The sequence below is a fragment of the Onychomys torridus genome, chromosome 6 (genome assembly GCF_903995425.1).
Source record: "Onychomys torridus chromosome 6, mOncTor1.1, whole genome shotgun sequence".
Classification (NCBI taxonomy): Eukaryota; Metazoa; Chordata; class Mammalia; order Rodentia; family Cricetidae; genus Onychomys; species Onychomys torridus.
In genome coordinates, this window is record NC_050448.1 from 52,561,170 (window position 1) to 52,705,348 (window position 144,179).

Consider the following 144,179-nt stretch of genomic DNA (forward strand, 5'->3'; position numbering starts at 1 on the left):
CCATAATCCTAAAATTTTCTTTATGTCCCCATAAGATACAGCACCCCCCTCCAGCAGGAAGTAGTAAGAAAAACTACGCCCAATTTCCCAAAATTATTAAGCTGGCTTTGGAGATGGAATTGGCTCACCCTTCTCTAAACCAAGACATATTGCTAAAAGAAAAGGTTAAGAGATTTTTGTGTCCCAAATCAGAAGAGCCCTCTGGTGTGGGACAGAGAAAAACCAGTATTTTTCTTTAAAGCAGGTTGATTATAAATGTGATCTCTTTCTGAAGAAGAAAAAGGGATATGATATAGATATAATAGGATGAAAGGGTAGATTAAGGAACTTACTTCTAAAGAGCAACAACTTGTTTAGAATATTTTACATTGGTATATATTTTAGTTTATTGATACAAACTTAAAGTTAATTTTGTTATACTGTGTGTATATTTCTACTCTTGTTTAAGGTATTATGTTTATATAGCTCATTTAAAATTGTAATGGATAATTAAAAATAGATTAATAATTAGTCATCTATGATAATCATACTCATAGCAATGTTAGTTAAGTCTTCTAGGTATACATAGAGATATTTCAGATAGATAGGTAATCTTCAAATACTTCAAAGACCTACAGAATATGACATTTAAAATATTATTAAAATTTAGACTTTCTGGACAGTGAGACATGTCTGCTCCTGGCAACACCAATTTACTTCAGAGAGGAGAATGGGCATTGAAGACACTCATGTCTTATCTTCACCTTGGCAAAAATAGCCATTTGGGCAAGAAACTGTTCTTGCCTGGACATGCAGGACCCATAAAAAGGTGACCACTAAACTTTGATTGACAAAATGCTCCTTGAGGTTCCTGTTTTGCAGAGGAAACTGCCAGACATTCTACAGGTCACTGAGAAAGGTGACCAAGAGACTCTAGCACTGTGGGCTGAAGACAAATGCCCCAACTTTACAAAGGAACATTAGGTGACTGTCCAGGCTGACAGCTGTCTCTGTCTACCCTGTAAGACTCCCAAAAGTTGTTTGCATCCTTCTCCCATTTCTCAGGTAATATTATATCCTTCTGTGGTCTTTGATGTGGTTGAAGACTAGATAGTTATAATTTCCTCAGTTATGATAAAAGGTAAGTTAGATATAAAAACCTCAGACTCACAAATATAAGATAGATAAGATATCTTCCTTAATATTGTAACTGTAATTCTTGCTTAATAATTGTTTTGTTATATGTAATTTTACTATGTAAAAGTTAAAACCTTCCTTTAAAAATAAAAAGAAAAGGGGAAGTGCTGTGGATATTGATCTGTATAAATAAAATGCTGATTGGCCAGTAACCAAGCAGGAAGTATAGGTGAGACAAGGAGAGAGGAGAATTCTGGGAAGTGGAAGGTGAAGGCAGAGAGATACAGCCAGCCACTGCCATGACAAAATGTAAGGTACTGGTAAGCCACAAGCCACGTAGCAAAATATAGATTAATAGAAATGGGCTAAATATAAGAGCTAGACAATGGTAGGCCTGAGCTAATGGCCAAGCAGTTTAAATAATATGAATGTCTGTGTAGCATGAATCTTAAAGGTACTTGTTAATGAAACTCAAACCTGAGGCCAGTTATTGGGGTGATTGCTGGAAGATCAGAGACACAGAACAAGCCACAGCTATCTCACCTTGCTAGTTCCTCAGGTGATCTTGTTTCCTCAGGGTGCAAGCTTCTGAGTCCTCATCCCAATGGCTCTCAGCTGAACTGTGCTGCTCCAAAGCCTGAATACTTCTCCAGCTATGCCTAACTACATGCTTTACTCACTACATGCTTTTTTCCTCTTTAGTTCCTGGTCCTCACGCCTTATACACCCTTTTCTTTCTGCCCCCACTCCCTGGGATTAAAGGCATGGGTCACCATGCTTAGCTGTTTCTAAAATGGCCTTGAACTCAGAGATCTGGCTAGCTCTGCCTCCCAAGTGCTGGGATTAAAGGTGTGTACCACCACCACCCAACTTCTGTTATGGCTTACTCTTCCCATTTTCTAGCCACCATTTCTGGCTCTGTTCTAGTGGCTGTCTGTTCTCTGACCCCAGATATGTTTATTTCAGGGAACACACAATATTTCAGGGAACACAATACCCACCACATGTCTGTGTGTTTATTTTATAAATGGGTTGTTGGACTAATAGGGCTTGGCGTGGGCTGGAGAAAAGCTCTCCAACAACACCCAGCAGAACAGTATTCTCTCCCATGTCCAAGAAAGACATTTGATAACACACAGTAAGCCCCATTCATACACAATCACTCTGCTTCTGTAATGAATAACCAAAAACATAGTTCTTATAAAACATATGATTTTTTCCAGATCTGAGTTTTAACCTTCTACAGTTGAGACCGAAAGAAAACAATACAAATGGCATTTTAGTTGACTGGAAGTATAGGAACACAAACTAAGATAATGTTCCTAGGTATCATTTTTAAAACTGAAGGATTTTTATTTCTACATTTCAGAGCAACAACTACTATCCATTGAAGACTTTGCCATTAGCATGACTGTAGCCATTAAGTTTTGTTAATACATAAAGAAAATAAAATTTCATTTGTTCTGATGCTTCAGAAAATCATATGTTAATTTTCAAAAAAGTTTGAATCGAGCTTCCTCCAGAATCATCTGGCCCTGATACCAAGCAAGTAACAGGCAGCACTTGCTATTTTAGCCCTACAGCCTTGGACAAATCTGCTGGAACTTCCAGAGGATTGTTTGCCCAGATTAGAATTAGATGTTAAATTAAAGTATATGGCCAACCAAAACATCATCCCTAGAAATTGAGATGTATCTAGATGAACCCTTGATAAAGAAATTTTAAAAAAATGAAACTACTATTTGCTTATTTCTAGCCAGAATAAATCTGAATAGAATGGAAACTATCCCAAATCCCATGTGAGAGAATGACCATGAGGAGCGTACAAATACTACGTTCTTGGGTTGGTGCTAGTTTAATACAAATAACATTAACTACACTGTATCTACAGTCAGAGTGATCATGACTTACCCTACCATTAATAACCCTGTTTTACTGTTCCATCCTTCACATCTACCATAGCACTCATAACTCTGCCCTATAAAACTCCTCCTTTGATACGGAGTCCCTTCCCTGAGTCTATCAGAGAACTCTATAATATACTAGATGCCACTATTTAAAATCTGCCTTAAACCATAGCTCTGAGACTCTTGATATATACAGGCCATGATTTATAGCAAATTGTTCTTCCTTTCTCCTACTGGCTCTTTGTTACAGCTAAACTAAAATTATTTTTATCTGGGTTAGGGATCCACTGGCTCCCTTTTGATTTAGGATTGAGGTTTAATTTTGAAGAGCAAGGCTGTCATGTTTGGATAAAAGGAAGGCTATGAGATAGAATGAGAAATGAGCCCAAATACATTAACCCCCTGTTTGTAAGCACAAACTAGGAGTAAACAGAAGATGGAAACAAGAGCTACTGAGCCAAGGAACAACTCCTGGATGTCCATGTGTCCATGGTCATGCCAGGCCTAAGCAGAGATGCCTCAGACCCCAGGAATCTCCAGTGCCCCCTGAAAACCAGCCTGTTTTTCTGTAGTTCTTATTCTCAGATTTACATGCAATTCTATTGTCATTATACACCCCTACTATTTTTAGTATCTTCAGTTGGTATCTGTGCTTGAAGAAATTGTATATAATCTAAAAATCAGTCTTACAGGCACCTGCCTGAAGCTGGGCAAAACTTGGATAGATTTCACTGAATTCCAGATGAACAATCCTCTATCAGTCCTTCGACAGAATCTAAGGTTACTGTAAAAAATGTAAGCCCAGCTGCTTGTCTTACCAATTCCTGACAGTGTGAATGCCAGAATACAGAATTAGAATGAGATTCAGGGATCTGGGGGTTCTAGGAAGACATCTCAAATTTAAAGATAGAGCTTTTTCTCTTAAATCTTTCAAAAGTTCCTTTCATGTAAATCAATCCAGGCATGTATGTGTTTCTTGAGTAATCAGTTCTCTTTCAGATATCTCACCAAATCAAGTGATTCCTAAGTTTCCCAGAAGTCAGCTTAAACATACCCTGCCATTTTGTATATGTAATGGAAAGGATTTAAGCTTTCCTTATGGGGACATAACAGTGAGAAAATGTCTAGGACCATCTGGAAGTCTTGGCTCTACTACACTAAAATACAACATTTCTATAAGCTATTATTTTATATTTGTTCTCTGTGTGCACTCGTGAAGATTTCCAACATCATGAGTTTCAAAATACCCTAATATTGGAATACTCATTTAAAACAAATATTTCATATCACAATGTTTTTCAACACTGTGCAATGGAAGTCTTTGCAAGGCACTTGGATTTGGGCATTAGCCCAAAGTCTAAACTTTCAAAAGAGGTGGAATGTATTTCAAGAAGTTTGGAGGTGATAAATATAATCTCAATGATGATTAGGCTTTCTTGTGTATTGTGTGCCTTTGTATAGATATCAAAATAATGGAGGCATGGCTTATATAATATAGTAACAGGGTAATTAAGGCACATTAGTGTCTCAAAATGTGGCTCGTGTAAAGAATGGTTTTTATCATACATTTTGAGCTTCACTAGCTGCTATGTCCATATGAGCAGTAGTGGGGATAGTATCACAAGCAGTGAGGATGCCACATGCCCTTACTTCCTCCTCTTCCTTAGCTTCCATTGCATCTGTAACCCCAGCACTGTGAGGAATAGGGGCAGGTTAGTCCCTAGGACTCATTGGCTATCTAACCTGCTTGAAATGGTGGGACCCAGGTTCAGTAAGACTATCTCAAGAGAATAAGGTGGAGAGTAATCATCAGGATTCTCAGCATGTTTCTCTGGCCTCAGCATGATGCACATTCATGCATGGGCACACACACACACACACACACACACACACACACACACACTCACACATTCATGCATGGGCACACACACAGAGTTAAGTGTAAAATAGTAGGAAATTAACTTTAAACATCTCTTTTACCTTTATCTGAATGTGTATGGCTGTTAACTGGAGGTAAGGGAAAAGACCATTCTTAAAAGAAAATTCTTTTTGGGGAGCAGGAGATCCCAGCTGGATCAAGAACAGAAAGGGAGAACAAGGAATAACAGACCATGACAAATGAAGACCACATGGGAATAGGAATAGGCAGAGTGCTGGAGAGGTCCCCAGAAATCCACAATGATGTAAACTGCTGGCAATGGTCGAGAGAAAGCCTGATCTCACCTAGTCTGGTGATCAGATGGCCAAACACCCTAACAGTCATGCTAGAACTCTCATCCAATAACTGATGGAAGTGGATGCAGAGATCCTCAGCCAGGCCCCAGGTGGAGCTCCAGGACTCCAATTGTGGAGAAAGAGGAGGGACTATAAGAGTGTGAATTGTTGAGACCAAGATTGGAAAAAGCACAGGGACAAATAGCCAAACTAATGGAAACACATGAATTATGACCAAAAACTGTAGAGCCCCCAACTGGATCAGGCCCTCTGGATAAGTGAGACAATTAAATAGAACTTTTTGGGAGGCACCCAGGCAGTGGGATCTGGACCTGTCCTTAGTGCATGAGCTGGCTGTTTGGAATCTTGGGCTTATGCAGGGACACTTTGCTCAGCCTGGAAGAAGGGTGTGGACCTGCCTGTACTGAATCCACTAGGTTTAAATGAATCCCCAGGGGAGTCTTGGCCCTGGAGGAGATGGGAATGGAGGGGAGGTGCTGGGGGCAAGGTGGGGGCGGGAGGGGGGAGGACAGGGGAACCCATGGCTGATATGTAAAATTAAAACACAAATATAATAAAAAAATAAAGAAAATTCTTAAAGGAATATAATATAAGTATATTATTCTGGATAGAAGGAATGCAAAAATCACTTCCTTCTGCCACAAACAAGAGCTCAGACACTTCTCAGAACTGTTTACATCACTGTGATTGTATATTATCTGCATTTGAAAAAGAAGATTTATCAGTCAATTAATTCTTTTCATTTTAAAGATAACTGTCACCTAATGGAGACTGCTAAGAATCTCCTCTCCTTTTCCATAACTATGTAAGACATTTGCATTAAATGAGGAGGTTCTTTATTTCCTCAGGATTCATTTATGCCTGCTGGTTATTCCCTAGCTAAAGTCATAATCTTATTTGCAACATCATAATCATTTACCTAGTGAACAATCAGTGTGTCACTAACAAAGAATTATGACTTTAGGTAAAGGATAAACTACAGGCACAGATGAACTCTGAGGAAATAAATGTTGTTTTCATGCAAATATGGCTAGTAATAAATAACTAGGGATGGAAATTATGATGAAATAGAATATTCTATAAAAACAGGCATGAGGAAGCATGAAAGGGATGTTTATTTTTTTTCTTTTCTGAAAGTATGATGCACAAAGTGTTTATATATTTCTGGAATAACATCAGTGTTTAAAAATTTTAACTTTTAGATTAAAAAACCATGTTAATATATAAAACAATGGTTCATATTTTTCTATAAAAAAGAAAATATGGCATTTAATCAAATTGATCTACTTGATGAAACTAGTTTCAATGTTGATTTGCATGGCTTATTCATACCAATTTGGCCTGAGATTTACTCACTAATTTATGATGATGGGCTTTAGTTATGGAACTGACACAATCTAGAATTAACTAGAAAAGCAGTCTCAGTGAAAGACTATCCTCATCGGGTTGGCTTGTGGACATACCTGTGGGGAATTGTCTCAAGCATAGTAGGATCTAGACCACTGTGGACAGTGCCATTCCCTAGACAGTGAGAGTAGAATAGTGAGCTGAGAAAAGATAAGCAAGCAAGTGAGCATGTATGCTTTCATTTCTCTATGCTTGTGATTACAGATGTGATGTGACTAGCTGAAGTTTCTGCTTTGATTCCCCTGTAATGACAGATTGTAATCTAGAAATGTTCAATGAAATAAACCCCCTTCCCTGCTTTGGGTAGTTCTGTCAAGATATTTTATCTTAGGAACAGAAATGAAACTATAACACTGACCCACTATTTATGTGCCAAATATCAATTATTAAGTTGTGAACTCCTCAAAGGTGGTAATAAACAGGACACAGCCCTTTTCACCTCCAAAAGTATTTAAAGATTCATTATTTTAATTTATTTTCACAACACACTTGATGACCTGAGGAAGTATGTTTCTCTTTATATACATTATTTTTAATATTTAAGCAAAGCATAATATATTATGTTTTTCTCTAAATATACTATACATATATTATGTTTCCCCTTGAGAGAAATTAAGGGCTGACATGACTTATCATTTGAGGTCTGTACAATCTCTCATTCTCCAATGTCCTCTATGTCTGAAGGAGCATCTCCTGGTTTGAGTGATCAGTGGTACACCATAATATATACTCAATCAATATGCTCTACTATACCAATTAAAATGGATAATCTACTTTAAAACATGTCTTCAAAATCACATGGGTAATTATTACACTTGTAGATATTTCTTTTTATGAGAAATCATAAAGAAGGGACCAAGAAAATGTGATAGGAATTAGATATAGTACATTGAGAAGCTCTATGATGAGAACTAACAAAAACAAACATATTCCCAAACCTGCATGAGATGAGCACTGCTTAAGATCTTTTTGTAAGCTCAATCAGAAACAGGTAACTGGTTTTTCTGAAAGAGTAAACTACTTGGAATATCTCAGTGCCCTGTTATACATATAAAGCTAATTCATGACATTCATTCATCCTCAAAACTTTCTGGGTACATCACATATCTTGCAGAGTGTTAAGTGACATACAGGTTTTCAGATACCACTGGCCTGTGCTCTGTATAGGAAAGTGCAGTGCACCTCATTGGACACATGATACTTAAACTCTGCAATAAAATTTAAATATCAACTTTTTTTTATCTCTAGCTCTAGCTCTCTGGAATCTCATAAGCCCACATAGACTCTTTCTTCTATAAGTTACCTTGGTCATGATGTTTTAGAAAATAAATAAAAAAAAATCCATCATGTGGATACCCAGTGTGATAACATAATGGTGTTTCACATGAGTATCACAGCTCTATATTTTTAGGATTTAGTGTTTGTAACAAAGCTGTTGAATTGTTCTTTTAGGTAAAAAAAAAAAAAAAAAAAAAAAAAAAAAAAGTCTTAAATAATGATGACCATACAGTGAGGATCAGTCTCAGAATGATAAGAGAGAAAAATATTTACTTTCAAGGTTTCACTGAGCAGGAGTAGACTTATCCCAGTAAGAAGCAGGTTTAGTTAGCCTGTGACCTAACTATGTGACTGAAGTAAGATGATTGAAACTGATGAGTTAGGCTTTGTGACAGGGATCACTCTTTGAGGCTGAGAGTGGAATCTAGCTAATGCTTGTTATTGTGATGGTTTAAATAAGAAGCCTTCCATATTCTTTGCTTTTGAATGTTTGGTCCCCAGTTGGTGACACTATTTGGAGCAGCTTATGTGTGTGATCTTGTCAGAGGAATGATGTCACTGGAGACAGGTATTGAGATTTTAAAGACTTATGCCATTTATAGTTTTGTCTCTCTTATCCTGCTTGCAGCTCCAGCTTTTATATCTGATCATATCTCACCAATATGGTCTCTATCTCTCTGGAATCTCTTAAGTCCCCATAGACTCTTTCTTCTATAAGTTACCTTGGCCATGATGTTTTAGCAAATCAATAAAAAAAGTTATTGACACAGATCTATAGGCTGTTGTGGACTTAAGACTGTCTATGATCCCCATCCCCAGGAGGCAGAGGTGGATGGGTATTAGGTGTGTCAGTGCTTTGCTTACAGACTTCTCTGCTTAGGACAGAGTTCTCTAACAGTTATGTCTGGAAGTAAAACGCCAAAGGCCAGTGTTCATGTGAAATCATTGGGGAGTTTTTCCAACAGGCACTGGAGGCACACGATGCTAACTTTAATACTCTTGTTATAGTTGAGATTCCTTTGGAATGGTCAGAATTCACTCAGTGCTGCAGTCAGAACTAGGTGTAGTTCTTCAAAAATAATTTTTGAGGTTGAGATTCAAAATTAATGAGTATATTGAATCTGTTTCAGGCAGAAACCATTGCAGTAGGTGGCTGTTCCAGCTTTGACCTGGAAATACCACCCCCTTTGAGGCTTCGGTAACAGTCACGCCTACAAGACAGAGTCAAGAGAGGACCACTGAATACCTGAGATCCTGTTGAGGGAGCTCTCTTGGTTACTGGACCCTGGACACTGGAGGTAGACTGAGAAGAATTCTCCAGAGAACACTGCCAGACTGCGCTACACCTTTCCCAGACCCTATTACCTATCTCTTCACTTATAAGTTACCCCACAAAATAAACTTCCCTTTTAACTACATGGAGTTGCCTTAATAAATTCACCAATAAACCATAATCTTATTTGGTTTCTACATGCTTGTTGGACTAATAGCTGTAGAATTAAGGAATGTTTCTAAGTATGTGGTTATGGAGAGCAAATGAAGGCATAAAGAAGTCTCTTCTCTGCCACTGAAACCCCTTGTCATGTTTGACTGTGAAATGTCACAGGTTAAAAATCTCTGTCACCAGGTGATGGCAGGAAATAATAAAACTTAGGATGCAGGGTCTCCATAGACAGCTCGCGATGGGCTTTAAAACATACCATGCCTATTCCTATCTGTTACTGTGAAGAGAGGAGAGTCCTCATACAGTCCCTATCCAATGGGCACTGGTAGGCTCAGTCTCAGGGAGCAGCTGTAGTCTTAGAGGCTGTGTGGGTTTGGGAGGGGTGAGGCTTGTAGGTTTCAGGGTCTGGTGGGGGATGGTGGTAGTTTGACCTGTCTGCAGATCTGTTGGCCTGAAACTGAAACTGCAATGGGTGGTGGTGTCCGGCCACAGGGGTATGCCTCTGGGCTCAAGGCCTAGAGGCTGGGTTGTTTGGCTATGTGAACAAAGATTCACCTCTTAATCCAATTGGCACTGGCAGGCTCTGTCTCAGGGAGCTGCCACAGTCTTGGAGGGTGGGTGGGTTTTAGGGAAGGTGGGGCTTGTTGGTTACAGGGTCTGGTGAGGGATGATGGTATTCCAGCCTGTCTGCTGGAGACCTGTCTGCTGGCCTGAAACTGGAACTACAATGGGTAGTGGTGTGGGGGTGCAGGATTGTATCCCTGGGTCCAAAGATCTTAAGAGATGTTAAAGTGTAGCAGCTAAAGTAACTCCATTCTGATCAAACCACCTTAGAGGTTGAGTACACCTTGAGAACAACTCTGTCAGCAACTTGAGTCTGTTAAAATAATACCAGGGAGTGAAGACTATTAAAATTGTTCCAGGAAATGATGACCATTACAACCCCTTTGCTCTTTCCCAGGAATGTGTAACACTCATAAAATAGTTAGCTAACTTTATTTTGGCTTCTGTAGAGTTCCTTAATGACTGCTTACAAAAGACCTGTGATGCTATTTCATATCTGCAGAAGTTCATGTCTTCAAGAATTAAGTATTTGTGTAATTGCAGTTTTTGCCTATAAAAACACATTCCTGGCTTCTGTAAAGGCCATAGTCCCTGCAGTCCTGGATTTGACCAAGGGTTTGTGGTCAGAGGGAGCTTTAATAAAATTTGTGTGTTAAAAGTTGGTGGTCAGGGTAGTCTTTCCAGTGATGTTGAACTCTGCAATAACAGGACATGGGAAATAAGACTAAAGTGAAGAGCTCAGTGACAAAACTTCCATAGGGCCTTCTTCCATGATGGTATGGGACTTGGCTGTGATGAAGAAGCTTTCAGATCACTAACAATTGTAAAAGTAAATCCTCATCCCTAATCTTCAGGTAATCCCATTAAACTTATTTGTTCACCAAGTAGTACTTAGATTCTTGTCTGACATTGGGACCCCATGTGAGGAATATAGACATCTGTTCATGTAACTCCAGGAAAAGCATCCTCAAATCAGTACATAAAAGATTAACACCATGGCTGACCACATGAAAGGCATAAGAGTGATACAACTCTCCAAGATAAATAAGAAACCACTTTTACTTTTCCTGAGAAAATCACCAAGTTTTAGAAATCATATCTGGAGGAACAATTTTGTTCTTCATTAAAAATTGTAATTTTGGGGAAAGCCTGGAAAGGACAGTCAAAAATCCTTATGCATGAGCTAACATGTTAAAAGGAAGTATTTTTCTACTGTAAAAGACGAAGGTGCAAAATGTATTTTGACTTCCAGCTACTAAAACTCAGAAGGCCAGTGGCAGTAGGAGAGATGCCAGAGGGCTTTTGACATAAACTATGATGATTTGAGGGAAGACGCACTGCTGTATCTGTGGAGTTGTGAAAGCAGACATGTTAAGAGAAAAATAAAAATTACTGCCCATAAAGGTAGGCTTCCAACAGATGTTCACATTTCCCTCAGCTTTTCCAGATCCAATCATCCCCCAAACCCCTGTGTTGCCCCCAGTTCAATAGCAGACCACCTGGTGATACCTCTTCTCCCTCCCTGCTCTCATGCCCAGAAGACCTTCTCCTCCATCCTTCCCTCATACACATCTATTTGTCCCAGCCTCCAATTACAACAGGTGATTCCCTGCAAAGCCCCAGCCAACCCTGCCAGAGAAGTGAGCAGGCTAGCTAAGTTGGAAAGAAAGATTTCCCCTTTTCCTCCTCCCCTCCAAATGAAATCCCAGCAGTTTCATCCCCAGATCTGTAAAAGATCAACTCCTGTGGCCCCTCCTCACTCTCTATCCCCATTTCCAGGAGAATAAGCAGATCCTGCATTCCTCCCTCTTCCTGGAGACCATGAACCACCTCAACCCCACCCCAGCTTTCAGTTGATTTCCATTCTTAAAATTAGTTATCAATACATATTCGAATCAGAAACCTGGCATGAACCCAGAAGAATGCCCTACCAGGCAATACACAGCAAATACACTCTCTTATGAATGAGAGAAGGCAACAGAAACAAATGAATGAAACATCAACCAACCAAAGACAGGACCAAATATTAGCACATACCCTGACAATGATCCAAAACCCAGATGCCAAGACTCCAGCATTAAAAATACAATCAATAACAGCCAAGAAAATATGTCTTCTCTAGAGCCTAGAAATCCTACCACAGTAGACCCTGAGAAATGCAACATAGCTCAAGTAAAAGACAAGGGCCTTAATGATGATCCCTTTATGCATATGATAGAGATACTCAAAGAGGAATGAATAAATCCCCTGGGGAAATCTATAAAAAGACAAACGGGCAGTGTAAGGAAATGAATAAAGCAGTTTAAGACCTGAAAGTAGAAATAAAATCAATAAAGAAATCCCAAACTGAAAGAAATGTGGAAATGAAAATTTTAGGATTTTAAATGAGACTCAGATGCAAGCAAAAAAAAGAGAATACAAGAGATGAAAGAGAGAAGAAACTCAGGCATTGAAAACAAGATAGAGGAATATATAATTCTCTCAAAGAAAATGTTAAATATGAAATATCCAGGATCACTACAAAAAGATGAAATCTATGAGTAATAGGAATAAAGGAAGGAGAAGAAACACAGATCAAAAGCACAGACAATATTTTCAACCAAAAATGTAGAAGAAAATTTTCCTAAATTAAAGAATGAGATGTTTATCAAGGTACAAGAAGCATAATGAATATCAAATAGATTAGATCAGAAAAGAAATTCCTTCAGCATATAATAATCTAAATACTAAGCTAACAGAACAAATGAGAATATTAAAAGCCATAAGGTAATAAGACCAACTAACATATAAAGGCAGACCAATTAGAATAACATCTGACACTTAAAATTTTTAAATATTAGAATAACATCAAGGGAGACTCTTAAAACCAGAAGGCCTAGACAAATGTTCTATAAACAATAAGGGACTATGTATGCCATCCCAGATTATTATACCTAGGAATCAAGATAAATGAAGAAAGACATTCCAAGATAAAATCCAATTTAAGGAGTATATCTACAAATCCAGCACTACAGAAGGCACCAAAGTAAAAAAAAAACTTGAATCAGCAGAGGATAACCATATGCACAAAAACACAAGGAATCAATCATCTTAGATCAGCCTATGAATAGGGAGAAAAAACCCACACCTCAACAACAAAATTAACAGAAACCAATACACACTGCTGATTGGTGACTCTCTAAATTAATAGTGTCAATTTCTAAATAAAAAAGACACAGACTAACAGAAATGATGTAAAAACAGGAACTATCCTTCTGCTGCATCTAAAAAGTACACCTTGACATCAAGGATAGACGTCATCTGAATGTAAAATGATGGGAAAATATAACCCAAGCAAATGGACCCAAGAAGCAAGACAATGTAGTGATTTAATATGTGGCAAAATAGACTTCAAACTCAAACTAGTAAGAGATAGGAAAGGATACAACATACTCAAGAAAGGAAAATTCTTCCAAGACAGTATTATAATTCTTAACATCTCTGCACCTTGAACACAAGGTCACCCAAGGTTATAAAAGAAACGCTACTGCAGCTTAAATCCCATATTGACCCTCTTACACTGATAGTGGGAGACCTTAACAACCCACTCCCACTAATAATAGGGCAATACATACAAAAACTAGATAGAGAAATGCTGGAGCTAACACTTTGTATCTGACCACTATGGGTTAAAGGTAGATATTAACAACATAAACAACAGAAAGGTTAAAAACTCATGGAAACTGAACAACTCACTCCTGCCTGGATGAAAAAGTGGTCAAGACAGAAGTTAAGAAATTAAAGACTTTCTAGAACTGAATAAAAATGAAAAACAACATACCCAAATTTAAGGGACAAAATGGGGGTAGTTCAAAGAGGCAAGTTCATAGCACTAAATGCCTACATTCTATAATTTGGAGAGACCTTGTACTAGTAACGACATCACAGCTCAAAGCTCTATAAAACAAAGATGAAATCATACCCAAAATGAGTTGATGGAAAGAAATTAAACTCAGGGCTTAAATGAATAAAATTAAAACAAACAATACAATACAATATAATACAATACAATACAAAGAATCAATGAAACAAATAGCTGGTTATTTGATAAAATCAATAAAATGGGTACATAACTACAGACACTGAAGAAATCTATTGGATCATAAGGATAGCCTCTAAAAACCTATACACCAAATTGAAAATCTAAAAGGAATGGAAATTTCTCTTGATATGTACCACCGACCAAACTTAAATCAACATCAGATTAGTCATTTAAACAGACTTCTAGCAATAATTAAAAGTCTATCAACCAAATAAGTCCCAGGGCTAGATGATTTTAGGGCAGAATTCTACCAGATTTTCAGAGATGGATTAGTGCCAATATTCCTCAAATTATTTCAAAAATAATAACAGAAGAAATATTGCCCAATTTATTTTTTTGAGGCTTCAGTTACCCTGATCACTAAACTTCATAAAGTCCCCAAAGTAGAGAATTACAGACCAACTTCCCGGATAAACACAGACATAAAAATTCACAATAAAATATTTTTAAAAAAACAAACTGAATTCAATAACACATGAAAAATAGGGTTAAACGTGAGTAAGTATGTATATTTGGTAGAAACACAACCAAACAGCAATGATACTTTTTTTTTTTTTTTTTTTTTTTTTTTTTTTTTTTTTTTTTGCCAGAGTTGATGACTGAACCCAGGGCCTTGCGCTTGGCTGAGCTAAATCCCTAACCCTGATACTTTTTCTTAAATCAACAAACACCAAAAAAAAAAAAAAAAATCAGGAGAAACTGCTGTAAAAGGATAAAACGACAGAAAGTATCAACAGCTTTGCTACCCACCCCCATGTCTTTCCTTGCCATTTCTTAAATATGTCGACTGTAATATTATGTAAAAATCTGCAACAGTCACAAACCTCAACATCTAGAACTAGGAAACAGCAGCAGGAAATAGAGAATAGGCTATGTCCTCTTACAGTAATGACCACCTTCCAAACAACCTACATTAGGGTTTTCTAGAGACATAGGAACCATATAGGTGGTGGTGGAATTTCATGGGGGGGGGCATCAATTCATAAGGATGCACTGCTAACTCCAAATTGCCAGTGGGCAGGTTGGAGACCCAAAGAACTGCTGGTTAAGCTGTTGCCAGAAAGGAGCCTGAAGGCAGAATTTTATCTCCTTTAGAGGAAATTATTTATTCTTAAGGTGTATGATTCCCATCTACATTGTCCAGAATAATCTGCTTTACCCATATCTTAGTGATGGAACTGTTATTCTCATCAAAAAAATTGCCTCCCAAAAACATCTATAATAATGTCTTAGCACTGCAGACTCATCAAACTGGCACATGAAATCTACTAATTCACTGATTGAAACAAAGGTGCTTCGAGGTCTCTTTTTAAAATGTACTGGAACTAAAACAAATATTATAGCCATTTTATTTTACATCTTATTTTCCCTTTGCGTCAACTTTAGAAGTCTCAATTTAGAGAAACTTTAGAAGCTGCCATTATTCAGTGTCCAAAGGGGGAGGAGGGATCACAGATAAAAGCACTGTAATTTTAAACTCAATTGATGACACTGTGATGACATGGCCATAGACTATACTTTTTTATGTAATTATTAAATATAATTAAATAAGAATCATTAATTAGCTTAAACACAATACTTTTTCTATCGTAAGTTTCACTGACATAAATTTACATATTACCAGTGTAATCTGCAATAAAGATGAATGTTTGACATATAATATGGCATCTGGAGGAAAATGACCTTAAGCTTTTAACATTACTGACCCTTATTTTTTTTCAAGCTTAAAAACATCAGAGATACAAATACTCGCCAACACCTACACAAGTTAATCACTCAGTTGCTTGGTTTATTCTGGGTGCAAAATGGAGAAGTAATGAAGTGTTACACATTCTTCGCCCACGGTAGTGTAGTGACACATTGCTTATCAAGAAAATCTTCCTCTTCCTCATCTGTACTGTAGTCACCAAGTGACAGCAAAGACTGCATTTCAGTATTTCTTCCAGAAGAGCTGAAAATGCATTAGAAGATCAATATACAGCGTATGACACCAAGTTACAGCTTTCATTTTTCATATGGTCAATACTACATAGGTTGAAATCATTGGAAGCAGGATGAAGGGGTAAGTTTTCATGCACCTAAGATACACTAAGTCTCCCCATAATGAGAAATTCCATCATTTTCTTGCTTCGAAGAAACAAAGCTACAATCCTACCAAAGGGAAGAGATATTTATGGGGTCCAGTCGTGTTCTCCCCTGATGATTAAAAAGAACTTCTAAAACCTGCAGAGCCTCAGGGTCATCATTAAGAACATTCATCATGATATTGGCTGCTTAAAAGAATCCCAATGAATAGACATTCAGATAAATCACTCCTTTGTGTACAGTAAATTAGAACTATATGGATAGTCACTCAAGATAAACCGAAGCTAAAATTCAATGACAGTAATCACTTGCCTGTTTTTTGCTCTTGTTTGGTTTGTTTTGTTTTGTTGTATCAGTAGGGCGACATGGAAAGCCTGAAGCTCTTAACATGTGGGTATCTATGGTTTAGAAATAACATAGCTTGGGAGAACAAAATTATCTGTATCATTCAAATATTTTGGTTCAAAGTTACCAGGATATCCAGCCCATGTATGCCAGCAAATATGAAAATATGCACCCTGTGGTAGACATAGAACCTTCAAAGATTATTTTATCAAATCCAAACCAGGCTGAGTCAGCGACCCATAAACTCATCTGTGAACCAGCTGGGCAGAGAATACAAGGGCCAGCTGATTATCATGTGGCCCTTTTAGTTATAAATCCTGCCTTGTATCATTCATCCCTCCATATTTTTAGTAATGAATTTCCTTTGTAAAATGACAATGATGGCACATATAGAGTTAGTTGAGTCTTCATAACATTTTCAGGGGAAAAGAGTACTTTCATACTATTCATTTTTAAAAGTGTTATTTGTATTGAAATGCTGAAAGTTCAAGAGCTCAGGCAAAGCTTTCGCTTTCAGAAAGACTGAGTTAGAAACTCTTTATTCCCTTTGAGTTGAACATTAGACTTTAAGCCAATCCTAGGGACGTATAATTAGAGAGACGTCTATTTTGAATTTATTTTCTTATTGCAAAAAGAAGGATTCTCCTTCGAAACTGCCAGTGCCACCAATAGACAAACTATTGCTTTGTTTAACACGTGTCAATTTGACCTCTAGATCTATTAAAGTGATCTCCATTTGCAAAAAAATTATAATAAAGTTGTGCAAATTAAAACACTGGGAACTTCTAGAGTCCACTTTAAGGGAAAGAACTTCTCAATATTGTGGTCTTTAATTTTTGCACTGGATAAGATTCTATTAATGCAAACTTTGGAAATTTATCATACTAGTTAATTCAAGTAAGATAACTGTCTTTCAATATAATACTGGGGGATTGTTAGTTCCTTTGCCCCCCTCTAATAACTGATACTATATAGCAGTGAAATGGCTTCAAATAAAATTAACAATTTTTTAACTCTTTCACTAATTCATACGGTCAGCATAAGAACCAAACATTTTACAAAAATAAAACGGTCATAAATTTGACACATGTGGGCAAAATTTCTTGTATAATGAGGAAAACTGTTTGGAAGCCATCTGATCTTCTATGAAACATCTTTCTTTGGGAAGCTGTAGGTTTAACTTACCTGAACTCAATCTTACAGGCATCACTCTCACATGACATCTCAAGGAGGTCTTTGGACATCTGGCTGAAGTTCAGAGGATGGTGGGTGAAGGTCTGTAAATCTTCTGAGGGTAGACTTTGAAGTTGTTCTGAAGGATCTGGAAGATGTTATTCCATATGTCACTAGCACGCACATCAAAGAAACATGTGAACATCCTATGGTGTTGGAATTTACCCAGAAATAATGGCAAGTAGCACAAAGATGGTCAACACAGAATTGTCACCACACACCAACTTTTTAATGTTTGTGGGATGTTGAAGTCTGATTTGACACTCCAGGGAGCACAGGGTGGGAGGTACAGCGCTTGATTGGCATGTGCAAAGCCTTGGGTCTGTTAACTAGTGCCGAAAGGAAAAAGGAGAAGAAGGAAGGAGGGAAAGGAGAAAAAAAAATAAACAAAGGCACTGTGTCAAATCACCATAATCATACTGGTTTTTGAAATATGCATGCTACTTGTGAAATATGTCAAATATCCTGACAATTCACAATATTCAAAATGAAATGAAGTAGTCCTCCACAACACTAGATTATTATGCAGTTCTTCGATCTGCCTGCACATTAGACACTTTATTATCTGTGTGCTTGTTTGTTCTGCAATGCCCTTTCTTTTCTGGCTTCTTTGCTTAGGGGAAATGAACCTTTGTAATTGAAGAAGAGAGAAGGGATGGTAAGCTTTAAGTATTCTCTCTTTTCATCCTGCTGGCCTGTAGTTCAATGGTCCAGGTGTAGACAAATAGTGCATGTAAAAACAACAACAACAACAACAACAAAACCAACCATGATGTTTAGGCAAATTTATCTTTATACAAACTACTCTAAATCCAAGTGTGGAAATAAATATTCCTATGATAGACCTCAATGCACTCTTTCCGACACTGATGTCACTTTCTTTTTTAATAAGGTGTCTAAGTAGTCTAGGTTGACTCAATATACTGCAAAGAATGATCTTGGACTTCACATTCCCTTTTCACTATCAGCTGAATGCTGTGATTACAGATATGACTCACTGTGTCCTGTTTATGAGGTACTAGAGTTAGAACCCAGAGTTTTGTGTATGTTAGCACTCTACCAACTAAACTACATCCCAAACCCATTAAGCCATCCATCTAAGTTATTGTAACTCATTATGGTGACTATTTAGGCTACCACCACCATCACCAGATGCTGTTCTCTTCCCTTTTACAAACATGTCAAATAGTTAACTACCTAGTTGGAAGGAATGAACACTAAATAAACAATATTCTCACACTAGACTTAAAAATACTTAGTTTTTGATGGTTAATACTAACTTTCAGTTTTTGAGCAAGCAGATTTCCCCACTGAAACTAAATTACATTGTTCCCCCTGAAAGATAGACCTCAATATATTTACAGATTGAAACTTCCTTAAAATTATTTAGCTTGGTGATTTTCAAATTATGATACACTTAGATAAATTAAGTTTGAGATGAAGTTCTTCCCCACAATCCCAAAGCAATCAGAGTCATCTAATCTCATTTATATTTGAGGACTCTTGATAAGATTTACTATGAAAGAAAACTCTTAAAAGTTTGGGTTATATTAAAAAGGAATATTGCCACCATTGTTAGATTAGAAAATGAGCACCCACAGAAAAATAGTCATTCACTATACAATCACTATACAATGAAAATTGGTACTAGACTCAAGTTCCTTTAGCTCAAGTGGCTCTGTTACAACATCTAATTCTTTGATTTTAGCTCTTCTCTTCTCCACCGCTCAGCCTTTGAGCTGAAAGGACAACACCCAACTTCAGACAGCAGAACCAAGAAGACTTGTATCACTGAAAAGCAGAAGATTTCAGATGTCCTTTATTTCAGGATGATCACGAAAGGCATAAAGTCACATACAAAGACAGGGCATACCAACTGACTGTGCAATACAAGAGAACCCAAGAATCAGTGCTATGATGCAGTGATAAAGATTAACCCAAAGCTATGCATTACACTATATGCCTGTAATCCCAACACTGGAGAGTCTGAGGAAAAGGTAGGAAGATGCTTAATTCCAAGAATAACTGAACTATGTAGCAATCTTCTGACCAGGCTGGGCTCTATGGCAACACCTTGTGTCAATAATACTACCAATAACTAAAAAGAATAATTTGGCAGAAACACTCTTTAAGATCATAAAAATATTCCACACAAATCCCTTGCCTACAAAAGAAATAAAACAATTTTTAACGACAGCAAAACTAATTTCAAAGATGCAACATACCAAAGCAAATTAAATGACTACTTTTTACTCCATTGAATCTGATACCAGAGAAATAGTAAGCTATAACAAGTGTTAGGACAGTACTGTTAAACATGTGTGGAATAGAGAAGCATCTCCATCATGTTAACTGAATGACTCACCATGTCAGCATCACTGGTTAGGAGGTGTTCTTGTTCAGGGAGATACACACTGACATGATTTTTGGTAAAGTCACGATGTTTGTAACTAACTTTCAAATGGATCTAAAAAGTACACACACAAAAAAAAATACATTCTCTCACTCCACTCTCTTTGCCCCTCTCTATGTTTCTTCCTTCTCTCTGTCTTCCTTTCCTCCTCTTCCTCTTCTCCCTCTCTCTGTCTCAGAACATGCACATACACACATTTGTTGCATTTTTATTCTTTTCTACAAATTTTCTAAAAGCTTGAAATTACTTCAGAAGTTCTATCAAGTTAAAAACATGTCGTTAGTGAACTGGTTTTTAAAATTCTGACAGAATTTGAGCTTCAAGAAAAGCACAGCAAATACATGTGGAAATAAAAACTGCATAAAGCAACTGTGATCGATATTCTTGGCTCTCAACTTGACGACATCTGGATTTAACCCAAACACAAGCAGCTGGGTACAAATTTTCCTTGAACGGGTTGTTTGAGATAGGAATATCCACCTCAATTAATCTGAGCCACACCTCCTGGTGGCTGCCTATGTGAAGGACATAGGAGATAGCTCTTGTTCTTTGCCTGCTTGCCCATCACTCTGGCTGGGAAGCTTGTTCCTTCACTGGCGTTAGAGCCTGCTTCATCAGGATTCTGGCGTATTCTGAAGACCAGCTGAGAAATTCAGCCTCATGGTCTGAACACTGATCCGAATTTTTTACTTTCTGTTGGAAGACAGCCATTGGGAGAAGCTCAGCTAGCACGGCCACTGAAGGATGTAGAGGGATTGCATTGTCAAAAGGGGATCCAACAAAAGAAAATAGGTTCCCAGCAGGAGAAAGCAGAGTGTAACAGAAACCAATTCAAGGATACAAAGGCAGATTTTTTTTTTTCCTGAAATGAGGAATTTATTCTATAGTCAGAAAGAACAACCACCACTGGAAGAGCTCTGAAATAGAATCATCCTGCTCCTGTCTCTAAGGGGCCAAGAATATGAGACAAGCTAGGTCATGGGCCTAGGGGAAATATGATTACAATACAGTAGATGAAAAACGTTGAACGCAGGAAAAAAGACTAAAACAATTAAACAAAAGATGTTCGACACATCCTTCTGGGAACGAAGTGTGACAAAGAAATAGCGAGGTTGCAAACTCAGGCAGCCTCCGGTTATGTTACATCCAGGAAGTGGGATCCAGAGCCAGGGAAGTCCCTGGGGGAGATTTCAAAGAAAAGGCATCAGGCTACTATTCTAAGCTGATCTGTTTTTCACATATAAAGTTCTCAGGGAATTCTAAACTGAAGCTACTTCAGGTAACACAGCCACATAGAAGACCAACAGGACTATTAGGCTCAACCAAACGAAACTTCAGTGGAAACCCAGGGACAGAAGATGGTGAGGAGATGTCTGTGTCTGTGCACAGGAGAGAAAGTTCAGATCTATTAATTAGTTGCATACATTTAAGTGATTAGTCATAACTGAAATAGTGTGTGGCCCAGCAAGCCAGCTCTCTGGGTAAAGCACTAGCTGAGCAAGGCTGGCCATCTGAATATGAGCTGGAGAACCCATATAAAGGTATAATGAGTGGAGTGGGTTTGCAAAGTTGTCCTCCGACCTCCACTCTTGCCATGACATACTCACCCCACTTCCACAGGAAACATATACCCAAGCACACACAATAAAGAAACATTAAAAAAGATACTTCACAAAGATAAAGCCATTAAGCTGATTAACACCACGGAAAGATCAACTTTGGACTACAAACTACTGAGGACAATTTGAGGTGATTGGCTGAGCTGATCCAGCCTGACAGACTACTTGAACAAGGACTTGAAACAAGCCCTGCACTTTCTCATTATGCAGCGGCAGGACAAATGATACAGGACTTGACAATGAACCCAAAAATAGAGTTTCTGTTTAAAAAAGAAAAAGGAGAATATAGCTATGAGGTAGATCACTGAATCTACCCTGAGAAAAAAGATAAAGAAATAATAGGATAAATGGGTAGATCATTTAATCTACTCTAAAAAGAGAAAGATGACAAAAGGAAGATTATTGAATCTATTATGAAAAGAAAAGAGAGAATATGGATATGATAAGATAAAAAGGGAGATTATGGAATCTACTTTTATAAAGGAACTACTTGTTTTAAATAGGATAAGTAATGAAAAAAATTTTTTTGTCTGAGGTTATCAAATGTTACTGGGCTGGACATGGTTATATATTAATGGAGTTTTTCACCTGAATCTGTTAAATGTTAATGGACTGGACATCATTAATGTAATCTTGACTGTGTATATTATATATACTTATTGGATATGATTTTTCTTGTATTAGTTAAACCTTTTTTAAATTTTAGACAAAAAAGGGGGAAATGTGGTATTGTGTTACCCCAAAATATTGTGTGTTCCCCGAAATAAACATATCTGGGGTCAGAGAGCGGACAGCCACTAGAACAGAGCCACAAATGGTGGCTAGAAAATGGGAAGAGTAGTAAGCCATAACAGAATATGGGCGGTGGTGATACACGCCTTTAATCCCAGCACTTGGGAGGCAGAGCCAGGTGGATCTCTGAGTTCAAGACTACTTTAGAAACAGCTAAACATGGTGACCCAACCTTTAATCCCAGGGAGTGGAGGCAGAAAGGGAAAGATTATATAAGATGTGAGGACCAGAAACAAGAAGCGTTTGGATGGTTTAGCATCTAGGCTTTGGAGCAGCAGTTCAGCAGACAGCCATTGGGATGAGGACACAGAAGCTTGCAGTCTGAGGAAACAAGACCAGCTGAGGAACTGGCGAGGTGAGAAAACTGTGGCTTTTTCTGTGTCTCTGATCTTCCAGCATTCATCCCAATAACTGGCCTCGGGTTTGATTTTACTAATAAGACCTGTTAAGATTCATGCTACATTTCAAAGACAGATATTTTCAAAAACACCATTGTGAAACTTGCTCAAGATTAATGAAAACATTGAGAATAGGCCTTTGGGAGGACAGAGAACTTAATCCACAGGAATCTTTTTATTATTATTTTTTAATAAATAATTTTTTTCTTTATTATTATGTGTTTTAAATTTTATACATCAGCCATGGTTTCCCCTGTCCTCCCCCCTCCCGCCCCCACCTCACCTTCCCCCCAGCCCCTCCCCTCCATTCCCATGCCCTCCAGGATCAAGGCACCCCTAGGGATTCATTTAAACCTGGTGGATTCAGCACAGGCAGGTCCAGTCCCCTCCTTCCAGGCTGAGCAAAGTGCCCCTGTGTAAGCCCAAGGTTTCAAACAACCAGCTCATGCACTAAGGACAGATCATGGACCCACAGACTGGATGCCTCCCAAACAGATCAAGCTAGTCAATGGTCTCACTTATCCAGAGGGCCTGATCCAGCTGGGGGCTCCACAGCCTTTGGTTCATAATTCATGTGCTTCCATTCGTTTGGCTATTTGTCCCTGTGCTTTTTGCAATCTTGGATTCAACAATTCACGCTCTTGCACACCCTCCTCTTTCTCGACAGTTGGTCACCTGGAGCTCCACCTGGGGCCTGGCTGAGGATCTCTGCATCCACTTCCATCAGTTATTGTATGATAGTTCCCAAGGATCACCCAATGACAGAGAAATGGATGAGATCTACATGAACAACCTGGATGACATTGGGAGTAATGAAGGGCAAGATTTGAGGGAAAGAAAGCTTAGGGGATCAGGAGATCCCAACTGGATCAAGAACAGAAAGGGAGAATGAGGAATAACAGACCATGATAAATGAAGACCACATGAGACCAGGAATAGGCAGAGTGCTGGAGAGGTCCCCAGAAATCCACAATGATATATCCTCTGTAATCCACAGGAATCTTGACCAAGAAAGAAACTAGAAGGAAATCTTGACAAGATATCAAATTATAACTCTCTGAGACGTATTTACTACAATCTAGACTAGCATGTAATTTAATAAAGTGAGGAAATAAGTGATTCTTCATCTTATGAGAGGTGAATTAAAGTTAAAAAAAAAAAAAACTAAAGCAGAAAATTGCCAAATTTTCCTTTTTCCAGTTTTCTTGAACATTAAGAAATACGCACAAAAATTAGAATGAACTGTCAATATTACAATGTTTATGGTCTAAAAGGGGCAATTTTATAAAGTTAACTAGGCAGGTTTCTGGTAAAAATTCTTCGTGGGCATGTGCATTTCCATCGTTAAGTTGTTGAACCTCTGTGCCTGTCTAGCTACAGTTTAAAAGTATTGTGAGAAATGTAAGGCATCTGTTTTTATGAAGTTACAGTATTACCCCCTTCCTTTTAACCTGTCTACCCTTCTCTGTGGAGGTGTTTTCCTCAGGTTTCAAACATTTCCTTTTGGAAGGAAGACAGAATCTCAAAACTAAGGAGAAAGCTACAAGACTCAAGAAGTTCAGAATCTCAGAAGACTCATGAGGTCTCTCTAAACTTTACAGAAGCAGTAAAGAATTTTGGTGGTAGAGTCTGGCTGAGAGCAGGAGACCCCTCAGTGGATCTGCCTGCAGGCTGGGCAGTGAATTACAGTGATAGGCCTTGGGTAAATATCCACTCATGCCAGCTTGGGCTTTACCATATTGCAGCTACTAAAGTCACCCGTACTCCTAAAACCCCAATGAACCTCATTGCTGAACTTCCTTTTTTCAGCAAGCAGGACATGGATAGTATCACTTCTAAAGGATGTCACTTGCTTGTCGGTCTAGGGTGAATATAGATACACTCCCAAGTCAGAGTGATGCAACATCCCTATAAATACGTAATCTTACTTGTGTACTTATGAGACAAACATATTTGAAATGATACTCACTGTAGTTAATGTTGGTTGTTTTAAGAATAGCAAGATTTTGTGATTGTATGGGCTTTTTTTCCCTTTTCTTTTTTCTTTTTGGCTTACCTTTTATTCCTACTGCCTGAATTCTTCAAAACTGAGTGAGATGACTCTTAGAAAAGTAACAAAGTTTTGTAAACTTAGTAAGTGAGAAAGAAGGTTACTAACAGCAAGGGGCAGGATGGCAGGGTTGGGACAAATGTGGAATACACACACACACACACACACACACACAAACCCAGATAATTTTCTGGCCTTTGTACCTAGTTGGTTTCCAACTGTGAAAGCTATGAGAGGATTGCCTCCCTGATGTTTTGTCACTGCTAGACACTTGCAATGTTAAAGAATAGGGTGGCCATTTGTCACACTCTCTGCAGTTATTGAGGTTAGGAACAGAATGAACAAGCAGCATTCCCAAACTGTTGTTACCTACTCATCTGGGTACTGCCTGTGCACTTGTTAGATGTGCAGACACACTGCATCAGTGTGTATCTAAAGAAGACCCCGGGGTAGGGGTGTGCATGTATTTAAGGTTGGGAAGGACTGCTTTAAGAATCCTAATAGCTCAATTTTCCCACAAGAATGATAGACAGAGGGTTTCACAAAAATGAAGATATTAACCCTTCATTGTACTTGAAGGAAAGATTTTAAAAAAAGACTTTTTGTTTCTTAAACTAGTTTTTCATTACATTTTATTTGTGTGTGTTATTACACATATAAACATACCACTGCACATACAAGGAAGTCCGAGGGAAACGTGGGGAATTCTACCATGTGTGTCCTTGGGGTCAAATTCTAGTTGTCAATCTTACTCAAATGGCTGTATACATGGAGATGTAATGCTTGCCTCAAATTTGAAAGTTCCTATGTCAAATATCTTTTGTGTATTACATGGGTTGAGGATGACCAGGTTTTCTGTGGGATCAGAAACCACATATTTTATAAGTATTTTTGTGTGGTATTGGGGATATCAAAGGAAATAGACACATGGGAAGCAAATGCTGTTTTCATTTGCTTGTTGTAGAGCAGTATGTAAAGACTGAAGCAGAGCATAGAGTTACTATTTTATCAGCCAAATCGATCATTTACCTGCAAGGTTTCTCAGCACATTTAATTCCTTCTCCAAACTGTCTAAGGCTTGTTGATCTTCAGTGTTATCTAGGAAAGGCTCATTCTGGTCAGTGACATCTATGTATTCAATTTCTGAAATTTCAGAAGCAGCTCTGGATAGGGGTTGAGTGGCCACACTCCTTGGTCGGGGAGAAGAGGACACCCAACAGCTGGAGCCTTTTCGAGCAGAGTTAGAAATAGGGAAGTTTACTGTGGAAGGTCTCTGTGATTTCTGGCCTACAAGAAGAAAAGAAAGGAATCAACTGCTATAGAATGCCAAGTGTGTATTTGTTTGTTCAGTTTAATGGGTTCATCCATGTGTATGTGCAATCATGCACGAACATGCACACATGTTGATGGAGACTAGGGTCTGCATCATCAGGAACACCATCCAATTCATTTGAGAGAAACTCTCTCATTGAGTTAGATTTACCAATTAGGGTCCAGTGTTTGGCCAGTGAACCCAGTGTTGTTCTTATAGCCAACATCCCAGCTCCCAGTCCTGGGGAAATAAACACACACACCATCATGCCTGACATTGTACACGGGTTCTAGGGTCAATCTGGTGTTCTGGTTCTTACAGGCAAGCACTTTACTGACTGAACCATCTACTGTGCCCTACCTCCCACCCCAAATTACCTTCCTGGACACAAAGTATCCAATAATACTGTAGCCTTTTGACTGTTACTTTTTGAGCTACAGGCAATTGCAAATTAATCCCAAATTACATTTACAGTGATATAAAGAACTCCTCCGAGTCCTTTTTCAGCTCTCAGAAAAAGAGAACCTAATTTTAATAGCAACTAAGGTAAAATATCCATGTGACAAGCCAGCAGCAGAGCAGTCTAGCGCATATTCTCCATTCTAGTCCATCTAACTGCCAGACGCCCTAATATGTTCCTTAAATTCTAGAAAAATGCCACACTGTGCCTTGTAAAGGGGAAATATAGGATAAACATGGTTTGTCCTAGCGAACGTGACATACCAGGGCTTTATAAATTTATTTTTAAATATAAAGATAAATAGGCTAGTGTTAAGGGCTAGGCCACTCCAGGACTTTCCCTGAGGTCCAGATGTATGGAAAAGGAACTTAGTTCCTTGTCTAAAACCAGGTATATGCTTGGTAATGCCAGAAATGGCCTGGGGCCAGGGCCTTTGAGTTGCTGCGGTTTTGGCTCCTGAGAACACAAATCTTCCCACTGTATGATAGTATTTTGCAGACTTTGTCCCAGTTTTGCTTTTCAGGGAAACTTTATATAAGGTGCTGTACTTTTCATAAACTTGCTTAGTATAAATTATCAGACTAAGCAATACATCTTGGTTCCACCTTTTCCCACCTTCATCATCACATCCCTGTTCCTCTCACTTAGTATCCTGCCACTGAAGAACAACCTGCTGGTCCAGGACAGACTAGTATATAAAAACACTGATTTAAAAAGAAAATGAGTTCATGTGTGAGTTTTGTAAATCTGAATCCATTCTAGGGCACTCCTGGCCCATCAGTGCAGTGCTCCCAGAAGGACAGACCCAGTCAGGCTACTTACTAACTGTCTCTCCCTGGTCAAGCAGAGTTTTTTCTTAATCCATTTTAGAGGTAGCCCAGTTGGTTTCCTTAACATCCAACATTTTGCCACAGGAAGACAGGGAATGCTTTAAATTCATAGAGTATAAGTAATTCCTTTCTCATTTTCACAAAAGATTCTTTAGCAAAAGCCATGGGAGTTTTCAAGGAGTACGCAAAGGTTCACAGGACAGGTGTGCTGCTTTCATATACCACTTAATTTACAGAAGTGTTTTCAAATCAAACATAAATAATTTAAAATGTAAGTTTGTAACCTCTCAAAACAAATGAGCTTTGCATAAAAGTTTTGAGATGTGCAGCTGACACTGGCATAGAAATACTAATTGGCTAAACAGATCCCAGTGGCATGTAACTATAGAGAATCAAAGGGAAATTTAGAAGTTAATATGGAAGTCATCCTTCATACTATAATCAGTTTGTCTTCTCTGTTCTTCATCTTTTCCTCTATTTTGAGTACAGTGAATATAAGCCTCTGGTGGCAACATTAAATAGTTAATCAAAACTCACTAAGGTAACACACAGAAGTTACTGATGTTAATGAACATTACAGAAACCAATTTTAAAAATGAAAAATGATTTTGCTAAATGAAATTATGAATAAATTAAGTCTCTGACCCTTTTGTGACTGTGTGCAAAAAAAAAAAAGAAAAAAGAAAAAGTTCTAAAGAAAGGTAATCAACAGGCATATGCCTATGTATTGATTCTTGCTTAAATGCCCTCAAGAATTATTTTGATGACCAGGATTGAAACATGGTCTCTACGTTATAGAATGTGGAATGATTCAATATGACATTCACAGCCGAGAAGGAGCAAGCTGCCTCCCCCCCCCCCATCCCACCATTGTGCCGTGCTGCGACAGAAGGACAGCTACAGCAGGAATTCTTTACAGACATCACATGTCCTGGATCCCTGGGAAATAGTGTTCTCTTTTGACGCCTCATCAAATGCAAAATGTAAAATAATTTATTAGTACAGCCTGGGTTTCTGACAACACCAACAACAACAAAAAGGGAATGGAGGAAACTATCAAATAGCACGGATGACCTTCAGAAAACTCGGGAGAGGACGGCACTTGCTGGTGCTTTCAGCAGCATCTGGTTACCACTGAATGTGAAGTTAATTGATCCCAATTGAAAGAAAATGTACCCAGGGGATAGATCAGATATGCTTAGCACACAGCGAAAGGACAGACCACCTGCCCTGCTGGAATATGCTCCACTAGAGTTTGAAGTCACCAAAACCCAGGGGTTTTGTTTATTTGTTATTTCTTCAGGTACACATAGCATTCACTTTAGAATTAAATCTATGAGCATATTGATATCATTGCTAAGGTTCAGATGCAACATAATGTGAAAGATGCTAGTTGAAGCTATCCTCCCCGTCTAAAAATAGATAACATACACATACATACACAAACACAAACACACACACACACACACACACACACACACACACACACAGAGAGAGAGAGAGAGAGAGACAGAGAGAGAGACAGAGAGAGAGACAGAGAGACAGAGAGACAGAGAGGGACAGAGACAGAGAGAGAGAGAGAGAGAGAGAGAGAGAGAGAGAGAGAGAGGAGGGGAGAGAGAGAGAGAGTTTTGGAGCAGCTGGTGCCATCATTGGCAATGTAGTATCAGAAATGCTTGATATTGATTGATTCCAGTCAAATTGAGTTTAGTCAGATTCTAGTTATAACGAATTCTCTTTGGTGATAACTTAAAAATATATACCCTATGCTTATTATTGAAACTAGGCTAAATATTGAAAAGACAAAACACAATGGTATTAATGAACAAAAAACTATTAATGAGGTTAGGACACAATCAATCACCAAGTAGTGTTTAATGTAATTATTACTGCTGTTCTATATATAGCATAGAATTTAATGAAACAATTATAGTATGTGTTTATGGGTAGCATTTTTCTTTCTGTGCAAGTGTACAGGGGCTAAGGGTTAATATTGAATTCCTCTGCAATCATTCATATTCTTAGGACAGTAGTTCTCACAGTGATTCAGCTTAGACTGCTTACCCAAGCAAGTTCCATGGATCACCCTTGTCTCTACTTCTCTAGTATCTAGAGTGTGGTGGACATGCTCCATTGTCCCTGACTTTCATATGCGCTCTAGGATTAAACTCATGTCTCCTTGCTAGTATAGAAAGTAATTTATCAACTGAACCATTCTCCAGACATCTTGGGTAGCATCTTAGTAATAATATTTTTATCAAAGGACCCAATACTTTAATCAAGATCTAAGTTTTCAAAATTTTAATACTTGTTACACTGCATACTTCTAAGAATTACTAATTAAAAATAGGAATGTATTTTCTAAGATTTCTAGGAACATACAAAGAGCTTTAACTGAATGACATAGTTTCGTGGGGGAAATGCTTACCTAGGTTGCTAAGAAACATATTATCTAACCTCACTGAATCGGAAATCAGCTTGTGATCTGACACATGATAACCTACATCTCACCTTCAAAATATAGAATTAGACAGTGTAATGTCTTAAATTCCATCCAACTCTGAGAACCCCTGCATTAATACTTAATTCAATTCAATGATAAAAATCATTTATTGACTCCTAAATCTGCCAAATCCTCTATCAAAATCAAGACATCCTAAAACAAATCAGATATTGTCCCTGAAGTCCATTTTCACCAAAATACCAGAACCTGTTTCCATAACTGAGAATTCACCAAAGAGTAAGCAGGCTACTGCTTGCTTTCTGACCAAGGTAGGATACATGAGAAATATAAGATGCATTATACAATGGCTTTTAGGAGAAGACAGAGAGTGGATGAAGGACTTGGGGACCAGCATTATGTAGGGTGGCCTCAAAGACCTCACTGAGGAGGTAGCATCTGATCTGAGATTGAAAGCTACCCCAAGAAGATCTAAGGATGGAGTGGGAGTTTGCAAAGCAAGAGATATGAAAGGGAGAAGCACATCCCGAGGCTAAAAATAATCGTGTGATCTGCCTCAGAACAGAAAGGAGCCAGTGAGAGAACAGGTTAGGAGGAGATGCAGTGAGGACAGATGGGGAAGCACTTCAGGTAACAGTTATTCATCAGAAGGAAGAGTTTTTGCACGTCTGTTACCTTCCCTGGGTAGCTGTAGTATGCTTTTAGCAACTAAATGTCAAGATCTTTGCTATTGCTAAAATATAGGCCCCATAAGTTATAAAATATATGAATAATATTCTGACTGAAAATATAAATAATCTACTCACTGATTATACACAGTAGAACTTGGTAGAATATTATTTATATCGGGAGAGTTTTGCAGAGAGTAAAAGAGAAATTGGAGCACAAGCCAAAATTAGACACTGTACTGGCTGCTTGTGTGTGTCAACTTGACACAAGCCGGAGTAATCAAAGAGGAAGGAGCCTCAGTGAAGGAAATCCCTCAATGAGATCCAGCTGTGGGTGGTTTACTCAATTAGTGATGTGGAAGGGCCCAGTCCTTTGTGGGTGGATGGTCAGAGTTCTATACTAAAGCAGGCAGAGCGAGCCTGGAGAAGCAAACCAGTAAGCAGCACTCCTCCATAGGCCTCTGCATCAGCTCCCGCTCCAGGATCCTGCCCTGTTTGTGTTCTCCTCCTGACTTCCTTCAGTGATAAACAGCAATAAGGAAGTGTAAGGCGAATAATCTCTTCCTTTCCAACTTGCTTTTCAGTCATGGTGTTTGGTGGAAGCAACAGAAACTCTAACCAAGACAGACACCTACTGAGCACTCAACAGAAGAAATGAAGTTTAAGTGGTTAAAGTTGGGCTGCATTTGCAGAGGAGAAGCAACATTTACAAATGGCTAGTGCAAGTAAACTTGACTTCTAGATGTCCTGCAGACAATGTCCAACAGGGTTGCATACAGACAGAGGAAGATTGAATGAGGAAGAGACTTGCCTCTAAATATATACGTATTCTATACATTTTACAGTCACAGATTTTAAAGACATTCAGGAATTAACATTCCTCCATACACTGGCATTATTTCAGAGTATAAAATCTCTGTAGCTTGCTTCACTGCCAAAAGCATTTAATTTTATTTCAGGCCACTACCTCTGTCCAGAACCAATTTCCTAATTCCCTATCTGGTCATTGTTATTACCATTTAAAGACTCAAATAAATGTCACATAATCTCTAATATCTGACATATCTATTTTATCATTTCTACTTCCAAAAAATAGCATGTGCCTGCACACACACACACACACACACACACCTCTCTATTATAGCTGATATACTATAATTTAATTTGTGTGTTCTTATATCTAGCAGTTTTCTCAAAAGAAGACTTTTGAAGAATCTACAATAACACAAGAGAGAATGACTGACAATTGCATCAACACGTCTTACTTGATTCTGTATCATTCAGTATCTTTAATGATGCAATCAGCAAATTTGCATCATAACATGTTTTCTATTTGACATTGACACTGACATCTGAGAACCTCTGGATGGATTCTAAGCTCCTGGGTCACATTTCCTTTTTAGCTTCAGTAGGCAATGGCTGGCCTGGGACAGGTGCTCCATCAAAGGCTTTTTGTAGTAAACTGCTCACTGATGGATCTGCCCCACACAGATACTTAGAAGCATTTGGCTATTTACTTAGGAAGATTTGTCTTTGTAACAGATTTCTCACAGCATGTGCTTAAATTTATTTTCCACACTGCACAGTGACTTAAAACACAGTTCCTTCTCCTTGCCCAGGAGGCAGGCAGCAGAATACTTGAGGCTGCTTTTGAATTTGATGTGACAATAGGTATCTAATTATAGAGCTCCAAAAATTGTATCACAAATTGATGGCTTGATACTAAAAATTTTATATCTGACATCAAATCAACATAAATTCATATAGAAAAGATCTAAGCTAGCTGAAGAGTTTAGGCCAAAAAATATGTAACTCTTATGTATATGAGCAAATCATATGTAGTTAAACTTTTGGCTTCAAAAGAGTTCTTAAAGCAGAGCAAATTGCCCTCCTTGTCAAGTATTTCTCCTAAGGTGCAGTCTTCCTGAGATCAGGGAGAATGCTCATGCATCCTTTCATCCCCAGACCCTCATGTCATGTTAACATGCTATGCACAACTGTGTTGAACTGCTTTAATTTTTTTTCTTTTAGCTATCTAGTGCAATATCATAAGAAATGCAGAAAAATACAGATGTGTGAAGCATCATATTCTATGTGTGATGGAATAAGAGTAATATGCTATACATACTGGTGGTAAACACAGTGGAAAACAGCTATAACAGACAGCCAATGTATGTATAACTCTGTACCCATAACACACTAAATAAATAAATTCATAACGTTTACAAATAAAAGAATCCAGTGTAAAAGTATAGAACATTAGATTTAAGTCCAAATGATATTGATTCTGGTTATAAGATGCAACCTCAATAAAATTCAACGATTTCACAAATGGATACAGATAATCATAATAAGGTCTATAGGTCTCCACGAGGTCCCTCCCCTCAGAGATTGGAGAATCCTGTGGAAGAGGAGGCAGAAAGACTGTAGGAGTCAGAGGGGATGGAGAATACCAGGAGAACATGCCCCACTGAATCAACTAAGCAGGGCACATGAGAACTGACAAAGACTGAAGTGGCAAGCACATGGCCTGCAAGGTTCTGTACCAAGTCCTTTGTGTATATGTTATGACCATTAGCTTGATGTTTTGTGGGACTCCTAACTGTGGGAGCAGATGAGTCTTTGACTCCTTTGCCTGCTCTTAGGACTGCTTTCTTCCTGTTGGGTTGCTTTGTCTAGCCAGCTTTAGTATGGGGGCTTTTGCTTTATCTTATTTATATTTTGTTTTGTCTGTTTGATTGGAAGCCTATCCTTTTGTGAAGGAAAACAGAGGGAAGTGAAGGGTGAGCTGGGGGAGGTGGGATCTTGTAAGAGTAGAGGGGGAAGATACTGTGGTCAGAATACACTGTATGAGAGAAGAATGCATTTTTAGCTAAAAGAATGAATCAAGTAAAGCACATGAAATATAGCATAAAAAGAGCAATAATGTAAAGAACTTGTATGGATATTCTTTGAGAGCTGCTCAAAACATACCATATTCTGAGTTATTTTTTAATGTAATTCATTAATATGTTGCTATGGAAAATAGCCCACAATATAATTTAGCTTTGAGAGAAATATGAGTTCATTTGATGGCTTGATTTTCTGCTTTAAATTTTGGAGTAGGGTATAACTGCAAAAAAATTCAGATAACTAGTAATTTTGGAAGAATCAAACAACTAAACAAAGGAAGCCAGAGATGACATAATACTGCTGATTGTACCTGTCTTTTGCTCTTGCATATTTGGAAGTGGATTTTCAGTGCTCTGCTGATCATACAAGGCAACTGCACTACCAGCATGCTCACTTAAGCTGCTGTCTGGGATCCACAATTTGTCTTCTGAAACAGAAAAATGATAATATAAAGTCTAAAATAAGGTAAGTTCCACAACCTTCAATGTTCAGGGAACATAGTGGAAGAGAACATGGACAGAACGTTAAAGCCAGAAGATGGAGAGGGGGTTCTGTAAAATGTGCTTCTTCATATGATGCAGCCATTGCAATCATGAGCTGACAGGAGCTGCACTAGGTTACAGTTGCCTCGATGTCCACACCAAGTTGCCTGCGCTAGGACTCCACAAGATCTCGCAGGTCCACAGTGAAGCATAGATGAAGGAGGTGCTCAGGCACTCCTATCCCTTCCTGGGAATCTACTGATAGATGCTGGAATAGTGTGACTCATCCTTCAGTTGTGAGATCCCACAAAGCTTCAATGGATAGGCTCAACCAACAGTCACAGAGATAGTTCTGTTAAACTCAGTGGGTCATTAAATAAAATGAAAATAGATTAACTTGAAAATGAAACTTGTGGAGAAGATGGGTATCCTTGTTAGTTTTATGTCAATTTGACACAATCTACACTCATTTAGGAAAAGGTACTCTTAATTGAGAAAATACCTCCATAAGATTGGTCAAACTTTTTTTTTTGAATGATTGATGTGGACAGCCCCAGCTCACTATTGGGTAGTGCCAAACCTCTGCTGCTGGTCCTGAGTTATATAAGAAAGCAGGCCAAGCAAGCCATGAGGAACAAGCCAATAAGCAACATTCCTTCATGGCTTCTGCTTTAGTTCCTGCCTCCAGGTTCCTGCCTTGAGTTCCTGTCTTGATTTCCTTCAGTGATGAAATATGATATGGAAGTGGGAAATGAAATAAATATTTTCCTTCCTAAGTTGCTTTTTGGTGTGGATGATTGATGGATAAATAAAGTGCTGATTGGCCAGTAGACAGCCAGGAAGTATAGGTGGGACAAGGAGAGAGGAGAATTTTAGGAAGTGGAAGGCTGAGGCAGAGAGAGACACTGCCAGCCACCACCATAAGAAACATGATGTAAGATACCAGTAAGCCATAAGCCACATGGCAAGGTATAGATTTATAGAAATTAGTTAATTTAAGATGCAAGAACTAGATAACAAGAATCCTTCCACAGCCATACAGTTTATAAGTAATATAAGCCTCTGTGTGTTTGCTTGGGTCCAAGCAGCTGTGGGACTGGCAAGTGAGAGAGATTTATCCTGACCATAGGTTAGGCAGAACCAGGAGATAACCCCAACTACAGCTTTTAGCCATGATGTTTCATCATTCTGAGACAAGGAAGATCAATAGGGTAGAAAAATGATAAAATCAAGTATGATAGCGTATAATAGAGTAATTAGAATACATATATGACAGTGTTAGAGATTAAATTTAATTTTTATCTTAATATATGTAAAAATAATGTAAATCCACTGCTCATATTTTTATTTCTACTAGGTTCCCAAATAATATTAGTCTGAATTAAGAAATATTTATAGCAAAGAGATATATTATGAAATTCAGTCTCAATTATAAAATAAAGCTCATTAAGCTCCAATGTCATAAAGAAAAATACTATAAATGTCAAAGGTATACATAAGTGTTTACAGAAATAAAAATTACTTTTAAAGTACATGACAATATGCATTAAGTTATAATAATTTATGAACAAAGACATTTTTTGTGTGTGTGTATGTGTGTGTGTGTGTGTGTGTGTGTGTGTGTGTGTGTGTGTTGTGCTGGGGTAGATCCCGGGGCTTTTCATGTGCTATGGAATGACATGCCAAACCCAAAATAAATATATTTAAACATATGAAAAGTATATAACATAGATGATGTCAAGACAGTATTATAAACAAAACAAAACTTAAGAAATAGAAAATCTAATATAATGTAAAAATACTGAGCCAGGAAAAAAAATTCTCCCTACAATGAAAAGTCCTGGCCCTGATGAGTTTTATATAGCATTTAATGAAAGTTTTTAGCCTATGTAGATTGGATAGTTAGCAAAGTACTTGTCATTAAAGGATGAGGACCTGAGTGTGTATCACTAGCCCTTGTGTAAAATCCAAGGTGTATCACAGGCCCCTTAAACCATCACTGAGAGGTAGAGACAGGGTCCCTGGGGTTAAAAGCCACCTAGTCTAGTGAATCAGCAAGCTCCAAAATTAATTACTACTTGCTCTAAAACAAAAACATGGATAATAAAGAAAACATTTATTATTGACCTAGGTTTCCACATGCACACAGATAGCTGTACATGGCTATAATACATGCATCTGGGTACACACACAAATCCATACACACATACACATACACACACACACACACACACACACACACACAAATAAATAAATGAAAAGAAAGTTAAAAATATATAATCAATACCAATATCTCTCAAACCTTTTCCCAAAACTTGGGAAACACTAGTTAACTCATTCTATAATACCTAGTGCTGTACAGTGATTTCCTTTTTTTGTTTGTTTGTTTGGTTTTGGTTTTTTGAGACAGGGTTTCTCTGTGTAGTTTTGTTGCCTGTCCTGGATTTCGCTCTGTACACCAGGCTGGCTTTGAACTCGAGGAGATCTGCCTGGCTCTGCCTCCTGAGTGCTGGGATTAAAGGTGTGTGCCACCACTGCCAAGCCCAATAATTTAATATTAATTGAAATATTCCTTCCATGAAGGATTGGGGAAGTGCACAACAATTAGGAAGTTAAAAAACAAACAAACAAACAAAACAAAACAAAAAACTTCCCAAGTCTGGGAAAGCTGAAATTTACAAGATTCCTAAGGGCTCTTCCTCAAGGTTATAGAAGCTGTCTACTATAGTTAGTTGTTTTTACTACACTGAGGCTTATTCTTGCTTTCTTTCTTTTTTTTTTTTTTTTTTTTTTTTTTTTTTTTTTTTTTTTGGTTTTTCAAGACAGGGTTTCTCTGTGTAGCTTTGCGCCTTTCCTGGAACTCGCTTTGTAGACCAGGCTGGCCTCAAACTCACAGAGACCTGCTTGTCTCTGCCTCCTGAGTGCTGGGATTACAGGCGTTTGCCACCACCACCCGGCAAGGCTTATTCTTTCTTATGAATGCCTGGCCTTAGCTTGGCTTATTTCTAGCCAGTTTTTCTTAAATTATCCCTCTACCTTTTGCTTCTGGGCTTTTATCTTTCTCTACTCTATACACCTATCTTCTTACTCCATAACTTCCTGTGTAGCTGTGTAGCCAGGTGGCTGGTCCCTGATGTCATCCTCCCTTCCCCCTTTTGCTCCCGGGTCTTCTCTTCCCAGATTCCTCCTCTTATTAATTCTCTTGCCTGCCAGCCCTGGGTATCCTTTCTCCTGCTTACCTATTGACTGTTAAGCATTTTACTAGACCAATTAGGTGTTTTAGATAGGCAAAGTAACACAACTCCACAGAGTTAAACAAATACAACATAAAAGAATGCAGCACATCTTTGTACCATTAAATTAATATTCCACAGCATAAACCAATGTAACACATCTTAAATTAATATTCCACAACAGTAGACTACTTCTGGAGAACAATGACAGGTCATGAAGCCAAGAAGGTATTTCCAGACTGTTGATCTGCCTAAATCATAGTAGAGTTCCTGGGATTCAGCTTTTGTGGGTAGTCAGTCATGTTTGGGTGAGCTATTCAGTGGTTGCTCACATACCATGTCCATATATATACAAAGGCATATTAACAGCCCTGAAAGGACTTATTTCTTTTATTTTTGTTCTTTTTATTATTATTATTATTATTATTATTATTATTATTATTATATTTGTGTTTTAATTTTACACATCAGCCATGGGTTCCCCTTTTCACCCCCCTCCTGCCCCCATCTCCACCTTCCCCCGATCTCCTCCCCTTCATTCCCATCTTCTCCAGGGCCAAGACTCCTCTGGGGATTCATTTAAATCTGATGGATTCAGTACAGGCAGGTCCAGTCCCCTCCTTCCAGGCTGAGCAAAGTGTCCCTGTGTAAGCCCAAGGATTCAAACAGCCAGCTCATGCACTAAGGACAGGTCATGGACCCACAGCCTGGATGCCTCCCAAACAGTTCAAGCTATTCAATTGTCTCACTTATCCACAGGGCCTGATCCAGCTGGGGGCTCCACAGCCATTGGTTCATAATTCATGTGCTTCCATTCGTTTGTCTATTTGTCCCTGTGCTTTTTGCAATCTTGGTCTCAGCAATTCACGCTCTTACAGTCCCTCCTCTTTCTCAACAATTGGTTACCTGGAGCTCAACCTGGGGCCTGGCTGAGGATCTCTGCATCCACTTCCATCAGTTATTGGAAGAGAGTTCCAGCATGACTGTTAGGGTGTTTGCCCATGTGATCACCAGACTAGGTCAGATCAGGCTTTCTCTTGACCATTGCCAGCAGTCTACAGAGGATGTATCATTGTGGATTTCTGGGGACCTCTCCAGCACTCTGCCTATTTCTGTTCTCATGTGGTCTTCATTTATCATGGTCTGTTATTCCTTGTTCTCCCTTTCTGTTCTTGATCCAGCTGGGATCTCCTGCTCCCCTAAGCTCTCTTTCCATCAAACCTTGCCCTTCATTACTCCCACTCTTGTGCAGATTGTTCACGTAGATCTCATGCATTTCTCTGTCATTGGGTGATCCCTGTGTCTTTCCTAGGGTCCCGTTTTCTAGGTAGCCTCCCTGGAGTTGTGTAGCAGTCTGGTCATCTTTGTTTTACATCTAGTATCCTCCTATGAGTGAGTACATACCATGTTTGTCCTTCTTAGTCTGGGTTAACTCTCATCTGGACCAGAGCACCCATCCGGCCCTAATTTCCTTTATAAACACAGTATTTTAACAGTGATTTTCCAACTGTGTCCCCTAGAGTTTTAAAAGTTTGGCACATGCATAAAGAGAAGGTAAACATATAGTGACTCACATAATTTAGTCTTATTTTTTACACTTTATTTTAAAAACATACATTCTTGCACATGATAAAACTTGAGACATTGTGCTAAATGAGATATGCTAGTCCACTTATGTGAATGAGTTAATCAGAATAAGAAAAATAATACAAGGAGAAAGAAGAATGGTATTAGCTAGGGGTTAATGAAAGGATAATGAATTATGTTTAATGAGAATAGAGTTTTGATCTAACACTATAACATATATTCTAGAGACAAATGGCATCAATGTTATATATTATTATGAAAGTACCACTGAGTTGTACACTAACTAGTCAAAAAGTAAATTTAATTTATTTGTGTTTTAGAACAAAAAAAGACAATACAAAAATTTCAGAAAGAAACTGAAATTACAGATAAGTCTTAGAAATTCAGGAGATCTTGGTATTTTTATGAATTGTTTTCAAGACAAAATTTAAAGTATCATCATACAATGTTAACTGATGGAGCGATTCAGAGACTTACATTTTGTGCATTAAAATGAACAATGCTTTAAAATTCTTAACATGATCTTCCTTCAATATTATCATTGTCTTTTCTTTACTTCCTGATATTCTCAAATATGGCAACTCACACAAATTTAATACTTTCAGATAACCAAAGGGGAAGTTTTAGTCACTGAACAGAATTTTCCAGTATTTTAAAAATGGTGGCAGTTTTTATAATTGAGTTAGGATTTGACTAGGGTGGCCCAAAAGTCATCTGATTCCCAATGGTAATTTACCTGTGAATGTCATGCTGGTACATGAATGGCTGCATCCTATGCTTGGTGAAGGGTGGGAGTCAAATCTTTCATTTGTATCAGGAGTGAAGAACTTCTCAAGCCCTTGATATCGCTCAGTTATAGGTTTTTTTCTGAGGGCTATTTCTTGTAACAGCTAGAGAACAACATTGAACAGACTATTTATTTTCTAGCTCATTAAAACAAAGTCATGCATCCATTCACTGAGCAACTTACTATGACCTTGACACCAGCTCTGCTGTGGTAACTTTTACACCTTAATAGAGAAACAAATAATACAGTGTTTAGATCCAACTGGATCCATGAAATGTAAAGCGGTAATTTGAAGCTGAAAGTTGTCATTAATCCAAGGTTTAAAGTTTACAAAATAAAACAACTTTTTTTCTGTCCTCATTCTTTTATCTTCTTCCCTTAGTACAATGGATTTCTGCCTTCCTAATGTTGTGACCCTTTAATACAGTTCCTCTTGCTCTGGTGACTTCCAATCATAAAATGAATCTTTGTTACTAAAATTTGCTACTGCTATGAATCATAATGTAAGTGTCTGGTATGTTATCCCTGTGTAAAGGTCATTTATGCATGGGGCTCTCAACACACAGGTTGAGAACTACTGCCTTAGTATACTTTCACATTAATTATGCAGGAATGAGGAAACTTTTACATAACCAGTGTCTCTGCTTATAAAAATAGTTTCGAAGATGAAGTAAAATTCCAATGAGAATAAATCTGATGTGATGTTGAACACAGAAGAAATCCAAGTTACAATACACACAGCCTAAAATATGCAAGAAACTGAGGCAAGAGAAGTAACATGTGATGATGATGTAGACATAACCTAGCAAATCTAGACTTTCTGTCCTTTGAATTCCATGCCTAGACTTACTCTACCACCTGGGTAATTCATTGTTTATCACCTTGCCTTAAAAACAGATCTTGTCTGTGAATAAAATACAAAAACAAAACATGAGCTAGACATGCTGGCTTATACTTATATTCCCAACACCTAGAGAAGAATCGACCAGGAAGATGTCTAAGAGTTCAAGAGCAGTCTGGGTTATATAGTATCTTAGTTAGATTTTTCTATTGCTGCAGCAAAATACCAAGACCAAAAACAACTCAGGGAGGAAAGGGTTTAATCAGCTTACACTTTTAAGTCAAGGTTCACCATCAAAGAAATCAGGGCAAGAACTCAAGCAGGGCAGGAACCTGGAGCAGGAACTGATGAAGAAGCCATGAAGGATGCTGCTTACTGGCTTGCTCCCCATAGGACCTCCAGTCTAGGGATAGCCCCACTCACAATGGTTAGGCCCTCCACCATCAATCACTAATTAAGAAACACCCTACTACAAGGTCTTATGGAGATATTTTCTCTGTTGAGGTTCTCTCCTTTCAGATAACTCCAGCTTGTGTCAAGTTGACATAAGACTAGCTAGTGCACATAGCCAGACCATTTCTTTAAAAAAATATGAATCCCAAGAGGAAACAAGTAATTCATAAGTAACACTTCTAGATAGATTTAAGATGATGATAGTGATTATTAGTATTTAACAATTCCTGTTTCGATGTTAATTAATACTTAAAAATACTTTGTCCAAAAGGATAACTACCATACAGTGATTCTTATAGCTCCAAAAATAATTTACAGATCACATTTCAATCTCCTAAAATAAGTCTGGCAACCAGTAATGTATGTCATTGAGAAATCCTAGTTTACTCTCCAGGACATTGTTTGTGGCTCTCCCAGATATTTGTCATCACTAATGATGTTCATACATGAATTATGCTATCATCAATCTAAAAAGTTTTTTTAAACTCTGAGTTTAGAGTTCAGAAATTTATAATGGTGTTATTTTGTTTTATGATTTTTTTTCTCAAATTCACAGAGTTTACTTCTGATAGTTTCAGAAGCAGAACAACCAACGAACTCCAACTAGTCCATTTTCAACCCAGTACAACCCCCAAAACCTGGTGAATAATTCAATAGGAAATTCTACTTTACAAAGACTGAAGTCCAAAATGAATAAACTTACATTCAATTTGGCTATCAGAAAAAGTCACAGCCAAACTTACCCCCATTTCTCAACTTTAATTGTATTCTTGAACAGAGTAGACCTCTACATGATTGCTGGTAAGGACAGTGCTTCTGCCAAAGGGAACTTAAAATCAGTTTGGAAATTTGCATTAGGGATGAAGAGAGAGTGAATTCAGCCTTCTTGATGTCTGAATGCAACAATTCATTCTTCAACTGTGAAGTACCAACTCTTCTGATGTCCACTCTCAAACACTCCTAGAGGTAACATTCTGTTGCTCAAATCCTTACTACTAATAATCCAACTCATGCCAGAGACTAGCCTAGTCAGATCCTGAATGAAGGTGCACACTCAATGTCCTAGCCTCTCATGTTGAGGCTGTGACTAGCAGAAGACACTTTCTGTGAAGCAAATTACACTGTTTTATTCCATAGCAATTACACTGAAATGCATTACATGTTGTTTACCTTACTGACAAACTCCTAGGGATAAAGGTTATTTCATTCACCTTAGAAATATGAGATCAAAAATATAGGGCTCCACAAATGAGTACTTCATTGTTCATGACATTGGTTTATACTATGCCCTAGACATTGTGGATAGTTTCTGCCTACTTGAAAATAGATAAGGGATGATTAGTCTATACTATGACCAAATCAAAATAGTTGGGGTAGCAGATTCTTTGAAATAACCAGATGGCTAATATTAACAAACTCTGAGATCCTCTGTATATCTATTGAGCAAAATTTTATAAAATATGCTGAGCACCTAGGCATGAAGAAATTTTGCTTAGTGATGATAAGTGTTACCACTTTAAGAAAAGCACACATTCTTAAGAGTAGTAATGAGAGGAATCAAAAAATATAATTGGTAACATTTAAAGGTTTTATTTAAAATTTTTGAATGGTTTAAAATTGGATATATGTAATATCTAACTTGGTAACACAAGTTAATATCAGTAATTTAGTTAAAAACATTGTAGACCAGGAAAAAAATTTCCTGTTGTATTTTGAGTTATATTTATGCTAACAAATATAGTTACATTTCATCTTAACTACTATATTATTTTCATTATTAGAGTTACCACAAACTATATTTTTTTCTTAGCATAATGGAAAATGTACTTTATTAATCATTTATTGAAAATATTTTAGATTTCTCTTATTATATCTATTGAGTATCAGTATTCTTCAAAGCCATTGATTGACTTTTCATAAATAAGTTAATGGAATCAGTTCACCATTATTTTCTGATTTCTAAGTTTATACTCTGAAAAATAGGGTTTTTCAAATTTCTCCATCAAAGGTACACTGGTCTTAGGAAGTAATTAAGGAATTTTATCCCTTTTTGTTTGCACAAGAGATTGAGTGATTAGATTAGAATATAAATTACTTGATGATGTATTGACATTGACCTGCAATCTTGCATGTCTTTATCATGAAGAAAAACTGTTTACAGAAAAACAAATGCATTTACTATTAGTTCAAATGCTTTCATTGGGTCTTCATTCATTATTTTGTTTCCATAATAGAATATAACAAATTGGAAAGCAATTTGTAAAGAAAGTGAATTTATTTTGATTTTGAATATTGGAAAGTCTAAGATCTAGGGTCCATGTCTGTTAAGAGCCTTCTTGGTCAAGGAAAGTATGAGAGCAGGCCAAACTTACTATTGTAAGAAGCCCTGTCAAATAGCAAAACTACTTCCATAATAACTGCCACCAGATATTCGTAAGGAAAAGCACACATGATGTGATCAATGCTTGTTGTACATTCTACCTCTTGACTTTAATGCTTCTTGCACTGGGGATTAAGTTTCCAACATAGAAACTTGGGATGAAAAAAGTAAACCATGGCAATTGGCATCTGTCTCTTTAGATTATTAAATTCATTCACACTAAATTTTCATAAGTCATATTTATAGAAAAATCTATGCCACTTTTCAATGTTTTGAATTATTTGAATAATACATCAATGTAGTTGCAGTTTAAAATTATATCATCTCTTACTCTCAATTTACTACGTACATTTTTGTACTTTTTCTTCCGGCCTCTACCCAGAATTGGATCTTATTAATTTTACTTTAATAATAGCTTCTAGTGTTGTTGTAACATCTCTGCCTGATCATCACTGTTTCTTTCTAAATATATTGAATTTGGCTTATTATTGAATTTTCATTACTTTTGGGCCATGTCCATGATTCATTGACTTTTGCTTTCTTATTTTCATTCATAGATTATGTATATTCTTTAAGTCACAGTGGCTTTGTACCCTAATAAACGTGTCTTTGAGTTTAAAAGTATTTAGATTGAAACTGTGTTTAATACACCTGAACATTCAAATTATGCTTTATCTGAGTGTCAACAGCAACTGGAATATACTGCAGATCTTACTAAGTATTCCAAGACAACAAAAATTAAACTTTACAATTGAAATATGGCTCTAATAAATGTGTGTTGCTTTTAACAGAATATTAAATATATAATTTGTAAGCTGAATCATGATAAGAGAACATTACATTTTCTAATAATTAGTTTTTCAACTTTATATTTGAGATCCTTTCTGAGAAGAAAAAGGAGTCTGGGAAACAGAAGCAAAGAGAGAAAGAAATCAGAAGCGTCTAAGATTTTAGCAATCTGTGAACCTTTTGTGGTCTTGTGGATGCTGTCAGAAGGCAGCAGACATTTTGCTTGGAAAACTGGCTTTTTTTTTAAATATACAAATGCAGATTGCCAACATCCACATCAGCATCCTGAGCCATTTTCCTCTGAGCTTCCTGAGATCAGGTCAGATTCTCCCCATTGAACTAGCATTCCCTAAGTGCGGGATTCCTCCCTTATATGAATAGATGTGTCAAACCATCTTCACAGTGACCTGTGGAAACTGGGAAGATGAATTCTTGCTTTTTCTCTTTGTTGAAATCCACACCATAGCAACTGCTTTCTTCACTAGTGCATTAAGAAGGCAAGTTCATTTGAAGTGAGTCCTTATGTGGAAATGGATTGATGCTTCTCTGTGTGTGTTTATACATATATAACATATTTATGTACTTATCCATATATATTACAGAATGCATTACACTCTCTACTTCACAAGTGAATTTTATTTGAAAAATACCATTATTCTTGATCCATGTATGTGGTAATTCTTTAGTATAATTTGTCACACACACACACAAAAAAATGCTTGTTAAAGTGATACTCATAAGATTTAGTCCTTTATAAGCTCCTAATCTCTATTTCCATATGAGTCATACTTTAGCTATAATGGAATAAAACAACACATTTAAACTGTTAAGTAAAATAACAGTAGAAAATAACATTTTAGTGCATACTATATTAAAACACCATTTCCTCAAGAACATCCTTCTAAACTGACAATATAATAAATGTCATAGTTATTTACCGGTGGTGACTTTGTAGTTTTTGAATCTTCCAAGTTTGGCCTCTCTTTCATATTGCTGTATTCCAAGGATGTGCTGGTGTCTTGAGATGAATTCTCCTCAATGAACGATGTATCTAAATCTACAGTTGTCAAGGAACCCTTGCTCCAAAATGGCGCACAGGAATCACCAGAATTTTGGTTGTTTCCTAGGTCTATATTTTTTTCTGCTACATTTTGTTCAAAAGAACTGGTTTCTTCTATTTTTTTGAACTCATGAGAATAAATACCAGACTCCACAGTATTGCCAAAATCTGTATTTGAAGATCCTGTTGTTGAAAATACGTTTTAACAAGATATTAGTACATTATAAATAAACTGATGAAATGGTTCACAAACCAAAAGTCCAGTGCTTAAGTTTTTAACCCAAAAATCTTATTTTATCAAAGTGTATTTACATTTTTTCCATATTTTACCTGTTTAGTCCAAATAATCGAGTACATAGAGAAGGAAGTCAACTAGATTTAAAACAGCAGCAGTGAAGGGCAGAGAGAAAGTGTGGCAGGGACTTTTGCTGTACTAAGGCACAAAATGAGCAAGACAGTGTTAGTCATCACCTTACTGTGTCTGCCCCAAGTATCCTCATTCAGATCACTGGTTTTCACTGGGATGAAGACTGGAATTATCACCACTCTGCTTTAAGACAGTTAGTGTATAGCTCCACCTCCACTAATTAGACACTGAGGTGAAACTCCAAGAACAGTATTTGTTATTCCCTCTCATCAAACATGCATGTGACTAATGTGAGGTCCAGGGAGCAAAGCACTGGGCAAAATGTTCTGAGGATTCAAAATACTGGAAGACATTCTCTACCTAGTTCCTTTCACTGGAAGGCATATCAACCATTATTTATATTGGATAGAGCTGAAACTGTTCAACTATTACTTTCTTTCCAAAACACCTTGATTGCTTGATAGATTATGTAAATTATCAGAGACTTTGACTAAGACTTCTCTAGTGTATATTCTAGCTCATAGCCCCAAAGTGTTGCCTGCTCTTACCAAATATTTATAGAACTTGGCAATTCCACATAGTATTTGGAAATTCCCCTTCAAACTGCTATAATTAATAAAATCATTAATACTATGAGAAGCAAAATAAATTTATCGATCGGATAGTTGATTCTAAAAGAAAGTCAGCATTTTGGAGCCCTCTACCTATGATGGAACATCTCATGCAGTCTTGAGACCGGGGGAAGGGCTTGGACTTGCCTCTACTGGATGTTCCTCCCCATGGGAAGCCTTGCCTTTTTATGCGGGGGAGTCAGGGTGGGTCAGGAGGGAGAGTCTGGGGGGGGGGTATGAAGAGGGAAGAGGGGGATCATTGATTGGTATGTAAAATGAATGAAAAAAATTCTTAATGAAAAGAAAGAAAATATTATAGCTCCCTCAATAAAAATAATATTAAAAAAGAAAAAAATGAAGAAAACAAAAAAGGAAGTCAGGAAGGCTATAATAATAGTGAAAGATCAATAATAATGCTATGTTTGTCTCTTAGAAGGATCCAAATACAAAAATATCTGATTTGTTAGAATAAAAGATAGCAATGTGTCTTGAAAAGAATATAGATAATTTGAATAATGTATTGCAAGACTGAAAAATAAAACTGCTGAGAATATTTTCACCATACTCTGTAATAAACACTGTTAGGAGTACAATAACAGAAATCAGACAATGAGAGAAAACATTTGGGAAAACATGCCTGACAAAGAGTATTATCCAAAATATACAAAGAACTTTTAAAATTCTATAATAGCAAAGCAAACAACTGTAATGGTCAAAATAAAATGCAGACAAATGTATCATTAAAAATGACAGAGAGGATATATTAGAGTGTGTTCCTAGTCTATACAATGATCTGGTTTAAAATCCCAGCATCAAACACACACACACACACACACACACACACACACACACACACACACGCACACACACAAATGCATACGTGTGCAGACACATACAAACAAAACTATATACAAATATTAAATAAATATATCAAAAATGTTAAATATATGATTTCACTAGGGAGCTGGAAATTGAAACAATATAACAATATCAAGGGGAAATGAATACTAGCACAGAAAGAATTTTCTTTTCCTGTGGAAGTGCAAAATGTCTCAGTTAATTTCATAGAAATGTTTTGGTTTAAACAGGAACTGCTCTCCACTGGCTCATCATTGGACACTTTCTCCAGATTGTTTGGAAGGTTATAAAACTTGTGGAAGACAGAGCTAGGGGTGGGATTTGAGGTTTTATAGTCTGGTCTCAACATTTTGTTTTTCATTTCTGCTCCCTGTATATAGATGAAATGTGATGATTCTACTTCCCTGACCCCTGGGGATCCTGCTGTCATGCCTTCCTTGACACAATGAACTGTATACTTTCCGTAATTGTAATCTAAAATGAACCCTGTATGCCCAACCATCTTTGAGTCAAGGCATTTTATTACAGTAATAGAAAGGTAACTCATACATAGGTTCTACTAAAAGTTATATTCATAATTTCCAAACCATGGAAACCAAGAATATTCTTCCATAGTTAACTGGAAAACTGAATAAATTGAAGTTCATTCGTACTGGGGAATATTATTTAATACTAAAATAAAGTGAACCTTTTCATGTGGAGTGTTGATCATGGGGAATGCTGTGTATGTGCAATTGCAAAGGAAATACTGGAGGGCTGTGTAATGTCTGCTCAACTTTTTTGTAAACAAAAAGCATCTCTGAGCAATAAACATGTTTAAATGTCTTTGAAGTAATACATGGCTACTTATGTTCACAATTTTCTCCAACACAACTGAAAAGAGGCTCTATATTAGTAACAATAACAACCATTTGTGCATTTAAAGTGCTAAGTTGCAATGTGTATATGTAGTTCATATGGGCCAAGCCAGTTGGAAAATGTTGGGACAGGTAGGACTGGCATGAAGACGCCAGTCTTCTCCCCTTCAGCTGGCCAGTCAGGTTATTATCAAATTTAAATCAGTTGTTTTAAATAATGCCCTTGGGTATCACTCAAACTCTTCAGAGATACACTTTCTGGTTTCCTGAAAAATCTTAGATTTATAAAATACTGTAGTTGAAAAGAAGCTTAAAAATCATTTAGTAACTAAATTGCACATTAGTTAAAGAAAGTCAGGAAAAGATGATGGCATTTCAAGGTGACACAGATTGAGGGGCAGATATGAAAATTGAATCTGATGACCAGGTCAGGACACTTCAGTGTGTATCTGTAGATAGAGATCTTCAATCATAGGCCAGGAGAGCCCAAAATTTTCTATGTAGCATTCAGACCTACAAAATTCAAAAGAACTATAAGGAATGATATCACAGAAATAAAAACTGAGTGATTTGTTGGGCATAGGATTTATGTCATATAAACTTCACATCATATGTGATTATGGCGAGCTATTTAATTGTCTGTAAAGGCAATGAAACACTGATCAGACTTTCATCACAAAGACTTCCCTTATGTAAACTTTAAAATGCTAATTTAGCCCACAATAAATTTTATAGAGCCCACATTTGCTTATAAATACAACACTGTTACCTATTGGTTAAAAAGATTATTTGCAAGAGAATTATATGTTCTCAATCAATTTTCTTCCAAGTATCAATTTTTCTGGTTCTTTAATGAACAGAATAATAAGCAAAATGTTCCTGAACCATTATATCTTATTAAACTGCCAACATTCATTATTAAGATATAATAAGTAAAATGTAGAACATCACCTTTAATGCTATCCTTATGGTATGCAGAATTCGTTCTCAAACAAAAACTTAAGAGGTCTTTTGTTCCCTTGTTGAAAACAAGGTGCTGATGGATGTCGTTTTCATGTGGAAAGCAGTTCCGATAATCAGGAAATGCAGAACTTCATGTTTAGGGACAAGCAAAAAGAACAAGTTGAAAGGAATAGTCTCTGAAACTTCTGGTTTATTAATTGCATAAGATTATAATTTAAAGCCAGGCAGTGGTGGCACACACCTTTAGTCCCAGCACTCAGGAGGCAGAGCCAGGAGGATCTCTGTGAGTTCGAGGCCAGCCTGGTCTACAGAGCAAGATCCAGGACAGGCACCAAAACAACACAGAGAAACCCTGTCCCCAAAAAAAAAAAACAAATAAAAAAAAAGATTATGATAGTGGTTTTAAATTTAAACATAGTCTACACAATATAAGCTAAATTGTATTATGTATAAAATATATGACATAATTAACTGCAACTATATTGCAAAATTTTAATAGGAATTTCCTACTTAACAATATGTTGATATGTTTGATTTCTGACATCTTTCAAGAACATTGAAATTTGGTAAAATTATAATCTCAGTATGCCATGAACATATCTGTGCCCTCTTCAGTGGTGAAAGTTAAAAGCAGTATGTAGTACTACATTCCACTTGACAACAATGGATATTATCTACATACACAGCTGTACTGTCACATTCACTACAGACTAAGTGATACCTGATTTTTATGTAAATTCTATATTCATAAAACTCACAGATTACAGTTAACCAAAATATCATCTTAGGTCACTCGTGATTAAAACAAAGGAGAGAGATAGTATAGTTCTGTGGGTATCTTCAAGTCAATGCTGTGAGAGTAATGTCAAATCATAATGGGTAGTTTTCTTCACCAATCCTAACACTTTACACAGGGGTCAAAGGAGACACGGAATGATGTATATTAAAGAACAAAAACAGGGGGCAGTAAGATGATTCAGTAGGTGAGAAGACTTGTTACAAAGTCTTAGGACCTGAGTTCCATCTCTACAACATATATGGTAAAAGGAGAGAACCCAGACCTACAAGTTGTCCTCTGAGCTTCACATGCCAGTATCTGCCAACATACACATACACAGCACACAGAAACTTAGATGCACAGGACAATTAAAACTTAGCCACTAGATCTTTTTAGATAGCAAGCAGGAGTATCTTTCATTTCCTTAAGGAAACACCGTAGCAGACATTAGCCTCTCAAGGACCGATCAGAAAGCTGTCTCCTATCAAATCCTCCCCACCACCTGCGCCTTTGTTGTTCAGTATTTCAGAGCCTGTGTTCGGACAAAGAGCTGCCTGGAGTTCCAGGGTGTCTGTGAGACTCAGAGCTGCCTCAACACACGAGAAGGGCAGAAGCTGATCTGAACCGAGTAACAGTTAAGGAGGTGTGCAACAGAAAAACTCCAAACCAATGTTGAATCACATTGAGCATTTGCTACTCAACCCCAGAAATTCAAAAGTTCGCAGAAAGGGGGTAATATTTAACTTTACTAACGTAAAAAAAAAAGTAGATTTTGGCCGGGTGGTGGTGGTGCACACCTTTAATCCCAGCACTGGGGAGGCAGAGCCAGGCAGATCTCTGTGAGTTCCAGGCCAGCCTGGGTTACCAAGTGAGTTCCAGGAAAAAGGCACGAAGCTACAGAGAAACCCTGTCTCAACCACCCCCTCAAAAAAAAAAAAGTAGATTTTATTATTCATATGGAAATGACAAAATAGCACAAAGCAATTACAAAGTGAGCTACTGTACTTCTTTTCCCAATCACATATTAGGCTTTGCATAGAGAGCAGTAGTGGGGTGGGGGGAGTATTATAAACAGGATCTTTAGAGAAAAGAAAGTTGACATAAACCATATGTGACTTGGAAAACTACTTCAAATGATGACAATCACTAAATTCATAAAAATACATAAAGTAATACAAATATTAGACAAAATTGCAACTTTATTATTTTGTAAATATGTAAAAAATAATGAGTAAAAATTTCTGCATGACTTAAGTAAATTTAACATAAAAACACGTTTAAGCACCATGAGTTTCCCAGCTAGAGAGATGGATGATATTTTCATGGCTGTATTTTAGTTGTTGTTATCACTTTTTGTTATACTATATAGATCAGATCAACCCTATGGTTTCACACATGCTAGGCAAACACCCTACCACTCTACTATGGTCCTAGACTTTGTGATTGGTATTTACAGAGTAACCAAAGTGAATAAGAAAAATCTTACCTTAACTGACTCTCTGCATCAGCCAATTCAACTCTGTAAGGAACAGCATTCTCTGGTTCTTCACATTCTGCTTCATGAGTCTTATTAAATACATGTTACATAATGTTAGTATCCTCAATAAGTTCACTAGTCAGTTAATTGTGGGTGATATTTATAATATCTTCCTGCAAATGACTTTGTAGATAGTTATATCTACATGTTCCACACAAACCAAATTCAACTGTTCTTCCTTGAGGGTACTAAATGTTTTATTCAATTTTTACAATTGTCATTTTCTGGGACCAATAATAGCAACTTATGTAACAACTGTCAATCCCAGTAGATTACTGACTACCACTTTTACAGCTTTCTTACTGTCATATCTCCAGCTTATTCAAAGAACCAAAATTTTAATGAATGGTGTGTGTGTGTGTGTGTGTGTGTGTGTGTGTGTATGTGTGTGTGTGTGTGTGTGTGTGTTTATGTGTGTGTGTGTGAAAGTATATGTATGTATGCGTATTAGACTAATATCTCCCACTTATTTAGAGAATAAACAAAGAATTAATAGAAGAAAGAAAAGCTGCAGCAGCTTTCAATCCAGCGGCCGTCGAAGAAAAAAGAGGTAGGCTCTACATTCTTATGGATTTCTGAAATAGCCATCCAAAGAGTCAGAATGTTTGGGGAAAAGTGGTAATTTAACTACTAGGTAACTAGGAAGTCAAAATGCAGGGACTGGATCACATCTGAGTCTTTGAATTTAACTCTTTTTGGCTGTCTCTGGTTCTATTGTAACTTCCAGCGATGTGGTGACATTATTATAAAACAAAAAAACAAACAAACAAACAAAAAAAAAAAAAACAACTTTCTTAACTCATAATATTTCCCTTTTCTTTAAAGGGAAATAATATTAATGATATTCTAGAAACTACATTTATACCTAAGTATATTTAAATAAGATTCCATGTAATGAAACTGACCTTTTTGTGAAAGCCTGAGAAAATTAAGAAATAAAGAGACAGCAAAACTATACTCTATTAGCTAATACAACAGATTTTCTGACATCCCATGATGCATGCTTCCAAAAAAGTGGCAAAGTTTAGTTAGCATATACATCTGCTCTCTACAATAAAACTTATAGTTTTATATTTATCAACAACCTGGATTCTAAATATACAATTCTTCTTAATCGCTGATGAATTTTTAACAAAATCTTACTGATAATAATAAGAAGAAATCACTATTGTACATTTTCTATGTTAAAGACTTTGAATGATCATTATATACTTACATCATCCAGTTCTACTATTGTTAGAGTTGGCGGAGGCCTCTCTATATTCACTTTTTCTACTGGCATAAAAAGAGGTGGATATTGTACTTTGATCTCCTCAACTAGGAAGTAAAATTGGAAAACAATATTAGCAAAGAACCTGTCTGATAATTTGCTATCTAGAAATAATACTGTCAACAATAAAAGAACAGTCTTTCATGAATCAACACGAAAATGGAAACACTACCAATTCATTCAGTTCACACAAAACATTCATTTTCTTGCATGTATCTTTTAAATGAAGCTATTTAAGTTAAAGCAAGGTACTATAATAGAGATGGACTTTCATACTCAAGATCAGAATGATACATGGAAAAAAGCTAAAAGCATCTGTTAATAACTGCTTATTTATATAATTTTAAAAATAAGTGTTAAAAGATCTAGTTGAAGTTCAACTGACCATCACTATCAGCATCATTTTCTTCTGGGGAGCTCTGTTCCTCCATAGTAGCTACACGGGGATGTGGGAATGTATTTGGTAGTATGTTCCTAAGTTGTTCCTGTGGAGTTCTGCAAACCAATAAAGATGCAATTAAAGGAGAAAAACATCAATGCAACTTCCCCAGACTAGATATTTACTTGTCAAGTAAGAATTCAAAATTAATGATGAAATTTTGAACATAGCATTAATTCACATATTATTATGATGAAAAAATTCCAATTTAATGAAAGTTTTTAAATCAGTTCTACATTACCCAAGGAGTTTTCCAATTGCATACTGTGTTTTGTTTAATATGAGTTCCAAATTCACCATACAAGTCAATATTCACTCAGTCCAAAAAACAAGCCATGCTGTTGACAAAGATAATTTGCAAGTGTATGTTTTATCTCACATGTGGCACTATGTTAATGAATTCTAAGTCATCCTGGGGGCATTTATCTAAACTTTCAGCACACCTGGAGTGTGGTAAAATGGGGTCCCATTATAAGAATGTGAGATGTAATGTCTGTGGCAGCTATTACCTAATTAACATCTAGGATAGTTGCAGCCTGCTTCAAAGGGAAAACATGAAACTTGAGAATTCTCAGAGTTCAAGAGTGTGCATTTAATTCCAAAGAATGTTCAGAGATTTATGGAGATAAAGTTCATTTTTGAGTCAAATAGAAATAGCTACACCACTCTCACAGATCATGCAAGCTCACACATTTGTCATGTGAAAGACAAGATATTGTTAATGTCAACACAAGTTAAAATTTGCCCATTTTTGTTCTAACTACTTTTGGTAAATTCAATGCTATTAATCACTTGATTAAATAATCTTTATTATGATGCTCATTTTTAAAGATGAATTGAATAGGGAAAGTAGAGAACTTACTTGTTCTAAGTCACTTAGGCTGAGAACACAGCAAGAGCAGGAATCTGAGGACCTTGCCTTCTCAAGCACACATTCCTAGCCATGTTCTCATTTTGCAGTACCTAGTTTCCTACTTATAAATACACCTGCTGTATTTTCTAATATATTGTACAAATCACATAACTACAAAATATTTGTATTACTGAGCTTTACATTTTAAAAAATTCTTTTAGAGATTCCTTCCACCCAGAGTTTAACTAAGTGATTTATATTTGCAGATGATATGATAGTATACATAAGCAACCTCAAAAATTCTACAGGGAACTCTTATATCTGATAAACATGTTTACTGAAGTGTCTAGAAAAAAGATTAACTAAAAAAGAAAGAAATTAGTAGCCCTCTTATATACAAATGATAAATGGACTAAGAAAGAAATAAGGGAAACAACATCATTCATATTAGCCACAAACAATTTAAATTGTATTGAGGTAACTTGATTTTTGACAAAGAAGCCAAAATTCTACAATGGAAAAAAGAAAGCATCTTCAACAAATGGTCTTATAATAACTGATAACTGGATGCCAGCCTATAGAAGAATGGAAATAGATCCACATCTATCACCCTGCACAGAACTCGAGTCCAACTGGATCAAAGACCTCAACATAAATCTAGCTATACTGAACCTGATAGAAGACAAACTGGGAAATAGCCTTGAACACATTGGCACAGGAGACAACTTCCTGAATAGAACAATAGTAGCACAGACACTATGTTCCCTTCCCAGGGAGATCTCCTGAGTGGACTGGAAGTGGGTGGGGATGGGAACATGAGGGATCAGGTAGGGGATGGACTAAGGGGGAGAGTGTTGAAAGAGATGCCTGGAAAATGGATGGGCATTTCACAGTTGGGGAGAAACCTGACGAAAGGGAAACTCCCAGGAATCTACAAGTATTTCTGGCTAATATTCATAGCAATGGTGGATACATAGCCTGAACTTGCCATCTCCTGTGACCAGGCAAGATTTCCAGTGGAGGGACTGGGAAACAAACCCAGCCACATAACCTTAGATCTACAGTCTGTCCTGCCTATGGGATGTGCCAGGGTAAGGATGGCACAGAGATTATGGGAGTGCCCAACCAATGACTGGTCCAGCCTCAGGCCCATGGCCATAAGAGTGAGCCCATCCCTGACAATGCCTGGGATTCCAGTATCCAGAGTCTGGACAGACCAGAGACTTAGAGTAGAACCAAACATGGCTAGAAAAAAAGTGTCAACGTAATGTCCTTAGGGTAGAACCAAACATTATTGGCAAAAAAAGAAAAATGTCAATAATGACATTCTGCTATATTCATAGATTGGTTATTACTCCAGTTGTCATCAGAGAAGCTTCATCGAGTAACTTATGGAAACAGATACAGAGACTCACAGCCAAACATTAGGCTCAGGGAATCCTGCTGAAGAAAGGATTGTACGTGCCAAAGGGCTCAAGGACATCATGAAAAAACCTACAAAATCAACTAACCTGGGCCATAGGAGCACACAGAGACTGAACCCACAACCATGGAGCCTTCATAGGACTTGATCTCAGAGTATCCTACTGAAGAAGATGAGGAAGGGTCATATGAACCAGAGGGGCCAAGAAATTATCCAAAAAAAAAAAAAAAAACCCACAGACACAACTAACTGGGCTTATAGAAATCTGCAGAGTTTGAACCAACAACCTAGGAGCACATATAGCATCAACCTAGGCCCTCTGCATATATGTGATAGTTTAGTAGCTTGGTCTTCTTGTGGGACTTCTAACAGTGGGAGCAGGGGCTGTCACTAACACTTTGGCTGGCTCTTAGGAACCTACTCCTCATACTGGGTTGACTTGCCCAGCCTTACTACAAGGGGAAGTGCTTGGTCCTACTTCAACTTGATGAGGTCATGTTTTGCTAATATGCATGGGAGGACTGCCCCTTTCTGAACAGAGAAGGAGTGGATTTGAGAGGTGGGGAAGGGAAGATGGGAGGTGGGGAAGGGAATGGGAACAGAAGAGGGAGGGGAAACTGCAGTCAGGATATAAATATTTTAAATTAATAAATTAAATTAATAAAAAGAATATGAAAAAAAGATCAAAGGGAAACTGGCATTTCATCACCAGAAACTGTTTCATAACTTGGCATTCCTCTATTCTGCTAATAACTCCCTCTCTATACACATAAGTACAAATAAACTGTTATCTAAGTACTCTGTGAAACAAACTAACTTTGTTTTCATCTTTATTTTATAATTAAAGACTTAAAGAATCCAGATAGCAAGGTTAAAGTGTAGGGGCACTACAGATTAGTTATTCTAAATTCAGGATTAATATACTTGAGAAAATTTATGCCAACAAGATTTAAGTGCTTTGCCCATGAATAAGCAACTAGTTAACTGTACACTAAGTCTTGACTTCTGCTATTCCAACCCTGGCACCTCCCACAGAACCATGTCACATAAATAAAGGCAAAAACACCTTTTATAACAGTAGTCACCTCTTCATCTTCTCTTCTATAAAATGTAGCCAATTATTGAAATAGTTTTGTTCATGCCTGTGTGTGTGATTGTGTGTTTTGTATAAGCAAGTATATGCATCTGTTTGCTCATGTGTGTCAGGGTGTGAGAAGGCTGGCCATTCATTGCTGTCATTTTTCAACGGCCCTCCATTTAGTTGTATTTAGTCTCTCACCGGCTTGCCTGGTCTTGACCTTGCCCAGTAGAGGCTAGCCTGTGTAGCCAACGAATTCCAAAGATTCGCTTGTCTCTGCCTCTACAGCACTATAGGATTACTAACATTTTATACTATGCACAGCATTTTTTTTATGTGAGTTCTGCAGATTAAATTTAGGTTCTCATGTTAACAGCACAGCCACTTCACAGACTTATTTATCTACCCCTCATACTCAATGTCTTATTAATATAAATCCATTTAAATAAAAAAATAAATCTGTCCAAGTTCTTATAGCTGAGTTCCTAGCCCTAGGAAAGTACCCACTGCTATTATTTTGTGAAGCACACATAATATTTGGCTATTTTCTAAACACAGATCTCTTTATTCATAGATTAATTCAGCCCTCGATCTTCATCAGAAAAGCTCCTTTGTACAGTGAGCAACAGTTAAAAAAAGACTCAGGAATGGCCGAAGTGTAGAGACTAAGTGCCTATGGCATGCTCAGCCATAAGTAGGACATCTACCACATGTGCCCTCTTCCCAAGGAGACAGAATTTAGGGAAACTGGGAAGAAACAATGTATTCTAAAGATGACAGGGCCATTATATACATAAATACAGGGCAGCTGTGGTTGCTTACATAAGACTTATATAAGATCAAACCAGTCAACATGCCAGTTGGGAAAGAAGATGGCATGGGAAAGGGGCATTGGAGCCCTACCCTAGCTGATCAACTATTGAAAGTTGATAGCTGCTAGGAGAGAAGAGTTGGCTTTCTTTTTTCTTTTTTTTTTTTGTTGTTTTTTTGTTTTGTTTTGTTTGTTTGTTTTATTGTTTTGTTGTTGTTGTTGTTTTCCAAGATAGGGTCCCTCTGTGTAGCTTTGGAGCCTATCCTGGAACTCACTTTGTAGACCAGGCTGGCCTCAAGCTCACAGAGATCCTCTGCCTCTGGAGTGCTGGGATTAAAGGCATGCACCACCACTGCCTGGCGAGTAGTTGGTTTTCTTTAGGGATGTGGTCTCCATTAGTCTGACCATGCTCCTTCAGATGCCCTCACCTCCACCCAACACACACACTCATTGGGGCAGCACTACTTAAACAGAGAAGAAGAGAAGTAACACCTTTCCTTGAAGAATTCAACTTTTTAAATGCAAAAGAACTAGAAAATCATCAATGGAATAGGAAAGTAGAATTGTGACAAGGCTTAGAAAGTAGTTGGAGACAGAATACCACTCACAAGAAATACGTTTGAGAACGTGTCAAAGATGAAATGGGCTACCTCACAAAACAGATTTTTTTTTTCCTGTGAAGAAGCATGGGCTTTGTGTTCACTTCTCACTTGCATCCTAGAGAGTTTCTCCAGCATTTTGTCCTTCAAAATGTGAATCAAAGGCCACCATGATAGCATCGATGTCACTCAGGAGGCATCAGAACTGTGGAAACTCTGTACTTAACATCAGACCTACTAAAGAATGTTTTCCCCAACCCTCTAGAAAACTGGAAGGAACAGTGAAGTGTGGGCATCTCTGCTGAGTGAATAAATAAGTCTCTCATGCCAGGCCAGAGACTCTCTGGGCCTATATGTTGTTAAAATTACCAATAATGATAACATCTACTTGTCTATAATGTTGATTTTATATTGCAAATTTGAGTTTTTAAACAAATAAAAAAATGTATCTGACCATAAGTCTTTGAATAAAATAAACTTATTATAATTAATAAAAGTATAAAATTAAAGATTTAATTTATTTTAAATTAATTTAAAAGATCTGTTTTAATTTAATATATTTATAAAATAAAGCCTCAAATATCTATGCTAAAGCACAGCAAAGTCTCTTTCTTTTTTGAGGGGGGTTGGTTTTGTTTTTTCTAGATAAGATTTCTTTGTGTAGCCCTGGCTGTCTTAGAACTCACTCTCTAGACCAGGCTAACCCCAAACTCACAGAGATCTGCCTGCCTTTGCCTCCTACATGCTGGGATTAAAGGTGTGCACCATCACCACCCAGTCAGCAAAGTCTTTTTAAAGTAAATTTTTATTTATTGCATGATTTTGTTATTATTCTTAAATCATATACTTTTATTTGTGACTTTCTCCAGATGTGTATCTTTTTATATTTCAAGATTAAAAATAACATATATGTGTTTATATATAAATAAAAGTAATTAAAATTGCTGCTAAGAGCCGTGTGGTGGTGGTGCACACCTTTAATCCAAGCACTTGGGAGGCAGATCCAGACCGATCTCTGAGTTCTAGGCCAGCCTGGTATACAGAGCGAGATCCAGGAAAAGCACAAAGCTGCACAGGGAAACCCTGTCTCCAAAAAAAAAATAAATAAATAAAAATAAAAATTGTTGCTAATATACTCAAGGCTTCATAGGAACTATAACTGCTTTAAAATTAGCTATACAGATAAGAAATATACATACAAAATTACTTCATAAAGCCATGCCCCAAACAAGAAACACAAGTAACTTCTACTTCTTAACAAAGAATAATATTAAAATTCTACTACATACCTTCTATGTTTTTTAAGCCATAATTTTTCCATGTAGGACAGACTGTCTTCTGTAAATTCAATATTTATTGGTTCTGTCCAAATTTTCAAATTAGTTTGTACCTCACATTCTTCCACTGAGTCTATAAAAATAAACACTGCACATAATTAATGTAGCCATGCCTATGAATTATCATATCTTTTCTTTAGATAGCCAGTTGTTTGTGGAGATCAGTTCTTTGGTACCCGTCCCTAAAAGTATAGTAATACTATGTTATGAAAAATGATAGTAATATAATATCAAGTCTAAGACATAAATAATGCTAAAGGGTTTCTAAAACTTTGGTTTAATAAGTGGTTCTGTGGACAATATCTTTAGAATCCCTTGAAACAAAGGGATCTTATAAGTCTAAAGCTTTTTAAAAGCAACATTTTCTTAAATGAGGATGATAAACACAGTCACTGTACATTCCATATGCACAGCAGACACATGTACAAACTAAGGTGTATATTGCAGCCACTTCTCATAATATTTCCACATTATGGGTAATAGAAAATAAGTAATTCATAATGAATTATATCTTATTCAGAATGAGGAGAATATCGATCCCCACAAACTTTTTACTTTGAAGTCATATTCACCCAAATGCTATTATTTCTGAAGTACCACAAACTACAGAATTACTCAGAGCTATTTGAAAGTGATGTAACTTCCGAGGGAAGGGAGCCAATAATTCTGGGATTGTCAGCTTTCCCGATCTCCGGATACATCCAGTCTCACTCTCTAGCTTGCAACATCCCCCAGGATAAAATGCTAGAGAGAAATAAGAAAAGGAAGTGGTAAAGATTTTTAGGGATTCTCACACTTAGCTGGTCCTAACCTCATAGTGCAGACTCTAGCGGTTAGCGGCCAGGAACAGGCAAATGACAGTAACTGAACTCGCCAAAAGAATAGAGTTACTCAACTTCTGTCCTCCCAAGAGTGTTGTAGTATTGAGGAAATGAGAGAAGAAATCTTGACAGTAACAACTAGAATCTAATAAATGAAAGGAGCAAAAGAATCAAGAATTAATCTGTATTGTGAATATGAACATACGATAGGAGGGGCAGGAGAGATGTGTGTGTGTGTGTGTGTGTGTGTGTGTGTGTGTGTGTGTGCGCGCGCGCGCGTGTGCACACAACAAGAATTGAGACAGAAAAGCTGGAGGGAGAAAGAAGGAAGGGAGCACGTAGGTTAGTTCTTTTCAGAGAGAAGAATCACTGTGCTTGAGAAAGGACTCCCAAATCTGAAAAAAAGAACTGGAGGGTTAAAGCACGTAGCATGTGGTTCGCTCTTCTCCACTCACCTGTGCCCCAATCTCAGGAAATAAAGATGAGACCTGGCCTGGCTTATCAGTTAAGAGGTCAAGTACAAGGGCAGGAAGCACCACCTCCCTAGGGCTCTACAGCCCAAGATCATGGGCGGAGCAAATACCACTACAGTCAGTGTCTTTGATAACTGCAGTTAATGACAAACACGTGATTGCTGGGAGAAGAATCTTTAGCTAAGTGTGCACTCAGCAAGATACTCGGTTTAAAATCATTCACTCTAGGCCGGGCAGTGGTGGCGCATGCCTGTAATCCCAGCACTCGGGAGGCAGAGGCAGTCGGGTCTTTGTGAGTTTGAGGCCAGCCTGATCTCCAAAGCGAGTTCCAGGAAAGGCGCAAAGCTACACAGAGAAACCCTGTCTTACAAAAAACAAAAAATCATTCACTTTAGTCAGTTCGAAGACATCCAGCAGAATGATGAGGTGTGCTTCCTCAAGGCAAGGCCTCATGAGCTGTCACTTGGGCTTTGCTTGCCTTGTTTCTGGCTAAGCAGCCTCCTTTTCTAGGAATTTGTCCAACATCCACCTCATTGATATCATGGCATTTTTTTTTTTTACCCCACAGCACAAAAGTCTAAAAGTAAATGAATGCCTGAAGCATTTGAGAGTCACTCAGCAGAACAGAGGCGACGAAGCCAAACAAGCCAATGGGAACATCTCAGCAAGAGAGCTCAGAAAGAAAAGGGCATGGGCTCCCATAACAGCCCAGGGCCAACAAAAACCCCTAAAGGAGTCTGTGGATGACTAGAATGAATTAAGGTGGAAATCAGTGACCAAAAGCGCTGCAGAACCTGGACATTCAAAGCAAACTGACATTGATGCACCAAATGGCCAGTAAACACAAGCATATTTAATGTAATTTGTAATAAAAGGTATACATATTAAGCATAGTATTTATCTCCTTTTTTAAGCAAAATTGTAAGTATCTGAAAATATTAAGGGTTGGTGATAAGGGGAACAACATAAACTCTTACACACTTCAGATGGAGTACAAACTATTGGAAGTACTTTTCTGACTGGCTTGGGTTTGTCTAGTTTAGTGGAGGACATACATTCCTAATAACAGAGCTGTTCTACTCTCAAGTATTGGCATCCCTGGAAGTATGTGAAGGTTGAACTGCAAGACCTGTACAAGAAAATATATGGTATTATTGTTTAGCATGGTCAATATGAGAAATGTCCCAAACAATAATTAACATTTAAATTGAGAAATGGTGGCATATTCACATAAGAAGAGATTAGTAAACATTTAAAATAGGTGAATAATAATCATACACATTTTCATGCATAAAATGTGGCACATGGTAAGAACATTGAATTCCATGGATGTAGCTGCACTTTTCTCATAGTAAAATTACCTTGATATGAAGCAGTTTCCTGAGGATACCATAGTGATAAATAAGGCTTACAAAGAACATACACTGTAGGCAGCATAAGCAAATCTAAATCACTGCAGTTTTGATGATAAAAAATGTTTAGTATAACCATTCTTACTGTGAGAGAGTTGTTTCCTGCTCAATTAGCCTCATGACATCCATCTAATGGCCAATCAATGTCTATGAGTAGATTCAGGGAAACAAATGTGTTGCAGACTATACAATGCTATAAAGCCTGAGAGAGATAATCTAAGTCTGGAATTAGAGAGTGAAGGGACATCCTAACCCTGCCACATGAACTATAGCACTATTTCTGATTATATCTAGTAACATAAAAAGAAAAAAAAATATTTATTTTGTCAAGGATCAGCACTCTAGAGCTTGTAGTCCAAATCTGACCTTATCATTTTCCTGTGACCGAATTTCTGTGTTCGTAAATAGAAGGTTTTATGGCAACACAGTACACTCATTGATTTGTCTGTTGTCTATGACCTCTTTCATACTCTATTCACAAGGTTGACTAGCTGAACTTGCTTACAGCAATTGTTTATGAAGCTCTGTGGCAGGAGGGCTTCTCTTCAGTTACAAATAGTGTGGTACTTTTTTTAGTAAAGATACAGAATCTAAAAAGCAACTGTGGTTAGTATGATAGCTTCATGAAGGTTTAGTCACCCTCTGAACATTGCCTTTTGCACTGAATAAGCATTGATTACAACTTTGTTCATAATCCCCGAAAACATAGTTGCTTTGGGCATTTCATTTTAGTATATAAAAGCTTTGGGAAGCGAGGAAATTCTGGGATATTCTACTTGTGTACTAATGTATCAACTTTTATATCACCTCTAAAATTTAAAATGCAAGATTCTTTCAATCAATGTTTATGCATAAAGAAATAAGGAAATATTTCCAATGCACCCAGTATGAAAAAGAATTAAAACAAGGCTACATCTTTTACTTCATGTGTAATAAACCATTATAAACTGAAAGATGGTCCTGCCTCAACTTGATATGCCAAACTTTGTTGACTCTCCATGGGAGACCTTACCCTCTATAAGGAGTAGGTGAAGAGTAAGGTTGGGGAGGGGAAGGGGGTAGTGGAAGGAGGGGAGAGATAGAGGGGGACCTGTGGTTACTTTGTAAAATGAAAAAAAAAAAAAACTTAAAAATAAACACAAAACACTGGAAGTGGGAATTTAAGTATGTTTTTGAAGTTCTGGGCATTGTCTTTTCTTCATTGCATATCCTTGTTACAGTCTCCTCATACAGAGACTATCTTAGGGTCTGTGATGAACCAAAAACAATCTACAAAAGAAAGTGTTTATTTTACTTACACTTTACTATTCAGCACTGAAGGAAGTCAGGGCAAGAACTCAAATAGGGCAAGAACCAGGAAGCACAAACTGATATAAGAGACCATGAATAAATGCTACTTAGACATTTGCTCCTTACGGCGTGCTCAGACTTCTGTCTTGTAGAACCATCTTAGAGTGCCCGCACTCACACTAGGCTGGGCCTTCCTACATCAGTAACTGCAGTGGGATGTCTTTCTGTATGCTGTGAATATGTGTTGCTCTGATTGGTTGATTAATAAAGCTGCATTGGCCTATGGCAAAGCAGCTCAGAGGCAGGCAGGGAATCCAAGCAGACAGACAGGAAGAGAAATGAGAGGCAGAGAGATGCCAGCCTGCCACCCAAGGAACAACATGCCAACATACCAGTAAAGCCATATTACAAGTGGCAAAACATAGATTAATAGAAGTGGGTTAATTTAAGATATAAGAGCTAGCTAGCAAGGAGTTTGAGCCATAGGCTGTCCAGTTCTTAATTACATAAGCCTCTGTGTGTTTACTTGTCTGAACAACTGTGGGATGGGCGGGACACAGGAAAACTTCTGACTACAAATAACTAATTAAGAAAATGCCCTGTAGAGTTGCCTTGCAGCCCAATTGTAATGGAGGTATTTGCTCAACTGAGGTTTGTTCGTCTCAAATGATTCTCGCTTTTGTGAAATTGACACAAAAACTAGCCAGTACGTTTGTGTGAATATGTTATAAAGAAACCCATTATTTTATATGTGAACCAAAAATTCAAAAAAAAAAAAAAAAAAAAAAAAAAAAACCAGTAAAGAGACTTTTTTTAAAGGAAAGAAAAAATGTTGCAAACAAAAATCTGTCCTTCCTATGAGGATCACTGTGGTCATATATTCAACCTGTCAGTTATGGTTCAGGGTTTACGTGGAAACATTGCTCTCACACCCTCTCTGTTCACAGTGCTGCTTTTGGAGGCTGTGCAATTTGTGGAGATTGAGGGCTCACTGGAAGAAGTAAGTCTCTTGGAGGCATACTATGAGGTGTGTAGCAGTATTCTACTTTCTGTCTTATCTCTGCTATCTGTTAAAGTGACTTAAGAACTGAGGAGTCCAGCCATCTGCCCTTATGGCCTTGAAGCCACCTGCTGCTGTATTCCCCTATCTTGATGGGCTGTATCATCTCCAGCTGTGAGCCAAAACAAATTGTTCCTCCTTCAGGTGACTCTGCCAGAGATTTGGTCACACTGAAAAGAAATGTTCTTGATCTAATACATATAAAGAGTCACTTGCTTTCCTGCCACACAGACTCCCCCACCTGATATACTGCAACAGCAGATCTAAAATGCAATTGTTTTCTAACAACTGCTTCCTTTCAGGAAAAGAAAAGCTGAGACTTCAATGCTCCATTCATCTGATGACTTGAATTTACATAGAAAACCAAAGTAAACATCCCTTATGGTCAATCCATTCTTTATAAATATTAAATAACTCACCACGGACTGCCTAGTGTTTACACAAAGCTCCCTTGAGAACCTGTAGCAAATTGCTCTTTACTGTTTTTAAGCATTGCATTTGTGTTGCCAGGAGTGGAAAGAAATGAAGATTGCTTTCTTCTGTTATATGAAGGTTTGAACAATGCCCATACCTGGTTTTGTTGCATGTGAGTTCTGCTGTTTGTTTTCCTCCTGATGTCCAGCTCTCCACTGATTTAAGGCTTCCCGAAAGGACTGGGCAGATGCTTCTTCATCAAAAGGTGTTTCACACAAGGGCTTGTATTTTGAATATGCACCTTCTCCTCCTTCTGCTGTTCTAGTTTCTACCTAACCAGTTAAAAATGTAGCGAAGTGTGTTTATTAAATTTTCTGTATCTTATAAGAAAAGCATGAAAAGCGGAGATATTTAATTCATAAGAGTATGATTTTGTGTAATATTCGTTTAAATGTTTTATTGTTTTCTTTAAAACTCCATTGGTAGTTATGAATTGTCTGCTCTGAAGTTAATAATGTAGGAGCCTATAAAGCTGATGACTTTCTCCATTTTATCTCTCCCTGCCTTACAGCTTTTCCAGCTATGTATACACTATCCATCCTTTCCCCTCCCCCAATTACAACCTTCCCACATTAGAGCAGATTTTGTGTTTAGGAGGTAGGGTCTAATTCTCTATGTAGCCAAGACTGGTCTCAAATTTGAGATATCCCTACTGTGATCTCCTAAGTTATGGGACTATACCAGTTAATATGAGTATAAATGTGTAAATGTGTGTGTGTGTGTGTGTGTGTGTGTGTGTGTCATTTTATGTGTTCAAATATAAATCCCTTGCTCTCAGTACGTTCAAAACCTTTGGATTCTTTGAAATTCAAAGTTTCTCTTGGGACCTAAAAATACTTTCTCCTTCCTTGTCCTATAATGTCATCTCCTGTATCATTCACCTGTTCGAGCTACACTCACAATCTGGGAGAAGTGAGAAACATCAGGTAAATTTCCTCTTCAGGGCCCTGTGCATGTTGTGACTCCTTCCTATAGCTTTACACAGCCACATTCTTCAGGACACTCATTTCTCAAGTATCACCATCCTGGACTGTTCTCTGATGGGGATAATGAAGATTCCTAACTCCTCTGTGCTCTCTTCATTTATTTTTCTTTCCTATCACTTATTTTTTAGTCAGCTTATTCTATAGACACTATTAGACTAAATCAGCTGGTTATATTGCTTTTGTCTTTTCATTAAGTGCAAAATATAGTACATGGGTAAAAGAGTTGGTTCCCCTAACAAGTGAGTAGAATGATAAATCAAATTCATCAATGTATAGGAAGCAATGCTACCCAAAGTGCTGAGTCTTTGAGAACGTAGATAACCTTGATGAACTTTTAGCAAAATTAACTACAAGATGAGAGAAGATTCAAATTAATAAAGTTAATGATGAAAGGGGAGACATAACAACAGATTTCTGTGGTGGTATTGTGTTCCCCAAAATATTGTGCACTCTAATAAACTTATCTGGGATCAGAGACAGAACAGCCACAATATTAAACATAGAGGATAGGCAGTGGTAGCACATGCCTTTAATCCTAGCATTCCAGAGGCAGAAATCCATCTGTTCAAGGATACAGCCAAGCTTGGTGACTCATGCCTTTAATCCCAGAAAGGAAGACTTTAATCCCAGGGATTGATAACAGAAAGCAGAAAGGTATATAAGGTGTGAAAACCAGGAACTAGAAGCATTTGCCTGGTTAAGCATTTAGGCTTTTGAGCAAAGGTTCAGCTGAGACCCATTCTGGATGAGGACTCAGAGTCTTCCAGTCTGAAGAAACAAGATCAGCTGAGGAACTGGCAAGGAGAGGTAGCTGTGGCTTGTTCTGCTTCTCTGATCTTCCAGCGGGGTCACCCCAATAACTGGCCTCAGGTTTCATTTTATTAATAAGACCTGTTAAGATTCCTGCTACAAATTTCTCTGAGGAAATCCATAGATAACCTGTACTTTACCAAATTAGAAACTCTAAAAGAAATAGATAATTTTATTGATATATACAACCTTACAAAGTCAAATCAAGACCAAATAAGTGATTTAAACAGAACCCACATGCCCACAGTGAAATAGAAGAAATAATTAAAAGTTTCCCAACCCAGAAGAAGCCCAAGGCCAAATAGATTCAGAACAGAGTTCTATCAGACTTTCAAAAAGTAATTAAGGCTAATACTCCTCAAATTATTTCAAACATAGAAACAAAGAGAAAGCTGTCAAATTCTTTTGATGAGACCACAACTACTTCCATACCTGGACTACATAAAGGCACAACAAAGAAAGATAATCACAGATCAATTTCTCTTACAAACATAGATGTGAAAGTTCTCAATAAAATACTTAAAATTTAATGCAAGACCCCGTATAAAATGATCGTTCACCATGATTAAGAAGGCTTCATTTCAGAGATGCAGGAATGGTTCAACCTATGTAAATTGATCAGTGTAATCCTTTACTTTAGCAGACTGAAAGACAAAGACCTGATCATCTCATTAGATTCAGAAAAAGTGACAAAATCCAATACCCTTTATGATAATAAACTTGGAGAGACTAGGAATAAAAATGACATACCTCAGCATAATAAAGGCAAACCAAAACCAACATCAACCTAAGCAGAAAAAACTTGAAGCATTTCCCCTAAAATCAGGATAAAGAAAAGGTTGGCCACTCTCTCCATACTTAGTTTAGTACTTGATCTCTCTTGGAAGTCACTCTGTAGACCAGGCTGATCTCAAACTCAAGAGACTGCCTGCCTCTGCCTCTCAAGTGCTGGGATTAACAGCCTGCATTCCTACTGCCCAGTGTAATAGGATTTTATAGATGAATGCTCCTAAAATTTCCCCGGTGAAAATTCTACAACTGACAAGCACTTTTAGCAAAGTAGTTAGGTTTAAAAAAAATACATTGACACAGGAAAATCTATAGTTTCCAATATGTGAATCACAAGCAGTCTGAGAAAGAAATCAGAGAAGGGGAGGGAGGAAGGGAGGAAGGAAAGAAGGAAAATAAAATTTGGGGTAATTCTAAAAAAAAAGCAAAAGATTTGTATAATAACTCTTAGGCACTAAAGATGATATCAGAAAGGGAAAGATCACCTATTCTCGTGAATCAGTTATATATATAAACTGTTCTTCCTATTAAAAGCAATCTACAGATTTAAAGCAATCCCCATCAAAATTCCAACACAATTCTTCCACAGAAATTGAAAGAAAAGCTTCAGCTCCATATGGAAACATACACACACACACACACACACACACACACACACACACACACACGAAAAATAAACAAGGATATTAAAACACTCTGAATAATAAAAGTACTGCTACAGGTATTACCATCAAAGATTTCAAGTTGTACTACAGAGCTATAGGAATAAAAGCAACATGGCAATGGCTTAAAAACATACACACTGATTAACTGATTAATAAAATTAAACGGAGGACACAATAACTACACACACCTAGGACACTTAATTTTTTCAATGAAGAAATTAGAAACACACACTGAAAAAAGGACAGAATCTTCACAAATGGTGTTGGTCAAGCCTAATGGCTGCAAGTAAAAGAGTCCAAATTGGTCTATATTTATTATTATGCAAAAAATTAACTCCAAATGGATCAAGGACCTCCACATAAGGGCAGATGCCTGAATCTGATAGAAGAGAAAGTAAAAATAGTCTTGCAGTCATTAGCACATGGCATGACTCTGAACAAGACACCAATGAATAGCACAGGCACTGAGACCAAGAATTAGTAAGTGGAACCTAGTGAAAATAAAAAGTTTCTGGGGTTGGGGATTTAGCTCAGTGGTAGAGTACTCGCCTAGCAAGCACAAGGCCCTGGGTTCGATCCTCAGCTCAAAAAAAATGTTTCTGTATGGCAAAACAAACAAACAAACAAACCCAATATCAGTCAAACAAATGGGCAGGCTGCAGAATAGGAAAGATTTTTATCAATCACACATCCTATAGAAGGCCAGTGTCTAAAACGTATAAAGTACTAAAAAATTGGACATCAAGAAAAAGAATAACCCAAATTAAAAATAGAGTTTTGACATTAATAGGGTTCTGCTTAATAGAGAGCTCTTAAGAGATAAAACACAAAACACTGAGAAAACCTTCAATATTCAACATCCTTAGTCTTCACGGAAATGTAAATCCAAACTACTTTGAGATTTCAGGTTACAAAAGTCAGAATGGTTAATATCAATAAAGCAAATGACAGTTCATGCTAGTGAGGATGTGGGGAAGGCAAACACAAGTTCATTGCTGGTGGGAGTGAAACTTGTACAGCCACTCTGGGAATCAGTGTGGCATTTCCTCAGGAAGCTTGTAGTTAATCTACCTCAAGAATCAGCTATAGCACTCTTGGGCAGATACCTAAAGTATGCTTCATCCTAATATAGACATACTTGGTTCGACCATGTTCATTGCTGCACTATTCATAACAGTCATAAATTGGAAACACTGTAGATGCCCATCGATAGATAAATGAATAATAAAAGTGGATTACATTAATATTAACACAATGGAATATTACTCAGCTGTTAAATAAAAAGAATCATGAAATTTGTAGGTAAAAGAATGGGGCCAAAAAAAGGGGGGACTAGAAAAAAACTCATTCTGAGTGAAATGACCCAAATCAAAAAGGACAAACATGGTATGAATCTCTTACATTTGGATGCTATCTTGTGAGCCTTCAGTAAACATGCTAGTATCTGTACAACCACAGAGGCTAGATATTGAAGAAAGGACTAGGGGAGAGGGAAGGAAATCATAAGATGTGAGAAGAAGGATACATTTCTGAGAAATGGGGAGTGGCTAGAAATGGAAAATTAAATGGCGGGGAGGAAGGGAGAGCCTGACAACACTAAGAACCATTTGAGGTGTCATATGGAAACCTACTATAGTAAAAGCATCTTAAAATACATAGGTACACAAATGAAATCTAAATGGAATCACCAAATAACAGAGAGACAAAACCCCAACTGGATCTCTTCTGCCACCAAGTTAAACCTCCAGTGCTAAGAATTGATTACATCTAATTGGATTGTTAGCCCAAAGAGCCTCATGGAAATTCCTGATGAAGTCAGTCTTTTGCCAAGTTAATTGGTAGCTCTACACAGACTTCTGTTGGGCATAATCATTTCCATTAGATTTTCATTTCCAAGCATACTGTTTTGTCTCCCAATTCTTGACATTTTCTTTTCTTTTTCTTTTTTATTGTTTGTCTGTTTGCTGTTTTATTCTGGTTTACTTATTTGTTTAATTACCCTGCACATTTTCTAAATGGACGAAGAACAAAGACATGTAATTGCATATGGCAGAAGGTATAAAGGAGCTGGGAAACTATGATCAAGATATACTGTGTGAGGAAAGAAAAACAAAAGTCTATGATCTAGATAAAATAGCATATGCTATTTTTCCTATATATCGTACTATAATTTTGAGGATGAAACTCATTCAGTAATAGTTCACAGTACATCTTTGGCAGATCTGTGAGAAAAAAAATACGTGAAAATGTGCCTACTTTCTTGAAAAGTTGCTCATAGATCCTGTGTAGGAGTTCATGCTGAAATAGAACACTTATGTACATGAATTTGAAACTTGAGACTTCAGTTCAACCTAAACTTCATCAAGTAACAAAGCTTTGTGACTAATCGAGTAACCCATAGTCTTTGAGCTATTGGGAAAAAAATGAGTACCACATATGGGAAAGAGGATTACAATGTCAGCCAGAAGGTAGAATTTGTTTCTTGCTAAAGATGCAATTAAAAGTGATTCTTTCTCTGCAAATATTCCACTTTGGGGAGTTTTTTCTCACTTTTCCTCAATAAGTGTGCTATGTTCAATCAATTAAAAAAAATAATGTGAATCTATTCCACATATTTATCCATATACGTGTGTGTATGTGTGTAGATAAAAATATGTAGCACTTTGTGTGATCAATAGTTAATCCAAATAACTGCCAGATTTTGGTATTCATCTCCCTTTATACACAGCTGAAATTGTCTAAAGCCTTTGTATTTTGAGCATGTGGAAATTATAATGAATACAAAACTGTTACATTTTATCCTAGGTTTTATTTTAATGTTTTTATCCAGCATTCATACAATTCCTGACATGGTCAAATGTTCAGAAGTTCATATTTTCAAAAAAATTTCATTTAAAAGAAAATTTTCAATGGACTGTAGGTAACCTTAAGATTATTTTCATAGTCTACATATATCCAGTTACTAAAACAATTAAATACTGACTAACAGCATTGTAAAGTAATGTCCCCAAATGTGCATGCATCTCTGGTAAGGAACAGGAATGTCAGTCACCATATGTAGGACAGGAAATATCCTACTTCGTCATCCTCTGTTTACCTCAGAGCTGTTCTCCTGAAGGAGGAGGGCTTTGGGTTTCTTCTGACATTTGCAGGATGCTTCTGTAGAAGTAGTCCCCTCATTAGGTGGATTTGCTTCCTTTATAAACTGATGAGCAACATCTAACACATTGGATAAGATTTGAGATTTTGCCTATCAAAACAAGGAAGAGTGGGGTCAAGAAGTTTAATACAAGGGCGTAAGTAGTTCACAAACAAGTTTTTAGTGTTCTATGACTCACTAAGTACAATAAAATGTAATTGTTATTTAAAATAAAAACTGCCAACCTCTGTTTTTTATCATTTATTTGTGATCATAATATAATTATATTATTTCCTCATACTCTCCCTTTCAAACCTTCCCATACACCCCTCCTTGCTCTCTTTCAAATACATGTCATTTTTTCACTTAATGTTATCACAGGAGGACAAGTATGTCCACATACATTTAATTTCCTAAACATACCCTGCTCAGTCTGTATGTTTCTTGGATATATGTTGATTTCTTCCTTAGTTGCCTGTATTTCTTTATGCATTATTGAGGCCTAATGGACTTGCCCCCACAACATGCACTTTGACATGTCTGTTGTTATTCTTTGTTCAGCTAATTTTTTTGGCAATCATGTTTGTGAGACTTTATGGCTGCAGCTTTTAAAATTACTAGGAAAAATAATCCCACAGCAAACTCTCAGTACCTCTGGCTCTTTCATCCTTTCAGCCCCCTCTTCCTCAAGTATGGAAGTTTTGTAAGTGTATTTGCTGGGACTAAACTTCACACTTCTACATTTTGATTGGTTATCAGTTTTTTGTAATGGTCCCTGTCAGTTGAAAGAGAATTTTCCTTAATGTGATGTGAAGACTATGCTTACCTGTAGGTAGAGGGTGCTGAACAAATATTTAAAGTATAGTTAGGAAAAATGCTGGCTTAGTAACATGGTGATTATAGGTTATAAATTCACTAGCCTTGAGAAGTTGAGTAGGATTTTTTTTTCTGGTGTGTTGGGGGGGGGCTTGTTTTGCTTTGTTTTGGTTTTTTTGTGGTTTTTTTGTTTTGTTTTGTTTTGTTTTGTTTTAGGTTTTTCTAGACAGGGTTTCTCTGTGTAGCTTTGAGCCTTTCCTGGAACTCACTCTGTAGCCCAGGCTGTCCTCCTGAGTACAGGGATTAAAGGCATGCACCACCACCACCCAGCTTGGGTAGGATTATAGTACCAGGCACAATTTCCCTTTTGATTGGCAGGTCTTATGTCCAATTAGAGAGCTGTTATTATTGGCAATATATGGGTGCCACCTTAGTGTTATTGTGCCATGTTGGTAGTTATTGGGGTTCGTGGACACTACAGGTAGGAAGAACTGTTTCCCTCCTTTGGAAGCTTATATGGTTGCTTCTGATATCAACCATCCTAACAGTGGCAGCCATCTACTGAGGGCAATATTTAGGACTCCTACTTTTCTTAGTATCTTTAAAGTAGTATATTATTTAGTCCTCAAGGAAACTCTAAAATGTAAGTTTTTGGGTTTTCTTTGTTTGTTTGTTTGTTTTTGTTTTTTGTTTTGTTTTTTCCTGTTTCTAGCATAAAGTAACTCCAGATCAGAAAGATTAAATAACTAGCCTTTGGTCACATAGTCAATGGGAAGCAGAGCAGGGAGATATGTAAATCTAAAGATTCACAGCCTTTCCACAATGCTGCCCTCAAATAGTATGCTGTGTTACTATATATATTTAGTGGTCAAAAAAGAAACCAAAAACAGAAGAAAAACCCTAAATACATCATATATGTTAGGATCCTAGATGTGTTGTAATGAGTTTTCCTTTGTAACAACACATCTTTTTGTTTGTTTTTTTGTTTTTGTTTGTTTTGGGAGCTGAGGATCGAACCCAGGGCCTTGCGCTTGCTAGGCAAGCACTCTATCACTGAGCTAAATCCCCAACCTGTCTTTAAGTATAGCTGAAAGGGTTGGGGATCTAGCTAAGTGGTAGAGTGCTTGCCTAGCAAGTGCAAGGCCCTGGGTTCGATCCTCAGCTCTGAAAAAAAAAAGTATAGCTGAAGTTTTCTCAGGTCCCACCAGGACCTGGCAGTCCCATGGCCCACTTATAAAATAATCACTCAGAAACTTATATTAATTAAAACTTCTTGGCCATTAGCTCAGTCCTACCACTGACTAGCTCTTACATTTAAACTAGCCCATTTCTGTTAACCTATATGTCGCCATGTTTTCTGTGGCTTTACCTGTGTACCATTACATGGTGCTCCATGGACTGCAGGCTGGCATCTCCTGACTCAGCCTTCCTCCATCCTGAATTCTCTCTGCTTATCTCACCTATACTTCCTATCTGGCTACTGGCCAATCAGCTTTTTATTTATCAACCTATCATAGGAACACATTCACAGCAAACAGCGTTTAAGAAGTGTGTACTATCCAGAAGTAGATAGCAGAAAGTGTTCTCTGTACTTCCTTAAAACTCCAAGTCATTCCTCATTTTATGCCTTCACTCTCGGGGTGACCTACAGCAAATGTTTTGTTACTGTATCTTTATCTTCATCTTCTTGACCTGCAAAAATCCTAGGCCTCTCTCTGAAATCATCCCCTGCTTTTCTACAGTGCCTTAACCCTTCCCTCTTCTATTTTCGGACACCTTGAGCTCTTTACTCTCACTTCTTATGTGGATTTCATATCTTCACTTGGCATGTGTCCATCTTGTCCATATTAAGAAGCTCATAAAAGGAAAAAGTGTGCCTTCTTAATCCTTGTACAACTATTAGAGTATCCACTAAGTGGTGATTAATTTAAAAAAAGTATAAAAAGAGGCAAAAGAGCTACAAAAAATTTTAAAATGAATTAAAAACAATGTTAAAAATTACTTTGCTCATGTCTCCTTAAGGCATGTCTCTGGATGAGGAAACTTGAGAAGGCTTATTTTCTGAGGAATCTCCTCCTAGTGGGTAGGCTGCTCTGTCCCATGACTCTACAAAATTTGAAGTAATTGCATCTCTATTTGAACTAATTTCCAAGAGAAAAACACAAGGTCTCCAAAGCATCTCTAAGATACTGAGCATCAGGAACACAAAATTATGGATCACACATATCAGGAAATATCAAAACAAGAGGAAGGGTATCAGCAGGGTTCAGAAGTTACTATTTTGACCTTTGCTGTGGCAATATTCCTACTTTAAAATATTCATCTAGTAAAAATATTAAGTAGCTAAGATTATATTGAAACTCTTTGGTTATGACCTTTTGCAAATCTATTAAGATGCATTGCAGCCTGAACTGGTAATGAATCAGTAATTACCAAATCAAGCAGTGTTATTTCACACTGAATTTGTAGACTACCCATGAAAATATGACACTGTGCCTTACACACATGTATTGCTACTTGCACCATGCACTGATCTTTGGCAGCTGCACCACATTTCCCCAATGGATACCCACATACATCTGTACAGCTTTTGTTTTAAAAGATATTCAAGCCAATAGTAAAGATCACCCTTAAAGAAACAACTTTAGTCATTATTTTTATTCCAGAGAAAAACAGAACACAGTCTGATTTTAAATTGTAAAGAATAGAGGGCTGTGAATTTTGAAAGCACTCATATTATTTGCTTTCATATAATATATATATAAAACATCTATGGTATAGTAAATTTTAAACCATTCAAATATAGAAGCATTCAAAAGTATAGATAAATATTGCCAATAAATGTTACTCTTGTTATAATATGAATCTGGCTAACAATGTTCCAATACCTTTTATAACATTCTTACATAGCATGTTAAATATCAGTACATGGAGTACATGGCAAAAAATATATTGAAGTTAGTTTACTATTAAAATGTGGTCTTCTTATTTAGAAGATGGCAGATTGCATACAGAGATGTCTACTAGGTCTCTGGCAAATGGACACAGGAAAGTTGGAGAACAGTTCTTAGAAATAAACCTAGCCAATGTGTTTTTTTGTTTGTTTGTTTTTTGTTTTGTTATGTTTTTTGTCAAATGAAATACCTGTGTAATGGGAACTTTAAAATACTAAAGAAAGAAACTAATAAAGAATCTCCATTCTGGAACATGGAGACACCTTCCATGCTCAAAGATTGGCAGAATGAATATTGTGAAAATGCTATAAAACCATAGAAATGCTACAGACTCAGAGAAATTCCTATAAAATTCAAATGATAGTCTTCACAAAGAAAAAACAATAATTTATTATCCATAGAGAAACTCAAAATACCCAGGAAGCCAAAGCAAGACTATGTTTGACTTCACGTCCTTTTGTGAAGTCATTGTCCCAAAAACATCATGGTTCTGATATGGGAAAAGATGCATAGATCATCAGAATAATTAATATAGAGGAGCCAGAAGTAAACCCATGCAGCTTCAACAACCTGATCTTGGACAAAGATGGCAAAAACATACATTTGAGAAAAGACAGCATGATAACCAAATGTTTCTTTAAAAGAGAAAAGAAAACAAAAATGGGTATCAACATCCAGAAGAATGAAGCTAGACACCTCCCTTTTTAATAATATTAATTAAATCTTTCAGAATTTTGTACAGTGAATTTCCATCAGTTACCACTACCTCCCCAATTCTCCTAATAAATTCTCCAAGATTCACAAATACTTTTCTACCCACTCCTATTTTGTATCTTTTTTATTTTTTAAATAACCTATTTAGTCCAATTTGTGCTGTCCATATACCAATGGATGTGGAGTCATCCACTGGAACATGGTCACCGTAAGGGCTGCACTCTTAAATAAACCTGACCCCTCAAGAAGTCAACAGCAACCAATAGCTCCTCAGTTAAGGTTTATGCGGCGAAGACCCAGTATTGTTTATTGTGTACAAATAAACAAACGAAATAAAAAACAATTGAAAATTAATCAAAGGCATTAATTTATTACCAGAAATGTATAGGGGGAAATACTTCAAGTCTTTCTGGACAGATTACAGTAACTCAGGAAATTGTTACTAGAATAAAAAATGATATACATGGAATGGCAAAGAGTCTGCCCAGCAAAAGAAAAATTTATTTGAGTTTAAAAGCACCCTACAGAATGGGGAAAGAATCTTTGCTAGATATATAGCTGACAAAGGATTAACATTTAAAATATATAAAGGTCTTAAAAATCCAAGACACTAATAAATCTTATGACCTAGTCAATGAATGTTCTAATGAAATGATGAGACTGTTCTCAGAAGCAGAAGTCAAAATGACCAATAAATATTTAAAAATATGTTTGGTAATTTTATCCTCCATGTGAATGAAATTCAAAACTACATTTAGATTCTTCACTCCAGTCAGAATGACTATCATTTAAAATTAAAATCCTGAAAGAAATTCTAGCAAAGGTGAAAGAGAAAGGCAACAGTTATATCCTGCTTGTGGAACACAAAGTGGTCCAACTATTGAAATCAGCATGGGAGCATCACAAAAATCTAAAAGTACAACTACCAATGACCTCACTATACCACTTCTGGGTGTATATACTTCAGAAACTCATACAACAGAGACACCATCACATCCATGTTTATATAATAACATGCACAACTGCCAAGTTAGGAAATAAGCTTGATGTCTAACAAATGAACATATAAACATGTGATGTGTATACACACACACACACACACACACACACACACACACACACATATATACTGCATTTTGTTCATCAAAAGTATGAAATTGTTATTTTATGAAAAAGAGACACAAGTGCATATTAAGTGAAGTATATCTAAAACAGAGACAAATATTATGTCTTTATCATTTGTGAAATGTAGAGTTCTGGATATGTGAAAAGATGTACAAGTGCCTGAAAGTTGTGGGAGGAATGGGGGAGGAAGATGCTAATGGAAAGGAGAATGGCCACAATAAAGGGATGGAATTGAAGTAGATGGAGTATGGCCAAATTTGTCTTGTGGATACAAAGCTTTCATATTCATAAAAGGATAAATCCACCAAGAGTTTATTTCAATTCTGAATATCTATGCAACAAATAAAGGGCACCAACATTTGTAAAAGAAATATTCCTAATGCTTAAATCACACATTCCAACCCCACATATTAATAGTGGGATATTTTAATACCCCACTCTAACCAATGGACAGGTAGTCCACAGAGAAACTAAACAGAGAAATAACTGAACAGATGTTGTGATTTAAATGGACATAACAACTATCTACAGAACATTTCACCCAAACACCAAAGAATATACCTTCTTCACATCACCTCATGGAACCTTCGCCAAAACTGACCACATACTCTGTTACAAAGAAAGTCCTAACACATAGGAAAAATACCAAAATAAACCCCTGTATCTTATCAGAGCACCATGGATTAAAGTTGGAGGTCAACAAAAACAAAAACTACAGAAAGCCTACAAACTTGTGGAAACAAAACAACTCTCAGCTAAATTAACACTGGGTCAAGGAAGAAATGAATAAGAAATTAAAGAATTCTAGAAAACAATGAAAATTAATTCACAACATACCCAAACTTATGGAACACAGTGAAAGCAGTGCTAAGAGGAAAGTTCATAGCACTAAGTGCCTGCATAAAGAACTTGGAGAAATCTCACACTAGCAACTTAATAGTACACCTGAAATCTTTAGAAGAAAAGGAAGCAAACATACCCAAGAGGAGGAGACAGCAAGAATTCATCAAAGTGAGGGATGAAACCAATAAAACAGAAACAAAGAGAGCAATACACAGAATCAATGAAACAAAAAGTTGATTCTTTGATAAAATCAATAAGATACAGACCCTTATCTAAACTTACTAAAAGATGGAGAAATAATATGCAAATCAACAAAATCAGAAATAAAAAAGAGGACATAACAGCAGGCACTGAGAAAATCCAGACAATATTAGGTCAAACTTCAAAAAACTCAGGAAAAAAACACCCTTCATAATAGCCACAAACAAGGCCCTCTGGATAAGTGAGACAATTGAATAGCTTGAACTGTTTGGGAGGCATCCAGGCTGTGGGACCAGGACCTGTCCTTAGTGCATGAGCTGGCTGTTTGGAACCTTGGGCTTACACAGGGACAATTTGCTCAGCCTGGAAGGAGGGGACTGGACCTGCCTGTACTGAATCCATCAGGTTTAAATGAATCCCCAGGGGAGTCTTGGCCCTGGAGGAGATGGGAATGGAGGGGAGGGGCTGGGGGGAAGGTGGAAGTGGGGGGTGGGAGGGGGGAGGACAGGGGAACCCATGGCTGATGTGTAAAATTAAAACACAAATATAATAAAAAAATAAATAAAATAAATAGCTACAAATAATATAAAATATGTTGAAGTACCTCTTATTAAGCAAGTGAAAGACTTGTATGACAAACATTTCAAGTCTTTTAGGAAAAACATGGAGAAGATATCAGAAGATGAAAAGATCTCCCATGCTCATGGATCAGTAGGATTAATATAGTACAAATGGCCATCTTGACAAAAGCAATCTACAGATTCAATATAATCCCCATCAAAATTACAACACATTTTTTACAGACCTGGAAAGAAAATACTCATCTTCATATTAAAAAAACAAACAGGATAGCTAAAACAATTTTGTACAATAAAGGAACTTCTGGAGGTATCACCATCCCTGATCTCAAACTCTACTACAGGACTATAGTAATAAAAACGGCATGGTGCTGGCATAAAAAAAAAAAAAAAAAAAAAAAAAAAAAAAAAAAAAAACCCAGACAGGTTGAAGACTCAGACTTAAATCTACCCACCTATGCACACTTGATTTTTAACAAAGAAGCCAAAATTATACAATAGGAAAAAGAAATCTTCTTCAAGAAAATGGTGCTGGAATAACTGGATGTCAACATGTAGAAGAATGCAAATAGAACTATATCTGTCACACTGCATAAATCTCAAGTCCAGTGGATCAAAGACTTCAACCTAAATCCAATTACACTGAACCTGAAAGAAGAAAAAGTAGGAAGTAACCTTGAATGCATTGGCACAGGAGACAACTTCCTGAATACAACACCAGTAGCACAGACACTGAGAGTGACCATTAATAAATGGGACCTCCTGAAACTGAAAAGCTTTGGTAAGACAAAGGACACTGTCAATACGACAAAACAGCTATAAAAAGAATGGCAAAATATCTTCACCAATCCCACATCTGACAGGGTTTAATCTCCAAAATAATAAAGAACTCAAGAAGCTAGACTTCAAAAATCCAAATAATCCAATTTAAATATGGAATACAAATCTAAATCTAGAATTCTCAACAGAATAATCACAAATGACAGAGAAACAGTTAAAGAAATAGTAGTAAGACCAGGATCTGTGGTGCATGAGCTGGCTTTTTGGAACCTATTCCCTATACATGGATACCTTGCTCAGTCTTGATAGACCATGAGCAGTGGAGCTTAGTCCTGCCTCAACTTGATATACCATGCACTGTTGATTCGCATGGGAGACTTTATCCTTTCTGAGGAGTGGATGGGGGGAAGGTGTAGAAAGGAGGTCAGGGGAGGGAACAGGAGGGTAGGGTGTGGGGGGCAACTGTGGTTGGTATATAAAATAAATTTAAAATTTTTAGAATTAAAAAAAAGAAATATCCAACATCCTTTACCATGAGGAAAATGAAAATGAAATAATACTGTGATTCCATCTCACACCTGTCAGAATGGCTAAGATCAAAAACACTAATTAACCACAGCTTATGCTGAAAAGGATGTACTCCATTTCTGATGGTAGTTCAAAGAGTCACTTTGCAAATCAATATGACAGTTTTTTAGAAAGTTCAGAATCCATCTACCTCAAGACTCAGCTGTACCACTCTTGGGCATCTACCCAAAGGATGCTCAATCCTACCAGCAGGACACTTGCTCAACTAAGTTTGTAGCATCTTTATTGGTAATATCCAGAACCTGGAAACAACCTAGATGTCCCTCAACCAAAGAATGAATAAAGAAAATATGGTACATTTACACAATGGAGCAGGTATTAAAAACAATGACATCAAGAAATTTGAAGGCAAATGGATAGAACTAGAAAAGAAATATCATCCTGAGTGAGTTATCCCAGACCCAGAAATACAAACATGGTATGTACTCATTTATAAGTGGATATTAGCTGTAAAGTAAAGGAAAACCATACTATAGACCATAGATCCAGAGAGGCTAGGTAACAGAGAGTGTTTAAAGTGTGGTTCATGAATCTCCCTTGCAAAAGGAAATTGAAAAAATTTTCTGAGTGGACTAGGGACGGGTGAGGAGTAGAACTTGAGGAATCAGGTTGGAAGATGAATGGAGGGGAAATTCCTGAAAGAGATTACTGGAAGGGGTATGGGGGCATTTCAGGATCAGACAGAAACCTGATACAAGGGAAACTCCCATGAGCCTACAAGGATGATCCCAGCTAAGATTCCTAGCAATAAAAGATATATAGCCTGAACTGACCATCTCCTGAGATCAGATTGGTGAATATCCCAATTGTCATCAGAAAGCCTTCACCCAGTAACTGATGGAAACAGATGCATAGACCCACAGTCAAACCTAGGCTGAGCTCAGGGTATCCTATAGACAAGGGGGAGGAAAGATTGTATGAGCCAGAGGGACCAAGAAAACATCACAAGAAAACCCACAGATACAACTAACTGGGCTCACAGAAATTTACAAACCAAGGAGCCTGCATGGGACCAACCTAGGCCATCTAAATATATGTGAGTTGTGTAGCTTGGTCTTCTTGTTAGGACTCCTAACAATGGGAGCAGAGGCTATCCCTAAGGCCTCAGCTGCCTCTTAGGACCCTATTCTTCATACTAGGTTGCCTTGCTCAGCCTTTATACAAGGGGAGATGCTTAGTCTTACCATAACTTGATATACCATGTTTTGTTGATATCTATGAGAGGCCTGCCCTCTTCTGAACAGAAACAGAGGAGTGGATTGTGTGTGGGGACGGGGCCATAGGGAAGAGGAGGAGGGAATGGAAGGAGAGGAGGAAGACAAAACTGAGGTCAAGATATAAAATAAATGAATTTTTAAAAAAAAATCTAGTTTGAGAAGTTGGTAAGGATTACTGAGAGACAAAGGTGACCTATTCACCACAAATCTCTGCTTTGCCCCCATCTCAGGGACAGTTGTCTAACCTCAGAAAAAAAAATTGAATAGTGAATTTTTGTTTTTAATTTATAGTAAGCTATTTGTTTTTTGTATTTGACTAAGCATGCAAATACAAGTTACCATCCCATCATATTAAGGTCTTAAAATATATAAATTCTTCCTACATGTAACTACAGTTAACATTTGGAAACGTATCCCTGAAAATTTTTTTGTCTATTTAGAGGTACACATTTAAACTTGTGATGCAAATCATATTATCTTTCCTTTAGTGATACAACAGCTATCATATTAGACACTAAATTGTCAATGAATAATAAAGATGATTGTGTTTGTAATGGATTAATAATGTCTATTAGTCATAGTATTGTACCATATGTTAAGAAATTGTTTTCAAATTGAGAAACAACTCAAAGACAATTTTCTTTTTATCTTCTAAACATGAAAATTTATGTATAGCAGTGCTAAATGGTAGGAACAAAATAAGGAGACTACAATAGTATACATTTACCTGTGCAACTATACTCCACCTTACGAATGTTTAAATTCAAAGAAAAACAATCTTTGAAGAACATAGTAAACATTATATTTCACTAGAGCCAAAGAATATGACTTACTGCCAGCATCTCTATGCTCCCCCACATCCTTCAGCCCATAGTGTGATGGTCAGATTTCATCTTGTAACTGTTCTAAATTCTCACCTCAACTTTTCTTCCCCTGAGAATGATATTATCTTTCAAATTACACTGAACAAAAATTCATCACTCTGACAATATAACGTTAATCAAAGTGAAGAGAGCTGATATTGTGTAGTATTTTGGAATGGATGGCAGGCATCTTGTAAAAGTTAAGGTCCAGGAGTAAAAGTTTTAGTTTAAGACATGTGGCATGCTTGACAGCAGCCTCAGTGCTGCAGAAATGTAACTCCCATTGTCAACTAAATCTCTCGGTGTTCAATAATAAATACTAATGATCACATTGACACAGCCATACTTCCTGAAGTTGAAGCTCACAAAAGTTAACACACTGATCACACTATCCTACTTTGCAAGTTCCTTGAAAACAGTAATGGGAATGCCTCCATTCATGATATTTTTGTTTTAGTGACAAGAGTGTGACTAGTAATCAATTTGATGTTGGTCTTGAACTTGTGATCCTGGGGCCCCATCCTCCTGAATATCACATGCCACCATATCCACACTAACTCTTCATCTACAGTGTTAACTCTCTCTGGTTTTCCACTTGCAAAATTTTTTATAAATTATTTATGGTAAATACAGCCTTCATTATACATTGATCATTCTAAACTTGGTAGAACAGTTCTGCTATAGATGAGAGAGATAAGGCCATACATACAGAAAGAACATATATTACAAAAATAGTCCTAAAGGATACTATAGATCCATTGATTTCAATAGTTAATACATATTAATCATTTGGAGTTAGCATTAAGTATATCATTTTTCTGGAAGAACAAGTTGTATACTAAATTTATTCATCAATACATGTAATTATGATAGTCTACAAACCTATCAATTGAAAGTAATATCTTGAAAAGACTTTAAAAATTAACTTAAAATTTTTAAACATAACTTATTTAAAAAATACATACTTTTATACATCTTAACTAAATAAATATGGAAAAGATAAGCATTATCTCCAATTTTTCATTACTAAAATATATCTGTGTTCTTAGAGCAAACTAGTTTGTTCTTCCAATGAATTCACCTTTACAAATCAACATATTAGAAAATTTCCCCTAAAGGTAAGCTTTACCTTAACTGAATTCTTTATCAGAATTTAAGGAGGAGATCAATAAAGGATTGATCAAAAGTTTCATCTCCTCTTTCTACTAAAAGAAAATGTCAAGTGAAAACTAGGAAGAAAAGGCCAAAATTTCCAAACAGCAGACAATTTGAAACAAAAAACAAACAAACAAACAAAAACAGAATTTGTACCAAAGTCCCTACATGTTCATGTACAAATGTAGAGAATGTCAAACATGTAGACTGAAATAAGTTGCCATGAAGTAAGCCACAGCAGAATCTGCGTATTGAGAGATAGAAAGAGACCTCAGCAGAGGAAGAGTGCTGTTATGCATGAAGACCTTAAAGTCAAGTCCTCAGAACCCATGGAAAAAGGCAGGTGTCCTCATGGGCATGCCTATAAACCTTGTACTACAGGAAGACAGTGACAGGAAGAGTAGTGGTGCTTACTGCCCACCAACCTAGATCTGGGTTCGGTGAGATTTCCTGAGAATGGGTGATAACAATGATAGAGCATTTTCCACTATCCTCTGCACATGAGGATAAGCATAAGCATCCCTCACACAGTTATGTACATACAACACACACACACACACACTGTAAATTCATTTTTATTATCAAATAAAAAACAGGGGAAAGACTGCGCAGGATACATCTACAAATGGCATCCAACGTGTTGGCAAGAGTTTCCACCTAAAACTTGAGAAAAAAGATTCTAAGACAGAGCTAAAAACAGCTTCCTAGTTGTCTCTCTCAAGTTAGCTGCAGCCTGCCGCTTTGAGCTACTATGGCAGGTTCCTGGCATGTACGTCTAACCTGCAGTGTGGCGAGAATGAGGAGTCTACAAGCGGCACTTTACTCTGCTGCATGGTGGATTTAACCTTTGCTAGTTAAAAAAAAAAAAAAAAAAAAAAAATGTTTCTGGGCTATGCGCTGCTTTAATAGAACTGCTTCTGATAGTTGATGGTACACATGGCTCCAGACCCAGAGCTGGTGGTAAACTGAACCACCGCCATGCTGGGAAGCTGAGGTGGGCGGAGCCAACAGCCACAAAGGCGTTTCAATCTTACAAAGATGGATATTACACAGAGAATCTGGTTTGTCTTGTCTTTGGGACTTTCAACTGCAGAAAAAGATTTGATCATAAAAGCTGTTGAGTTAAACAAAAATGTAAATTTTAAAGACACCTTGACTTCAAAATTTGGATATAAGGATATGTTGCTTTGGAAAAGAGTCTCTGCTTTTGTTTCCACAGAAAGCCAGAGGGTGTGGATTTGTTCCAGATTAATATATATCAGGTTTGGTCAGCCAAGACCACCTGAAAGGTCTCCGATGACACCATGGCCCAGATGATCCAACATCCAGAATGGTTTCAAGGCAACTGGCTCAGAGGTTCACCCTAATGGACTACTCTATAATCCTAAAATTTTCTTTGTATCCCCATAAGATACAGTGCCCCCCCTCCAGCAGGAAGTAGTAAGAAAAACTATGCCCACATTCCCAAAATTATCAAGCTGGCTTTGGAGATGGAATTGGCTCACTCCTTCTCTAAACCCAGACATATTGCTAAAAGAAATGGTTAAGAGATTCTTGTGTCCCAAATCAGAAGAGCCCTCTGGTGTGGGACAGAGAAAAACCAATATTTTTCTTTAAAGCAGGTTGATTATAAATGAGATCTCTTTCTAAAGAAGAAAGGGGAATATGATATAGATATAATAGGATGAATGGGTAGATTAGGGAACTTACTTCTAAAGAGCAACAACTTGTTTAAAATGTTTTACATTGGTATAGATTTTAGTCTATTGATACAAACTTAAAGTTAATTTTGTTATACTATGTATATATTTCTACTTGTGTTTATGGTATGGGACTGGTGGGTGAGAGAGATTTGTCCAGACTGGGCCAGGCAGGAAAACTCCAACTACAGACTGCCTTTGGAAGCTGTCTACTCATTGTGTTCCTAAAAGCATGCAATAATTGCATAAGGCATGCAATAGTCTAATATGGAAAAACTTTTTGCACTAACCACAAACCAGATAGGAATCAAATCCTGGAAATATAAAAATCATGTGCCTGAAGTTTCCAGCAAAATATACCCTTAGATGTCCCTTTCTTGTAAATGGCTGGCTGGTTTCTATCAGGCTTTATTCATTGCTGATTATGCATTACTATTATTCTCCTGTATACTAAGAAGATAATCAAAATGATCAAGATTCTGGTAATCCACCATACAATAGATAAATAATGTCAAATAAACTTAATCCATAATTGATATATAATTCTATCATAAAATAACAATACATATGAAATAAAACACATCTCATCCAGTTAAAATATATTTTTAAAAAACACAATGACATGTAAATGTTGTTACTCAAAATATATTGTATTACCAATTGGATGTAAGCATCCAATCTCAGGTAAACAAAAAAGCATGATTTGTATCTAAATAATTGCATCTTTCAATTTTTATCATATCAAGAATTTCTTCTTATGGAGCAATCTTTATGAGCCAGAGTAAGCAAAGAAATCAACGCAGGGAATTCACACCTGCAATCTTGCTACCTATTTGCAGTTTTGATGCCATATAATTATGCACTATATTAATTATCTTAGCAAGTACTTACTGTTGTTTTCAGCTAATATTACATGTAAAATGAATGCATTCAGCTGAGTTAGCTGCTTTCAGTAATTACTCATATTTGAGCTACATGAAGAACAAACGATTTCATATTCAATTATTTGAATAACAGATTTTCAGACATAGCAGAATAAATTCACCAGCAAAGAGTGATCCAGAAATCTGTCATATTTGGGTTTTAAATATAGTACTGCTCTGGAATCAACACTGAACAATTTTATTCTATAAAAAGCAATGAGCATAAACTCATTGTTTAAGGACTTTAGTTGACACATTGGCCATGTGCTTGTGGTGTCCCCACCCTTCTGGCTCCTACAATCCTTCCCTCTCCTCTTCCATGGGGTTCCCTGAGCTCTACCTAATGTTTGGCTGTGAGTCTCTGCATCTGGTCCCATCAATGGCAGGATAAAGCCTCTCTGATGAAAATTTGGCTAGATTGAAGTCTATAAATAGAGCAGAATATCAGTAGAAATCATTTTGTTGATTTTTTGGGGGGTGTATTTATGTGAGATCAGTTATGTTTTGTTCTATCCTTGGTCATTAGGTTATCTATCCTCTGTTTCCTGGCCATTCAGGCAGTGTTAGGTGTGGTCTTCCTCTCATGGCATGGGCATCAAGTTGGACCAGTCATTGGTTAGCCACTCCCATGAGTTCTGTGCCAGCACTAGCCCAGTATATCTTGCAGATAGGACAAATTGTAGGTTGAAGGTTTTGTGGCTGGGTTGATATCCCACTTCCACCACTGGAAGCCTTGCCTAGTTACAGAAGATTTCAAGTTCAGGATCCAAATACCCCATTAGTAGTAGTTTTCACTAGGGTCACCCTTGTAGATTCCAGGGAGTTTCCATTGCACTAGGATCTTGAGGCAGGAAGACCCATGCCTTTAATCCAAATCTTGAGATGGCAAGACACACCTTTAATTGGGCCCATACCTTCTGCTGGAAGTATATGTAAAGAAATAGAAAAAGGAAGCTTTTGCTCTTTGCCTGTTTGCCCTCAGCTTGCTAGCACATTCATACATTCACTGGCATCGGAACCTAGTTCTTCTAGATCCCAGCATATACAAAAGACCAGCTGAGACAATCAGTCTTGTGGTTCTACTAGATTCCTTGACTTTCCATTCACAGTTATCCAATATATATATATATATATATATATATATATATAGAGAGAGAGAGAGAGAGAGAGAGAGAGAGAGAGAGAGATCCATTTCATAAGTACTGTGACTCTAGAGAACCCTGACTAATACATCTTCTATGCATTTATTTACTAACATTTTTCTTTACTTCCTCAATAAATGTCCTCCCCCCCCCCAATGCACACTCATCAAGGGAATCAGAGCATTTTTACAAAAATAGGTATGTTTATTTTCATAATTAAGGTGATGATAATGGTCATATGAATATGTCAAAATGTATCAAATTGTATACATTAAATATATGAAGATTTTGGTTTTACTATTATACCTCAAGAAAGCTATGAAAAAGATATTACTAAACATAAAGAAAATTTTAAATAATTGTTCCAACTCATAATTAATGTTATTCTGTTTTACAAGCTTTAAATGTAAACTGCATAAGGAGAAGGTTGAAATTCTAGAAATACTTGATATGAGCTAATAATATTTAATGCACATAGCACATTCTACAAGCAGAAAAATGTTTATACTATCATTTAGTTTGATTCTCTCCACAGTATTGCAAGTTTCTGAACTTCCATATATGATTTTATCTTAAGGACTCTCTTAGCAAATCAGGCAATGGTAATTTGTGTCTTTAATCCCAGCCTTTAGGAGGCAGAGGCAGGCAGTTTCTCTGAGTTCAAGGCCAGCCTACTCTACAGAGTGAGTGCCGTGCCAGCCAGGGCTACACAGAGCATCCCATTCATGAAAAAAAAGCTGAACAAATAAAAATAAAAAAATCCTCTCATCACAAGCATGAAAGAATACCCTCCTGTGAAGTTAGCTCAGGGCTTCTCCACATTAAACTCTTCCACTGCATTGGTTGCTCTGCCATTCTTTTCATAATATACTCCCTAAGCCCATCCTGTTCTTGTTCTTGAATAATTGAAGCCCTGCTCTCCTTTCTCTTCTTCCTACATTTCCAGTTGTCTCTGTTTATCCTTCCAAAGCTTTTCTTCATGTGAACAATTGAAGTCATCTCAGATCTGATCTGAGTAGATGATTCAGTGGGTAAAGTTGAATGGATGAGGGTCGAAGTACAGATTCCCAGAACCCATGAGAACAGCCATGTACAGTGGTATGTAACTGCAGTTCCACCTCCAGGGAAGCAAACAGAAGGATCCCTGAAAGCTCCTGAGCTACCCAGTTCCAGCCTAGGTAATGACTTTCTTGGCCTATGAGAAACCCTGTCTCAAAGTTGGAGGGCTCCTGAGGACTGACAGCCAAGGCTGTCCAATTATTTCCATATGCCTGCTTTGGAAATACCAAATACCAACACACATGCAAACATACATACACAGAGACAAGGTCATCCCAGATGTAACTTCTCTGAACTATATGATATTGAGTTTTTGCATATTTACATTCCTTTAAATGTCTTGTTTATTTCTTCAAGAAATATATGTAAAGGGCAACTACAGCACATGGGAAAATAGTTATGATCGATACTCAGCAGGAAAAGATAAAGCAAAAACACAGTGGGATATTGCTCATTAGGATTATACCCATGAGTAGGAACATGCTCACTGGCATGCCAAAATCAAAGGTTAATAACAAGTTTTATCTACCCTGTAGAAAATTCAGAATCTTAGTATATGTCTGATAGGAGTGAAATATGTTGTAGCCACACTGGCAAACAGTCTGGATCCATTGAAACAATTAGAAATGCAGAGACCTGTGACCCAGTAATTCCAGTAGTAGGGATCTAATCCAAGAGAGAGAGAGAAAAAAAAAAAGGATTTATATTCGCAATACCTTGCATGCATCTTGGCAATAAAGTGCACATATGTGATTACAATAAACAGGAGTCAGAGAAAGGAATGCAAGCTCAAGGCTAGCCTTAGCTACATGGAGATACCCTTCAAGCCCCCTACACACACACACACACACACACACACACACACACACACACACACACACGTAAACCAATTAAAAAAAAACTCAATAGAAAATTTCATAACATTATTCATTATAGCCCCAAATGTGAAGGCAACACAGACACCCATGAAATGATGAATGGATGAATGAAATCTCCTACATCCATATTACAGAATGCTGCTACCTGCTCATAAAAATAAAATAATGAAACCCAACAACAATTAATGCTTAAAACGTCACACAAATAAGGTAAACCGATCCCTAATTACATGTTGTTGCAAAACTGGCTGATCTTTAAGAGGTAGAAAGTAGAAGATTATTGGGAGTGGATAAAAATACCAGGAGCAGGACTGTAGCAACGAAATAACAAGGACTTTCACTTCGAGCTGATAACATGTTCAAAATTAATTAGACCAATAATTACACATATTAGCAAGAACATTAAAATCCACTGCACTCTACATCTTACATGAACATGTCAATATATTTGGATTATAGCTCCTCTATGGAAAACAATCCTATCAATTGTCCCCCAAAAAATAATTTTTATTGGTCTTCAGTCTATTTTTGAAATTCAGAGTGTGTGATCAAACACTTCATTGAAATGCTGACCAAGCATTCTTCCTGATTTAAACTGTCAGATTTCCAACACTTTTACCAAGCTGCTCTGGGCAACAGGCAACTCAGAAGCAGGTCTATTGGCTTGCTGGAGGCGAGAGAGCATCAGTGTTTGTTCTGGGAGGGGCCCTGTGTAGGATCCAGACAGAAGCAGAACTCTGCTTTCTGAATATGCTGTCTGGCTCACAGTTCTTATTTTCCATGGCGCCAATTTGCACTCCAGGGTTCCTAAAGCCCCACAGGGGATGTATCAGTTACAAAGCTCTCTGCAGGTAGAGACCTCTAGTTTCTCTGCCATCTGCATTTAGCCCTGATAAAACAGAGCTTCCCTATTAGAGGTCATATTTACTGTAAATATGTTCCATAGATACCTTTTCCTACTTCTCCAGAAAGAACTACCAACTTCACAAAAGGCCAAATTTTGACCCATAAGGGGAGAAACTTTCATGAATTTTTCACCTGTACTTATTGTTATATTCTTCATCTAATTTTAGTTAATAAATTCTCTAGCTTTCAAAATATGGAAGAAAATAAATTTTTGCTACCTAGAATACTGGTTTATGTTATTTCAGGAATTTAATCATATCATTACAGATCCATTCACATTTTTATTCCCTTAAAAATTGATTTATAAGTGCCTGGTACACGTACTGAGAACTCAGTCAAGAACAAATCTGATACATGTCTTGCAGAGTTAGAATTTTATCGGAAGACATGGAAGAGTGAGCAGCTTATAGTAACATAATTTTTAGAAGTCCCTTAATTGAGTTGGCAAAACTGATAAATGGATTAAAGGGCAGTGAACTTGGCCCTGTAGTGTAGGAATAAACATTATTCATTCCCAAGAAATAGGAAAAAATGGCAGTATGTAGTTGTTGCATATATTTTAAATATTTTACTTTTCCCTGAAGTAGAGCATTAATATTTATAAATAGTAAATTTATATTACTTCCAGGATAATTTTGTAAGTTGACTGTAAGATCAAGTGAACATGTGATAAGTCCCTTTGAAGGGTAATTTCTCGGTATCTACATCATTCTACCTTACTGATGACTTTAGGATAGTGGTTCTCAATCTGTGGGTCCTGACCCCTTTGTGGGGGCACATATCAGCTGATCTACATATCATATGTTTACATTACAATTTACATAAGTAGCAAAATTACAGCTAGGAAGTAGCCACAAAATAATTTTATGGTTGAGGGTTACCGCAACATGGGGAGCTGTATTAAAGGGCTACAAGGAAGGTTGAGAACCACTGCTTTAGGAGAAGATTCTAAGCAAACTCAGTCTGTTTTATTTCAGGTCCAGATTGGGAAGCATTACAGTGTAGACATCCATCAACCCTCTGGGCAGATTCTACCCCACAATGGAAATTTCAACAATTTCAGGAAGTGGCAATAAGTTAATTCATCTTAACATCCTTGGCGCAATGGCAGTTTTTACTGTCTGTAATATAGCAGCAGTTCCTATTTATACCTTTGCACTTAAATACCAACTTCTCAGTTTCCATGCACTGACCTTTAACAATTCTGTCTTTTCCTTAAACAAAACCAATAACCAGAGCTATGAGTTTACTCTGAATTCTATATTGTCCTGAATCATGCTCTCCTCAAAAACAATTATAAAATCTGTCTTCCAGAGTTTTTCTAGAGGGTTCAGAAAACACCAACTCTAGGCAAGAGAAGAAAGAAAAGCAGAGCAAGAAAAAACTCATCAATGCCAGCTAAAAAAAGTTGACCAGGAGAACACAATATCTGGCAGACTGGGAAGGAGATGTAATGGGGCAGGCTCTTCTCACTCCAGGTGGTCCTTACCGTTTTTTTGCAAATCTGTGCTAATTCACCTCCCACTTTCTTTTCAGGGATAGCATTTGAGACAAGAGAAAAAAAAGAGGGGGGAAGGGTAGTTCTCATGGCCACCAGAGTTGGACTAAATTGAAACAAGGAGGCTGTTTGAACATGGGGAGGGGGTGGGATTATGCTATGATCTGCTGGTCTCCTTCCAGAATTCATTGACATCTAAACCCCATTTGTGAGATGCTGAGGTGTGGTACCAAGTGAGATCTTTACATGATGATGACTAATTAAATCATGCATCAATAGTTTATCTTGGAGTTTGTTTCTGTCCTCTATAACCATGTGATGGTCTGTACACCTCAAGCTTCTGCAGTGTCTTGCCTGCCACAAGGCCCTCCTTTGCAAATGCATCCTTTCATGCATGGGCCTTCTAAGCCGCCAAAACTGTAAATTGAGTAGATGTTTATTCCCTATAAATTATTCAGTCTGTAGTTTCTTGTGGTATCAACAGAACACAGACAAACCAGGCCACCCCTTAGAAGTAGTGGTAGAAGTGGTAGATGTTATGGGAAAGAAAAGATTCTGGACAGGGTCTCAATGATTCCCATCTGCAGTAGTGTTTCAGCAGTCAGGGAAGGGAGCACCTAAGCTGTAAATATGAGAATCTGGGAGACATGCACAGCATACCTATAATATGCATGAGGACAGCAAATGGCCTTTGTTAGACCACTCACTAATTATGATAGTTTCCAAAATGACTAATCATGATATCAAAATGTATCATCTTAAACATAAGTGGAACAATTATAATGTGAGCCTAAAATCTGGTAATGGATGTTGTTGATTTAAATATATAATGAAATTAGTAATTATAAATTGTATTCTAGTACTGAGACTCATTTATTTGGCAATTATTACCCTGTAAGTTTATTTATACAAGCATATATTCCTAATTACACCCATGCTTATGTAACACACCTTCCTATGGAGACAGAAGGCCTCATACAAGACAATATGCAATTCTGCTGGATAGACTCTTCTTGCATTCATAACCTCTCTGCTTCGGAGGTTTCAACTTTGTAGTTAAGGGACTCTCCATTCCAATTAAGAAAAGATACTCACTATAATCTATCTATTAATGATTTACTTAATCCAATCTCCCCTGTGCATGTCTTACTTCACAGTAGAATGCCTTTCATGTGTTTCTGCAGCCTTCTATTCTCTCTGATTAGTATTCTCCTGTGTCTGAGACATAAATGTCTGAGCATTTGTTAAAAGGAAATATGAATGATTGATATATTAAGACCTTATTTGTCATTTAGAAAAAAAACTTCAAGTATCAGTACTGACAATTTTTCTAATTAAAGAAATAGAAATTTTATAGTTTTCAATTGCTCCTGCACCTTTATACTTTATGCTGCACATGACTAACTATAAGGGTTTGAAAGATACATGGAAACCTAAAATGTTTCAATCATTGCCAAGCATAAATAATGTAAGTCAAATAGAATACCTTTTAAATTTTTGTTAATCAGCATAAAAATGGTAATAAACCACTTGATTTCAGTATTGCAGGAATTTTCTTAAGTAAAAATAAATAATGCCTTAAAAATTTATGTAATGACTAAATAACATGACTACTTAGTCTGTAGTCCAAGGATTTATATGGGTTAAAGGTATCAAATTTAGCTACATATTATAAAAACTACAAAAAAGTATCACAGAGTGAATATGAAAATATAGAAAATAGGTATTAGGCTGCAATGTGTTCTCCTTAGATAGTAATGTGGTTTCCATAATGCTACTTAATATTTGCCCATCAGCTATCTACTCCAGTTCTCAGATTAGGTGTAAATTCAGTGGTCAGTGAAATATCATGAATGTAAGCACTACCAAAAAGATGAACATCAAAAACAAACAAACAAACAAACAAACAAACAAAAAACCACACAGAGTTTTTCTATCTACAACGATATTCAAGTTATTTACCAATTGGTAGAGAAGTCCCAGAAAAGAAAAAGAAAAAAGGTGGTGGAAAGCATGAATGTACAGAAAACAACAGGAAAGAAGAAAGGAAGGAAGAAGGAAGGAGGAAGGAGGGAGGGAGGGAGGGCAAGCAGGCAAGCTTCCCAGGACTTGTCCCATGTCAGCACCTGTATCGATTGACCAGAGGGCAATAGGAATGAGAAACCATAAACTCAGAAGAGGATGAGTTTTCAGTAGTCATTTGGCAGCACTTTGGGATGTATCAAAACCCTCTGAGGAGTCAGGGTTGCTTCTCATACTCTTCAATTTGTATACAGCATGAAATTCATCCATTCTAAGTTTTCGAGACAAATGTGTCTTCTTCAATTTCAAATTCTGAAGGAACTTAAATATCATTTTTCTATTTGTGGCTTGACAGCCTTTCCTTCTCAGCAATCAAAACTGGAGAGTGCAATACCAGCAGTATTTTATGTGTTCTTATCACAATAAGAGAAGGAAAAGAAAGAAGATGGTGGGTGAAGTGACTGACATGTTCATTGGCTTGATTTGGGTAGTATATCTTGAGGCACATGTCTGTGGAAACATCAAATGAGCTTGAACATATGCTACTGGTGTCTATAAATTATATATTTTATAAAAATTACATAAAAATGAAAAATAGCCTAAGATTACTGTAAATACTCTGCAAAGACACTATTGAGACCAAAGCAAATTTACATTTCAAAACAAGTATACTCTAGCTGAAAAACATATATCGTTTAATATATATATATATATCAAATGCTTTCCTACTTTCTTGATCAATTCTACACTTAGAATTTCACAGGATTCTGATATAAAAAGATCAAACTCATCTAAATCCAGTTACAGAATCCATTTCAATTATTCTCATAGGAAAATTTGGAACAGAAAAAAGTTCAGTGTTCAGAAGTTACTCTCTAGCTTGGGTTGGTTTTGGTAAGTATGATTTGACCCACATTATACCCACATAGCTACAGAGTCATGTCATATCAATATGTGGAGGGTGTGTGTTGGGGTGGGGGGAACAGAGGAGAAGTGAGAAAAGAAGACAAAAAAAAGAGAAGTCAGTTTGGATACATCAGGAAGATCAAACACTAAGGTTAAAGAGAGAAGCTGCTGTTCACTGTCTTTTGTATCTCCATTCTAAAGCAACATCATGTTTCAACTCACTGAGTGGTGATTAAAAGCAGATAATGGATTAATAAACCATCCAGTAGGAACTTCCCAGTTGGAACCTACAGTGAGGTCATTGGACATTCACCTTCATCAAGATGAATTCTGTAATAGTTAGTTACATCTTAACAATTAGACTTCCTTTTATAAATAAATTTTTATTTCTAATGGTATTTAGTTATATTACCCTGAGATAAACAAAGTAGATTCCCCCTGCCATGTTCTCCATCCTTTCTGTTTGGGAGCTCCAAAAACTGAGTGTCAATTTAAAAGTAGTGGACTGAGGATGAGGAAAAATGCCAGGCATGATGTAATGCATTGGTAAATTGGGTACTGGGGAGGTGAAAAAAAAAAAAAAACGATTATTAGAACTCCGGGGTCAGGCAATATAGCCTAAGCAGTGAGCTTGGGCTCCAGGGAGAAACAAAGACACAAAAAAACATGTTGAAAGCTCCTGAAGAACGATAGGTTTCCCCTAGTCTACATGCACACACACACACACACACACACACACAGAGAGAGAGAGAGAGACAGACAGACAGACAGACAGACAGACAGACGGACGGACGGACGGACAGACGGACGGACGGACTTTGGCACACATGAGGCAGATCTATTAGATGCTTTGCATTCCTCATCATTATGGGTCACCATTTTTAGGAGTTAAACGTATTTACATTGAGATTACATATAAAGATTTGAATCTCACAAAAATGTCTTCAAACACAAATTTGATCATTTCCTTTTCATTCTCTATGGCTATTGAAATCTTTAACTATTAAGATTTCTCATTTTATTTCTGGGTTCTTACCAGCAGCATGTTAGCAACAATAAACTACATAATGCCACTGCCTAGCACAGACTTAGCTAGAAGGTATTACAGAAACTGTTGTCAAATAAATATCTATAAAAGGATTTAAATTTATGACAAATGAATGCAGTATTAAGTGTAACTAGTTTAATGCCATCTCTATATCTAACCATATCTATTCTTTAAGTATGAAAGTCTTAAAGGCATTTTCAGGACTAAAGTTGAGGCATTTTACAAACTAATCCATGGATTTAACAGAATAAAATAAATGGTCCTAGCATATGGGAAGGAAAGGATGCCCCTGAGATATGAGATTATCTAAATGAAAGTACATGAAGATGAATGTTTATATAACATGCAAGAAAATAAATTTCTATTCACAAACTAGCTAGAAATCATATTTAAAATAAAAAAGTATTAATTTAAAACTCTGATAGATAAAAATATTGTCTAATCTTAATATTGTAAATTCAAAGAGAGGTGCATAATCTGAGGATTGTAATCAAGCTAAGTATTTGAGGAACTATATATAAAAACTTTAAATAGCAAAATAGAATCTAGATAAATGTTCAGTAAAATAATTTCAAGATAAATGTCAAGACTGACCCTATATAGCAAGATTTTAGAAATTAATGTGAATTTTCCTAAATTCTAGATAATAAGATAGTTTTAAGTGCATTTATGTAGTAACATTTTCAGGAATAAACTCTTAGAGGCCTACCTGTATAAGAGTTGTTCTGTGGAACTTTAGTGCCCCCTTCTGGTGCATTTTAGCAAAGCATCCTGAGCAATAGTCTTCCCCACATTCCAGGCATACCTTTAATGATATGATATACCTTTAATGATATGATACAACAAAAAGACAGCAAGACTTTCAGAAAAGATTTGCACAAAGATACTAATTCCCTTGTATTTATGCCTCCACCTACACAGGTGTCATTGGAATGTGAAATGCTAAAGTGTAACACCAAAAACTATTTATTCTCAGAACAAGTAAGCGCAATAGCTGTGGTAGTGTTGGCTATACATATCATATGCATGTATACATGCACCATTATATAATAGCCATAAAACAACTAACAGCATCTGGTCAAGCTCCTTGACCTGGTGGTGGAAATCAAACATTATAAATTAAAACTCTCGTTTTATAACATGTTTTATCTTTATGCACATCAACACTACTTGATAACAACATATAATGCCCCTTCCAAAACTTTCAAATACTTCCATGAATGTATTCTTTTTTCAGTGATCTATAAAATATAGTTTTGAAAATCTTGTCAGAATTGTGCACAAAGGAAAGAAGAAACAAGATGTGGTATTTCTGACTACTAAGATGGTCCCAGGCTTCCCAGTAGTACAAAATGTAATGATTGCACTGTGGAAAGTTTGGGTCTGTAATGTGCCTTTACCCATGATGTTGTTAGGGACCATTGTGAGTGCAGAGAGGAGAAAATAAAACTTTACTATGATTGCAGTTGCTGTTATGAAGCTGTAACGTGGATTTGGCACCTTCACAGTGTGCTGTGCTGTAGTGTAAAGAAATAAGAGCCTGCATTTGTTTCAGTTGGGCCCAGGTTGAGAACCTTGACTGCAAACACGAAGGAGAAAGTATACGGAAGAATGGAGAGTGTGTCAGAAAGTCTATGTCAAGAAAGAATACTGATTTCAATGGTCCGTGATTGTTTGAGTGAACATCGGTATTTATTGTGGTTGAAATCTTGAGCTTTGAGCCGTACAATGTGGATGTTGTTGTGGTATCACCATTAATTTGTACATCCAGGCGGAATCCCAAGTGTGATGTAACAAACAAATCCCCTTTCTTTAAAAACTAATAAAATCTTTAATAAATCGAATATTTCAAGAGACTGAAAGGTCTATTGTTAATTCAATACATTTTTTAAAGTGATTAAAAACATACAGCTGGAATTTTTATTTAAGCGGAAAAAAGAAGCACCTCTATAAAGACTTTCGAAGAAGTCATAATAAAAGGCCCCTAATTATACAATTTTAAGTGCCAAATAAATGTTAAAAATATAATTTCACATAGCTATATGATATTATTATTATACTAATGACTACTTCAAAATATATTCTGCCCAATTTTCTTGTACACACCTGCTAATATTTCTCTGAATTTTTCATAAACCTTTGGCAGTTTCTACCACATAATATGAACCAGGGAACTGAAAATCAGGTTCAGCATATAATTCTAAGCCAAGTATTTATTAACAGTTGTTTAATGAAAGCAGCCCAACAGATATTTGTAGACTAGGAGATCAAAGCTGGAGTTGCCAAGTAAGCTCACATATTTTGTTATACAAGGATATTTGGATTGAAATTGGGTTAAAATGACTGCCAACTGGAAAATCTTTTTAGGCAGTTTGTGCAACTGGCAGCAACATACTAAACCATAGATAAGGTTCCCATTTTGCTGCATAGTTTCCTCACTGGTAAAGCACCAGGGTGCAATTTTTAAAACTATCTGGTTGATTCGGCAAATTCTAGATCAGCTTTATTCACATTCAGAATTCATCTAAATCTAATTAAATCATCCACATATGTCAAATTAATAGGAAACTTTCCTCTCTACATCTAGCATAGAGAAACAGCCTAAAGCCACTGAAATATCACTTAAAATTTAATGTTTGCAAGTGTTGTTTTCATCAATATTTAAATACATAAAGTCATAAGGTGGCAAGCTAATGACAAAACCATGTTAGATATTGTCGTCTTTGTATGTATTAGACACCATGGCAAGCACTTCATCAAATTATAACCATCCATAACTTTGTGGCATAGGCCACAGTTGGGAAATCATCTGCAGAAGGACTTAGTAGTTTACTAAAGGTCATGTACTTCTTAGGGAAAGCTGACATGCAAAAATCCACATTGTAAACCACTTATTCCTATCTTGATACAACATGTAGGATATGAAACATATGGAGAATGGTGTCAGAGGTGTCCATTCTTTCAAAATTATGACAGGACATTGTATTTACTATAGAGATATTGTTGCAAGTGTGTGTGTGTGTTGCTAGTCATGATTGAAAAGAGAGAGGATAATACTGTAAATGATATCGTTAAGCAAGAGTGAGGAAATGATGTTCAGTGGCTACGTAGATATTTTAAACTTGTCTGCAAGCACAAAGAGTAACAGTAATGAAAAGGAGCAGCATATGTTGTGGAATATATAATTGTGTATTTGTTTATGCCAAGGAATATTACTTTAACTGCATAAAGGCATGTTACATTTGTTTATCCTGCATTTGTTTAGTGATGTAAGGATATGTTACATTTAGTTATGCTGCATTTGTTTAATTTTGTAAAGATGTATTGCATTTGTTTCACCTTGCCTGCCTAAGGCACCTGATTGGTCTAAAAATGCTGAATGGCCAATAGCTAGGCAGGGCTGGCGGGTTGAGAGAATAAGTAGGAGGAGAAATCTAGGCTTGAGAAGAAGAAGAGAATGAGGGGAAAAGAGAGGGACATGCCCTGGCTGGAAACCAGGCAGTTGCAAGAAGCAGTGAAAGTAAGATTCAAAAGGAAAGAAAGGTAAAAAGCCCCAAGTCAAAAATGTAGATGAAGAGAAACAGGTTAAGTTATAAGAGCTAGTAAGAAATGAGCATAAGATAAGGCCAAGCATTCATAACTAATATTAAGTCTTCTTGTGTTGATTTGGCAGCTGATTGGTGGCCCAAAAGAAAAAGTGTGTTACAGGCTTAGAGCTGCGTAAGCAGACTCAGTGGGGAGAGGTGTGTCTAGGGCCTTGACAGGTCTACCTTGGTTGCATTGTAGTTTACTTACTAGGAGAGCGGCTTTGTTCTCACACTGTCCACAAACTTTTCTTTTCGTCTTGGGCTTTTCGCTTCCAAAAGAATGTGCCATTTTGTAAGTAACTAGTTGTTTCGCTGGTGCTAGAAGAAAAAAAAATCAAGATAATCAGTTTAAAGTAAGTTTGTTTTATTTGTTTGTTGATTAACAATGTAGCAAAACTATGAGCATTGATTTCCAAGTGTTCACACGAAACTGTAGAATTAGCTGCATAATAACTGGATGCAGATAAGTCTGATCTGTCAATTCATTGTAGAGCCTGTAGCAACCCCTGCTAGCCCTCAGGAGTAAGGGCAGCATGCATCCACTTCCATCTGTTTTGCTTAGACCCCCTTGATGTGAGCATTCATCTCTACACAATACTGACATTTATACCTAATATATGTGAAGATCCTATATGAATACATATAATATATGAAGAGCCTTATCTGTAAGATATAATACAGGAAGCAGCTTACCTTCAATCTGTTCCTTTAGTAACTTTAATTTCACATTTCCAACAGGGAGCTGCAGTAATGAAATAGATATTATTTTTCAGGTACATACTGTCTTATCTAAAGAAAATGTAATTATTAACAAAATGTTAGATAGCTATTCCATTTGGGTAGATGTTGCATAAAAAACATATTATTTGAGAATATAAAACTAAAAGATAATTAAATGCATATATAAACTTCTAATTTCATTAAAAAGAAAAAATAATAAATATTGTATATATAAACCATTTCTGGTTGTGTTCCCTCATTGATACGGGGTCTCACTATGTGGCTCAGGCTAACCTCTAACTCCTGATCCTTCTGGCAGTCTTCCTGAATCAGTATTGAGCCGCCAAACCCAGTAGACTAGTTTTTACACCATATTCTAGGAATATTTTCCTTATTTTAAAAAGTTTCAGAATTGCATTTTCTTGCAAGTATATAGTATAATTGGAGCATAACAAAAGTTACTATATGTCAGCATGAATTGATTTTAAGAAAACACTAGCATCAAATACTGCAAAGGTTTAGAAGTCTCTTCCTCCTTCTGAAGCACACTTTCTGGTATTTGTAAAAACTGAATCTATACTGAATTCTGACTAAAGCACTCTATTCACATAACTGCAGAAACCAATGGCATTATTTTGTTTGTACAATTTAGAGAACCACATTTCAGCATTGTGGTCTTTCCCAACATATGTATTATTTATGATCCCTGACTTTCTTATATGATTGATAAAATATACTTGAGAGCATAAGAGCCAATACTGAGTATTTCAATATAAACAAGCCCTTGAAACCTTTGGTTCTTAACATTGTAGGCAGCAAAAGGGACCTGCCGATTGAACACATTCGCCTGGGTCTTATTAAAACCAGCATTTTAAGTACACAGTGAGCCTAGAGGATGGTGCGCATTTACATAGACACTGTCGAATCATGCCCAGCTTTCAATTTGCAATTTGCATGCTCAATTGCCCAATTTGTACATGAAGATATGAGAACAATGGCTGTCTCTATATCTATGGCTGTGGCAACTGCAGTCATCTTTGAAAATTTAGGCCTAATTATTCTCTGTGGTTTTGCTTCAAAGATGCACTTATTGTTCATATTCTTTGAAGTAGCTGTTCAGATGTTTTCTGTACCAAACACAGCAGAAAAGAAAATAGAATTGAAATAATCAACTTTTGTGTGAATCACACTTTTATTTTTTAAGTTGGCAATGTTATACAAGTTACAGATAATTTAACCTCACATTTTATAACTGAATTATCCAGTATGATTACCTTAATGATGCAACTGAATTCTGAATTGCAATGTGATCAGCCTGGCAATGAGCTTCTTATGAATAGGTACATCAGGAAAATAAAGTAGTTATTAGGGAAATTTCATAATTTATTTTTATTAACTATGAGTAATATGTATCTGTCCTATAAATGTATCCATATTTACTTCAAATTATCCAAATTGTATAAAAATATGAGTGAATAAGCTGCTAGTCCCTAGCTTCAGTCTAATTGAATTTTGTCATTGAATTTGATTTTTATGTTTGAAAAATAATTGAGTAATAAAGTAGGCTTAGCCAGTGGATACAAATGCTCACACGCATGTTTACATGATTCTGAGAATCTGAAAACAGAATTTAATATGCTAAAACCAGTGTCTCATTGCTGTGCCAGAAGGCATTGAACAAAAGCTTCTCAATGTGGTTTAATTTGCTCTCCATCCTTAACATCTGAGCAGTTGGTATAGACTAAGCTATGGTCAGTGGTCTCTCAGACACTACAAATACCGGCAACCTCCCTGCAGTGCCTTCATGTGTCCAAAGTGCCCCTGGGGGCACTTTTTCAATGATTTCCACCTCCTGAAATATTCCATTTCTGCTTACTATCTATATAACCTAAGGTTCCTTACCGTTCCATAAAATCCTGTGTAAAAACCCACTTAACTAATTGTACTTTGTATCCTAAAAGTGTTTCACCCCAAAGTTCTTATTAACTGAAGGCCACTTGGGGGGGGGGGGTCAAAGCTTCTCTAAAAACAATATCTACAGAAAGAAACTAGTTCATTTTTGAGGGTTTGAGTTTGTTGTTGATTTCTTTTTTCTTTCCTTTCTTTTGGGCGGGCTGATCTCCAGCTCACTATGTAGCTGAGGATGACCTTGAGCTTATGATCCACTTGCTCCATTTCCCAAAAGATGGGTGCCATTGTGTCATTTATGAGGTCTTGAGAATTAAAGCCAGGGCTTCCTGCACGCAGGGAAGCACTCTGTAACTGAACCACTTCCCCAGACCCACGCGTGTTACTGCTCCGCTCCCGTTACTCACTGGCACAGAGGGGGAAGGGCTGCATCTTTTAACCAGGGTGCTCTTTCACCATCACTGTCTGTTCTCATCCCCTGGAGATCCGCACTGCCTCCTTACTGTTTTCATCAAAGTCCAGGTTCTTCTTCTACCCAAACATCAGCAGTCTACTCCGCATTTCTCCTCCGCCCATTTCTGTTTAGCAACTCTATTTCAGTGCCCATTTATCTGACATCCAGCACTGAAGATGCTCTAAAACTCTGGCAGCTGTGGGCATCTAAATGCTCTACCTGCCCCACCATTGTGACCAAACCTTGCAGCTAGACATCATTCTAAGCGGCCACACCTTCAATATTCCGAACACAGAGGTTCTCAGTGATAAATAGGATCACTTCTGCTACGCTCAGCTCTCCCATTCTACCTACTATTGTGATGAAATAATGCTATAGGGTTTTCTGAAAGCCCACGCTGAATAACCCCCAGGATCACACAGGACTTCTTAGCAGTAAGTTCAGTCATTTACTGCTAAACCCCAGCCGTGATTTCCACAGCTGCTACTCCAAACCTCCACGCTCAAGAATTCATAGTCATCCTGTTTCCTGTCCTTCACCTGAGCAGGGGCTGTCTCCTTCAACTCCATGAGAATGCTGATGTCTCATTACAGTTTTCTACACTACTGTACTCTATCACCTGTCAAATCGAATCTCTAGCATTTGTGTTAATTTACACCTATGTTATGTTTTTTCCTGTTTTGGTTGCCAGAGGAAATGGGTTCTCCCTTCCCCAGTGAAGGTGCCTTTAAGGAACCTCCTTCTCAAAGACCACAGCGCCGACCATGGTACTTCTGTCATCAGCATCTTTAATTTCTCCCCTACTTGCATTCCCATACCTCAACCTGTGACTGGCTGACTTGCATCCACCAAACCCCAAGCTACTTAACTCTTCCTTGACCCTATTGAACCTTCATGGTGTTCTTGCTCTTGTTTTCACTCCAGTTAAATGTGTTCATGTCTCCCATTCTCTCATTTTTAAATACTAGAAATATACTGCTACATTGATACCATGGTGGCTCAATAATTAAACCCCAGCCTTTTAATATTCTCATTTTCCATATATTGACATTGGAACAATTCAAAGTAGACTTACATATAGCATCTCTTACCTAGCTCAGAACTCTAAAGGTTACAAATGTCTTAGGAACGCATAGCAGAGGATCAAAGACTTAAGATGGCTGAGATAGCTAACTGAGTGAGAATTTTAACTTATAAGGGCTGATACAGAGCTTCTCAGCCTTGGCACAACTAACACCAAGGGGTCCTAAAGTGTACTGTTGCAAGTTCAGCAGCAACCTGTGTCAAGTTCAGCAGCAACCTGCAGCAAGTTCAGCAGCAACCTTGGTTCTGACATCTTCACCAAAATCAAACAGAAAACCGCTATTGATGGTAACAAGTGCACAAATCTTCAGACATTGCCCAAGGCCTCCAGAGAAACAAAACTGCCTTATTGAGAATCACTGCTCTCAAGTGAAGTTTCTTTAAGGTACAACACATTGGATGGCATTAGCATCTCCATGTGTTCTAAAAAGGCTTTCCTCGCTTTTAATCTTCTGAGGAATCCTAAGACTTTGGTGCTAGGCCTGGCCTTCTTTATTGTCAGGCTTTCCTCCCTGGAAAACTGGAAGATTACTTCAGAACAAGGCTAACAGCCTGCATTCGGAATTGTGGTGCCCATGCCGGACATGGAGCAAATCAGTTTCCTTCTCTGATGTGAAATTACTTCATCTGTGAAACCACAATTAGAAACTGACTCTTGGGAGAGCTATTATAAGTACTTGGTGTTATAAAATGCCAACTAAGATAAGCTGCTGGCTGGCATAAAATATATGAGTGAATATTAAAGTCTGAGGGCTACCACACTCCACACACAGACTTTCCTTATGTTTTAGTCTTCACATCTCTCATTTATGTAAATTCTTAGGGATACATTTTCTCAGCCTTACCTATCACATGAGAATTCAAGCTAAGTCCTAAACTTGTACCACAGACTTTTCTTCCTTCTTCCTTCAAGCTCTCTTACTCTATAAAACCTGTACTATCTATTGTGTATTTAACTTCCTCTGTCTTTCCTTACTGTATTTTGGTACAATATTGTTCATTATATTTCTCCTGTTTCCATTTTAATTCAGACTTCCTTCATATGGCTTCTATGGTCTTTTTACAGCCTCTACTACCTCTGTACCTCTGTAAACTTCTATACCTCTGTGTCCACTGATCTCCCGAGTAGTAAGCAAACATAATGAAAACATTTCACAATGTGACTGGGAAGTAGAAAAGAAACACCTTTTTTTTATTTTTGTTTATCTTTCCCTTAATTTCCACAGTTAATATTATAATGTTTGTGCTATAAATTGGTATGCACATAAATAAATTAAAATATATAGGAAATCCATGTTTAAAGTCTATTCATTTCTGCTGTTTCATAATCAAATCTGTGTACACCCTACTTGCTTTCCACTCTGTTAGTAACAAACAAATGGTCAGTTGGAAAAGAAAAACCAACATAAATCATTCTTATAACCTTGAAGTCCTACTGGTCAAGCTCTGTAAGGGAAGAGAATCCCACTCAAGTGAAATGCATCTGGATACCTGAGACTAGATTGAGAAGCTTCTACCTCCTTCCCAGTCTCTTGTATGGTAGATGCCTTCCAAACTTCCCACTCCTGCCCTCTTCTATAATTATGATGTTTGTGAAAGTAAAGATTATAATTTATTCTTCAAATATTTCCTTATATAAACTAATTAACTGAACTGTTATTTCTCAAATACACATATAAAAATGTTTAATACTGACTTTTACTAAGAACATTTGATGTAACTTGTTTTCTCTATATTAGATGAGGACTTCCTTAAAAACAAGAGTAAATCACTAAAAGTCCAAAGCAGCATGTTACAAATGTCATTACATTAAAAGTACACAATCAATAAATTTTGGTGACCTGTGGTGGGTATTGTATTCCCTGAAATATTGTGTGTTCCCCAAAATAAACATATCTGGAGTCAGAGAACAGACAGCCACTAGAACAAAGCCAAAAATGGCAGCTAGAAAATGGGAAGAGTAAGCCATAACAGAAGTTTGGGTGGTGGTGGTGCATGCCTTTAATCCCAGCACTTGGGAGGCAGAGCTAGCCAGATCTCTGAGTTCAAGGCCACTTTAGAAACAGCTAAGCATGGTGACCCATGCCTATAATCTCAGAAACCCAACCTTTAATCCTAGGGAGTGGGGGCAGAAAGAGAAAGGTATATAAGGCATGAGGACCAGGAACTAAAGGAGTAAAGCATATAGTTAGTTAAGCATTTGGTTGGTTAAGCGTTCAGGCTTTGGAGCAACACAGTTCAGCTGAGATTCATTCTGGATGAGGATTCAGAAGCTTCCAGCCTAAGGAAACAGGATCACCTGAGGAACTAGCAAGGTGAGATAGCCGTGGCTTGTTCTGCTCCTCTGATCTTCCAGCATTCATCCCAATAACTGGCCTTGGGTTTGATTTTATTAATAAGAACTTCTAAGTTTCCTGCTACAGTGACCACAAGCATTTTTTGTTTTGTTTGTTCTTTTCTTTTTGACTCAGGGTCTCACACCATCACTTAGGCCAGCCTCGACCTCATGGCAATCCCTCGGCTTCAACTTGAATTCTGGGATCACAAGAGTGAGCCACCATGACAGGGCACAGCCAAAATGTTAAACGTATTTACAGTAACATTTGAAATGCAGGGCAGGACGGCACCATGGAAAGATAATGACTAGTTAAAAGTGGCTTATAAATGTTTCACCCCAGAATGAAAGAAACCTGACCCACAAAGGGGATGGCACTGTACAAAGAAATGCCTTTTCTGAAGCCAGAAAGTTCAGAAGTGCCGAGTAAGGTATTTGTTGGTGCCAAATGACCCAATGAAAGTTTAATGATAGGTATATAAAAATAAAATGCTGTGCAAGTTAAAATTCACCAAGTCACGAATGTTGTACTGAAGAAATCCAGAGAAAAAGCTTCCCTTATATAATAACACCTACCTGCTTGCAATCATAAACGTGATGCAATGTTACATTTTATAATGTACCGTAATCATAAAGTAAATCTATAGCTTGAGAATTCACATGCAGATTTTTTTCCTTGGACATCTTTATCAATGAGAGTAAGAATGTATAAGTAATTATTATTCAAGCTGAATACAACAATATTAAGGAAATAAATAATATTAGTGTTTACCTTAATTATAGAACTAAATCACTGTATTTTATATCCTTTATACCTCAGATAAATAGAAAAATTGTATTTGGAATTCAAAGGAAGGTAGAATGTAAAATTTCCCCTGAAAGTAATTTTAAGAACCTTTTGAAATATTTAATTTTGAAAAAAATAACCTGTATTGAAAACATAGCATATCTGAATATTTAGAGCCTCATAATAACCTAAAGACTGTGAACATAAAATGAAGTTACTAAAACAATAGTGGATCCTTGAGTATGAGAGCAAACACAAAACCTGAAGACATGGTACACATCCTCTTGTTCAGAAAAATGGCTTCTTTCTTACCTTAACAGCATTCCCTTTACTTTTTGATGTTAGGTATGACAGGTTACTCAATTTGCCCACACTTCCAGATTTCCAGTAATATCCACTTGACCTTCAATAGACATAAAACAAAATGTAATTACTGCAAACATTCCTCCTTTTAATGAAAATAAATATATTTCCCTGTTTTCAGGAAATAGAAATTTGTGTGTTGATATGATAAACCACTTCAAACTGGGAATAAGGTATCAATAGTGTCCTAGTTTATCACCAGTATATCAGTTTTAATACCACTCCTCTGTATTTGTGACTTTGGTGTAGATAGGACTAAAAGTGAAATGTTCAAACACAAGTAAAGAATTCCGTTGCTTGGCATTTACAGTGACTGACTTTTACTAATTTATAGAAAAATTTACAGATGGTCATGCAGTTTTTAAAACTAGGCATCCACAAATGAAAATGGAGAAAGAGGTTAAATCAATACCCCTAATATACAGTGGTTCTGCCTGGTGATGAATTTCCAAAGATTTCAAACAAGCTCCCACATTGGAAATAACAGATTACAAAGAAGACAAGTTGGCATTTTAAAGTTTTCAGAAAGGGAGCGGTTCTTTGAGCCCCACAAAAAGCAACTTTGAGGGTATAAAACTAAAGAATCATATTTCGTTTAAAAACCTGCCCAGTGTCACACAGATAATAAATAATAAACACCAAACTGGAACTATGGGCCTCCCTTTACCTGGTCAATGGGTGGCAAGTCTTCATTTTGTCTGTGACACTTACTATCTGTAAAACCTTAGGACTGAATACTAATACTCTTAAATCTCATTCAATTTGAAGAATGCTCTAAAAGACCATCCAGTAAATGCACCACAGTTAAAGAAAACTCTCTCCTGGGTGCTGATTCCAGGAACTCAGATTTTCAAATGAAAATTATCATAAAAAAAAAGAAAATTATCATGCACTGAAAAGGCCAAATCAGAACTGGTAAGGTAGTTCTGTCAGTGAGTTTATTAATTTACAAACATGAGGACTTGAGTTTAATGCACAGAATCCAAAAAGAGAGAAAGAAGGGATTCGATGAGCAAGTGCATCAGGATCACAATAGGGAAACCTGCAGAGACAACCAAACCAAACTAGTGGGAACTCATGAAAGTTGGATCAATGGCTGTGGAGCCTGCATGGGACTGGACTAGGCCCTCTGCATGGTGAGACAATTGTGTAGCTTCATCTGCTTGAGGGGTTCCCTGGCTGTAGAATCAGACTCCACTCCTGGTGTATGAGCAGGCTTTCTGGAGCCCACTACCTGTGATGAGACACCTAGTGCAGCCTTGAGACAGGGGGAGGGGCTTGGACTTGCCTCTACGGGATGGGCCTCACCATGGAGGCCTTGCCTTCTTGTAGGGGGCAGTGGAGGGTGGGTTGGGAGGGGGAGGCTGGCGGGCAGGAGGAATTGGTACGTAAAATGATTGAAAAGACGTTCTTAATTAAAAAAATAAAAAGTCAGGCACTGTAGTCCCAATGCCAGGGAGGTGGGGACATTGAGTCAGGTGGATCTCTAGGACTCTCTGGAGGCTTGGTGAGTTCTAGGTCAGTGTCTCAAAAGGAACAAGAGATACTTTGTTCCTTGAGAACAAAAATGAGAAATGACATTTTTCATTTCACTTGAGAAATGATACCCAGGATTGTCCTTGACTTCCACATGGTCGAACACAAACACATATGCACACACAAATATGTATCTACTCACACATACATATACCAACATTTACAAAAAAAAGTTAAGTAAAATAAAAATTTCAGTTAGAGGGAAAGAAATGACCACTGATCATTAATATTAAGACAGCAAGACATACCTCGTCATCCGCATGATAAGCATTTGAAATGCCTTGATTAAATCAATGCTCTACTTATTAAGGATAAAATACCATGTTTAGATACCATGTAAATATCTTAAATAATTGAACTCTAAAAATGAATATTACTGAGACTTTAACATTAATATTCATCAATGGATGAAATAGTTCATGGATATTCTACTTTGAAGACCAAACAGAGATAAATTAAATATACAAAGATTATGGTAATACTTAAAATAACCAAATACATATAAAATGTATAGTCTTATGCTTTGTAGGAGGTTGTAAACTTCTGAAGCCCATTTATAAGTCACTTTACCCATGTTAAGCACAGTATAAAATAAGCATGCTTCTGAACTTAAAATGACAGAGAGAGGAATTTATTCAAAGATGCTATTATATAAAGGCAAAAGTACACATTGAAGTGTACGGGCCCATGGTGGCATTTATTTTCACAAAATACTAAAGAGGTAAGCCACTGAAAATGGGATAATTCAATGTGTGCCCATGTGGCTGGAGCACTGGCCAAAATATGGTGATGTGAATTATTTTTCATAACTCATGAATTACTCCATTGATAAAGATACCAAACACACCCACCTATTGCCACAAAGACTTGTACAAAGATGAAACATTTTCAGGAGAAAAGGATTTTAATCATTAAATGGTACAAGGATGTAGACTGGTTGTGAGCTTAGACTTAAAAAGAAACCATTTTTTTTTTATCCTATAACTATCAGTTCCTCTTGATGCACATCAGATTTATTGGTTAGTATTATAATAAGAAAATTAAATTAGCACAGGGCAATATATAAGCATAATATTAAGGATATTTCACCAACAAAATAAAATTATCATCTATTATTTGCTGAAAGTGTTTTAAATATAGCTGCAGGTTTAAATAATGTGGATGTAGTGTGAGGACACATTTGCTCCCTGAAAAATTACACTACTCAGCAATGCCCCAAACATCAACTTGGTTTGCTGGTGTCTTAATTGCAATTGTTTCATAAGAGAATCATGCTTTCCTGTGCATTCCAGGCCATAAGTCACTGGGGACCTTAACATAACAGGCAACTGGGAAAAGAAAAAAAGCTAGTTAACTAGGGGAAGCAGAAGCCCTGGTAATTTTAAAAAGAGTGTGCTTCATGTCAGTGACACAGAAAACAAAAGTAAAGGGAATTTTTTTTTATTCCTTATTCCTGGAGAACAATTCAAAGCCATCGGTCCACCAAGTGTTTTTACTAAAATAACAAAAGTTATACAAAAGAGTTTTCATGTAATTCCATTTCATTAATAGCATGTGTAAATCAGTATACTGTTAGGGAAAATTGTGTTTATTCTAAAATTCCCTGACGCCGCCTTCACTCACTTAACTTCTTCCTTTCCCTTGTTCCACGTGGATTGGAATTCTCGCAACTTCTTTTCCATCTTCTGGTTCTCCAGTTCTAGCTGAATTTTCTCCATTTGCAGTTCCTGAGTATTTCTGAAGATACATGAAGTGAACAGTCATTTAGTAGAGCAAATAAACCTCGAGGCAAACAAATGTTACAGAAACTTCTGCTCTTAAATTGTAGTTATCTATAAGTCTTAAACAATGACTTAGTTCATCTGCTTTTTATGCACTTCTTGAAATTATATATATATATATATATATATATATATATATATATATATATATATATATATATATATATATATAAACAGGGTTTCTCTGTATAGCTTTGTGCCTTTCCTGGAACTCACTTGGTAGCCCAGGCTGGCCTCGAACTCACAGAGATCTGCCTGACTCTGCCTCCCAAGTGCTGGCATTAAAGGCTTGCACCACCACCTTCAAATCTAAAAGCATAAAAACATTATTTGCTTTATACAGGAGCCATGTTTCATATATGCACAAATATCTGTGACAAATACAAGAAAATAATTTTTACACTCGTCTTTACTATATCACATAGTTCATAGCATAGTCATTAAAACCGCCATCATTCATCCAGTCATCCATTTAATGCAGAGATGGAGATCACACCTGCAACCGTGTACCTGGTAAGCTGTTTACCACTGGGACACATCCTCAGCCTAAAACAAGTATTTTCTTTCTACACAAACTCATTTAGTAGAACCAGCAGCTTGAAACCTTCCATAAATGTCTATCATTATGCCATACATTAAAAAAAAAACAGCTGTGAGAGCGAACATCAGAACCAATTTGTGTCTCTTCAGAGGAAAACAAAAAACAAAAAACTCCTATTAATATTTTGTTGTAGGAAATTATCTACAAAAGATGTGCCTCTGTGTGTGTGTGTGTGTGTGTGTGTGTGTGTGTGTGTGTGTGTGGTGTGTGTGTGTGCATATTTGTTTGTAGAAGGACACAAAAGTATGTACATGCACATCTATGTGCATGCATGTGGCTGGCTATCTTTCCTTAGGCACCACTCACATCTTTCTTTTTTCCTTTTTTATTTATTTGTTATTTATTTACCGCCTTTCTTTCTTTTTCTGAAATGGAATCTCTCACTAAGCTGGAACTCACTAAGTAAGCTCAGCTGACCAGCCAGAGAACCCACCCTCCCCCACAGGGATCTTCCCATCACTGCTTTGTCCAGCACTGGGATTCTAAGCATGTAACACCACACCCAGTTTGTATCTCCTGGCTTCTCAATATTGAACTCAGATTTTCATTCTTGCCAGTGCAAGTGATCTCCATAGCCCTAAGAGATTTTCTTCCTAGGAGCTGAAGCTCCACCTTCCTGTTAGACTTAGTTCCCGATTATTCTACAGCTAGCTAGAAGCCAACGCAAGTGTCTAGATTTCATTATCTATTATGAATTTAAAACTTTCCTGCCTTCATTGTGAATATTATGACCTGACCCAAACTAAGGAATAATGGAGGTCACAAAAGAGATTTAATGTACAGAGGTTATAAACCTTCACTAAAAAGTGAATGCACCAAGCTTTTGTCAACAGGTGGAAATGCTCTAAAGACACCAAATAATTTTAGGACCCTTGATCTGAACGAGGAAACTCAGAATCTAGAATTCTAAAAGGGTGGCATATTCCCAGCACATCCTGGCTGGCTCTTAGTAGTATTTGAGAAGACTTCCAATGACACTAGGTGATCTCCAAGGGAAACTGTGAGCACATCCCTTTAACACCCATGGGAATTCACAAAATACTGAGGATACTCAGAATTGATGCCCATGACACCAGAAGTATTTGGCTTTACCAGGATGGATTTCCAAGTCCATTTAAAACATTCTTGTCAGTTCTTAAAATGTTGTCTTCAGCAGTGTCCATGCTCAAAGATCTCTGACCTTAATTGACCCTTTAATTTTATTTTCTTTTTTTACTATTAACCTTGAATAAAGGTTACAAAATGTAACCTTCACTTATACTGCTTCAATAATTAATGAATCCAGCTTTCAATTATTGTTAAAAAATAATTTTAGTCATAACTTTGAAAACCATTAGAAACCTTAAATATATAAACTACATTATTCTTTTTTTTTTTTCCCCAGAGCTGAGGACCAAACCCAGGGCCTTGTTCTTGCTAGGCAAGTATTCTACCACTGAGCTAAATCCCCAACCCCTAAACTACATTATTAAAATGACATTATCATTAAAGTGATAAAATGACTTTATCATTTTAACAATATAATAGTTTATAAATTTAAGGTCCATAATATGAAAATAGTTTATAAACTTAAAGTCTCTAATACAAAAACACAGCAATATGAGAAAATAGAAATAAGGATTTATAAAATTAGACTTTTACCTTTCTCTTGTTTAAAAAGAAAAGAATAGTTTAATTTACAACATGTAAAATCTTTAACAACTATTTTACTTTAAAAATATGTACTTACTTATATTTTAGTTTTACAGAATTTCCAGGTTTTCCCCAGGGAATAACTACAAAATCTTTGGTGTTCATGATAATTTGTCTCTTAATGTTGTCTTGAGATTATCAGAGCTTCAGAAAATTTCTGAAAAATAACAAAAAGAGTAACCTCAGAGTTAAAAGCAGTTACAAATTCTAAACCATACACATAACTCAGGAAAACGTCTTTGTTATTTTGCTTTGTTTGTGCGGTTCTGGAGACTGATGCTAGGGCTTTAGAAATGCTAAGCACATGCTTACTGAGCCGTGAGCCCAACCCTCAGGAAAACTTTCAAAATCAAAATTTTTAGGATGAGAAAGCTTCAAAGCCTGAACATTGAACACAAATATTTATGTATGTTAAATATGCAATATATATATATTATAAGACACATAAATATAACATTTGACAAAAACTGAAATTTGATATCTATGTAAATAACAAACTAAGACAAAGCACGATGGCAAGCATCTGAAATCAACTTCAAAGTCAACCTGGAGTACATAGATATTCAAAATCAGCCTACGTCACATAGAAAGTCCCTGCATCTGCAAAAAGGAAAATTGGAAAATATGTAATTAAAAGGAAAGAATCGAATACTTTCAATAAATAAAACATGTATTCTGGTTCTCTATATGGTTAAGAAGTTACAAAAATTGAAAAAAAGTAATGTATCTCATAATGTATCTCATTTGGTCAAGAACAGAAGCCATATTTGACAATAGTACCTTAAAACGGTATCATCTGGTGATGCCATGGCTGTATTGTTGGAAGACATAGCAGCCTCCCCATGGCGTAGCAGCTTATCTCAATAGCTCCTCAACATGGAGCTCCCTCCCTTCAGCAAAGCTTCCTGCTCTCTACCTGCCCTTATCTGGAGAATGTCCCTGGGCCTAGAGGGCTGACCTTATTTAAAAGATGTCTCCAAAACCAGATGTCTGATTCATCTTTAGCTTAACCTTTGATACAGATCCCTGCCAAGAAGACTAGTGCTTGGACCCTGATAGAGGATCCTCCTGCTGCATACTAAGCCTTGGGATAGGAGCCTGCCACTTAATGCTTTGTCCCTATGCTCCCCAATCCTACATATTCCTTTTACTCTGGAATAAAATTGAGCTGATTCACCGAAATCTGTCCCTCAGAAGGCTGTCTCCATTAGTGTCCTTGACCCATCTGCCTCTTTCCCATCTTGACCTGGTGGCCAACAGGCCCAGAGGGAAAGAGGACCCCCCACACTATATTAGTTTTATATGATGTTTTCACGATGACCAGGCACTTAAATATGCATTTGTTGAAATGCATTCCCATTTTTCACAATGCATAACTTTTTATCAGATATTTAGTTCTATTTTAAAATAACAAACATGCTTAATAAACTGAAAAATTGAACCACAACTCAAATACCTTTTTTATGTATATTATTATGTAACACAAAAATTAAGGTGTGTAATAATTACCTAAAGGTATTATGATATTTTCATATATATAAGAAACTTTAATGACACCCACTAAGCCTGGAAATCAGAATATTTCACAAATAATTCTCCAATGAGAAATAAACACAAAGATAATTTTATTAACTCTGACTTAACCAGAAAAGCAAATTATTCAGAGCACGCTGCTTTCTGAGTGTCTCAAATACTCAGGATTTTAAAATAACTTGTTTTGTAATGCTGAACTACAAATTTATATGCACCACTACTATATTTCATGTCAATAAAAATTGTTAATATTCAGGACTAGCGGTGTATCTCATAGAAAAAGTGCTTGCCTATCACGCACAAAGCTCTGGATTTGAGCCCAAACACGACATTTAACAGATGTAGTTCTGCACCCACTCAGGAGGTGGAAGCAAGAAAATCAGAAGTTTAAGGTCATCGACAACTGTACAGTGAGTTTAAGGCCGGAAAGTGCTATCAGGTCCTATCTCAAAAAAAAATAAAATTAAATTAAAATCAAATGAAACCCTAAATCTCAAAAACCTCTTTTTAAAAATATCAAAGTGGCCATAGTTCTAAATGTCCAAACTATTTAATGCTATAGATCCAGGACCCCAGTAAATATATACTAAGACTCTGAACTTTTCATGGCATTGGACTGAGAGGTAAGAAGAGTCAAGGCCTAAGGAGATTTGTTTCTGAACTCAAATGGCTGAAAATAAAAACAGCATATAAACTTGCATATAAAAGCCATATAATAAAGGAGAAACAATGAGAGCCATAAAACCTAGAGAAATGCTGCAGGAAAGAAGTCAGGCCAACTAGCGGTGGAGTGTTGAAGTAGAAAGGCTTGTGGATCAGTGCATCAGCTGAGTAACTATTCTGTACTAAAAGGAAATAAACTCTTGAATGGGAATAATGACAAGTGCAGTTTGGATGATGAGCAGAGTATATGCAGAGAATAGAAACCTGGGTACAGAGGGAGGCTGAAGCTTATGAGGGACTGGCTTTGGTTTTATCAGTGTCAGAAATCAAAACCGGGCATCTGGTTGTGTGAGACAACCGGTCTTAACACTGGAAAGTCAGGCCCAGCCCAGTAAGTAGCATTAATGCCTAGTTCAAGCATGGAGAATTTAATCTTCAGTAAGGAAGAACTGGTGAAAATTTTTTATAGAAACACAGAAGATAAACCTAGGAAAGAATGCTCAGAAAATTAAGGACAGCACCAATACAGAAATTTCTATCCCCACATGGAAATCTACACAATCAAATCAATTTGTCAGCTTTTTCCTCTGCTAACAAATCTCAATAGTATGACCACTCATTATAATGATTTTTGGAATCTCAATAGTATGACCACACATCACAATGATTTTGGAAAGCTTCTCTTAAAATGGTCCACGGAATAAGTCACATATCCAAAAGCCCATACATCTATTTGATTCTATCTTACTTTAAATAATGCTGCAGAGTCTGTGAGCTTCTATGAGCCCAGGTTAGTGGTTTCTATGGGTTCCCTTGTGATGACCTGGACCACTCCCCCTCATCTCACACAATCCTTCCTCCTTCTCTTCCACAGGATTTTCTGAGCTGGGCTCAATGCTTAGGTGTGGATCTTTGCATCTGTTTCCATCAGTCACTGAATCAAGGCTCTCTGATGACAATTGGGGTAGTTACCAATCTGATTATAGGAGATAACCAGTTCAGGCTACTTATCCACATTGCTAGGAGTCTTAGCTGGTTTGCTTTGCCCAGCCTTAATACAAGGGGAGGAGCTTAGTCCTACCTCAACTTGATATGCCATGCTTTGTTGACACCTACAGGAGGCCTGCAGGTTCTGAACTGAAACAGAGGAGGAACAGCTGGAGGGATAGGGCAGAGAGGAGGAGGGAGGAAGGAGGGGAGGAGAGGAGGGAGGGGAAATGCAGTCAGGATACAAAATAAATGAATAGTGGAAGAGAGCATTTGCAGACTAGCTGATCAAGGATCAGTGTGCAAGATATACAAGGAAATCCAACCTCTCAAAAGCTAATAATTGCATCTCATTTAAAAATGAGCAAGATCTGAATAGACATTCTGAAAAGAAGACACACAAATAGCCAACAAATAGATAAAGAAAAGTCACTAAATGGGAAGAAAATAATTTGAATGTTTAATTACAAGGATAAAAATTACAAAAATGCTGCGTGTTATACATACAATACAGTTGGTGTGCCATAAGGTATGTTTGTAATTTCAGTGAACAAAAACAATTCTAGCTGCTCCTCATGGCTCCTATCATATGAATTTCATGTCATATGAATATCATATATAATTTCAGTGAACAAAAACAATGCTAGCTATTCCTCTTGGCCTCTATATACTGAAACTGCACTGACCAAGACAAAACGGACATGGTTTCTACTACCCCTGAGAGACTCTGCACAGGGAAAACCCACAGAAGGATTACAATATTGTGGGACTGTGAGACATTCTGACTAAAGAAAGCTTCTAGGATAGGCATCTGACTCCCACTCAGACACCAAATGTTATCTCTCAAAGCGAAAGTAAGTGTCATAGTATGTAAAGGTATCTCAGGAATGAAAAACAAATACATGTATTGCTTTGGGGGGGAAAGATGCAGCATTTGCTAATGGAATGCTTGTCTACTCTGCCACATTTAAGAAACAGCTCTGTAGGAAGTAGCTTTGTCTGATTTTATCAAGCACAGGCTACAAAAATCTACCTTTTCACAATATCTCCAGGGGGCACTGGGCAGATGGCTCAGTTCATAAAGTATTCTCTGAGTAAGTATGAGACCCTCCTTTCTGCTCTTCAGTACCTATGTAAAAGACAGGGGCAGGTGTCTGTAAGGCCAATGCTGTGGCTCAGGATGGACCTGAGACAGGAGAATGCTGGAATATCAATGGCCAGCTGCCTGAGCTACAAGTTCAGTGAGAGATGTTACTTCAAAAATAGGGTGGGAAATGATGCGAAAAATAAACAATCTGAGTGAGTGCATCTACACATTCATCACACACACACACACACTCATACACACACACACACACACACACTCTCACACACACACACACACACACACACACGAGAGAGAGAGAGAGAGACAGACAGACAGACAGACAGACAGACAGAGACAGACACAGAGACAGAGACACAGAGACAGAGACCGAGATGGGTGGGGTGGAATAAAACAAACAGTTCTTTCAGAAATATTCCTAGACAGTAAAATAGAGTCCATCTCTCCTTCTGATATTAATCAGGAAATCAAACTGCTGGCCCCCTCTCCTCATTTGATAATTTCATAAAGTCTAAACTTTTGTAATTACCACCCAAAAGAGAACACAAAAGGATCCCCAGAGTTAATGTTTCTGGTTAATCAAAATAATCTCGTGTCCGAATTTCCTTTGTACATTAGGATCTTTGTGTGATAAGGCTTTCTATGCATGTGCATATGCAAGACGTTTAACATCTACACAAGGATTGATTCTATCCATACAAAGGAGGAAAGAAATGCCTGTAAATCTCGTTAGAATGAGATGATTCGGATTTATAGCTCTGATGATAACGTGATTTAACCAATAAACAGTCTTATTCAGAGGGCACTTCACTTCACTGAATGCAGTTAGTGAGGCTTCTTTTCAATTAAATGTTTATCAAGTCATGCACACAAGATAATTTATTGTATGCATAAAAACGAAAAATTATAATGGTGAGTCATGCTATTCTCTCTGTTTCTTTGGGTAAAGCCAAAGGAGGATTAGTCATCTTTCTCAAGACAATAAAGCGGTAATAGTGTCTGAATCATAAATAGCAAAACAAATCTTGAGGCACAAAATAAAATTAGAGGATACAAATAACTTACTTTTTTCTAAGATTTTTTAATTTATGTATTTATATTATATGTGTATGTCTGAGTGTATGTATGTATGTGTGAAGTGCTCACAAAAGCCAGAAGAAGTCATCAGATATCTTAGACCAGACGATTGTAAGCCACCCCACAAGTATTTTATTTACCTGGTTTGTTTGTTTACATACTTTTCTGTCATCTAGACCAAGAATGCATCCAATATGATACCAGGTTTACGTTTGACATTGTTTCTACACATATTGTATTTTTAGGAAACAAACCCAATAACTCTGTTGCCACAGAATGGAAGAAAGGAATGTACGATGACCTATGAAGCTAGGGAAAAAGGGTGCAGGAGGTGCCCCAAGTTTAGAGAACTTAGCACTGTTCTGTTGTTAGAATGAGAACTTTGAGAAATATCTGTCTTCAGCAGAATCTGCCAGACTTTTGAACTTGAGAAATGATAATATAATCCAAAAAGTTAACACTCAAGAAATGTGTTAAGATACAACAAAAACTCAAAAACTCATAATGGCTTAAGTAAGCTTACAACTTGGTACGATGCTAATAGCTATCCTTGGCTGCACATGGCAACAGATCATGAATGGACATACCCTGGCATAATTGAGAATGTTTGGTGGGTTAGTTGTTTCTTCTAATGACTCAGATAATCTTATATCCTAAAATTTAAAAGCTAACCATTAAGGTTTTTTTTCTTTTTCTTTTTTTACTTTAGAACATATTTTTAAAGTTTGTAATCATTAGATTCTTTGGGGGAGAGTTAAACTTTTTTAGGTCATTAGGTAAGACTGTACATGGAAATCCGAGATTCACGAAAGAAATGTTTAATAAAAATTAATTAGAAAACACTTCAAGCCTTTGACAGTCTTATCCACTCAGGATCTCTGATAGGATAGAGCTGAGTGGTACTAAACAATACACACATAGCTCAATATTTCATGCTCTATGCCAATTCTTTTTTAAACAACTAGGAAGGTTTGTATTTAATTATCCAAGTAAAATGGCCTTTTAGGACACTTTCAAATAAAAAAAAAAAAGATGAGAAAAATACTGAATTTGAGATACTTAATTCTTAAGTCAGACCTGATTCAAAGTCAAAAGACCCTTTTAAATAATGAGGACCTTGTAGACGTAAGCTCTTCTCTAGTTGCCTTTAAAAATCTATTAAAAATCACAGTGGGAAAGTATCAAGTTATTAATTCAATATCAAATAAAAACTTTAGATGACTATGAGCAGCAAAGACATTATTACATCTTTAAATTACCAAGCCCTTTAGTATGTGGTCAGCAACATTTGGTCTCATAGGACTCACTGTCGCTCTGGTTTCCCATGGATGGTTAGGCGTTAGATCATTAGGCATGTGAAGATTGTGAAGGGACCAGAACTACTGCTTCTATTGTCTGTCCTGTCGGCTGCTCCTAAGACTTCAACTCTAATTACAGTTCTATACACTCAACATCATTAAGTCAATTAATAATCATCTAAATAAACCCAAGGTTTTACTGGGTAATATTATCTCCTCTTTCCCAGTCACCACCCTTCACACATTATAAGCTTATATACTCTAACCTTTTATAGTGACATATCTAAAAATACCTTTGAATACCTTTCTGGGGTCCAATTGCTTCTCTTGCTCTCTAGGGCCATCAAGATGGCTGGGCAGTTAGAAGCTCTTGCCAACAAGCCTAGAAGTCTAAATCCAAGTATAGGAATCCACATGGAATGAGATAACCTTACCTGCACTATCCTCTGACCTCCGTAAGTAACACACACACACACACACACACACACACACACACACACACACACACTGCAATAAAGATTGTAAAGGGTTCTCTGTACATAGTAAATATGATCCAAGTACTCTGCCTGGCACTTAAAATTAAGATTTTTCTATTAACCATCACTTGCTTCCTAGTCTCTTGTTCTGTTTTTCTATTATTCTATTCATTGAACAATTTCAAGACCGACTCTCATACTATTCCCTCCATCAAAAGAAAAAAACTTCTCCTTTGGAAACTGTGTATGAAGTTTGTTTGCTTTTCTCTATTTTTGCGTAATTGCTTAAGTAGGTGATGTTTTCTAAGCATCCCAGGTATTTGGGACGCATCCTTTCGTTGATCTTCATATCTCCATCAATTATCACAGTTTCTTTATATCCGACAGTGTGGATAATAGCATACTAAGTTGTAAAAATTACATTTCTCTACTACTTTTAATTTATTGCACAATCTTATCCAGGAAAAAAAAGCAGTAGTTCTTCTGCCCATAACAAATGTTTGTGTTTTTACACATCTGCTACAAGAGATGAATTAGCAATCAACAAATTTATATCAAATATCTCTATGTGTAGTACGAAGTACAGAAAACAGGGTGAACAGGTAGGTATTACACTAATCCTCTCTGAATGCTTGTTGTGATAAAGGAAATAAAAACACAAAAAAGCAAACAAAGTAACTTCAGGAAATGTTAAGTGTCCTGAAAAAAGGAAAGAGAGGAACTAGTTCCAGGAAATTCCTTTGTAGGGTACCTAGCAGTGTTATGGATGTTCTGGGTAGCCTCTAAAGAAGATCTGGAAAAGAGGTAAGATTACCATGGGCACGGAATTTATAGTTTTAATCCTATTAAGCTTCTCTTTCACAAAATATTTTAACATAACTTGCTAACGTCTCTGTTAATGTCTACTTTGGTTTCAAAAAAACAAAAAGCAAAGAGAAAAAGAAAAAGACATCCACTACCTCAGATATGTCTGGAGCCAGACACTCCTACCCTACCAACCTTTACTTGAGAGGAGTGGACTTCAAGAAAGAAGCGGCTAAATGAGAACAGACAGCCAGAAAGAAAACTGCAAAGAAATTCTGTGAGATGGTTTTCCCAGTAACTACACGTTTCACAGGGCACAAGTGACTTCAAAGGACAAAAGAGACTAGCATTTGAATAGGGAATTGGGGTTTTGTAACTGACGGAGGCTGGGCTTTCTTTGAGCTTCAAGCTTGGTTCTAGCCTGCACTCACATCATTGGCCAAAGTCTTTTATTTAGAAACATATAACTCCTGAGCTAGAGCTGAATCTGGAAGCCCAGGAGTCTGATATGGCAAGGGTACAGCAAATACCTCCTAGTCCGACCAATGCTCTTCTCCTTTCTCACCTGCTGCTCAACGGTTTGCACCACCCAGATGCAGCTCATCGCCCGGCTCTACCCCCAAGACCTTTCACCCTTCATTTACTGTGTGTCCCCCTTAATACTACAACTCACCGGCGACCTTGGTTGCAGCAGCTGCTGCCACGTCCGCCTGGAGCTTCCGCCTTGGTCCCCTTGGTTACCGCGTTACATCGGTACCCATAGCAACCAGAATACTTAGGCTTAGTACTGTTGCTGGCCACCTCCAGAGGGAGGAAGAGAGTCTATGATGTGTGAGAGAATGGGAAGATCCTAGGGAAGGAAAATGCAATGAAATTCAACTGATTGTGTGTGTGTGTGTGTGTGTGTGTGTGTGTGTGTGTGTGTGTGTGTGTGTGTGTGTGTGTGAGAGAGAGAGAGAGAGAGAGAGAGTTCTCTTGGCCTCAGCCTGGACTGATCGACATTTACTGACCCACTACAACACTGCAACCATGAATCAACGATTCCTATATGTACCACTCAGCTCATCTTCATAACAACCCAATTTATATGTGTGAAAATTAAGGCACAGAGAATTTAAGTAATTTACAGCAAAATAAAAAGATAGCAAATAGAAGGCCTACAAATTAATTTTAGCTGTTTAACTTTGGTAATCCCCTCACCCATGAATAACATTTCACTGCCTTCAAAAGGCTGCCAGGAAAAAAGGACAAGGAATCAAGTTCTCTCGCCAAGTCCAGAACTCGCTTGATACCAAATACCAAATATTTGATCCATGAGGTTGTGTATTTTAGACATGTCTATAAAGATATCATGTGTATACATATAAAAAATACACACAGATAACTCATACATCAAGTGTTTTTAAAGTTGCCTTTTGACAGTTTCATACATTGTATATAACCTAATTATCTCCCTCATTTCCCTGCCAATACTCCCTACAAACCCATTTGGTACCCACATTCAAGTCTTCTTGGTTTTTTTTTTTTTTTTTGGCCAAGTGAGTAGCCGAGAGTATTTGTGTCTATGGGTTTGATATTACCTCCTGGTACTTGGCAAGTTCACCAGTGAGCACAAAACTAAAGACAATAACTGCCCTTCTCCAAGAATCTCAGTAGCTAATAAATGAGGCAGGAGAGGAAGGGCCAGTCAACTTCTCTCTCTATGACTAAGTGTGGACAGGGCCAGTTTTCTGCAGCCCCATATCAAGATAATCACAGTTGTTATGCATTCATGACTACAGTGAAGGACTGTGTCAGGTCCAGAATCAGATGGCTTTACACAACCCTTTGCATGATCTTCCAGCTCTTACATTTTTCCAGTGCTTTCTTCCACTACATTCTCTGAGCCTATAGGAGGTAGCACAAATATCTTGTTTAGGTCTGAGCACTTATTTGTCACTTAACTCTCAGCATGTGGGGCAGCTGTGAGGTTTGGAATCCACTGCTGTTCACTGGAAAGAGATTAAGACTGAGAGTAGCATTCATCTACAGGTACAAACAGGAATTTATCAGGCGGTTTGGCACTACATCAATTTACCGAAACAATGTTAAGTTTCCCCCTAAAGTCTATGAGATTCCAAGCCATGCATTTTATTTGTTTTACAGTACCAGGCATGGATTGCCTCCAGTGAAGCTGGCCTCCTTTTTAATCAGAAGCTTGTTGGTTATCCCTGTAACACTCACACCACTATTACAAAGATGGGTATATCCGGATGAGCAGGCTGATAATGTCGATTACAGAATTCAGAGCTGAGTAAGACTGTCCTTGACTTATCTTCCCATTAACCTTCATAGTACTTTGCAGAACTCTAGCCAACAGGTAGGAAGCTTCCAACTTAGTTTCGTTTCTTTGTATATCTATATCATGAGATCAAGATGAGTCATGTCTGCAGCAATAGGATTGTGTTGGTGTGAGTGAAAATGCCCCCCATAGACTCATAGGGAGTGGCACTATTAGGAGGTATACCCTTGTTGGAGTAGATGTGGCTTTGTTGAAAAAAGTGTGTAACTGGGGGCAGACTTTAAGGTTTCAGATGCCCAAACAAGATCCAGTCTGTGTCCTCTCTTCCTGTTGCCCGCTGATCCAGATGTAGAACTCTCAACTCCTTCTCCAGTACCATATCCACCTGTGTGCCACCGTGCTTTTCACCATGGTGATAATGGACTGAACCTCTGAACTGTAAGCCAGCCCCAGTTTTAAATATTTTCCTTTATAAGAGTTTCCATGGTCACAGTATCTTTTCATAGCAACAGAAACCCAAACTAAGACAAGGGTCTTATCAACCAAGAGAAACAGCAAGAGGGTATAAAGCTGTGAGGGCATTTGGGTCACCCCTGACTGGCAATACTCATAAGAGCACATCTGCCATTGGGGTTTGTATCTAGTAATTCATGTCTAGAAACATCATTATTCAGAAATGTATGATCTCTTATAATTATTTTAATTGTATTTTATTGGATTATAAGATAATAGGTTTCCATATTGCTTTTCACATACCTTTTATTTTTGATTAACCCCCTCCGAAGCCCCCTTGTCTCTACCAGGCCCTCTCTACTTCTCTTCCTGCTTTTCTATTTCTACTTTTCCTAGCTCCCAGAAATACTATAACTTAAAAACAAAAAAACTAAAGATTGAAGCTTGGAATCACATATGAGAGAGCATAGAGCTTTTGTCTGAGCCTGCGTTAACCAACTGAACATAATGTTTTTACAATCCCATCCATCATTTTTCTTTGCAACTGAGCAAAATCCCACTATGAGTATGCACTACAATTTGATTCTCCATCTACCAATTGATTGAGATCTGGGCTGCTTCTCTTGTCTAGCTATTGTGACTAGAGCAGCAATAAACACTGATGTGCAAGCATCTCTGCAGTAGAACTTTGAGTACTTTGGGGATGCCCTAGGAGTCATGGACTCAGTCATGTGGTGGCGGCTCTTTCTAGTTTTTGTTGGTTTATTTTTGACAAACTTCTGAGCTACCTTCAAAAGCATCTGTCCTACTCAAACATTTTTTTTTTCTGAGCAGAGAGCTTGCTGTAGTGATTTTACTTTATTTTTGGCTTCTAAATAGTGTTTTTTTTTCCCCATTAAATCTCTGTATTTATAGGCTACAGGTAGGAAATGTGATTGATTCTGCAGTCATTTCCCCTATAACCTTGTATGCTTAGCCACACTGCATCCATCATAGTCCTAGACATGTATTCTTACCTATTAAAGTTACTATGGTAATCTCTGCACCATTGTTCTCCTGTACCTGCCAGCCTCCATTTGAGAAAAAGAATTCAGTGTTTTCCCTTTGCACATTGAGTAAAAGTATAATCATTCTTGCGAAGAGAAGGTATGAAGCTGGGGTTTGGAGTCAGATATACTTAAATTTTAGGTATGATTTTATAAACTTTATTTGCTATGTCACAATATATGGTAGAGGCTAACTTGTAGAGAAAAGGGGCTGGCTAAAGAAATTAAGATCAGAGCCACCTCTGTCCCTGGCCAACTGATCTATGAAACCAACCAATTACAGAGCAATTGTAAAAAAAAAGTAGTACCCTGGCCCTGGATCCCAAAACCAGGGAAAGAAACACAGCCTGAGGCTAGGACCTGAGCCAGAGAAAGAAACATTTTATCCCCAAACCCAGAACCAAGGAAACATGTCTTGACTCTGAAACCAGTACCAAAGAAACACTCTTGGTCCCTAGAATCAGAGTCAGTGAAAGAAATGTGCCCTGGCCTTAGAATTAGTGTAAAAAAGCTAAGAAAGGCCAGTGACAGAAACACAGTTTGGTTCTCAGATCAGAGCCATCTTTTCCCCTGGCCAACTGACCTCTGAAACCAACCATTCATAGAGCAGGAAAGTAGTACCCTGGCCCTGGAGCCAAGAACCAGGGAAAGAAACACAGCCTGAAGCTGGGACCTGAGCCAGAGAAAGAAACATTTTTATCCCCAAACTAGAACCAAGGAAACATGTCCTGACTCTGAAATCAGTACCAAAGAAACACTCTTGGTCCCTAGAATCAGGGTCAGTGAAAGAAATGTGCCCTGGCCTTAGAATTAGTGTCAAAAAGCTAAGAAAGGCCAGTGAAAGAAACACAGTTTGGCTCTGAAATCAGGGCCATCTTTATCTCTAGCCCACAAAACTGACCAATCCCTGTACAGAAAAAAACAACAAAACAACAACAAAACAAACAAACAAACAAACAAACAACAAAAAAAACCCTAACCAATCCCTGGTTGACTCCACTCCCAAGGCATTCTATATAAACCACCCTGCCTGGTCAGTTGTGGGCTATTCTCTCCATCATGGTAGAGGCAGCTACTCTCCTGGACTCTTCCTTCACAAATAAATCTGTTTCTCAAAAGAGATTTGGGTGTGAATATCTTTATTCACTGGTGAAGAGAAGGACCTTGCTGAGACGTCCCATAGTGAACAGAGCAAGGGGGAGCTGAAAAAGTAACACTTTTCTCCACAGCCAGAGAAGATTGCTACATTTCTGCAACGGTTTCCCCTTTTGCAGAGTGAAGCAAAAGAAGCAACATCTTAGGCCAGAGAAGAAGCAGGGCTCTGCTAGGAAGCCCCCTTAAGTGGGTGCTGAGCAAAGCTCAGCTGTAGCCACTCTTTAGGAGAAGATCAGGATTGCTATACCCTGCAGGGAGATCATCCCCCCACCACATAAGGTATAGCCTGAGTTTCCTGAGCAGCCAATACCTTCCCCTCCCTGTTGAGCTGTCATAGCTGCTCCAGGCCTGACTCTCCTGAGCAGTCATAATTCCTTCCCTTCCAGGGCTGAGCTGTCTCTGCAGCTCCAGCTGTCAGAGCTGTCCTAAGCAGCTCAAGGTGTTGTCTGACTCCCCAAGGAATCAGGATACCTTTCTCCAGATTGCAAAACTCACATTTTGGTGCCAAAATCCAGGACCAAACCCACCAAGTTGCAACAAAGTTACTTATATAACTGGTCTAATTTGTCAAATAATATACCAGTCTATATATCTTGTAGTGTATTAAATATAGCAAGAACACATAGCGTATTAAGTCCTTAGCTCTAAGCTAGACACATAGTAAGTACTTTTAAATGGTAAAAATGGTGCTGTGGCATTGGTAATTGCTATTGCAGATTCAGTGATATAACTTCTCTTAATCCCTCCTTTAAACCTGGTAAAAAGATGGATTTTAAGTGGCTAGATAAAACTTCCAAGTTTTTTGTGTACAGTGTCCTTTGGTTAACCTCATACTCTTCAAATCACTAGCAAAGGAATTTTCAACATTTATTTACTATTTCATTACTTTACTTTTCAATACTTCAACAAATATTTTCTGATAGTCTGTTTTCCTAGGTAACAAAATATAAAAACACTAAGCTGGAAGCTATAATACATATGCAGAGGACCTGATGCACTCATGCAGACCCCATGTTTTTTGACCCAGTCTCTGTGAGTTCATATGAGCTGTGATCATATTGATTTAGAGACCCTTGTTTTGTCCTAGTATCCTCCATCTCTTCTGGCTTTTACACTCTTTGTACCTCTTCTTCTCTGAGTTCTCTGGCCCTAAGGGGAGGGATTTGATGGAGACCTCTCATTTAGGGCCTAATGTTCTGCCTGTTTGTTTTCTAAAGAGATGAAGAAAGACAGACATAAAGAAAAAAACAAAAAAAGGAACAAAGAAAGAAACACAGGGAAGGAAGGGAGAGGATATGGATTTGGGGGACATATGGGAGAAGTTTGGACATAGAAAACCATAGTCAGAATGTGTTTTAATTTTTTTAAAAAAAAATCTATTTTTGATGAAAGATGTAGTTAAAGTTTTCCTGCCTGGCCCAGTCAGGACAAATCTCTCTTACCTGCCAGTCCCACAGTCACTCAGACCCAACCAAGAAAGCACACAGAAACTTACATTGTTTACAAACTGTATGGCTATGGCAGGCTTCTTGTTATCTACTTTTTCTATCTTAAATTAACCCATTTCTGCTTATCTATACTTTGCCACATGGCTTGTGGCTTACCAGTGTCTTTACATGTTGCTTCTCATGGTGGCGGCTGGCAGTGTCTCCCTCCAGTCTTCTACTTCCCAGAATTCTTTTCTCTCTTGTCCCGCCTATACTTCCTGCCTGGCCACTAGCCAATCAGAACTTTATTTACACAGAGCGATATCCACAGCACTTCCCCTTTTCTTTTTTTTTAAGGAAGGTTTTAACATTTACATAGTACAATTACATATAACAAAACAATTATCAAGCAAGAATTACAGTTACAATATTAAAGAAGATATCCTATCTATCTTATATTTATGAGTCTAAGGTTTTATATCTAATGTATCTTTTATCATAACTGAGGAAATTATAACTATCTAGTCTTCAACCACATCAAAGACCTCAGAAGGATATAATATTACCTGAGAACCGGGAGAAGGATGCAAGCATTTTTCGGGAGTCTTGCAAGAGTAGACAGAGACAGCTGGCAGCCTGGACAGTCACCTAATGTTCCTTTGTAAAGTTGGGGCATTTGTCTTCAGCCCACAGGGCTAGAGTCTCTTGGTCACTTTTCTAAGTGTCCTGTAGAATGTCTGGCAGTTTCCTCTGCGAAGCAGGAACCTGAAGGACCATTTTGCCAAGCAAAGTTTAGTGGTCACCTTTCTATGGGTCCTGCATGTCCAGTCGATCAAGCAGTCCAGGCAAGAACAGTTTCTTGTCCAAATGGCTGTTTTTGCCAAGGTGAAGATAAACTCCATATGAAGTGTCTTTAATGCCCATCCTCCTCTCTGAAGTAAATCGGTGCTGCCAGAAGCAGACATATCTCACTGTCCAGAAAGTCTAAATTTTAAAAGTATTTTAAATGCCATATTCTGTAGGTCTTTGAAGTATTTGAAGATTACCTATCTATCTGAAATATGTCTATGTATATCTAGAAGACTTAACTAACATGGCTACGAGTATGATTATCATAGATGACTAATTATTAATCTATTTTTAATTATCCATTTCAATTTAAAATGAGCTATACAAACATAATACCTTAAATAAGAGTAGAAATATACACACAGTATAACAAAATTAACTTTAAGTTTGTATCAATAGACTAAAATCTATACCAATGTAAAACATTTTAAATGAGTTGTTGCTCTTTAGAAGTAAGTTCATTAATCTACCCTTTCATCCTATCATATCTATATCATATCCCCTTTTTATCTTTAGAAGGAGATTGCATTTATAATTAACCTGTTTTAAATAAAATATTGGTTTTTCTCTGTCCCACACCAGAGGGCTCTTCCGATTTGGGCCACAAGAATCTCTTAACTTTTTCTTTTAACAATGTGCTTGGGTTTAGAGAAGGAGTGAGCCAATTCCATCTCCAAAGCCAGCTGGGAATTTGGGTGTAGTTTTTCTTACTACTTCCTGCTGGAGGGGGGCGCTGTATCTTATGGGGACATAAAGAAAATTTTAGGATTATGGAGTAGTCCATGAGGGTAAACCTCTGAGCCAGTTGCCTTGAAACCATTCTGGATGTTGGATCATCTGGGCCATTGTGTCATCGGAGATCTTTCAGGTGGTCTTGGCTGATCAAACCTGATGTATCTTAATCTGGAACAAATCCATAGCCTCTGGCTTTCTGTGGAAACAAAAGCAGAGACTCTTTTCCAAAGCAACATATCCTTATATCCAAATTTTGAAGTCAAGGTACCTTTAAAATTTACATATTTATTTAACTCAACAGCTTTTACGATCAAATCTTTTTCTGCAGTTAAAAGTCCCAAAGACAAGACAAACCAGATTCTCTGTGTAATATCCATCTTTGTAAGATTGAAACGCCTCTGTGGCTGCTGGCTCCACCCACCTCAGCTTCCCAACATGGCAGTGGTTCAGTTTACCACCAGCTCTGTGCCTGGTCCTAAGTATCATGTCATAGTCATTTCAGGCAAGGAAAGTAAGATCTAAAGTTTCAGTAACCCCAATCACCAACTATCAGAAGCAGTTCTATTAAAGCAGCGTATAACCCAGAAATCTTTTTTTTTTTTTTTTTTTTTTTTTTTTAACTAGCAAAGGCTAAATCCACCACGCAGTAAAGTAAAGTGTCGCTTATAGATTCCTCATTCCCGCCACACTGCAGGTCAGATGCACACGCCAGAAACCCACCACAGTAGCTCAAACCCGCAGGCTGCTGCTAACTTGAGAGAGACAACTAGGAAGTTCTTTTTAGCTCTGTTTTGGAATCTTTTTTCTCAGGTTTTAGGTGGAAATTCTTGCCAACATGTTGGGCGCCATTTGTAGTAAAGAAAATAACATCAAAAAAGAAGCCAGAAATTTTGAAGATAGCAAGGAGTATTATATGGGAAGGTTTGGAGGGAAGACAGGGAAGGGAGAAATTATGTAATTATAATGTCAAAAAAGATGAAAACATAAAAAAGAAAATCTCATGGCTTATTTTTTAAAAAACAAAATCTCAAAAGTATAAATTCAAGCTGTCACCATGGCATAGAATTCTTTAGCAAATAAATTTCTGTAACACAATAAAATTATTACTGATCTTCTGTAAGTGGAGGAGAAACATTAGAACATATGTTCAATTTCTGAAGTGCGTACAGTGCTTGCCAAGTTGAATAATAAATATAGAATCTTTTGAATGTACATACTTTTGTTTAACCATTAATAATCATCACTTGTTCTTTCTAGGCATTTCACTAAGATGGATGTAAAGAAGGAAAGGACATCAATTACACCCTGGAAGAACTCAATTGAAAGTTTACAAACATTTACTGTGCTATGCATCAAGTCTTACAGTTACGAGACATAGAAGCGTTATGTAATTACATGAAAGCATTAGTATCATTAGTGGGACTTCTGGATAATCAAAATTAGTTTATATGTCAGATTGATAAGAATAACAATCTGTGCTGAGATCAAATTCCAAAGCACATTATCCATAATGAAAACCTCCAGCCATTTGAAATCAGAAAGATAATCATCTCAGCATCCTTACAGAAGCATATAAGATGAATTTGGTGGTGTCATGATACATAGAAATGGAAGTGGAGGGCAACATGCAGGCTTAAAAGATAGTCATATTAGTCCAAAAGAGAAATGGCCTACATCCACAATAAAGTAACACAGAAGGCAAAGGCCACATGAACAAAACTGTAAACTCTCAACAGATCTTGAAGATCAAAAAATGTGGTTGGCCACACACTGCAAACAAAACTACTGTGCTCTGGATTTGATAGCTAGCTCACCTGAGGAGACAGTACTGACAACCACTCCTAGGACACTTGTAGCTGAAGTTTTCCTGTGTCCCACTTGGTCCATAGCCACTTAGACCCAAGTAAACACATAGAGGCTTATATTAATTAAAACTGCTCAGCCGTTAGCTCAGGCTTTCTACTGACTAGCTCTTACACTTAAACTCTGTTCATCTAAATGTTGCCACGTGTTCCCTGGCTTTACCTGTGTGCTATTACATGCTGCTCCCTGGATGGATGCTGGTGTCTACTGATTCAGCCTCCCTTTTCCCAGAACTCTCGTGTCTGCTTATCCCACCCATGCTTCCTGCCTGGCTACTAGCCAATCTGCATTTTATTAAACCAGTGTACAAAAGCACTATCCCACACCAGACATCAGGAAAATGAACAAGTGCATACACAGTGGGGCCCATTGTGAAGGGGAATGATTCAACTTTGTAAAGCAAGTAAGGAGTAATAGAAAAAAAAATATACAGGTCTAGTTAGCTGGAAAATGATGAGGGCTTGCAATGTGCATGAAAGTATCATCATCATACAGATAGCTCCTGAAGCTAAAAGAAGATTAGAAATTTTCGTAAAAACCTTCAAATGACTATGATGCCATGTCATTAAGAAAGACATGTACCTCAACACACTAGTTTCAAACCAGTAATTTGCCTTTATCCTAAATATCTTACTGAAAGTTGCCAGAAATAAGGCTAACAAGATGAATAAATTTGTGAATAGCTAGGGGAAGCAGGTGCCATTAATGGCAAAATGCAACATGGATACACATGGACATGACTTTTTTTTTTTTCAGTTTAGGCTAAAATGGTTTTATATGAAGTAAGATGAACCCTATGTATAACTTTCCTTTCTGTCATCTTCATCTCTTCACAGGCACACCTAGAAAGGTCCTTTAGCACTTTCAAGAGCGTTCTTTATAACCTGGAGCCAAGCTTACTCAAATGTGCTTTCTCCCCAAGTATTTTTGTATGTGAATACATTTGGGCTCCCTGAATGAAGCTCTTACTCCTTCCTTGCTGGATGCAGATAATAAACCTGTCTCTGTTATTTTATCTGTGGCTGTACTTTTCAGCTTTACACTGCACAGAAATAGGCGAACCTCTCGTGTTTAGTTACAGATTCATTACTATAATCCTCAACACTCCTCAGCTGTCACTCATGCTTCCCGTGCAGACAAGTGCATACATCATTGAGTGGTCACAGAAAGGATCCAGAAGGAAAAGACAAAATAAATAGCACCAGTCCCTAAGCCTGTCTTGTAAATGTTTCAAGTCTCCTAAGTAAAATGTTTCAATTGTTTCTGTCAATGAATCCAGGCAACTTAAAGCTATAATCCATATGATAGCATCTTCAGAAAAAGCAGCTGCAAAGGAAAACATTTTTTGAAACATTATAGCCTCAAATGTAATATAAGCTTAGAATTTCTTATTTCCATTGAGAAACCTGTAAACAGCTGCCATGAATACCAATAATCTCACAATCAGCTATAGATGGCAGCAATCTGCTCTGTGGTTCTTGGTGGTCAAAACCTGCCTCATGCCCTGCCCTGCCCTTCCTCATCAGGGCTTTCTGGACATGGGTCCACATTGTAATACTCAGATTCTCACTCAGATTCTTTCTTCTGAGAATATGGAATTGAGTCCAGGAAAGATTGGTGAGTTAGCAACGTTCTGACAAGTTAGGTTACAGAGATTAAAAACATGGATAAAAGGAAGAAAAGGAAGCAGGGGTGGAGGGAAGGAGGGAAACACAGGAGAAAGGAGTATGTTTGTGGAAAGATTTCTTTTTTTTTCTTTTAATTATATTTGTGTTTTAATTTTACATATCAGCCATGGGTTCCCATGTCCTCCCCACTCCAGTCCCCTAGCCCCTCCCCTCCATTCCCATCTCCTCCAGGGCCAAGACTCCCCTGGGGATTCAGCTCAACCTGGTAGATTCAGTACAAGCAGGTCCACTCACCTCCTTCCAGGCTGAGTAAAGTGACTCCACATATGCCCCAGCCTCTAAATAGCCAGCTCATACAATAAGGACAGGTCTGGGTCCCATTGTGTGGGTGCCTCCCAAACACTTCAAGCTATTCAATTGTCTCACTTATCCAGAGGGCCTGATCCAGTTGGGGGCACCACAGCTTTTGGTTCATAATTCATGTGTTTGCATTAGTTTGGCTATTTGTCCCCGTGCTTTTTCCAATCTTGGTCTCAACAATTCACACTCTTACACTTCCTCCTCTTTCTCGACAATTGGACTCCTGGAGCTCCATCTGGGGCCTGGCTGAGGATCTCTGCATCCACTTCCATCAGTTATTGGATGAGAGTTCCAGCACAACAGTTAGGGTGTTTGGCCATCTGATCACCAGACTAGGTCAGTTCAGGCTTTCTCTCGACCCCTGCCAATAGTACACAGTGGATATATCATTATGGATTTCTGGGGACCTCTCTAGCACTTTGCTTCTTCCTGTTCTCATGTGGTCTTCATTTATCATGGTCTGTTATTCCTTATTCTCCCTTTCTGTTATTGATCCAGCTGGGATCTCCTGCTCTCCCAAGCTCTCTTTCCCTCGAAACTTGCCCTTCATTACTCACAATCTCATCCAGGTTGTTAATGTAGATCTCATCCATTTCTCTGTCATTGGGTGATCCCTGTGTCTTTCTTAGGGTCCTGCTTTTTTAGATATCCTCCCAGGACTTGTGAGTAGCAGTCTAGTCATCTTTATTTTACATCTAGTATCCTCCTAGGAGTGAGTACATACCATGTTTGTCTTTCTGAGTCTGGGTTACCTCACTCAGGATGATTTTTTTAGATCCATCCATTTGCATGCAAACCTCATGATGTCATTGTTTTTCGCCACTGAGTAGTAGTCCATTGTGTATATGTACCATATTTTCTTTATCCATTCTTCAGTTGAAGGGCATCTAGGTTGTTTCCAGGTTCTGGCTATTACAAACAATGCTGATATGTACATAGCTAAACAAATGTCCCTGTGGTATGATTGAGCATTCCTTGGGTGTATGCCCAAGAGTGTATAGCTGGGTCTTGGGGGAGATGGATTGCCAATTTTCTAAGGAAGTGCCATATTGATTTCCAAAGTGACTGTACAAGCTTGCATTCCCACCAGCAGTGGAGGAGAGTTCCCCTTGCTCCACATCCTCCCCAGCTTAAGCTGTCTTCTGTGTTTTTGATCTTAGCCATTCTGACAGGTGTAAGGTCGTATCTCAAAGTCATTTTGATTTGCATTTCCCAGATATATAGGGATGTTGAGCAATTCCTTAAATGTCTTTCAGCTATTTGAGCTTCCTCTGTTGAGAACTCTCTGTTTAGTTCTATAGCCCATTTCTTAATTGGACTGTTGGCCATTTTGATGTCTAATTTCTTGAGTTCTTTATATATTCTGGATATCAGCCCTCTGTCAGAAGTGGGGTTGGTGAAGACCTTTTCCCATTCTGTAGGCTGTCGCTTTGTCTTGTTGACCGTGTCCTTTGCTCTACAAAAGCTTCTCAGTTTCAACAGGTCCCATTGATTGATTGTTTCTCTCAGTGTCTGTGCTACTAGTGTTATATTTAGGAAGTAATCTTCTTTGCCAATGTGTTCAAGAGTGCTTCCTAATTTCTCTTCTATCAGGTTCAGAGTAACTGGATTTATGTTGAGGTCTTTGATCCACTTGGACTTAAGTTTCATGCATGGTGACAGATAGGGATCTATTTGCAGCCTTCTACACATTGACATCCAGTTATGCCAGCACCATTTGTTGAAGAGGCTTTCTTTTTTCCATTGTACAGTTTTGGCTTCTTTGTCAAAAATTATATGTTCATAGGTATGTGATTCAATGTCAGGGTCTTCAATTTGATTCCATTGGTCCACATGTCAGTTTTTATGCCAGTACCAAGCTGTTTTTATTACTGTAGCTCTATAGTAGAGCTTGAGGTCGGGGATTGTGATTCCTCCAGAAGTTGTTTTATTGTACAGGATTCTTTCAGCTATCCTGGGTTTTTTCTTTTTCCATATGAAGTTGAGTATTATTCTTTCCAGATCTGTGAAGAATTGTGTTGGTATTTTGATGGGGATTGCATTGAATCTGTAGATTGCTTTTGGTAAGATCGCCATTTTTACTATGTTAATCCTGCCTGTCCATGAGCATGGGAGATCTTTCCATTTTCTGACATCTTCTTCAATTTCTTTTTTCAAGGACTTAAAGTTCTTGTCATATAGATCCTTCACATGCGTAGAGTAATCCCAAGATATTTTATATCATTTGTGGCTATTGTAAAGGGTGATGTATCTCTGATTCCCTTCTCAGCCTGTTTGTCTATTGTATATAGGAGGGCTACTGATTTTTTTGAGTTGATCTTGTATCCTGCTATGTTGCTGAAGGTGTTTATGAGCTGTATCAGTTCCTTGGTTGTATTTTTGGGATCACTCATGTTTACTATCATGTCATCTGCAAATAGGGAAAGCTTGACTTCTTCCATTCCAATTTGCATCCCCTTAATCTCCTTTTGTTGTCTTATTGCTCTGGCTAGAACTTCAAGTACTACATGGAATAAGTATGAGAAATGGGGACAGCCTTGCCTTTTCCTGATTTTAGTGGTATTGCTTTGAGTTTCTCTCCATTTAATTTGATGTTGGCTGTTGGCTTGCTGTAGATTGCCTTTATTATGTTTAGGTATGTTCCCTGTATTCCTGATCACTCCAAGACCTTTATCATGAAGGGGTGTTGGATTTTTTCAAATGCCTTTTTTGCATCGAGTGAGATGACCATGTGGTTTTTTCCTTTGTGGAAAGATTTATAAAAGATTTGCTCATGATACATTCTCTCTCTCTCTCTCTCTCTCTCTCTCTCTCTCTCTCTCTCTCTCTCTGTGTGTGTGTGTGTGTGTGTGTGTGTACATGTGACTATGTGTACTCCAAGAGGCTAGAAGAGCTAGAGTTATTACAGGTAATAGAAGAGGGGGTCAGGTGCCTTAGATCTAGAGTTATTACAAGTAGTTGTAAGCTGTATGACATGGTTGCTGATAATACAACTTTTCATTTTGTTTTGTTTCAGTTTCGTTTTTGTTTTCTGTGTAGTTTTCCTGCCTATTCTGGATCTCGCACTGTAGACCAGGCTGGCCTTGAACTCACAGAGATCTGCCTGGCTCTGTCTCCAGTGTGCTGGAATGAAAGGCATGTGCCACCACTGCCTGGTGAGATATTATAACTCTTGAACCTCTACAAAAAGAATGAAGCCTAGGAAGCACAGTGTCATTTCTCGACCCCATCATATCCTCACTTTGTTACTTGGACCATAAAATGTTGATTTGGGTTATGAAGTAATTGGATAATTCCTTGGAGTCTCTTTAATCATTAAAGAAATGTATTCAGGGTTTTCCTCACAACAAGAATAAGGGAGTTATTTGCGAAATCCTAGAGGGGTGGGACATGGTCCAACACGGTTCTCAGGAGAACTCTGCCTTGATCCACAGCACCAGCATCCAAGACCATGAAGTAGCAAAGACAGAGTGAGCATGTACATCATTCTAGGTCTTAAGGGGTCCCTGTTTGGGCCAAACCCCAGGGATTGCAGGTACATAGCAGTTACCTGATACCTCACTAGGAGAGTGCTTCAGGATGAGGCACAGACAACCACCCCTACAATGAAGAAAAAAGAATCATATATAAAATGACCACAAGGAGAATTACAAAATAATGGTAATGTTTTATATAAGGCAAGTCCAGGAAGAGATTCCTAGAAAATCTTATCAGAATAGCATTAACCTATGACTATCATAATTTTTTTCTTTATTATTGTGTGTTTTAAATTTTATACATGAGCCATGGATTCCCCTGTCCTCTCCCCTCCCGCGCCCACCCCCACCTTCCCCCAAGCCCCTCCCCTCCATTCCCATGTCCTCCAGGATCAATGCAACCCTGGGGATTCATTTAAACCTGGTGGATTCAGTACAGGAAGGTCCTGTCACCTCCTTCCAGACTGAGCAAAGTGTCCCTGTGTAAGCCCAAGGTTTCAAACAGCCAGCTCATGCACTAAGGACAAATCCTGGTCTCACATACTGGGTGCCTCCCAAACAGATCAAGCTATTCAATTGTCTCACTTATCCAGAGGGGCTGATCCAGCTGGGGGCTCCACAGCCTATGGTTCATAATTCATGTGCTTCCATTCATTTGGTTATTTGTCCCTGTGCTTTTTGCAATCTTGGGTTCAACAATTCATGCTCTTGCAGACCCTGCTCTTTCTCCACAGTTGGACACCTGGAGCTCCACCTGGGGCCTGGCTGAGGATCTCTGCATCTACTTCCATCAGTTATTGGACGAGAGTTCCAGCACGACAGTTTGGGTGTTTAGCCATCTGATCACCAGACTAGGTCAGATCAGGATTTCTCTCGACCATTGCCAGCAGTCTACAGAGGATGTATCATTGTGGATTTTTGGAGATCTCTCCAGCACTCTGCCTATTCCTGTTCTCATGTGGTCTTCATTTATCATGGTCTGTTATTCCTTATTCTCCCTTTCTGTTATTGATCCAGCTGGGATCTCCTGCTCTCCCAAGCTCTCTTTCCCTCGAACCTTGCCCTTCATTACTCACAATCTCATCCAGGTTGTTAATGTAGATCTCATCCATTTCTCTGTCATTGGGTGATCCCTGTGTCTTTCTTAGGGTCCTGCTTTTATGGATATCCTCCCAGGACTTGTGAGTAGCAGTCTAGTCATCTTTGTTTTATATCTAGTATCCTCCTAGGAGTGAGTACATACCATGTTTGTCCTTCTGAGACTGGGTTACCTCACTCAGGATGATTTTTTCTAGATCCATCCATTTGCATGCAAACCTCATGATGTCATTATTTTTCTCTGCTGAGTAGTAGTCCATTGTGTATATGTACCATATTTTCTTATCCATTCTTCAGTTGAAGGGCATCTAGGTTGTTTCCAGGTTCTGGCTATTACAGACAAACCAGAAACGAACATAGTTGAGCAAATGGCCTTGTGGTATGATTGAGCATTCCTTGGGTATATGCCCAAGAGTACTACAGATGGGTCTTGGGGGAGATGGATTCCCAATTTTCTAAGGAAGCGCCATATTGATTTCCAAAGTGGCTGTACAAGCTTGCATTCCCACCACCAGTGGAGGAAAGTTCCCCTTGCTCTATATCCTCTCCAACATAAGCTGTCTTCTGTGCTTTTGATCTTAGCCATTCTGACAGGTGTAAGGTGGTATCTCAGAGTAGTTTTGATTTGCATTTCCCGGAAAATTAGGGATATTGAGCAGTTCTTTAATTGTCTTTCAGCCATTTGAAATTCCTCTGTGGAGAATTCTCTGTTTAGTTCTATAGCCCATTTCTTAATTGGACTGTTGGCCATTTTGATGTCTAATTTCTTGAGTTCTTTATATATTCTGGATATCAGCCCTCTGTCAGAAGTGGGGTTGGTGAAGACCTTTTCTCATTCTGTAGGCTGTCGCTTTGTCTTGTTGACTGTGTCCTTTGCTCTACAAAAGCTTCTCAGTTTCAACAGGTCCCATTGATTGATTGTTTCTCTCAGTGTCTGTACTACTGGTGTTATATTTAGAAAGTGATCTCTGGTGCCAATGCATTCAAGAGTACTTCCTACTTTCTCTACTATCAGGTTGAGAGTAGCTGGATTTATGTTGATGTCTTTGATCCACTTGGACTTAAGTTTTGTGCACGGTGACAGATATGGATCTATTTGCAGCCTTCTACACATTGACATCCTGTTATGCCAGCAGTGTTTGTTGAAGATGCTTCCCATTTTCCATTGTACAGTTTTGGCTTCTTTGACAAAAATTATACGTTCATAGGTGTTCGGGTTAATGTCAGGGTGTTCAATTCGATTCCATTGGTCGACATGTCAATTTTTATGCCAGTACCAAGCTGTTTTTATTACTGTAGCTCTATAGTAGAGCTTGAGGTCTGGGATTGTGATTCCTCCAGAGGTTGTTTTATTGTACAGGATTTTTTCGGCTATTCTGTTTTTTTTTCCCCCATAGGAAGTTGAGTATTATTCTTTCCAGATCTGTGAAGAATTGTGTTGGTATTTTGATGGGGATTGCATTGAATCTGTAGATTGCTTTTGGTAAGATCGCCATTTTTACTATGTTAATCCTGCCTGTCCATGAGCATGGGAGATCTTTCCATTTTCTGACATCTTCTTCAATTTCTTTTTTCAGGGACTTAGGGTTCTTGTCATATAGATCCTTCACATGCTTACTTAGCATAACCCCAAGGTATTTTATATCATTTGTAGCTATTGTAAAGGGTGATGTATCTCTGATTTCCTTCTCAGCCTGTTTGTCTATTGTATATAGGAGGGCTACTGATTTTTTTGAGTTGATCTTGTATCCTGCTATGTTGCTGAAGGTGTTTATGAGCTGTATCAGTTCCTTGGTTGAATTTTTGCGGTCACTCATGTATACTATCATGACATCTGCAAATAGGGAAAGCTTGACTTCTTCCATTCCAATTTGCATCCCCTTAATCTCCTTTTGTTGTCTTATTGCTCTGGCTAGAACTTCAAGTACTACATGGAATAAGTATGAGAAATGGGGACAGCCTTGCCTTTTCCTGATTTTAGTGGTATTGCTTTGAGTTTCTCTCCATTTAATTTGATGTTGGCTGTTGGCTTGCTGTAGATTGCCTTTATTATGTTTAGGTATGTTCCCTGTATTCCTGATCGCTCCAAGACCTTTATCATGAAGGGGTGTTGGATTTTGTCAAATGCCTTTTCTGCATATAGTGAGATGATCCTGTGGTTTTTTTCTTTGAGTTTGTTTATATGGTGTATTACATTGATGGACTTTTGTATGTTGAACCACCCTTGCATCCCTGGGATGAAGCCTACTTGATCATGGTGGATAATTGTTTTGATGTGTTCTTGGAGTCTGTTTGCCAGAATTTTATTGAGTATTTTTGCATCAATTTTCATGAGGGAGATCAGTCTGTAGTTCTCTTTCTTTGTTGCATCTTTGTTTGGTTTAGGAATCAGGGTAATTGTAGCCTCACAGAAGGAGTTTGGTAATATACCTTCTGCTTCTATTGTGTGGAACAATTTAAAGAGTATTGGTATTAAGTCTTCTTTCAAAATCTGGTAGAATTCTTCAGTGAATCCTTCAGGTCCAGGACTTTTTTTGGTTGGGAGACTTTTAATGACTGATTCTATTTCCTTAGGGGTTATTGGACTATTTAAATGGTTTATCTGGTCTTGATTTAACTTAGGTATGTGGGACCTATCCAGAAAATTATCAATTTCTTTTAGATTTTCCAGTTTTGTGGAGTAGAGATTTTGAAGTATGACCTGATGATTCTCTGGATTTCCTCATTGTCTGTTATTATATCCCCCTTTTCATTTCTGATTTTGTTAATTTGGATGCTCTCTCTCTGTCTTTTGGTTAGTTTGGATAAGGGCTTGTCTATCTTGTTGATTTTCTCAAAGAACCAACTCTTTGTTTCTTTAATCCTTTGTATTGTTCTCTTTATTTCTATTTTATTGATTTCAGCTCTCAATTTGATAATTTCCTGGCATCTGTTCCTCCTGGGAGACTTTGCTTCTTCTTGTTCAGGGGCTTTCAGGTGTGCTGTCAAGTCACTAGCGTGAGATTTCTCCAGCTTCTTTATGTGGGCATTCAGTGCTATGAATTTCCCTCTTAGCACTGCTTTCATAGTGTCCCATAAGTTTGGATATGTGGTGTACTCATTTTCATTGATCTCTAGGAAGTCTTTAATTTCTTGCTTTATTTCTTCCTTAACCCATTGGTGATTCAGTTGAGCATTATTCAGTTTCCATGAGATTGTAGGATTTCTGTAGTTTTTTCTGTTGTTGAAATCTAACTTTAAAACCATGGTGGTCTGATAGAACACAGGAAGTTATTCCAATTGTTTTTTAGCTGTTGAGATTTGCTTTGTGGCCAAGTATGTGGTCTATTTTAGAGAAGGTTCCATGGGGTGCTGAGAAGAAGGTATATTCTTTTTTGTTTGGGTGGAATGTTCTGTAGATATTGAATAAGTCCTTTTGAGCCATAACATCAGTTACGACCATTATGTCTCTGTTGTGTTTCAATTTGGCCAATCTGTCCAGAGGTGAAAGTGGGGTGTTGAAGTCTCCCACTATTAATGTGTGGGGTTTTATATGTGATTTAAGCTTTAGTAATGTTTCTTTTACATATGTGGGTACCCTTGTGTTTGGGGCATAAATGATCAGAATTGAGACTTCATCTTGGTGGATCTTTCCTGCGATGAATATGTAATGTCCTTCATCATCTCTTTTGATTGATTTTAGTTTGAAGTCTATTTTGCTGGATATTAGCATGGCTACACCAGCTTGCTTCTTAAGACCATTTGATTGGAAAGTCTTTTCCCAGCCTTTTATTCTTAGGAATTGTCTGTCTTTGAATTTGAGGTGTGTTTCTTGTATGCAGCAGAAAGATGGGTCCTGTTTTCATATCCATTCTCTTAGTCTGTGTCTTTTTATAGGTGAATTAAGTCCATTGATATTAAGGGATATTAATGACCAGTGATTGTTCGTTCCTGTTATTATTTTTATTTTTTGGTGGTAGTGTGTGTGTACTTCTCTTCTTTGGGGTTTACTGCTGTGGTGTTATCTATTGCCTGTGTTTTCATGGGTGTATCTGCCTTCCTTAGGTTGGAATTTTCCTTCTAGTGCTTTCTGTAGGGCTGGGTTTGTGGATAAGTATTGTTTAAATCTGTTTTTGTCTTGGAAGTTCTTGTTCACTCCATCTATGATGATTGAAAGTTTTGCTGGGTATATTAGTCTAGGCTGGCATCCATGGTCTCTTAGTGACTGCCTTATATCTGTCCATGTCCTTCTGGCTTTCAAAGTCTCCATTGAGAAATTGGGTGTTATTCTGATGGGTTTGCCTTTATAAGTCATTTGGCCTTTTTCCTTTGCTGCCCTTAATATTCTTTCTTTATTCTGTATGTTTAGTTGTTTAATTATTATGTGGCGAGGGGACTTTTTTGAGGGGTCTAGTCTGTTTGGTGTTCTATAGGCTTCTTGTATCTTCATAGGCATTTCCTTCTTTAAGTTGGGAAAGTTTTCTTCTATGATCTTGTTAAATATATTTTCTCTGCCTTTGAGTTGGTATTCTTCTCCTTCCTCTACCCCTATTATTCGTAGGTTTGGTCTTTTCATGGTGTCTCAAATTTCTTGGACATTTTGGGTCATGATTTTGTTGGTTTTAGTGTTTCCTTTGACTGATGAATCTATTTCTTCTACTGTATCTTCAACACCATCTCTTGCATTCCATTGGTTATACTTGCCTCTGAAGTTCCTGTTCATTTACTCAGATTTTCTATTTCCAACATTCCTTCTGCTAGTGTCTTCTTCATTTTTTCTGTTTTCCCTCTTCAGGTCTTGGATTGTCTCCCTTGCTTTTTCATGATTTTTATTCAAGGATTTATTGCTTTCCTCTGCTTTAATTGTCCTTTCCTCTAGTTTTTTTATAGCATTCTTCCCATCTTTTGTTTGTCTGTTCCTCTACTTTATTTTTGATTTCTTCTATATAAGGCTCTAGCCTCTTCATGATGTTACTTATAAGGTTGTTTTCTTCTTCTTCTTCTTCTTCTTCTTCTTCTTCTTCTTCTTCTTCTTCTTCTTCTTCTTCCCTTCCATGATGTTCAGGTCTAGCTGTTGGAGAAGGGCTAGGTTCTGGTGATGCTGTATTGCTCTTTATTTTGTTGTATGTACTTTTGCCTTGACGCCTGCCCATCTCTTCTTGTGTTTGTTCTTGGTCTTATCAGTGTACTTGGTCCAGAGAGAGTTGACAGATTTAGGGACACTCTCTCTGGTCCAGATGGAGGCTCTGGGCCAGATGGGAGCGCTGGTCCAGATGAGAGTGCTGGCCGGATAGGTGTTAGGGGGCTGGACTCTGAGTCTCAGGAAGTCCCTGGGTTCTCCTTATTTTGTCCAGATGGGAGCACCTCTTGTCCAGATGGGAGTTCCTCTGGTCTCTGGTCCAGATGGGAGTTCCAGGGCCGGATGGAAGCTTGGGGCTTGTCTCTGAGTCTCAGGAAGTGGCTAGGATCTCCAGCAGATGGGTGTGGAGGCAGGATGTGGAGACTGCAGTGTCTACCTGCAGTCTTGGGAAAGCGGAGTCTTCCCGCAGGGTGCACCAATTGGCAGGAAACTGGGGCCAAGTTGGTCAGGTCCTCCAGGAGTGGCCTGTGTCCAGCGGTGGGACCCAGGGGCAGTTGCCTCTCTGGCTATAACCCTAGGCACTCACCTCTGGTCCAGATGGGAGTTCTGGGGTGGACAGGAGCTGGGGGCTGGTCTCTGAGTCTCAGGAAGTGCCTGGGGTCTGTGGTCCAGATGGGAGTTCAGGGGCGGATGGGAGCTGGGGGTTGGTCTCTGATTCTCAGGAAGTGGCTGTGGTCTCCAGAAGATGGGTGTGGGGGCAGGGTGTGGAGACTGCAGTGTCTGCCTGCAGTCTTGGAAAAGGGGAGCCTTCCCGCAGGGCCTGCTGATTGGCAGGAAACTGGGGCCAAGTTGGTCAGGTCCTCCCTGGGTGGCCTGTGTCCAGAGATGAGACCCAGGCGCAGTTGCCTCTCTAACTATAACCCAGACTATCATAATTTTAAATTAGAATGAAATTGCAAATTCATTTTGTCATGCTCCAGAAATCATCTCCTTAAAAATCTAAAATCAGTTTACTTTTTAACCAGTTTGATTTCTTAGTTTGTTTTAAGTTTAGCTAAGCCACCTGTGCCTTATGTAATTATTTATAATTGATGTAGCTTTAGGAAAAAGCTAATTTTAAAAGGGAAAAGGCTGGTATTTCAGAGTAAAAGTCATTCATTTCTGGTCTTTGCCAAGTGTTAATAAGTGTATCGTCTTGTCTTCTGGAGATTCATGCACTGCTAGCTATACTTCATTTGGAAAATTTGCATTTTTCTCTTATGCACTGAAGCTGCAAGGCACAAAACAAGAGTTACAAAGCTTCTTTGACATAAGATGTCTAACAGTAATTTTCTTTTATTAGTCTTATTGTTCTACAGTTCTAGCTCCCAAAGGTATGTTTTTCATTAGATTTTTGAGAAACATTTTATAACAATAGCCTTAGCTTCACAGTTTCTCCACAAAACATTTCAGAGGGATTGTCCTGACTCACTCCACTGAAGAATACATTGACCTCTCAGCTCTTATGCTAGGAGGGAGCACTACCCATTCATGGGCCCATTTTCATATTAATTCAGAAAATCTGTAAAGCATCTATTTTTGTTTCTTTTCTATTGCTGTGGTAAAATATCCTGAAGTTGATTTTAAAAATGGTTTTATTTGCATACAATACCAGTGTACAGTTGAAGGGAAATTAAGGCAAGAATTTGATGTATTCAGAGTCAACAGAGAATTATGCAAATCCTCTAGGTCACCCACTTTTTCCATTCCTATGTAATTCAGGAAACAAACTTAGGAAATGATGCTACACACAATGGGCTCATCTTTGCAAATCACTTAACAAAACCAACACAGTTCGCCACAGACATGCCACAAACCATCTTGATCTAGATGATCCCTCATCTGAGACTCTCTATCCAGGCGATTCTAGATTATGGCAAGTTGATTATTAAAATTAACATGATAGCATTTAACACAGATGATTTAGGTAGAGGAAAGTTTGGTCAAACATTCTTCAAATACTCATTGAAATCCAACTGTGTTAAAAGTATTTTATCAGATAATGTTTATGATATCAGTGAATAAGATAATTATATTTTGTACATGCAGAACACACAGGCTTGCTAAGGGATACACACAAGAGTTCTGAAAATTACTACTAAAACTGTGAAAACATGGAAAGAGAAAGACCACTGGCTCAAGTGTTGGGGATTAAGAAATATGTTCACCTTAAAAGAAACCCTACCTAACTTTGATCCATATGGTTAAGAAGCAGCAGCAGAATGGTTTGCTGTTGTGAAAGCAGCAAGTGTTGCATGTATAGAAAACATAAAAACATTCCCACAGTGCATTAGAAAATGGTCCATTTGGATTCCAGTCCAGTCGAATGCAGCGGGACAGTGTGTGCTTTTCATGTGAGAGGCACTTGGTTCAATGTCACATCCAGCATATCTACAACATGAGTCTTAGGAGGAGCAGACAAGAAGGAAAAAGACTGAAATTAAGCATTGTCTAGACCAACAGGTCATTATTCAGTGACAGGTGCCAGAGAGAGAGATGACCAGGGGATCAAAAAAATGAAAATATGAAAAGTTTGGAATCCAGAGGTCTTATGCCAAGCAAGTTTACTAAAATGTACAGCATCTTATATGTAGTTTTTAGAAGAGAAATAAACAGTGTCAGCAGAAAGCTATCATACAATGGGGTAGCTTATCATACAAAAGGAAGCTTATCATGCAATGTTGCACAAAGGAAACACAGGATATTTCAAGTGTACCACAGACTGAATACACAGCTACTAATGAGAGCCCCTTAAGTGGCAAGAGTTGAGTTCAAAATCTATAGCTGCAGCTCCCCTAAGGCCATTGTCCCAGGCCATTACTGTCCCTGCCAACTATACTGCTGGGGTTAGAGAAGGAATTGTGGTCCTTTTCCATATATAAGGACCCCAGGGGAAAGCTACCAAGGTCTGACAACCTGGCATTTACCGAATGTTCCTGGTTTAGAGAAAGAGTGGTGTTCCTTCTCTATTCATCCAGGGAAAACCTTGGATCAGCCTAGCCCTCAACAAATACACCCTTTGAAAAGAAGAAAAGAAGTCACTGTTGGAAAATGCCAACTGCTTGGCCCAGAAAGAAGAAATTAAGGATGAAGGAAAGTGAG

The 144,179-nt window shown here is 37.5% G+C and overlaps 1 protein-coding gene across 1 annotated transcript; it reads right to left on the minus strand.

Annotated features, from left to right (window-relative positions):
• Positions 1-15,856: 15,856 nt before the first annotated feature.
• On the minus strand, positions 15,857-120,335 carry Zbbx (zinc finger B-box domain containing). Its single transcript, XM_036191322.1, has 19 exons — positions 120,282-120,335; positions 111,703-111,822; positions 109,215-109,328; positions 106,005-106,095; positions 99,099-99,147; positions 98,614-98,723; positions 95,528-95,623; positions 70,861-71,013; positions 64,611-64,785; positions 58,936-59,071; positions 52,829-52,938; positions 52,390-52,490; positions 51,123-51,202; positions 48,847-48,986; positions 45,081-45,385; positions 39,629-39,782; positions 25,997-26,254; positions 17,648-17,783; positions 15,857-15,983 (listed from the first exon to the last, which is right to left on the minus strand). The coding sequence occupies exons 2-19, from the start codon at positions 111,768-111,770 to the stop codon at positions 15,857-15,859; spliced, it is 2,403 nt and encodes an 800-aa protein (XP_036047215.1). The 5' UTR covers positions 111,771-111,822; positions 120,282-120,335.
• Positions 120,336-144,179: the final 23,844 nt, after the last annotated feature.

Excerpts from the sequence above, each read along its gene's own strand:
- Zbbx (XM_036191322.1), bottom strand. The coding sequence starts at position 111,770 with ATGAACACCAAAGATTTTGTAGTTATTCCCTGGGGAAAACCTGGAAAT. Across the intron at positions 52,939-58,935 it reads TGGCTTAAAAAACATAGAAG|AACTCCACAGGAACAACTTA; the intron begins GTATGTAGTAGA and ends ATTGGTTTGCAG. Across the intron at positions 52,491-52,828 it reads AAATGATGCTGATAGTGATG|TTGAGGAGATCAAAGTACAA; the intron begins GTCAGTTGAACT and ends TTTACTTCCTAG.